This window comes from Hemiscyllium ocellatum, chromosome 23, assembly GCF_020745735.1.
Source record: "Hemiscyllium ocellatum isolate sHemOce1 chromosome 23, sHemOce1.pat.X.cur, whole genome shotgun sequence".
NCBI lineage: Eukaryota > Metazoa > Chordata > Chondrichthyes > Orectolobiformes > Hemiscylliidae > Hemiscyllium > Hemiscyllium ocellatum.
This window is the reverse complement of record NC_083423.1, coordinates 22,276,610-22,420,788: the sequence shown is the minus strand read 5'-3', so window position 1 is coordinate 22,420,788 and position 144,179 is coordinate 22,276,610. Positions and strand designations below refer to the sequence as shown.

Genomic DNA, 144,179 nt, shown 5'->3' with positions numbered 1-144,179 from the left:
GGGTGGAACAGCTATGAAGAAAGGCTGGATTAGCTCAGGTTATTTTCTTTAGAGCAGAGAAGCTGGAGCAAGGCCCTGAACAAAGTGTGTAAGACTATGAGGGGCAAGGACAGGGTGGATAGAAAGCAGCTGTTCATCTTGACTGAACAGTCAATAATGAGGTGACATAATTTTAAAGGTAAAGGGCAGGAGATTTACAGGGTGAAATATATTTTCCTCAAATCCCCTAAGTGTGTGGGGAGTTGATAATGTACTGCCTGGGGCGTGGGGGGAGTAGAAGTTGGAAACCTCACAACCTATAAAAACTATTTGGATGAAAATTTGAAATATCAAAAACATTCAAGGATATGTGCCAAGTACTGGAGAATGGGACTTGTGTGGATTCAGAGTAATTTTTCGTTAGGACGGACTCAAAGGGGCTTTCTGTGCTGTATGACTCTGAGACCCTGAGTCTAAATCACACCCACAGATCTTCACAAATACACCTCGTAGTTAAGGAGAGTGCAGGTTCAAACTCACTCAACTTGTGTGGGTTTTTTTAGATTAATTACAGTGTGGAAACAGGCCCTTCGGTCCAACAAGTTCACACTGACCCTCCGAAGAGCAACCCATGCAGATCCATTCGCCTACATTTACCCCTTTACCTAAAACTATGGGCAATTTTTGGACTGTGGGAGGAAATGGGAGCACCCAAAGGAAACCCAAGCTGACATAGGGAGAGTGTGCAAACTCCACACAGACAGTTGCCTGAGGTAGGAATTGAACCCAGGGTCTCTGGCGCTGTGAGGCAGCAGTGCTAACCACTGTGCCATTTTCTGAGAGATTGTTATTCATACTGACTACAGTTATCAAGTACTTTCTGATTAGGTACATGTAAAATTATTGCATCTCAGAAAACTAGAGCACAGTCTCCCTTTCAGTGTTGAAGTAGTTTGCCTGAGCTATCGTAATGACCTTTAAACCAAACCGTTTTGGGTTGTCATCCTGTAGTTGACACTCACCATGCTATTTCTAGGATGTATCTGCTTCGACCATGATGAGGATAATAATATTGAAGTGCACACTTAATAGATGACAGAACATTTTTGATATATTGAAAACTATGCTGATCTTCCTGACACATGTACAGTGTGTCTTTTTGCAGAGACATTGGCCTACGACTGTTTGACGAGTAAGTTCAAACAGAAGAATTTGACTTATACTGTGTTGATTTGACATTCTTTATTATCAAAATAGGGCGATGATTCCTCGCCATGGCCATGAGCTGATGGAAGTTTGAGTCAATTTGTTATGTGCAGTATAGACAACTTGGTTGAGGTTATGTTCCGGACATTGTGGCAATATGTCCTGGCTAATGAATGATCCATACAGTCTTCAGGAAGCAAACAGGTTCTGTTATGGAGTCCATTCACTCGTCAATTTGGATGCAAGTCTGAGCACAAGGCAGAAAAATGTAAAGCAGCTGAGGAACTCGCATGGACTGAAAGATATTTGAAACTTTCTCAGTTCCCATGACTCTGAGGAACTGAGGAAAGACGTATAGATCAGTATCCATTCTTCAAACTGAGCTTGGAAGGATGCTAAATTCCTGAGAACTTCAGGTTGGGAATCTTGTGAGGAAATGTTTTAATGCATTGCTCAGTTGTCTTAGATTTAAACATAGACACAGAGCACCATCTTTTGTCATAACACAAATAATGCAGCTGCACTACTATGAGATAATCAACTGTCCAGATGATGTTACTTGTACCATGGAATCCTCTTTTCATTTGAGCTTCTTAAATGTGAATACTGCACTTACAAGGAGGTTAGCATCAATTTTGTTATATAAATTTGCTGATAGCATCAAAGATATCTGGAGAAACGTTAAGTCAGATTTTGGATAGATCTTACAGTCTGGATTCTTTGCTGTTGAATCTGACAGAATTGTCACCTCATAGATCATAACATGTAGATACATGTAGACAAAGAAACAAATGATAGGTGGTTCATCAATTTGAATGATATAAAAGGATCCCAGTGTCCATCCCAAGTCTCCAAGGGCTTAGAATTTAAAATGGATAATGTCAAGGTAGGGATGTTAAAACCATTGCAAGCAATCAGTTTATCGTGTGTATTCATTGTGTCAGTTTCCTGAGCTCGTCCATATAAGATGCATAAAATAATATTTTCACTCACACCAGTGTCGTTTTTGGCATATACTGCACATTACCTGCTCCTTTTGTGGTAAAGGTCTTTGCTTTTTTGATGGTATCTGTCTGGCATCTCATGTTTAGCACATGTCCTTCTAGATGGATTTTTAAGCTGCAATTATACAGTTACCTCCTGGTCTTTGTTGAGATGCTCATGTGCCATGGACAGAATGTTGGAAGCTTCTTTGGCACTGGTCCTTGGTTTGCTGTGACTCACATCCACTGCGGCGAATGGTTTTGTATATGAGGGTTATTCGACTTTCTGCACACTTTAGCCCCAGCTCTCCTTGTGGAACATCGCTTGTGTGTCAGAAAATGCTGGACACGGTCTTGCTGGGTGAGACAAGCCACAGCTCATCCAAGATTGTCTTGTTATTCTAATACTGTTGTCGACTGTAATCACTGTTTCTGAGTCAAGAGTTTGCAGAAGCTGTTGGCCTCTTCCAATTGCTTTGCACTTACATCCTCCCTCGAACAGTCAGTCAATGGTATATTCCTTAGCTTCATCCAGGTCTGCTTCCATAAATCATTTTGACGTGTGTAGAGATAATAACTAATTCCTTATACATTAGTTTTGATGAAATCTCATTGGATACCTTTGTACTGGCACCTACTCACAAATTAGTTGATTATCCACTAATCCATAAGTTAGGATTGTTTCTTTGAACAACTGATTGCATCATTAGACTGTCGCTCTGTGGTTAAATATCTGCTTTCCACCTTTGTGTCACTTTGCACACTCAAAATTGCAAACAAATAACTACACAGCAACAGTTTTGTTTTTACATTTCATGGCTTCTCTTCACTGCAGATATATTGCCAACCCTTTAAAAGTTGAAGTAGTGGGCCTGCCCTGTGTTCACACTGAAAAGAGCAATAATGATCCCAAACATACCTGCTTTTATTTATGCACAATTTTAGCAAAAGAATCAACTAACATTGGGAACATTGGTAACGTTTTTACCTGCGACAGTAGACCTTACTCGCATAGGGCAAGAGCAGCAGGTAAAGAGGTTACAATATTCAGAAATGCAGGATTTTCTCAATCTTTGATGTTGAAAGATGTGGAGATATACACTTCTGAAGGTCTATTGCCAGAAGAGGTGCTAGTAACAGGAATTCATGATGAGACAACAAGCACTCTATTATGAAGAGGGAGGTTACAGTGTCCAGTGAAGAGTGGAGAAGTCATGATAGTACTGGACAGACTGTCAGCTCCAGGCAAACAATTTGTCCTTGCCAGCGACATAGCTGGTTCACAGGGAGGATTGCTGCCTACTGGAGTTGAAAAGCCAGTGGAAACTCAGGCAACTGAACCTTTGCAGTTCACACATCCAGGGATTTCTCCCGATTGTGTGGTAACGAGGTCACAAAGTCACCGGTTGAAACAGGAGAGATCAAAGAGTACGGATAAGAAAGTTGAAGTGTAATTAGCAGAGACCATGTTTGATCAAATGGTTGAGAGAAAACAGGAGCAGATAGATGACAAATCAGACATCTTTAACTCAGAGAAATTAACTGAGTTACAGCGGAAAGATGAAAACTTAAAGCGATTATATGAAAAGGCATATACGGGAAAAGAATTTGAATGCATCCCTGAATGTTATTATCATAGAAATTATGTCTCACTGAGGAAATGAAAACATCACATATTCAGGCAGATGAGAAGTTCATCAAGTCATATTGCCAGTGGGTTATTAAAAGGGGGTGTTGTGGCTAACACATGAACTACCAGCAGGCAGTCATTTAGGGGAGTAAAACTCAAGCTGAAATATAAAAATAGTTTTACTGGCTGGGACTGCACAAGGATGTAGTTGAACTTTTCCAGAGACATTATACGTGTCAGGTAATTGGAAAACCACAGGCAGTAATAAAACCCATACCTTTAACACCCAGTTCTGCTTTTGAGGAACCTCTTACAAGAGACTTAATTGATTGCGTAGGACCCATACTTAAAATAAAAATTGGGAATCTGTATTTGTTAATAGAAACTAGATTTCCAGAGGCCGTTCCATTACGCAATATCACAGTTAGAAGGGTTGGAGATGAATTACTCAAATTTTTAATGAAGCATGGACTACCCATAGAGATACAATCAGATCAAGGGTCAAACTTCACACTGAAATTATTCAAGGAAATTATGGACTGCTTAGAAATAAAACAATTCAAATCTACAACGTACCATCCAGGGAGCGCTAGAAAGGTGGCAGCAGATATTAAAGACCATGTTAAGGCTTTATAGTCAAGACTATCCAGGTGATTGGTATAAGGGAATTCGGTTTGCACTTTTTGCGATCAGAGATTCATTGAATGAATCAACCAAATTCAATCCATTTGAATTAGTTTTTGGGCATGAAGTGGGAGGACTACTAAAATTAATTAAGGAAAAATTGGTAAGTCAGAATTCAAGAGGCCACATATGTGTCAGATTTTAGGGAACAGTTAAATTGAGTGGGGTAGTTGGTTAGACAGCATTTAAAATGATCACAACATACAATGAAACAGGAAGCAGACAAGAAATCTAAAATTCACAATTTTGCTATCGGACACAATGCGTTAGTGTTATCTCCAGTGATAGGTGAACCTTTAAAAGCAAGGTTTCATGGTCCTTACCAAATTGAAAGGAATTTGAGTGAGGTGAACTATTTGATAAGGACTGCAGATAGAAAGAAATCTCACAGATTGTGCAATGTGAATATGCTCAAAAGGCATTTTGACAGGGAAGGAAAGCAAGAGGAGACTGTGTTATTGGTTACAACAGAGTGAAATACCAAGTTCAGAGGATTCTGAATCCGACATTCCACAAACTGAATTGGACAATGAGGAAGTTGTCAAAAATTGTGATAAATTAGTCAGTTACCTTCCAGAGGGTAATCAAAGTGACCTGAGAGAGTAATTACTACTGCATGGAGACAATATGTGGAAATGAGATGGGAAGTACTAACCCAATTCTGCATGATGTTGATATCGGAGATGCTGCTCTGATTAAGCAACATCATTATAGTTATAACCTTCTAATGTTGGCACAGGTTCTAAAGGAAATTGAATGCATGCTCCAGGACGACATAATGGAAGTGAGTTACAGTGGCTGGAGTTCACCCATAGTAATGGTGCCAAAAGCAGATGGGCCCAACGATTATGTGGACCATCACAGAGTCAGTTCTGTTACAAAGACTGATGCATATCCGATTCCCCATTTGGAAGACAGTGTTGAAAAGGTGGGATAAGCAACTTTTATTTCTAAGCTGGACTTGCTTAGAGGATATTGGCAGTACCTTTGTTTGAAAGAATGAAAACTATCTCGGCTTTGGTAACATGAAATGGAATGTACCAGTTTAAAGTCATGCCGTTTGGTACGAAAAATGCACCAGAGACTAACCAATAAGATCATTTCCAGATTACCCCATTGTGTAGTTTATATTGGTGACCTGGTGATTTTTTTGTCAACATGGAAGGGACATTTCAACATTTATTAGAATTGTTCGGTTGACTTCGGGAGGCAGGCTTGGTGATAAACCTGGCTAAAAGTGAATTTGCCAAAGCCTAAGTCACCTTCCTGGTCCACGTTATTGGCCCCACATGATGCAAAAACAAAGGTAATTGAGGAGTTTCCCATACCATCAGGAAGACTGTACTACTATTCCTGAGTGGATTTTATCAAAAATATGCACCAAATTTTAAGAGTGTCGCTGCTCCACTCATTGAACTGCTAAAAAAAGGCAAGAAGTTTCAGTGGACAGCAGACTGTCAGAAGGTATTGGATAGCCTGAAAGCTGTGTTAACCACTGCCCTGGTATTAGATCCACTAATTACAGAAAGCCATTCAAGGTGGCTCCTGATGCAAGCGATGCAGGTGTTGGTGCTGTGCTCTTACAGGAAGACAACAAAACAATAGAAAGATCTATCATGTATTTTTCCAGGAAACCAAACATTCATCAGCAGAAATATTATTCTGTTGAGAAGGAGACTTTGATCTTGGTTTGGGCGTTACAACATTTCAATGTTTATGTTACCAGTAACTTTTGTGAGACAATCGTTGAATCTTTGAAGTTTGTGGAGAAATTGAAGGACAAAAATTCCAGATTGTTTAGATGAAGCTGGTTGTGACAGCTATTCAATGTGTAAATTAAGCACGTGACAGGATGAGAAAATGCGATTAGCGATGCATGATATGTATAGCATGGAAACAGACCCTTCAGATCATTTCAGAGAACACGTCTGGGACATCCACACCAACCAACTCCACTGCCCTGTGGCCGAACGTGAACTCCCACACCACCAAGGACATGCAGGTCCTGGGCCACCTCCATCATTGATCCCCAATCGCCAGACATCTGGAGGAAGAACACCTCATCTTTTAGATTGGGACTCTGCAACTGCATGGGATTAATGTGGATTTCAGCAGTTTTCTGATTTTCCCCTCCCCACACCTCACAGTCCTGAGCCTCCAACTTAGCAACACCCTTTTGACCGGACTATCTTTCTTCCCACCTACCTACTTCTCCCTCCTGTCCCAACCTTCATCTACCACATTCCCAGCTACCTTCTCCCCAGCACCACACTCCTCCCATTTATCTCTCAACCCTCTGGCCCACAAGTCTCATTCCTGGAGGGCTTATGCCCGAAACATCAATTCTTCTGCTCCTCGGATGCTGCCTGACCTAGAGTGCTTTTCCAGCACGACACTATCAACTTTGTGAAGTGCTGTCAGAGTCCTGGTGAGTTCTATAGTGTCGTGGTACACCTTGCTTCCACTGCATGTTGACCATTATGAATGTTAAAGAGGGTGACTGGGGTGGTGGTAACAAGGGTTATTCTGTCTTGGACAGAATAAAGCTTCTTGAATGTTGCTCAAGCAAGAATACTGCATGTCAAACCCAATTTGGACCAATGGACAGGTAGAAGGGAAGGAGGAGAGAGTTACTCACCACAGAACTCCTACTAATGCTATTAGGGACCCACATATTTCAGAGTTAAGATAATGAAAGGGAACTTGGTGTGGCAGGCTCCCTTTGTCCTTCCACATGGTAGTGGTTCTAGGGTTAAAAGCTTCAATAAAAGCAATGTTGATAGTGGATTCAGCAATATAAGGCCACTGAACATCTGAGAGCAACAGTTAGACTCCAGCTTATTTGAAATGGTTAACATTTGGCATTCGGATGTTGGTAATATTACTGGCTATTTAACAAGCCTGTTTTCAGATCCTGCTGCATATAGACATGATCTGCTTCAGTATCTTAATCCAACATTTGTGACACCGTTTTTGCAATCAGCAAACATCCCCATTTCTGACCTTATGAACAAAGTCATTGAGGCTGAAAATGGTGAAAACCCACATGATTAATATATAGTCACTTATTCATTTCACAGAAGTAAAATCATTTCATCCTTCACTTTTCTTCCACTAGCGGAGGAGCTGCAATGTTAGAGCTTTCACATCATTTATCTCAATACACATGTAAACTAGTTACCTTAGTATTGGTAACAACCCTTTTTCCTACTGCTGTATTCCCTACAATCAGCACAGCTTCTGTATATACTGCCACCTGCATTTTCCTTGCCATTCCCTTTAGGTAGCCACATCCTTTATTCCAAGCTACCAATTATGACCTTGCTTCAAATGCTGCATATTACACAAGCAATTTTTGTTTCTACAAATTGTTCTTGCCACTGTGTTACCTTACAACATTGATCCTTGGTAAGTTTCAAGTCATAGCTACAGCCCTCTTGCTCTAGGATTTTGGCCAATTCCAATCAGTAGCTCACCTTCATGCACATGCTGACACAGCACACAGCCACTATCTTGAGAACTGCAACAAGGTATTCTGTATCCAACATGGTAGTGTGCATTCTGCCCAACTTTCACTCACCAAAACACCTTCAACAGCATCTTCCAAACCCTGAAACCTCTACGAGCTACCAGGACAAGTGCAGCATACATGAAGACACTACCAGCTGAAAGTTGCTTTTCAGGCCATAAACCATCTTGGATTTCTAACAGTCATTCAGTTACAAGCTCAAAACCTAGGAACTCCAATTGCTGCAAATTATCCACACTACATGGTTCAACAAAGGGTTACTCATCCAAACTTAATGGCAATTAGACAGGGGCAACAAATTCTGACCTCACCATGGAAGTGTAAATGAAATGAAATTCACAAAGATTAGTACCCAGCTGGAAGGAGTTATGGATTAATGTATCTTCTTTATTCTTCATAGATGGCAGTAAGAAGCCAATTACCAAGCCAGAGGACTGTACACACAAGTTCACAAGCATAACAGCTTACAAGGAAATTAACTTGAAACAGACTGCCTAATCTTTATTCAGTGCTAGGTAAGTTACTGGAGGGGAATCGGATAGGATTTACATGCATTTGGAGAGGCAGGGACTGATCTGGGACAGTCAGCATGGGAAATCATTTTTTCTTCAGTTTTTATGTACACATAAATAAGATTGAGGGCAGAGTGGTAGTCATTGTCTACATTGATTTTAGTAAAGCCTTGACAATGTTCTGCATGGTATACTGATTACTCTAGTAAAGTTAGATCATAACATTCAGGGGATAGCTTGTCAACTGAATACAAGGTTGGCTGGAGGGTAGGAGATGGAGGGTAGTGGTGGTTTGTTTTTCAGACTGTAGACCAGTGTTCCACAAAGATCGGTGCTGGGTCCACTGCTGGTCATTTATGACCAGTTTGGATGAAAATTTAGGAGGCATGGTTAGTAGATTTGCAGATGACTATATCAATTTTGGTGTCAGTGAAGGTTACCACAAGAGTACAATGGAATCTTGAACAATTGGGTCAATATGCTGAGTGGCCAATGGAGTTCGATTTGGATAAATGAGAGGTGTTGCATTTTGGTAGATGTACAGGAATTATACAGTTAATGGTAGGGCACTGGATAGTGTTGTTGATCAGAGACCTAGGAGTTTTAGTGCATAGTTCTTGGAAAGTTGTCACAAGTAAAGAGGGCGGTTAAGTTGGCATTTAGTAGGCTTGCCGTCATTTCTCACCATTGAGTATAGGAGTTGGGATGTCACAAGTTTGTACAGAACATAGTTGAGGCCTCTTCTGGAATACTGAGAACCCCACTTTAGGAAGCTTATTAAATTGGAGGGGGTTGAGAAAGGATTTTAACCAGGATGTTGCCAGGACTGGAGGATGTATTCAGAGAGTCTTGAAGCTCTTTCACAAGACCATAGGAGTTTAATAGGTGATGTTATAGATGTTTGTCTTACCCTTCATGATCTTACAAAGGTCCTTTTCCTAGATTTGGGGCACAGGGGAGTTCAAAATTACGGGGCATAATTTTAAGGCTCAGGAGAAAGGTTTAAAAGGTACCCAAAGGGCAACTTTTTCACAGGATGGTTCATATGTAGAATGCACTGCCAAAGTGAAAGATGCAGGTGCAGTTGCCACATTTGAAGTAATTCAACAGATACACAATTGAGGTGAGTTTTAGAGGGATATGGACTAAATGCTGGCAAATGGGACTAATTTGTGTGGCATAGATAAGTTAAAAGGATCTGTTTCCGTTCTTAGAGACTATTACTGCAAGTTCTCTCAATAATGATTGAAAGTGTGAACTAACATCAGTTGGATTCCACACACTGTAGGATTGGACATCTCAGGAACAGGAACATACCAATATTTACAGTGGTTCACTGTAAGATGCAGTTGATGCTAAATTGGAGAATTTAACATAATTGGATCTGCAACAGACATTCTAATTCCAGAAATCGGAGATGGTTCTCAAATAGTAAAATGTGAACATAATTGAGGTGACGCTTTGCAGTCCACCCCACAACCAAATAAAGCACCATTTTGACACATTAACTTCCATTGCGTTCTTCAAAAACTTAAAACTGAGAACACAGGATCACAATAGTGAAATGCCTCATTTTATTTACAAGTCAAGAATCAAGACAGGTAAAATTAGTGATCATAAACATGGCCTTGAATAAATAGATCCATTACAAATATTTCGCAAATAGCAGCCTGATACACTGAGAGATAAACATTTTGATTCTTATCCAGTGATTATTGAATGGAATGGAATGATATGCTCTTCACTCAGCTCCAGCCTTTTGGTTCTTCCTAGAAACTTGATGCCCCCACGCATCCTGTCCAGGAGTGAAATCAGTGCCTTAGTCTCAGCCAATAATAAATGTAACTGTACCATGCGTTATGCATTTGATTCTGTAAGAGTATAATTTATAGCAGCCCTCATACCCAACTGATGCTTTATACCCTACTCTTCACTCACTCGGGAAGGTGACATCACAAAATTACTTGCTGTATCAGACATTGCAACATGAGTATTTGGAGAAACATTGTTTTACTACAATGCCTCAAGAATGAGAAATTGCAGTCATGTGAATGGACTGGAGAAGTTGTGACTAATAGAGAAGTTGTGGGTGTTAAGATGGTGAATGTGCTCCAATAGAGGGAAAAAAGACAATGTCCCAATGGCAAAGAGTGAATAACCAAAGAACAGAGTTTTATGGCAATTGCTCAAGGAATTGAGAGGTGACTTTTTGAAAGTGATTAGATTACCTAATGTGGAAACAGGTCCTTTGATCCAACAAGTCCACACCAACCCTCCAAAGAGTCACCCATCTAGATCCACTTCCCTTTGATGAATGCACCCAACAATACTGTGAAGTTATTGGTGCTGGGAGGCAATGAGCCACCCCTTTTTTCCCAAACGAACACTAGTTAAGATTGGCCATTTACATCTGGGAAACAGATTTAGTAGCCTTCAAAGAAAACTATAATGAAATTGAAAGAAAATTTAAGGACATGGGGGAAATGCAGACAAAAGGGCCATAGGAATAGTACTATGGAAAGTTTGTTGACCGCTGCTACATATTTAATTAGTTTGTTCTAAACCAGAATAATCAGCTGGTAAATATTGCTGAAACAATTCACTAATGGAAAATGAGTGTTAAACTGGTATGAGAACATAGAAACATATACCTACTCCCAAAAATAAGCACAAAGATCTGAGTAAGTCAACAGGGCAAATGGAATAGGAATAAAGTTCAACAAATTGTATCAGAAAGGGAATCAGGAGAGAAATATACTGTAACAGATGAGAAAGGGGAGAAAATACGCAGGAATAATTCTGGCCTTGCCAGTAATCTGCATATCCTGTGATCACATTAAAAAAAAAGTAAAGAATGACCACGTTGCTCCAATGTCAGTGGACAGAAATATACCCATACCACTCACTTCACTTATTCACTGAACTAAGTCAAACCATAAATTTACCCCTGCAGTGAATGGCAGAGCAGGCTCAGTGGGCTGAATGACCAACTTCTGCTCTCACATCTTAGTACATTAGATCATAAGAATGTAAGTCCAGTTATTTTACCAATGCCAACATGTTCTGTAAGAGTTACCATTAGTTTTTAATTCAAGCGTTCACCTCCCCTTTACCCTCCCAAGCACTAATAGATATCCTTCTTCATTTGTTAGCCCAGACAACAAATGTCAGTGGAGTACTTGGTCTAAACTTCTCTTAACTAGATTTCCTGCAGAACAGGCCTCCAGACAGTAGTCTATTTCCACTGTTTGTATACACTAAGGAAAAAATTCAACCTACCCTGATAAATATCCACAGAATACAGGCCTTTCAACAAAGCTCATCCTAACTTGTACAGCCGGTTAGGAAAATGACTTGACATATGAGCTACTGGCAAGTCTAAAGAATGTTCATTAATCTCAACACTTGATTAGACAGAGAATTATAGGTCAGTCTGTGATACAAACAGTCAAAACATGGATAAATGTTAAATGGTCAGGAAGCAATACTGTGATTGTAAACACATAGTATTATTTTTAAAAGAAAAAAACAAACATTTTAAAATCAAGTAAAAGGTTTGAGTCTTATTCCCATCTGGAGTTACGCAAATATTCTTTTCTGTTCAAAGTAGGCTTCCAGTCTGTAAAGGGCATAATCCTGGAAACACACAAAGAGATTTCATTTCAACACCTCAAATTACAGAGTGTACAAACACAATGACAGCAAGTGGTGAACTGTACTTAGTTGGTCCTCTATACATTGGCATGTTTGTAATACTAAACCATATTGTGGGGGAGTAACTGTTCTTCGTTTCGCACTAGAACATTACAGCCTTCATCCTCAGTCTATTCAAAAGGTAAGTATCTCAGTTGGATTAGAAATTGGCTTCAGTTATCCATTAGACGGTGAACATTCAGATAGGGTAGATGAAACTACCAGGACTGCCTCCTTAGGATCCGGTGAGCCCTACTGGAAATGATTCATTGCATGCACACAGTAAAGGAGGATGAACAATATTCACTTGGTACCAAAGACCAGTGCATCCTCACCAGGACAGCAGGATACTGGGGAAATAGTTCCAGATTCGTTTGAAATTCGAAATTCAAGACTCAATTATTTGACTGCACTCCTCTCAAAGGAATTAACAGTAAGGGGAGATCTGAGGTGGGGTTTGACTGTGGAGACACAGTAGGGGGAATGGAATATGTTCTTGGACAATTAATCTTGTGGGATAGTAACAGCTAGAAAATTAGGACAAAAAGCTTCAACCCATCTCCTGGACTCCACTACCATCTTAGGGCCAAGCAAAACATGCATTTGTCAGTGAACATCAAAAGCAAACTTGAAGCATTGTTTCATAGCAGATATGGCAACAGCACACGCAGTCTAACTGACTCAGCAAAGTCCTCTTCACTATCATGAGGACTTGTGCTAAATATGGGAGGGCTGTTGCACAGATTAGTGAACCAACAATGACAACCATTCTCACAAACAGTTGCCAGACAATTATGTAGACAGTCCATCATAGGAAATTTCTCATCACACTGGCAAATCAGACTCATCAAAAAAAGTGGTACAATATTAAACAGTCAGGAAGGAACTAGCATACCTCAAGACAAGTTGTTCCAGTACAGATACTGCAAAGGCATCTACCAGAAAGGTGATAATTACCCAGACTCACTATCCATAAGTAGGCAAATCCATTCTAACCAATCATTTCATCACTATGCTCAATCAGCAGAGTGCTGGAATGTGCTGTCAAACAGCGCACAATGTTAAACTCAGCTTCTTCTAGGACAACTCCAGGGTCAGCTCCCAATCTCATTCCAACCTGGGTGCAAACAGTCAGAGTTGAAATCCAGAGATGAGTCAAGACAATAAGCCCTTAACAGCAAGGCAACATTTGCGAATGAGGAATAAAGGCATATTTTCAAAATTTAAGGCAGTAGAGATTGAGCAAAAATTGACCAGTGGCATATCCAGCAAAAGATTGTTAGTTGTGGCTATTTGTCACCTCAGCACAATCACCTCCCCATCATCAGTGAAAAGCAAGATATTCACAGATGACTGCACAATCTTCAGCACTATCTGCAGCTCCTCAGAAACTGAAGCAGTGTATGCCATACGGAATAAAACTTTACATTGTAACTGAGGAGTTTATTCCACTTAAATGACAAAATTAACTACCTGTTGGCGCTGAATGTCATTACCATCAAATTCCCCATCTTCAGACATTTAATGTACAAGCCACAAATCCTGTGGCAAAAACACTGATCAGAGGATGGGTATCGTGCAGAGTAACTCACTTCCTAACTCACTAAAGCATCACCAGGTCCACAAGGCAGAAGTGGAGAGTATGATTAAATTTGCAACTTGTTCAAAGGTGTGCAGTTTCAAACACAAACTTGACATCAGATAGGACTTCACTGACATCTGTATTCTTCAACAGTATACAGTGGCTTCTGTGCACACTATACAAAACACACAGCAGCAATTCATGAAGGCTTCTTTTACAGCACTATTTCAACCCATAACTTCTACAATCTAAAAGAATAAAGTCTGAGGTATACAGGAATACCGACTTGCTAATTTCTTCAAATCCACATATGAAAGTACATCGTTGTTTCGTTTGCACTGGATCCAAACCCTGGAACTCCTTACTGAGCAACATTTTGGGCATACCACAGATTGTAGCAGGTCAAGATTTCTCACCAGCATCTTGTCAGAGGCAATAGGGATGGGAAATCAACAGTTTGATAGTAAAGGCTACACCCCATCAACAAACTTAAAACATACAAGTCGGGTACAACAGCAAATTCAGTAGAACGATAAAAACTGAAGGAGAGGCAACTCACCAGATAACCAAATTCAATAGTGGAAATCTTCGCCTGTAAAATAGCCCAGAGTGCCCATAGGTAATGAGAGGCAAGGGCATACCTTAAAAAGCAAAATCTCAGTTAGTCTATTTGAGCAAAACAAGGATGAGTGAAGAAACAGGTGGTGGGATAGGACTGAATAGAATGAGCCCAGAAATACGATAAGTAACGTGAATGTAGAAAAGAGATGGGAGAAGTAACGAGAATGATAAGCAAAAACAGGAAACAAAAACCATTCCTCATTTCAGTTCAGTGAAATTAAACTAGGAATTTTCTGCATGCAATACTTGGCCCATGGATATCTCTGACTCGTGTGTGCACATTGTTACACCTCACTGCAGTACTCTACTGGAAATCAAGCCCTATCATTCCTAGAGTTGTACAAAAGCTAAAGACTTTTAGCAAGTATACAAGAGTTCTCCAACACACCCCCAACTTTCAGACAAAGCTTGACAAAACATGGATCGGGAGTTTCTGGATGTAACAAGAATGACTATTACACACACCTTTTGGTTCCACTTCATCTGCAAACTAATCTATTACTACTGGAACAAGCAGATGTTCAAACAGTACTCCAGTGTCAGCTAGCTTGTTTTTAAGTACAAACTTTCAACTATCCTTCATTTTTAAATCATTTCTTTACCCAATTCAGTCCATAATCAAAAATTCCCAAAAATGAAAGTACGGTCTTTACATTATCTTTTTGCCCCTCTACTTCACTTTCATTCTCTAAGACATACCACTATACTTATTGCTTTGACCAAGCGGTCAGTCAGTTAACTTTGTCTTGTGGCTGTCATCTAATTCTTATAGTGCTCCTACGAAATGCCCTGGGACATGTTATAACATTCATTGCACTACACAAAAATTGCTGTGGTTGTGAAATGTCCTCAGCTTTCTGGTGACAGGAAAAGGAACATTTCAGTGTAGGCACTTGAATCGCCACACCTTGATACTGTGGCAGTGAAATTAGTTTTCAATTGTTTGCTAAATTGCTGGAGTAGAAAAGGTGGGCCATTGGCCTTCTCCTACATCATACACTTATGGTTTGGGCAGCACTTTAAGTATCAAAAGAATATCAAAAGTATCAAAAAAGAGTAAACTCACTATTTTATATTCAATGTGAGTTAGTCCAAACACAGCATGCATCAATTACCCTTGTGTGTAATCCTTCCACCACCCCAAATAGCAGTATATCTATGACTCAATGCAGGGCCACAAATGACATTTTGCAACCAGTCAGTCATAGTTTTGCGCCATGGAATTGATGCTGACCAGTAAACTGCCACCCAGGCTTAGCAAAAATCTTTACAGACAACATCTTTAACTTCCCAGAGCAAGTTACCATTTGTACTTACCCAGTGGTAAATGTCCAGTGTCCAACCTTCATGATTCTAGCAGTTAAACTTTGCTTACTGTCTCTATATTCTTTTATTCCCAACTCATGTTACTAGCCAACCACTCAAACTAAAATCAATATATACCTGTTAATCTCAATGATCATCTCCTCTTCAATCTTTGTTTGGTCGTCGTGAATAGAGTCTCCCTTATTGCCAGTATATTCAGAAAGGTAGTGGCGGATAAAGTGAAGCTGTGGAGAAAAAAGTAAGTACAGTGAAAGCTTTATAGAATCTTTTACAAAATCTCTTGAACGAAAAGCATTTCTCCCAGTATCTGAACCACTGACCCCCAAACAATTGTATTATTTAAAAAAACAATCCAGTTATCAATCACATTTAACACTATTTACTTTGTAAGGCACAAGACATCTTAAGGTTACGAAAAGATCCATATAAATGCAATATTTTTCTTTGAGCTGGAAGATCAAAGAGTGAAGGGTAACAAAGAGGAATCACATTGATCTGACTGCACCATAATATTTTCCCAAATGAACAGGTCATTTACAGTAAGAGTCCACTGAGTGAATCACACTCCACCTGTTCACTTCAACCAGAGTAATGGGCACAAAAAGAACTAAGTCTACAGCTAAACCAGTGTCCGTATGTAGGTAGAAAAAAAAGAGGAAGATCAGAAATAGTAACAATTGTAAATTCACTAGCTCAGGGAACTAAAAAGTATTCCTGCAGCAAGCTTGCATCAAGTTGCTTTCCTATCATGGTAAGTTGTTGCTGAGAGGTTAAGATGTTGAGTGAATGGGTGAACAGAGATTATGATCCACACTAGTGTCAATGACAAAGGTCAAAAGATGAATGAAGTTTTGCAACAGATTTTCAGGAGCGAGGAAAGAAATTAACTATCTTAGAGGCCCGACTTATCTCCAAATTGTTCCCAGTGCCATACAATAGTAAACATAGAAATAAGAGAATAGTGCAGTGACTGCATGAGTGGGGTGGGGAAAGCTTAGCTCCTCAGGAGAAATGAGATGGTTAGAACTTGAACAATGCCAGAACCAATAATATCATGGGTAGTGTCGAAAATGTTGCTGGAGAAGATTAAATGAATAGGAACAAAAGTCTGCTCATATGTTGGGAATGGATGTAGGATAGGGAAAAAGAGGAAGGAGAAAGAAATATGTTAAACTTCATTTACATAGCAGCTATTTGTGCATGTCTGTATTCTAGGCTGGCGGCTGTGGAGAAGATCATGGTTGACAAATTGTAACATGCACAGACAATCATTCATGGTTGATACATTAAATCATGCCTAGGAATAAGAATGGTGCTTGTATCAAAGTTTTCAATTAGTCAGTGAATTGGAGTCAATTAGTCAAAGGCAGAGGAGTGAAAAGTTGGCTTTGGGCTTGTCAGTTATGTGGAAGCAGGTTCCATTCAGAAAAGAGTGATGTCGGAGCAGGCTCCAAGCAGCTCAATTTCTGGGAGCCAGTAAGTTCAGTTAACTTTCAGTGTTAGAATTCAGCACAACCTTCCAAATGGGGAGGTAGTTGCCAGTGTTGCACAGGGTACCTTCACAAAGTCAGGGCTGTGTCCCAGAAAATTGAAGCTATATGAAAATGTGAAGCATTGAATCCCACAGGAATCAATGTTAAAACAGGAGTCAGTACCATAAAGCCCTCTCGAGCAGAGCAAATAATTACAACATTAAACCTTTACCCTCAAAGTTGAAATGCAGCATGACCTGTGGGCAAGACTATGGTCTACTTTTGTCACTAGGCAAACCCAGAAAATGTTTAGGGGATTGGGCTCAAATCCCACTATTAAAGATGGCAGAATTTTTAAAAATCTAATATGATTAAATACCTTGAAATGGTTACTGTGGTAAATACTTACCTGGCTCAGAGGCGTTCTTTAGGGAAGGAACCTGCTGAATCTACCTGTAACTAATTATGAAGGCAACGATGAACACTGTAGAGTCTTCACAGGGATGAAGTGCCCATCTTCATATTGAGAATACCCTCCACTGTGTTAGTGAAGCAAGGAATAGGGAGAGCGCAGAGCTGACCGTGGCTGCAGAGATGGTGCAGGAGAGTGGGTTTTGGATTCTTGGATAATTGGAGCTCTTTCTGGGGAAGGTGGGAGCTCTACAAAGAGGATGGTTTTCACCTGAACCAGAGAGGTACCAATACACTGGAAAGGAAATTTGCTAATGCTCTTCAGGGGGGTTAAACTAATGCAGCGGGGGATGGGAACCTGAATTGTAGTTCCAGTGCATAAGAGATTAAGGGTAGTGAGGTCAGCGATAGGTTTACAAGTGGGGTTGGCACTGTTAATCACTGGTAGTATTACAATAGCTGAGAGAATGTTTGAGGACTCGGCCACGGAGATAGTTTGGGCAGAGGTTAGAAACAGGAAAGAAGAGGTTGTCCCATTGGGAGTTTTCTATCAGCCTCCAAATTGTTCCAGGGATGCAGAGGCAAGGACAGCAAAGATGATGAGGGAGTACAACAGGGTTGACATGGGGGCACTTTAACCTCCCCAATACTGACTGGGAATACTATAGTTCAAGTAGTTTAGATAGGTCAGTTTTTGTTCAATACTGGGGAATGAACCCGGCCAGGTGTTAGATTTGGAGGTAGTGAGCACTTTGGCGATAGTAACCACAATTCTGCTAAGTTTACAGTAGCAATGGGCAGGAATAGATATATACTGCAGGGAAAGAGGTATAACTGGGGGAAAGGCAATTATGATGCATTTAGACAAGATTCAGGACGGGCAAGGAAACTGCAGGGGATGGACACACTAGAAAGTGGAGCTTATTCAAGGAACAGCTAATGCGGGTCCTTGATAAGTATGTATCAATCAGGCAGGGAGGTAGTTGTCAACAGCGGGGGTGCAGTTTGCTCAAGAAGTTGAAGCTCGTCAAGAGGAAGGCAGCAGTATGTGAGGATGAGATATTAAGGCTCAGTTAGGGGGCTTCAGAGTTATAAGTTAGCCAGAGAAGATCTAAAGGGAAGGCTAAGAGGAGCCAGGAATGGACATGAGAAGTTGTTGGCAGATAGGGTTTCCTTGATCCTAAGGCCTTCGATAGGGCAGTGTGTGAGACAATACAGAGATCAGGCTACAAGATTAAATGGGATTGAGGTTGACAAAGAGGAGAAGGTTTTCGCAATTTTGTAAGATCTGAAAATAGATAAGACCCATGGGGCCAGATGAGATTTATCCTGATTCTCTGGGATGCCAGGGAGGAGATTGCAAAGCCTTTGGCTTCAATCTTTGTCATCATCGTCGACAGGAGTAGTGCCAGATGACTAGAAGATAGCAAACATTGTTCCTTGTTTAACGAGGGGAGTCGGGACAACCCTGGTAATTATAGGCCAGTGAGCCTTACTTCGGTTGTAGCTAAGGTATTGGAAAAGGTTAAAAGAGATAGGATTTATAATCATCTGGAAGGGAATAATTTGATTAGAGATAGTCAACACGGTTTTGAGAAGGATAGATCGTGCCTACCTGACAATAACTTAAGAGTTCTTTGAAAAGGTGACAAAACAAGTGGATGAAGGTAAAGCAGTTTATGTGGTATATATGGACTTCATATTTTGTGCAACAGCCTACCACGTGGAACCTTATCAAACATCTTACTGGAGTTTTGAGATTGAAGGTGATTTAGCAGTTTGGATCAGAAATTGGCTAGCCAAAAGACCAGAGGGTGCTGGGTGATGGGAAATGTTCACCTTGGAGCTCAGTTACCAGTGGTGTGCCGCAAGGATTTGTTTTGGGGCCACTGCTGTTTGTCATTTTCATACATGATCAGGATGTGGATGTAGTAGGATGGGTTAGTAAATATACAGATGACACAAAGGTAAGCAAGAGTTGTGGATAATGCCAAAGGATGTTGTGAGTGAGAGGGACATAGATAAGATGCAGAGCTGGGCTGAGAAGTGGCAAATGGGAGTTTAATGTGAAAAAGTGGGAGGTAGTTCACTTCGGAAGTACCAACATGAATGCAGAGTACTGGCTAATGGTAAAATTCTTGGCAGTGTAGAAGAGATCTGTGTCCTGGTGCATAAATCCCTGAAAGTTGCCACCCAGATTGATAGGGTTGTTGAGGCAGCATATGGTGTGTTGACATTTATTGGTGGGGATTGAGTTTCAGATCCACGAGGTCATGTTTCAGCTACACAAGACACTGGTAAGGCCGCACCTGGAGTACTGCATAAGGTTCTGATCACTGCATTATAGGAACGAAGTGGAAGCTTTGGAAAGGGTTCAGAGGAGATTTACTTGCATGTTGCCTGATATAGAAGGAAGGTCTTACAAGGAAAGGTTGTGGGAACGGAGGCTGTTTTCGCTGGAGAGAAGGTTGAGAGGTGACTCAGAGAGATAGGATCGACAGCGAGAGCCTTTTCCTCAGATAGTGAAGGATAACACGAGGGGACAGCTTTAAATTGAGGGGTGATAGATTAGGGGTAGCTTTTTCACTCAGTAGTGGTGGCATGGAACAGTTTGCCTGCAACAGTAGTGGACTCGTCAACATTAAGGGCATTTAAACGGGCACTGGAACAACATATGCATAATAATGGAACTCTAGTTAGATGGACAGTTTCATAGGTCAGCACAAATTGAGGGCCAAAGGGCCTGTACTGCGCTGTAACATTTTATGCTGTGTGGCACTATCACAACATTGACTAGGATAGACTTCAAATCTTTAGCACAATAGCCAAAGTTTAGGCCAGAGTTAGCGTACTGCAAACAGTTGCCCTGACCATATTAACAAAACAACACAATTGCATGGTTCTACACTAAAAGAATTTTAGCCAAACAAAAAACAAAGCGAAGACAGACTAGGGTTGGATTGGTTTCTTTAAAACCAAAGTGGCTGCTGGAGACTTGGCAAGATTTGTAAAATGCTAAGGAGGCTAGGTAGATTAGACAGGAACAACCACTTTTCCCAAATCAGGGAGATCACTAACTAGAGGCACAATTGTTAAAAATAAAATTCATAGAAATCTTAGAGGGGGATAAACAATAAACTGGGAAGATGGCAGAGGCAGAAAAGCTAATCGCATTTAAAAGGCACTTGGATATGCTCGAGGTGCTGTAAGCTACATGACGAAGGAGAGCTGGAAGGCTCACATCGCCTAAGAGAGACAACTGTCAACTGACCTCCTTCTACAAGAAATTTGCATGAATCTCAGATTCAAGGGTCCAACTATCTTCAACATTTTATCAGAAAGCAATTATCTTTCTTAGATTATGGAACAGTTCCAATACTCAAATATACACAGAGGACTCAGATGTGGTAATGTTCAGGATTGAAATGACAGGATACTCCTGGCACACATGGGCACAGGTACACATTTCAACTACACTTTGCAAACGCTAGTTCTCTACCTGTTGCTGTCGATTGGGGTATTTCTCCATACTGGCTTTGAAGAATGGCCACTGATCATAAGTATAGTCGTACATCCACTCACAAAAGTGATTTCCAATATCGAAACCCCTGCAAGCAAGCATAAGATTTAGTAAAACCAGCTGCCCACTCGTCCAAGACACTAACTATAACTCCAAAAGACAGACTTCACATGCCCTCATCCCTTCCCCTCCTTCCCAGGTCCAACCCTTCCACGACAGTCCTAGCCAACATCAACTGTTAAAAGGTGATTTTGGGTGTGATCATAAGGGTAGCATTGGTTGTGTAACCCTCTTTGATACCAGGAGTAGCCCGCTCATATCCTCTGTGTACTGGAGATTGCAAGTGCTCATTTTTGCAGTATTTTAGCTTACACTTAATCCTCAGATCTGTAAGGTCTCTGGACTTGCCCAAGCAGAAAAAGTGCACTATAAACTCTGCATTAACAAGTAACTACTCAAACAGCTCGCACTGAAATTTGACATGGTGTCAGATCCTAACAAGGGCCAGATATCTAACTTTTAAAGCAGCATAACCCCAGGGACAGTCATTACCTGTAGTTATAACTGCTGTACTCAAAATCAATCAGCATCAGTTGCTCAGTGGATGAGGGGTCTCTGTCTGCCAAAAGCAGAATGTTACCTGAAAAAGAGGAGCTCATCAACACCAGGGGAAGGAAAGATTCAAACCAACAGAATGAAGACCTCATGCTCGAAATATTAACTCTCCCGCACCTCATACTGCCTGACCGGCTGCGCTTTTCCAGCACCACATTTTGACACTGATTTCTAGCACCTGCAGTCCTCACTTTCTCCAAGGGAGGAAGGAGGCGAGTGCTGAAACAGGGGCCAGGAGAGAACAGCTGCAAATCCTCAAAGGCAGGGAACGGCAGCAGAGCCAGTAAGTAAGTGGACCAGCATGTGAATATCTCTGCATTTATTGCATGTCACTCCAATTGAGAGTGGCAGCTACATATGGATCAATGGGAGCTCTGTTGAATGTGAAATTAATGATCCAGCAAAGACATTGCAACTCCCCGTGTCTAAAGAACAATTGAAATATTTCAGGTAATTCACTAGCATCACTGATCTCAATTACCCCAAAGCTGAATGACAAGGTTATGATACTAGCAGACTGCTCTCTTGCCATTTCCTGTCAACAAGCTCTTCCAGGTCAGAGGTTCCAGCCAATATGAAACAGCCTCTGCACATCTGCTGGGAAGGCCCAAGTGGTTGATCATGCTGCTCATGGCTCAATCTTTTTAACTGTCATCCCACCACCTTTGGAGGGATGGCTTCAAAGCAACTACACTCAGCATTTTCAATTTTAAACATTATTGAATTTTCTGCACTAGCTACAGGAATGTGCAACAATGACAGGTGATAGAACTGCTAAAAGAGAATGAAATGACACATGCATCTGTTACAGAGTAAACGTTTGCAAAGCTCAACTTTAAATAAAACTGCTAATCACTTCCTTTCTTCCTCTGTATTTGAATACAGCATTAAAAGATGCAATGCAATTCACAAAACAGAAAGACGTAGGACAAGAGACAGACCATCCTCAGGATTTCTCAACCTAACAGCCTGTGAAGAAATCCAGATGGTGAAACTGCAATCTGGATTCCACCTTTGTTGCTTGATAATGTAGGATTATAGTTAGCTTTGGTGTAGTTGAGGCTCAGGAAATATTTGATAGCTCCACACACTCATTTATTGTATATTGAATCACTGTTAGGCATTTGATGTGGTTCCTCATGAGACTGGTTAGCAGGGTTAGATCACATGGAATATAGGGAAAACTCACCATCTGGATACAGAACTGGCTTGAAGGTAGAAGACAGGGGGACAGTGGAGGATTGCTTTTCAGACTGGAAGTCTGTGACCTGCAGTGTATCATAAGAATCAGTGCTGGGTCCACTGCTTTTTGTCACATGTAGGATATGGATGTGAACAGAACAGAACAGAAGTGATTATAATGGGCCAATTGGCAGATGGAGTTTAATTTAGATACGAGGTGCTGCATTTGGAAAGGCAAATCAGGGCAGGACTTGTACACTTAATGGTGAGATCCTGGGGAGTGCTGCTGAACAAAGACCTTGGAGTGCAGGTTCATAGTTCCTGGAAAGTGCAGTCCCAGGTAGGCAGGGTCATGAAGTAGTCATTTGGTATGCTTGCTTTTAATGGTCAGAGTATAAGAGTTGGTAAATCATGCTGCAGTTGTACAGGACACTGGTTAGGCCAATTTTGGAATACTGCATATAATTCTGGTCTCCCTCCTATAGGATGTCATGAAACTTTATAGAGTTCAGAAAAGCTTGAGGGATGCTGCCAGAATTGGCAGGCTAGACCTATGGTAAAAAGCCAAATAGGCAGGGAGTATTATACCAGGAGTATTGATGGCAGTGGGGTGACATTAGAGGTCAGTAAAATAATGAGGTGTGAACAGGATGAATAGACAAGGTATTTTCCCTAATAGTAGGGGCATCCAAAATTGGAGGGCATGGTGTAAGGTATGGGGAAAAATTTAAAATGGACTTAGGGCAGGTTTTTCCATGCACCACCCTCTGAGTATAAGAAATAAGCTGCCAGAGGAAGTGGTAGAGGCTGGTATAATATCTGAAAGACATCTGGATGGGTATAAGAATAGAAGGGTTCAGACAGATAGGGGCCAAATACTGGTAAATGGGACTACATTTACTCAGGACATTTGGTCGCCATGCACGATCTGGGCCGAAGGATATATGTCCATGGTCTATGACTACTAACTGTACAACATTAATTTTTGTTTATTTAAAACTTTGCCTTTATTCTTGTACATCCCAAACTCATGTTTCAACTACTTTTAAAGTTATTTCAGTTCATACCCAGATCATAAGAAATTTGGCATCTGTTGTAGGATCATAAACTAATTTCTTTGGCTCATCTAAAATCTCAAGGCCATGTCCAAGCTCTCAGACCTTTGATCAACGGTAGCCACCTTCTACTATTTCAGTAGTGTTGAGTAACTTCCCTCATTAATACAGACAGCTTGTGGATGCCTCTCAGCCCTCCAGACAGTGGCCACGGAAATCTGCTCCTTGTCTCTGCTGGTTAAAACAAAGGCCTTGGGCTTGTTTCCTACACAGTTCCTTCTTACCTTCCTGGACATCATTGTGACAAAAAACTACAGGTGACCAAGTGGCTTCTAGCAGTGACCTGAAAAAAAAAAGAGAAAACACCAAACTGGTAATGAATGCAGATCAACTGGGGTTAAAAGTGCATAACAGTAAAATAAGAAACAGAGGTATTTCACAACTAAAAGAATGTACTTTTTTCCTTTTCCAACACAGACTAAAGCTCTGTCAACTAATTGGGAACTTCCAAGCTGTTACAGTAGTTGTGGGTATGCTTATGAACCTGGAAGGTTGATGCGCAGACATTTCGCCCCCTGTCTAGGTAACATCTTTAGTGCTATGGAATCTCCTTCAAAGCCTCACAGGAAGCTCCAAAGCACTGGAGATATCACCTAGACAGGGACAAACGTCTAAACATCAACCTCCCAGCTCCGTGAACATCCCCACAACTATATAGCAGCTGGTATCTGAGCTACAAATGTTTGCACAAACCTTGAACTTTCAAGATGTACTCGTACATTACACTAATATTGAACATGCAAAAGATACATATCAAATCTCATCTAAAGTATTACATGGTTCTGGACATGACACGATAGGATGGAGGTGAATGAATCGGAAAGTGCACATAAGCTACTTACAAGACTGGTTCTAGCTATGAGAAACTTGGGGTATAAGAATAGTTTGAAGTTGGGAGCTCTCAGAAAAAGGTAAGGAGATCTGATAAGGTTTTAAAAATGAGTGGGCTCTATAAGTACTGATTTGGAGATGCCAGAGTTGGACTGGGGAGTACAATTTTAAAAAGCAGCGCTCCGAAAGCTAGTGCTTCCAAATAAACCTCTATAGACTAGATAGGGAGAAACTGTTCCATTTATGAAAGGAACAAGAACAAGATGGAATGGACGCAATTAGATTTTGAAAAGTAGTGAAGCTGATACACAAACTTTTTTTCTCCACTCAGCAAGTAGCTTGGCCTGGAATGCACCACCTGAAAATGGTAGGGGCAGGTACAGTTGAGGGCATTGAGCCATTACTTGGATAAAGATACTGTGTATGGGAATGGGGGTAAGGCAGGAGACTGGCACTAAGTAATGATCATTTCAGAAGCCAGTGCAAACATGACTCGGATAGCCTCCTTCTACACTAAGACTTGTGATTTTGCAACTGTCCAGTGGCAAGTGGTGACTCACTAGCAATTATTTTCTTACCTTAAGTTTGCTAACTCCGCTGGCAGGTTGAAACTTTTCAGTTTGTTAAACTTTTTCACATGCGTCTCTCTGGTGAAAGTCAGCCCCATTATCTGTTTGAGATACCTTCAGCATGGAGGCAAGATATCCTTCATTAAAAACACATCTAAATCAGATATTAAATAAGAGCAATGGAGCACTCGAACCATTAAGCAGTGATTTATGTGGCAAATTTTGGTTGGATGGCTCATGTCTTTTTGAAAATATGTCTAATGTCCATCATGTTCGACAAATAAAAAAATTCACTTTCAGAAAGAGTTGCCACAATCAAAGCAGCAAATTTATAGCAACTAACAGACTACTTGGGGAGTCCCACTTAAATTAACATTCGGAAAGGAATCTGCAACTATTTTGACAATGCCATTTGAATGTTGTAATCTCCCATATTTTCAAAATCAGCTGATTGCACCTCATTGCAGAAAGGACCAGGTACTGAGTAAACTAAGATAGTGCTGGGTTAGATGGTCATGAGAAGGAAAGTTACAAAAGAAAACTCAAAGGAATAGCTTTGGTAGGGGAGGGGACCAATCACTTGCTATTTCGACTTGCAAGTGACAGGCAGAAAGTTTGAATTTGCACAAGAGGAGAAAAGGAGAAATATTTCACATGAACTTGAAATTATGGGATCAATTCTCTGAAAGGTATTACATAAACTTGAGAAAAAATCTTAAAGATGGGGTAACTGTTGTAAAATGAACTTCAAGAACAGTCCTAGTGTGGAATTAGTACCAGTCCTGACTGGCTGTATGGCCTCCCTTTTTACTCTTAGAGAAAAGATTAATCAGGTTAGACAATCCCAGTAGGCCACTGCAACAAAAACTCAGTCAATGGAAGGTTACAGAACTAGAATGTAAAACTTATCAAAAACAAATCAAAATATCGTTACCCTGGTGTTGATGCACCCTGGCCCATGGCAGTAGCCATCAGATCTTGGCCTCCCCTTCTATGCCATGATTTTGTTCATGATTGGCATGGCTCTTAATGAAGAGAAAAACAACTTGTCCCACAATGACCACTGTCAAGAATCACTGCCTTCAGACAAGCAGATTTCTGCAGTCTGCAATGAGGGCAAATAGCCACAGTTCAACATTTGCTACAAATCAGTAGTGCTTGATCCAAATTTCAGTGTAGATAACAGGTGTGGCTGTGTTCGCAGAATTCTTGCCTCAAGTGGGAATTATGGTACAAGATCCATGTACAGCAGAGAATCTGGGTTGTCCTTGCAGTGCAGTACCGCACAGACGCTTGTGTGATGGATCCCTTTGATCAAAGGCTGACCAGTACATGGGGAGATAGGCAGTAGTGAGTTAGGAAGAAACAAAAAGAACATCACAGGAATACAACTATATTTTTGGAGTAGACTCTCAGAAAGACATACACTTGCAACAGGGGTGGGGTGCCATGAAGGGTGGAGATGGGGTGCAAGCAAACATCACCTCAGTCCTTCATTTTGAAGATCAACTAAAATGGCTGTTGAAGTCTCTAAACCAGAGATGAGTACAGCGAAGTGTTGGTAGGGAAGAGGTGAAAGTGAGATTTCCATCAGACAAGATAGTAAGTAGATCTACATTCAGAACACCTCATGAACACATTTAAACACAAAGTCACCCTGGATTAATTCACCAGATAGTGTGGACACTGTTTGGATACCCTAAATGCATAGCTTAACCTCGGTGAAAGAAAAATCAGATTAACTTGTGCAGTTCAATAGCCCAAACTAAAATCTGTCCTAGCCCCATCTCAGATTCTCTCTACTGTACCTGTCCATCGTTTCAAACAGCCACTTTGGTTCTTTGTTGAACGGCATGACCATTCCATGGAATCGAGACATCTTCACAGCAATCTCTGCGGAAAAATCCGGAAATGCCAACTCTTCAGTCAGCAGCCGACGGCTCTGGTCACAGACATTTGGAGGAAGATGCTTGTTAAATATTTGCAGCCTTTTAACATGTCCTTAATGGAGCTCTCCTCCACATTTCTACACTTGGACATTCCCTGGGATGGAGTATATATTTTGGCTGGGATTGGGTGCAAGAGGGATAGGAAGGCAAATTTGACTTAAGTTTGTCAGACAGCCATAGAATCAGAGCTGTACAGCATGGAAATGGATGCTTTGGTCTGACTCATCCAGTGTAAGATCAGTTAGCTAGGTGAATTCATCAAGTATCACATCAGTCTGACCAGATAACTGCATTGCAATCAAAAACAAAATTAGTTTCTACATCAGGGCTGAGGTAGCTACAGGGAATCTGAGATACCCTTACTTCAAATCACTACCCAATAATCAAATAGCAATCAAGCATAGATGCCGATTAAGGGGTAACGTGGATGACGAGATTATTCCTGTCACAATCAAGTTACGAGTTGTGGTCACTAACCCAATTCACCTGATCAGAATACCAGGTGGTAGTATGATCAATTGATTTGTGGCTCAGTAACAGTTCCATGCTTTCAGAGTAAGATCAGAAAATGTGATAGCGAGTGGCAGGACATGGGTGGAGGATAGCTAAGATAAACAAGTAACTATGCTGTCACATACTAAAGTGTGGGGGAAATCTCAGATTGCAATAATATAGTGTCTCTAACAACAAAGTGACACCAGTTATGCAAAATGTTAATCTGGATGCAAGCACAAACATCTTGATCCTCAACTAATGTCCTATCCTACAACTAGATTGTCTTTACTTTCTATGAGAAATATTTGACAAACACAGGGAACCAGATAGCTTTAATCCCCTGCCCTGAAGAGCTTTCAACCTCATCGTGTTTCAAAATGCCAATTGAACGCAGTGTAATTAACATATTCTCCCACCAAGCACTAACGACCATCAAAAGTGGGAAGACGACAAGACCCATTCGCATTGGAGCATGGCTTGGTGTGTTGAAATGGACAAGGAGAGAAAACTGGTTGTAGGCAAGATCCAAGGAAGAAATAGGCAAGCTTCAAAAACCTTTACTGAAAAAACTCCAGTGTATCAACATCCACCAACTCCAAGGACATGCATCATCAAGCCTACTTACATCAATTAGTTTGTCAAACCCTCTAAAATTAAACATTCCTCAGAGCTTCATGGATACAGAATTCATGCACATGGTCGAGAACACATTTCAAAGCAATAAGAGATTCAACCCAATGTGACATAGAAGAAAAGTAAAGTTCATACTGGAATGTACTGTTCCAGACGCCCCTGTGGAAATACTCCATACAATCTTGGTCCCAAGGCACGTTCTGCCAAAACAGCAAACATCACACTTTCCAATATCAGAGAATCCACACCCTACAAAAAACAAAAGCAAAGTCAGGTTAATCATTATACCAATAATAATAATAATAATAATAATAATAATAATAATAATAATAATAATAATAATATTTTAAGTGCTTTTCAAAGCAGGATATTTTTAATTCCTGGTAAAAGCTACATCTGATCTGAGCACACAGTTTCTAATTACATTCAGTTTCAGAAATCCTGGATTAAATAAACAAACAGGCAGTGCTTTCACAGACCAAGAAATATGGATATGTCATGTGAGGAGAGCTTGTTTGCATAGCACATCTGTATTAATATTGGTCACTTTGGCCAGCAACTTGGAATTATGCCAACTAGAGCCTGCATTCAAACAAGCATCCACCATTTTAGGAGGGATACACATTAATGCTCCAGGAACTCAGAATTACACTGTCATTCTCATCTCTCTAGCCCACAGATGCAAATTTAAAAATATTTTCCAGTTACTATGATGATTAAATATACAATCTATATTAGGTTTTAAAACAAGATCAATCAGGTTTCTCAATAACTTTTGGTTTATGAAACCAAAAACTTAACCAATTATTGCATAAAAGTTGAGTAACAAAAAGTCAAATACAGAAATATAAGTACAATGCCTCCAAAATATCCCCTAAAAACACAAGTGCACACAGTCTTCAGGAAAAGAGAAAATATGCTTTTGCAGAGGTTGACTTTGAAAAAACTTAGTTTTGCTTGAAGGATAAAGCACAAAATGTTCGAAAGTTTGTGGCACTAATGCTCTAGCATTTGTGAAGTACAACATACAGTTGTCTGTGATGTGCCATATATGCATAGATTGTTCAGGAAATACAATCCTAGATTTTCCTTTAAGCACTCTTCCAAAATGCAAAAAAAAAGGCATTTCACCTTAAACTCAAAATTTTTTTTTCAGAAATGGAAGATTAACAACAGGACAATTTGCTCTTGGTAGGCCTACCTACACCTCAGCTTGCTCTGAGCAGGCTACCCTTCACTGAACCAGGATTAAGAGAACCAAAACCTTCCCAGTCATTGCTTTAAAAAACAAATACCTGTGGTTGACTGCAAAGCACAGAATTATCACATGTCATCTCATGTGTCAGTAAAGAAACTTTGGTGAACAAAAGTCTCCAATGCCCATAGTGAATTTCAAAGTATTTCCCCACAGGGATACTCCCAGTGAAATCTACACATTGGCAACTCTGCAGCTCAAACCCTTGTCCAAGCTTTAAAGAACTGACAAGTAACCAAAATATACACAAGATAGAGAAGCAGGAAGTTAGCTGTGGAGTTACTATTTGCTAACAAAGCATCATATGAAAGTGTTGTTCTTAAGAGGGAGGGGCAGCTGGGAGGCAGAAGTATCCTTCTTTTCTGATTAAAGATCACTATAAGGTTCTCAGACTAGTTGTAGGGGAGGATTTAAGGAGGGTGCTAGTGGTAAGAGTAGCTAGAGAGCTACAGAAAGCTGATCATAGTCTGAAAGCTATGGTGTTTAGCATGGATATATAACATTAAATGGTACTGGCTTGCCAATGTTTTGACAACAGAATGCGATCAGTCATCGGCATACAGTAATTTTTTTAAACAAACCTCAGCTGGTGCTGCCATTTCAACAGAATCTGAATGGACACTAAGATATTAATTCTGTTAACAAATGACAATACGTAGCAAGGAGAAAGAACACTAAGGTATTCCCACTTGAGATAAACATTGTTCTCTAGTGCAAAGAAGCAAACTCCTTGTTAAGTAGGGAAATAGAACTAATTCAATATCTGAATCGGTTTAGAATTGCTTCCAATTCTATGAATCACAAGTGGAGCACAATGAATTGGCAATTCAAATGAGGTCCTTATTGCTAACAAATTGAAGATTCCCACAGTAACCAGGTGTTATTGTGAGTATACACAGTTTGGGAAGTTAGTATATCAGTCATCAGGAATAATTTTGAATTTCAGAAGCAAAAAAAAGCTCAATCCTGCTGCAGTAACAGGAGCCCATTCATATCCAAATGTTTGAAATTTAGCCTAATGAAAAATACTTCCTAGAAACTTTCCATGGACAGGATGGCAACTCCACCCAGAGGCAAGTAATCATCAGTCACAAGTCTAATTAAATCTTGGATCTTTCTCCATAGGAATTATTTTCACTAGGACTCCACTCTTTGTCAGCATCTTGGAATATCTTGACACTTCTCATCAATGGTGGTCTCTAGCCGGTCTCTTCTCACCTCCTGGCTCATGTGACATTTGGTGGCATGCTTTTCTCAAAACTCTATCATTCTCATTACACCTGGATATCAGAGGTTTAATCTCTAGCAACTGTCTTCAGCTGCCTCCAATCACCTGGGGGCATCCTCTCCTTAAATGCTTAAAAGGAAATGTAAACAAGCCCAGAACAAAAGACATATAGCTGCAAATGCTGCCCTACATCCCTTCTAGAACAAAGGTTTGTAAACCTGCAGTGAATTGGTGGAATCTTGAAGTGAAAAACGACCTACGAAATGGAAAACATACCAAGCGACATATTAAAACTTTGCGATAGTTGTCACCTTTCTTGGATGAATTGCACTCACCTGCAAGATGGCTCCATAAACACGCAGTAGAACCTGGCGAGGTTCATCCCCAACACTTAACACATGGTCCGGCAATGCGCAGAGGTACAAAAGATTACTCAGACCCCCACTAGAGACAGAAAGAGGAATCAAGTTGTAAGGCAGAGAGACTAAGATGGTTAAATATTTGGAACAGTTTCAGAGGTTTCCCTAACATGGCACATTCTTTCTATGGAGCAGTCAACTTACCCACTGTCCGATACAGTGTGGTAATTGTTATGCTGCACTAAGCTGTTACTTCAAATTCCACTGTAACATGATGCAAATTTGAACTGTTAAAGATATCTATTAAAAAGCTAGCAATAATTAGTGCTCACAATGAAACCCTACATTAGTCAACATTTTGTGTAGCTTGCAAGTACTGGCTGACTGAAGACAATCAACCCGCTGCTCACTGCATGGTCAACAAAATGTTTTGTTCACTATTGTCTGCCAGATATCAAGATGTAAGGGTGACACAGTGGCTCAGTAGTTAGTACTACTGCCTCACAGCACCAGGGTCCGAGGTTCGATTCCAGTCTCGGGTGACGGTGTGTGGAGTTTGTGCATTCTCCCAGTGTCTGCATGGGTGTCCTCCGGGTGCTCTGGTATCCCCCCCACAGTCCAGGTCAGGTGAATTGGCCAGGCTAAATTGCCCATGTTAGGTGCATTAGTCAGAGGGAAATGGGTCTGGGTGGGTTACTCTACGGAGGATCGGTATGGACTGGTTGGGCCAAAGGGCCTGTTTCCACACTCTAAGGAATCTAATCTAAACTATAAAATGTATTTGGCATCACAGTACTGAACATTATCTAAATGGTGGACAGTGTTTTTGCTGCTGAACAATTTATTAATCTAGACAGTGTCAAAAATTCTCCTGGAAACCAATTTATAATCAATCCACCTCACTTATACAGACTATAAACTCAAAATATTAATAGAATCTTGTTTTACATAGGCCAATGAAATTTGTTTTATATTGTACTTTTTTAAAAATAAAACCACTGGGAGAAAGGTGTCAAGAAGATTGCCAATGCAGTCCCTTCGCAGCACCCTGATCATTTGGGAGTCTATTTGCCTGGTTTAAGAATGAAGATTGACAGTTAACTATTTCTATTTCTTCCCCATGCCAATGATGGCCATCCGATGAGTGCCATCTTATAAGAATTGGTGTCCCTTTATTTACATCTGCCCGTGTACAAGCCCCGTTGAGTTCAATGTGAAAAGTCGATTTCTTGTCAATCCTCCCCCTTTAAAGGAGGATCATCAACGAGATGACCAACTTTGGTTCAGCAAACCAGAGTACTGGAGTTCATTCCAAAAGGAGCATTATAGTACACTTAAACCTAAAGCCATACCTGTCCCGCAATTGCGCAATTCTGTTAAGTAGCATACTGAGAAATCACCACTTCCACAACTTGTTCAGTACTGCCACATCAGTCATAAATGTTGATGATGAATTAAAGTAGTGACAAGGCAGAGGTTCAATCTCAACTTATTTTCAAAGTGACATGGGACTCCTTATTGATACCATTAAAAATGTACCAGCTCAGTTTTGCCTATTAAGTTAATTTGTAATTGTGCCCACTCTGCAAGTTTACTAATGTCTTTGTGTACTTTATCATGGCAGGCCTCAATATTAATTACATTACCAATTTGGTGTGGCCTGCAAATTTTTCTATAAAGGGTACTCAAAACAGCAGTTAACACTGCTAACTATAGCCTTTGCAGAGTTTGCAAAAGTTCATTACTTTCTTAGTCCAGTACTGTCTCCATTTGGAACCAGCGAATGTAACTTGTCTTCAATGACTCTGCTGCAGAAATTTAAGTGCGATACTACACTGTCAACACTAAGTGGCCTGCAGTTGTTGGTAATATTCTCTCTCAAACAAGCAACTACTTCCTACTCCTTCATGTGTTATCCTATCCAGGGATGATTATAAAATTGTCAAAAATCATGTTATCTTCAGACTTATTCCCAGAGGATTCAGCCAGAACTAATTCTCCATGTTCTAAATTAGAGTAGCGCTGGAAAAGCACAGCAGCATTTGAGGAGCAGGAAAATCAACGTTTCGGGCAAGAGCCCTTCATCAGGAATAGAGGGGGTCCTTTGCAGTTCTCAGAGTGTGGGGCCCTCAGCTGTGGCAGGGCAGAGTGTAGAGAGGTTCGGTGCCGGTGCATTGCTGCAAGTGTGGAGCAGAGCATCTTGAAGGAGAACCGTTGCTGGCGTTTTTGAATCTGTGGTCTGTACTATTTGTCTTGTTTGGATCCGAACTCTGCTGGTTTAAAGGTGGCCTGTAGTCCGTGTGGAATGAGTTGGCAACAGAGGCAGGCACTGAGGAAGCAAATGTGGCTATGGTAGCAAGTCTGCTTCAGGGCAGAGGAAATGACCTGGGAGTTGCAGTGGGAGAGGGACTCCCTGAGATCCTTGTAGAGAGGAGGAAAACTTCAAGGCAGACATCCTTGCAAAAGCATTCGCAGTACAGTTAAAATCAACTAGGTAAAAACAAGAACTGCAGATGCTGGAAACCAGATTCTAGATTAGAGTGGTGCTGGAAAAGCACAGCAGTTCAGGCAGCATCCAAGGAGCAGGAAAATCAATGTTTCGGGCAAAAGCCCTTCCATCTATTCCTAATGAAGGGCTTTTGCCCAAAACGTCGATTTTCCTGCTCCTTGGATGCTGCCTGAACTGCTGTGCTTTTCCAGCACCACTCTAATGTAGAATCTGGTTTCCAGTAAGCTGCAGTCTTAATTCTTCATGTATTGGTGAAGTGATTCCCTTTTATTGCTTATTTCATCAGCTGTTCCATACCTAGAATCCAATGAGTAATGATTTGCTGTCACCATATATGTCACAGTTACTAATACGGCTCTCAGCAGCTGATCCTGTAACTCCTGTTTTTAACTGCTAGTTGAAGAATAATGGAAGTTACTTCAGATGACCTCAACTACAGTACCAACATAGTAACTTCCTTTAGTCACTCTACATTATCACATTCCTTTGCAATACCCTTAATATTAAATATCACTGCCATACCATCCGCCAATGCAAATAGCTCCCTTCCTTCTGAGTGACTGACTTTAATCTTGCACAATTCTTTGGCTGTTAATTTTTTAAAAGCCTCGCTTAGTTCAATAGTAGCACATTTGCCTGAGTCAAGTTGTTCATGGTTCAAGCACTTCACAAAGGACTTTGTTTCAGACTAACAGCTGTTTATTACTGTACTGCTGGAGTATTGCACTGAGAGGGCGTTACCATCTATGAATAGAACATTAAACAGTGTCTCTCCACTTAGGTGGTTGCAAAAGACCCCCCGATGCTTCTGGAAAAGATAGGAGTGTGAAGTTGCTGTATTCGTTGCATTGAAAGGCAAAGTTCATTTATAAAAAGATCATTAAAATAGCTGAAAGGTTTTAAGAATGTGTCATGCATTTAGGGCAAGCAAACCTTAGCAGGACTTATACACTTACCGTTAAGGTCCTAGGGAGTGTAGCTGAACAAAGATCTTGGAGTGCAGGTTCATAGCTCCTTGAAAGTAGAGTCACAGTAGTTACCATAGTGAAGACAGCGTTTTGTATGCTTTCCTTTATTGGTCAGAGTACTGCATTTAGAAGTTAGGAGGTCATGTTGTGGCTGTATAGGACAGTGGTTAGGCCACTTTTGGAATATTGCATGCAATTCTGGTCTCCTTCCTATCGGAAAGATGTTGTGAAACTTGAAAGGGTTCAGAAAAGATTTACAAGGATGTTGCCAGGGTTGGAGGATTTGAGCTATAGGGAGAGGCTGAATAGGCTGGGGCTATTTCCCTGAAATGTCAGAGGCTAAGGGGTGACCTTATAGAGAGGTGTGCGGTTAGGATAAGTAGACAGACAGTCTCTTCCTTGGGGTGGGGGAGTCCAGAACTAGACGTTTAGGGTGAGAAGGGAAAGATACAAGAGACCTAAGGGCAACCTTTTCCACAGAGGGTGGCAAGTGTATGGAATGAGCTGCCAGAGGAAGTGGTGGAGGCTGGTACAATTGCAACATTTAAAAGGTGTCCTGATGGATATATGAATAGGAAGGGTTTGGAGGAATGTGCGCCCAGTACAGGCAGGGGGGACTAGATTGGGTTGAGATCTGGTCAGCATGACCAGTTGAACCAAAGGGTCTGTTTCCATGTTGTAAATTTCTGACTCCTTCATAAAGGACACTACATAAATGCAAGTTATTTCTATTTCTAGAAATATTGAAAGTACACAAATTAGCATGACAGGATTTTAATTCACACTTCCTCCATTAATCCAGTCACATCAACACAATGCTATATGCTTAAATAACATGCCTGCAAGGTAGTGAATAACTAGAAGCATCAGTATGCATTTAATAAGGTTTTCACAGTTTTAATATCTTAAAATGCCATTTCCTAGATAATGGCAATGAGTTATTCACCCTGCAAGCAATGTTATTGGAGTGCACAAATTGAAAGGTTCCCACCTCCATTCCTGCTCTCTGCCATGATGATGGTAGGACACGATATTTAGCAATTGATGCTTAAAATGGAAGAATGCCATCTGGCAAAGAGCACAAGTTGAGCTGGTGAAAGTTGAACTGTATCCCAGTACAGTGTCAGTCTATCCTGTATAAGAGAATGAATGAAGGGGCCAAGAAACACAACTGATTTTTTTTTCCAAACAGCACTTTCAGGTGGTGAAAGCTTCAACAAATGGCATAAACAGCAAGTTCAATGCAGGTGAGATCATGGATTATACCCAGCAAAATCTCAATAATTTGTGAAAATAAATGGCGGGTTTAAAGGCATCACTATGCTCAGTAGGGCTAAAGTTTATTGAGCCCAAGAAACACTCAGATGGCTTGTGACATTACAAGGGTAGCACTAATCGGTCCATCAATACATCTGCAAACTCCAAAGAGTACTTGGGCAGGTCCCCAAACATATCCTGCACTGTAACCCAAACACAATCAATTTGGTTAATCTGCATCAGTATACTTTGGAAAAGCTTTCACATGCATGTTAACATTGTTTAAGAGCCTAACATTTAGTGCTTAACACCAGCACTCCAGTTCCCAAATTCAAACAATACATTCTGAAAGGCAGTACACAGGATTACCACAATTTACCCAATTGTTTTCTGAAATTGCATGTGCTCAGAATCCCTCTGACTGGAACCTGACAGCAACAGGGGAATGGAATTGTTTTTGTTGAAATGCAACAATATACTTGGTATTCTGAAAACTCACATTGCAGAGGTGCAGTAAGTAGAGAACGTTGGAGTAGTTTTTTTCAACAAGCACATCTGCCCCAATTCCAAAAACAGGTCAAGCTTTGATATCTATACTGACATTACCCACATCTTCAATTTTGTCCTCCTATCTCTTTAACATCTGTCATGAAATACTATATGGAATGAGAAGTTTTCTCCAATAGTAGGACCAAAGTTTTAGCCTCAAGTGCCTGCATCCATCTGCCTGTTCCAATGCAGAGTAGACAATAAAACACAGATAAGAGTAGCCTTTCAGTCTAACTATTACTCTTGCACTGCAACTCAATCCCTATCCAACTTCTAGATACATTTTGTCCCCATTGATGTACAGAAACTATTGAAGACAATCAATCAATCAGTTTGAACTCCTGCATCCTGGCATCAGTCTACAAATTGCATGCATAAGCTACTAAACATTCTCTAGTCCTGGTGGTTTAACTTCAAATTGAAACCAGGGCTAAACTTTCCATTCTGATTTAAGAAAAAAAGATTTCTTTGAAGGGTTTTGTGACCAAGCAAATCCTTAAATGTTTCACAGCCAGTTAAGGCCGGTCTCAAGGCATTCACTGCTTGCACACACGATGTTTCAAACATTCGTGCAGTTTATAGATTTTGCCACAGCTCTCACTGGGACATAACTCCTCTTCAATCAGTGATGTTTAATCTCAGCCAAGAATAGACAGGACCTGGTCTCTCAGCTATATGGCAGCAGCCAGGACAGATTAGGCTTTGCTCTTAAATCTGTCATGAAGCTGAAATCCATGGTCTCCAACTCAGAGGAAAGAAAGACTGTTCCATCAAGGCAAGGCACTACTCTCCAAGATCCCCACTTTCTCGCTTCATTTCAATTTTGAAGAGCTGGAATTTACGACTTCATAACTCAGTGTCCCAGCAATCATGGCGTACCCTTAAAACCTCTCCCTAGGCTGTGAGCATTGAAGTGCTGGGACTTTAGTTATTTAGATGTTTATGACTTCGGTGAAAACACATGCAATGTTTTGGCATTTGCTGATGATACAAAGCTAAATGAAAATGTGAACTGTGAAGAGGACACAGAGGTTGCAAAGGAAAGGAACATCGACTAGTTAAGTGACTAGGCAGCAAAATGGCAGAGGGAGATGTTGGAAGTGCATGGTTAGTCAGTAGAGTTGTGACAACAGAAAAACAGAACACTTATTGAAAAATATATGTGTCAACACTGGTGTTCAGGGAAACTTGGTAATCAGACAATGAATGTAAAATTAACACGGATATAGCAAACAATTCAGAACCGAGGCACAAACATACAAATTAAGCATAGTAGGCCATTCAATGAGTACATTGAAGGCCGGAACAGACAGACTTTTGGTTTAACATGGAATCAAACAGCTGAGTAGGAAAGGAGAGTTCAAGCCTCAGGTCAAACCCACGATCAAATTGAATGGGGGCATAGTGGGCTTGACAGGTAGGTGATCTTCTTATGCATCCATGTTGTCTTGAAACATTCTTGAGTTCAGCTGCTTCAACCTTGTTGTGCCATTTAACAAGATCATGGCTTCAGTCTAAAATGGTGCAGTGGTACTGTCCCTGTCTGAACCAGGACAGCCAGGTAAAAAATCCACTCCAGAATAACAATATCTGATTAGAAAATGTCACTAAGGGTCTCCACTCCATTTTCCTACTTACCCATATAGCCTTTGGCTCCCTCATTAAGACAGAGGCAGTTGGATTTTTGGCTAAAGATTTCAATGATCCTGTCTCCAACATTCCCTGGGAAAAAATATTCCAAAGACTCATGACCCTCAGAAAAAAGATTTGCCTCACTGCAGTGTTAAATAGACCATCTTATTTTTAAACTGTCTGATATCTCATCCTCTTTCACAAGAGGACTGGCACACTGATTTTGTCACAAGGGAATGAGAGCATACCAATAAAAGGTGGCAAAAGTGAGAACTGCAGATGCTGGAGATTAGAGTCAAGAGTGTGGTAGTGGAAAGCACAGCAGGTCAGGCATCAAACGAGGAGCAGAGAGTCAACATTTCAGGCAAAAGCCCTTCATCAGGAGGGCTACAGTTATATAGGGCTTAGGCAAGGCTGAGCCTGGAATACAGCACACACGTTCGTGAAAGTGGAGACAGAAGCTATTTGCATTGGAAGCAGTATTGCAAAGATTGTTACGATTGGTTCTTCGAAAAAGGCTGCTGATCTATGAAGGGTGCGCAAACTGGTTATAAGTTTTTTTGGAGTTTAGAATTAGGGAAAATCATTGAAACAGGATTCTGAAGAAGCTCAATGTAAAGTTTGTATTTACTGGCAGATTCAGAGAAATTTCTTAAATGCCATGAACCTACGGAATTCTCCATACCAAAAGGGTTGTAGATACTTCATCACCGAAGAGATGCAAAAAGACAGAACTTTATTTTAAAACAGAAATTGCTCAGCCAGTCTGGCAGCATCCATCTGCAGTTCTGCGTGTTCATTTAGAAAATGAACTTCTCAAAACAACAGGATGGGGAACAGCAAAGTGAAGTTACAATTCAAAAATCAGCCATGATCAAACTGAAAGGCAGGAAAAACTTGGCAAGTTACGTTACTTTCTCACCATGAGATCATGACGACTGACATCGCAAAGTCCTTTACAATCAATAAGTGCAGTACTGTTCTAATGCAGTTACTCTGTACACAGCTAGACCCCAGAAACAGCACCATGATAAACATTCCCTATCATGGTGATGTTTGGGGAATAAATATGCGCCATTTCAGAGGAAAACAGCTATGTTCTTCAAAATAGGGCCTAACTTTAACATTCCATCTAAAAGAAAACAGCAAAGTAGCATTCCAAACACTACTGAAATAGCAGCCTTGATTTTTGGATTCAATTTGGACTTTAACCCAGAACCTGCGACTCAGAGGTACCTTCGAGCTGAGCCACAGATGTCAGTGATATCAGTAGCAATAAATATTATGGGAAAATAATCAGCCTCTGTAGGGAATAGGCAAGACAACAAGAATGGGGTTGAACCGGTTGAAGCTGCACTCAGCAGAAGCTTTCAGTCCCCATGCAGTTGAAACTATACTACCAGTAGGCCACCATTTACAGGATGACCTGGAGTTGCCTGGTAAAAATTCTATTATCTGAATTCAGTTACTCATTATCCAAGAGAAATGAAAAAAAAGTGAAATACTGGAATTCAGCGTGTAGTTTGCCAAATAGTGTTCAGAAGCAAATTCACTTTGTCAAAAATAAAAGAGATTTGCTTCATTTGGACAGAAGGTTAAAAACAAGACTGAATGCTAAAAAGTTGGAGCAACTGGAGTTCATTTGTTCCTTGTGGTTTTACCTTGGATTGGTCCAAGGTCAAGTCTCACACAAGTCTTAACCTATTTATTAGGAAAAGTAATAGCTGGAATCGCTGTCATCCATGTAGTTTTAGTGCTTGGCAGTTACTCTAGGATAGGACACAAGCAAGACAAAGAACTCCACCTAACCTTTGTAATGACAAAGGTCTACGAGCTATCATCTAGCCCATGCACTGTTATTGGGCAATAGCCCACTATTACTAGACTGCATTATCCACTCAACAAGGCCGTAATCACAGTAAACTATGCAAAAGAGACAAACACATAAATCAATAATTTGAGCAGTGTTTTCGCTTGAGCATACCAGCACTTTCTGGTTTTAAATTCCCAACATCTTAATGTTCAAACAAAAAAAAATTGCTGGATAAAGTCAACCAGTCTGGCATCGTTTATGGGGAAAAAAAACAAGGGTTACATTTCAAGGCCAGTGACCCTTACTCAACGCTTAAGTTTTGTTTGAAAGATGGCGAATCAATTCCTGTACCTTAAAAGAGTACACGACTCAACACTTAACAGTAATTAGTAAAAATATTTAGAACTTATTGGCCCCTACATCAAGAATGAGACAGCGTGAGGCCGTTTTACTCAATAGTGAATCAAAATTGCACATAATCGAGATCGTTTATTAGGGTGCAATGGAGGGGAGTGTTAACAGTTTCCCCTAACAGGCTCTGGGGACATTTCATGGGACACTAGGGACCCCACGTTGAAAATACCCATTTCAATCCCGAAGGTGCCAACCCAACCCTGCAAGGATGTACTGTGCCTTATCCCCATCATGCGCACTTCGGGAGTGCCTTGTGATGCCTTACTTTGGCAAAAGCGGTGCGGTGGAAGAACAGGGAGTGGACAAAGGGCAGACTCTCTCACCTGATCACTGAGATCTGGAACTCCTCCACCGAGATCAGCTTCCAGGAGCCAGCCAGGAACTCCTTGCACCAGGTGTAGGAGCGCAGCTTGACTTCCCAGTCCACCTCCTCGCTGCGGCCACCCCGGTACTGCTCGGCCTCGGAATCCTCGTAGTCCTCCCCCTCCTCCTCCTCCCCCTCGGTCTCCTCCGCGTCCACGTTGGTGCCGGGCTCCTCCCCGCGGGGACTGGGGTTCGCCGAGCGGTCCCTCACGCCGATGGCGCGCAGACGGCGAGGCTCCGGGGCCACCGCATTGCGGGCGCCGTCTCCCTTACACAGACCCTCGGCCTCCATCTTCTCGGTGTCGCCGGGAGCAACAATGGGCGGGGGAGGGGGGACACAAAACCAGGCCGCTGACGGACAACCTTGAGGTGACAGAAACCTCACTCAATTCGAGGACCCCACACGACTCGCTACCACACGATTACATCAAATATTAAAAGTCGGCCGATAAAAATACCATCCTCTCGCGCGCTCAAAGGCCCACCTCCTTTAAGAGGTCTCCGACCGCCTACTTCAAACCGGGCCTCGAGCGTGGTTGCCAACGGAAGAAGGCCCAAAGTCTCAGGCCAGGCCCAGCGCTCCACACTGCGGCAGCGGCGAACACCCAAGCGGACCGTGCTGGATGACAGTGCAGCCCCCCAAGCCCCACCACCATCCCCACTGCCCCCGCCTACCCGGTCCAACCGATAGCAAGGCCACGCCCACCACGCCCTCAATATAAGGCGGGACGTAGAGGGCGGGCACAGAGGCTGACTGACAGCCGCCGTACACAAATCAGACGCCGACCCGTCCCCCCGACGTGCGCCGCGGAGCCGTCGGTGATTGGATGACCTCGCCGTCAGCGGGCGGTCTGGATTGATTGGCTGGATTGCCCGCGCCAATCAGGTGCGGCGTGGACAATGCCGCTGAAGGGGCGGGCACAGCTCAGCTAGACCAATGGGGACGCGCGCTATGCCAGGCAACGCCGTTCTGTTGGTTCAGCAACGACGGTGAGTGTGAGTGACAGTGAAATTGACCGATCAACGGTGCGCACAGTGGGAACGGGGAACGCTCACTTTATTGATGGGTGCCACAGAGGATGTCCGCAGAAGCCGGGACGGGTGAAATATTGCGATCATTGATTGGACATCCTGATGTTGATTGACAGGTGTTCCGACAAATGGCAGGTGTGAGTGAAAAAGGGCGCGAAGCGGTAGCTCACGACAAGTCGGATCGTTCGTAGCGGTCGGGCTGAAGGTTAGGTGGATGTGTTATTAACCTGGAACGGTTGGTAGGCTCCGAGGTAGTACACACACGATATATTTGAAGCCTTAGGCCGCGTTTTTTTTAGGAGTGCGACTGATGGAATGTTCTAGACACCGTGAGGTGGTTCCCGGTTAGAACCGCTAGGCCTTGAATGTACCGGCTGAGCTTCGACACGGCCCATATTTCTGAGGGCAACGGATTCAAGCTATTGTGAAAAGAACCAAAGCCCTCATGAGGGAAGCTACAATACGGAATAGACCGTCGCAACGGGTTATTAGATTATTTACAGTGTGGAAACAGGCCCTTCGGCCCAACCAGTCCACACTGACCCTCCGAAGAGTAACCCACCCAGAGCTATTCCCCTCTGACTAATGCACCTAACACTATGGGCAGTTTAACACGGCCAATTCACATCTTTGTGACTGTGGGAGGAAACCCACGCAGACACAGGGAGTACACGCAAACTCCACACAGACAGTCTCCCGAGGCTGGAATCGAACCTGGGACCCTGAGGCAGTGCTAACCACTGAGTAATCGTGCTGCCCCCTGAGATTAGTACTGCTGCCTCACAGTGCCAGGGTCCCAGGTTCGATTCCAGCCTCGGGTAACTGTCTGTGTGGGTGCTCCGGTTTTCCCCCACAGTCCAAAGCTGTGCAGGCCAGGTGAATTGGCCATGCTAAATTGTATCACCCTCACCTTGACTTCCTTCCACCTATCGCATTTCCAACGTCCCTCCTCCCTACCTTTTATCTTAGCCTGCTTGGCACACCTTCCTCATTCCTGAAGAAGGGCTTATGACCGAAACGTCGTCTCTCCTGTTCCTTGGATGCTGCCTGACCTGCCCTTTTCCAGCAACACATTTTCAGCTCTCATCTCTAGCATCTGCAGTCCTCACTTTCTCCATGGTAAATTGTCCATAGTTGTTAGGTGCATTAGTCAGAGGAGGATGGATTGCTGTCTGGAAGGTTGATGTGGACTTGTTGGGCCAAAGGGCTTGTTTCCAGAATTTAATTTAATCTTAGTGTTAGGTACATTAGTCAGGGTTAGTGCATTAGTCCCCCACCTTGTCTCAGTCGAATCCCTCGAACTCAGCACCGCCTTCCTAACCTGCAATCTTCTTCCTGACCTCTCCGCCTCCACCCCACTCCGGCCTATCACCCTCACCTTGACCTCCTTCCACCTATCGTATCTCCATCGCCCCTCCCCCAAGTCCCTCCTCCCTACCTTTTATCTTAGCCTGCTGGACACACTTTCCTCATTCCTGAAGAAGGGCTTACGCCCGAAACGTCGAATTTCCTGTTCATTGGATGCTGCCTGACCTGCTGTGCTTTTCCAGCAACACATTTTCAGCATTAGTCAGGGATAAATGTAGGAGTGGGGAATGGGTCTGGGTGGGTTACTCTTCAGAGGGTCAGTGTAGACGTGTTAGGCCCTTCCTGATGAAGGGCTTTTGCCTGAAGTGTCGATTTTCCTGCTCCTCGGATACTGCCTGACCTGCTGTGCTTTTCCAGCACCACTCTGATCTAAACTCTGGTTTCCAGCATCTGCAGCCTTCTCTTTTGCCTTGTTGGGCCAAAGGGCCTGTTTCCACACTAGGTAATCTAATCTAAAACACAGCGTCAACGTTTCATGTGTAATCCTTCAGGACTGGGTGTGGGGGGAGCTGCACATAAAGGGTGTGGTGAGGTTGGAGATAGATGAAGACAGGTGGAGGGTATGACCTGGTTGGTCAATGGGAGGGATGAATCCAGTTGGTGGCGGGGAGTGGTGTGGGGAGGAAGGTTATTTGAAATTGGAGAAGTCAATGTTGAGTCCTGGCTGTAGGTTGCCCAGGTGGAAATGTTCATAAAATGGGTATGTCACAGAAGAGGCAATTGGACCCGTCATGGCTATCATAAGGCTCAATCACGTAGTCTAAAATTGGGATTTAGATGAAATGCTTGAAAAGGGAAACTATTAAGTCCAGGGTAATCAAGAAAGAGCAGGAGAGTGAGATTAATGGGACAGTCCTTTCCAAGAGTCAGCAAATGCACATTGGTCTGTTTCAAAGGTGTGGAAGGGGTTTAAATGGGTGGGGAGAAATATACTAGGATCATGCATTATGGAAAGTATGAGGTTAGAATTGCCTTTTCATCTTGTGATTAGCGTTCCTATTTCAATTACTGTTTGATGCAATTTTGTTATGTCATCCATATCGCCATTCCAAATGTGAAAGTTTGGACACTAATGTGCAGTGGGAATTTTGAAGGCAATTGTCACCTCAATTGACCCACCTACCTGAAGTTGTCTACAACATTGAAGGGAGAATGGGATTTGAAGGGATTCAGTATCAGACATGTTTACTGTTAATCATAAACCATTGTTCAGTAAGCAAAAATTCCTGTGCCAGTTCTCAAACTCAAACTTGTGTTTCTTCTTTCAGTTGAAAATGCCTCGTAATGTGGAGATCAAAGCAGCAGTCCGTGATTGGGATCAGCTGATAGAAAGTGCTAAAAGATTAAGCAAATCAGAGGGAGTTTTAATAATGCAAGAAGATACCTTCTTCAACGTGTCAAAAGGGCGGCTTAAACTGCGCAATCTGAAGGTCAGTAAGACTGGCATCCACTTGGTGACTGGTAAGGATGTGAAATTTCAGACAGACCATTCAGCAAATGTAGCCAAGATATTGTGTTTGTGTGAGTGATCGCAACTAATTAATCGAGTTTGCATTCCAGTCTTTAGATGTGTTGACTACACTTGTATACTTTTGCACCTGGTTGCTTTTGTAGCTCTTGCAATTTACTGGATAACCGCTTTTTCCTGGATTTGTGTAAATCTTTTCTTTGAGCTTGACATCACCTTTGAGCTCATTTGTTAACCATGATTGCCTAGCTACACAAGCAGACCCTTAACCGATCAGTAATATGTGTTAATATTGTGCGGTGCCAGATGTTTATCCTTTTAAATGTTCAACTGTGATTACAGAGGTAAAGTTATTTGTTATCATTTTGATGCTTTCTTTACTTCATTTTGAAATTTTATTTCATCATTTTCCCTCAAACTTAACATCTAATTCAATTTTAGTCTGGTTAACAACATACAAGATACTCACTCGCTGTCAGAATGTCAATAATGTGTTTTAATCATTACCACATCTGGTATGGTTGGCTCCCTGGTCAGTTAAAACAGCCCTGAATATATTTGAGAAACTTCCATTTTTTTGCTGCAATCCCCTGGTTCCTTTATCTCTGTATTCATGCATCCTTCCACTACATCACTACTACTAAGAGAATTATATTTTAAACATTTTTTCCAGCTATGGACATTACTCAGAAGTGTGGCATTGATTATATTTCTGAAAGTGGTAGTGAGGTGCTCAATGAACCATTGCAGTCTGTGTGAATGCACTGTTAGATGGGTAATTCAAGAGTATTTACCCAGTAATGATGAAAAAGAGGCACGTGCATGATTAAGAGGTGATGTTCTAATGTAACTATTGCCTTTGTTATAGGTGATGAGTCATAGAGATGTACAGCATGGAAACAGACCCTTCGGTCTAACCCGTCCATACCAACCAGGTATCCCAACCCAATCTAGGCCCTCCTGCCAGCACCTGGCCCGTATCCCTCCAAACCCTTCCTACTGATATACCCATCCAAATGCCTCTTAAATGTTGCAATTGTACCAGCTTCCATCACTTCCTCTAGCAGCTCATTCCATACCTGTACCACCCTCTTTGTGAAAAAGTTGCCCCTTAGGTCCCTTTTATATCTTTTCCCTCTCACCCTAAACCTAAGCCTTCTAGTTCTGGACTCCCCAACCCCATGGAAAAGAGTTTGCCTATTTACCCTATCCATGCCTCTCATAATTTTTTAAACCTCTATAAGGTCACCCCTCAGCCTCTGAAACTCCAGGGAAAACAGCCCCAACCTGTTCAGCCTCTCCCGATAGTTCAAATCCTCCAACCCTGGCAACATCCTTGTAAATCTTTTCTGAACCCTTTCAAGTTTCCCAACATCTTTCCGATAGGAAGGAGACCAGAATTGCACACAATATTCCAACAGTGGCCTAACCAATGTGCTGGACAGCCGCAACATGACCTCCCAACTCCTGTACTCAATACTCTGACCAATAAAGGAAAGTATACCAAACGCCGCCTTCACTATCCTATCTACCTGCGACTCCACTTTCAAGGAGCTATGAACCTGCATTCCAAGGTCCCTTTGTTCAGCAACACTCCCTGGGACCTTACCATTAAGTGTATAAGTCCTGCTAAGATCTGCTTTCCCAAAATGCAGCACCTCGCATTTATCTGAATTAAACTCTATCTGCCACTTCTCAGCCCATTGGCCCAAATGGCCAGGATCCTGTTGTAATCGGAGGTAACCCTCTTCGCTGTCCACTACACCTCCAATTTTGGTGTCACCTGCAAACATACTAACTGTACATCTTATGCTCGCATCCAAATCATTTATGTAAATGACAAAAAGTAGAGGACTCAGCACTGATCCTTGTGACACTCCACTAGTCACAGGCCACCAGTCTGAAAAAAACAACCCTCCACCACCACTCTGTCTTCTACCCTTGTGCCAGTTCTGTATCCAAATGGCTAGTTCTCCCTGTATTCCGTGTGATCTAACCTTGTTAACCAGTCTCCCATGGGGAACCTTACTGAAGTCCATATAGATCATATCTACTGCTCTGCCCTCATCAATCCTCTTTGTTACTTCTTCAAAAAACTCAATCAAGTTTGTGAGACATGATTTCCCACTCACAAAGCCATGTTGACTATCCCTAATCAGTCCTTGCCTTTCCAAATACATATACATCCTGTCCCTCAGGATTCCCTCCAACAACTTTCCCACCACTGACGTCAGGCTCACTGGTCTATTGTTCCCTGGCTTGTCCTTACCACCCTTCTTAAACAGTGGCAACATGTTACCCAACCTCCAGTCTGCTGCCACCTCACCTGTGACTATCGATGATACAAATATCTCAGCAAGAGGTCCAGCAATCACTTCTCTAGCTTCCCACAGAGTTCTAGAGTACACCTGATCAGGTCCTGGGGATTTATCCACCTCTACCCGTTTCAAGACATCCAGCATCTCCTCCTCTGTGATATGGACATGGAAATTGGGTTGTGCTGTTAGAGCATAGTGCAGGTGCATCCTCTGAGTAGTAGATGTGCTGCTCTGGCTTCAAGGACTATCCCTTTTATTTTACCTGAAATTCAGATCCATTGTTTGCACGTTCTCCCCGTGTCTGCATGATTTCCTCCGTGTGCACTGGTTTCCTCCCACTGTCTTGCAGGTAGAATATTTTAAAACTTACATTGTCATCTCCTATCCTGAGTAAGTTTACATTATCACCTCCTATTCAGAATGAATAAGAACATTGCAGTCAAAATTCTGACTACACCCAGGAGTTAAAAACAATACTTACACCAGATTTTACCATTAAGGAATTATCTAAATTACATTGTTTCTGGAAATGGTCAAGTCACTGCATTGTGTCTTGAGCAGCTGTGATTATGGAGGAGTGGCTGGGGGGTTGTCTTGTGGGCATTACTGACTGTGATGTAAAATTTTGTATAGAGGAAGAACTGGCTCCTCTGTTGAAAGAGATCTCTTGATACGTCTTCGCAAGCATTGCAAAGAATGTTAAGGATTACTCCAAAGCTTGTACTTGCTTAGTAAATTTTGGCTGTTAACAGAAGTTGGTGCATTGCAGTTACATCAAGTGTGAGAATCTCAAGAAAAAGAACCTAACACTTGTATATTCTCATCCAAATCATTTAAATAAATGACAAACAAAAAGAAGACCCATATCGCTTCTGTTTTCAATTTCTTGTTTTCTCACACATAGACCTACAGTGTGGAAGCAGGCCATTCGGCTCATCAACCCTCCATAACCATCCTGTTCCCTACCTTATACCTGTAGCCCTGTAATTCCCAAAGCTAGTCTGCATACCATAGTGCAGTTTAGCATGGCCAATCCACCTGACTTTGAACTGTGGGAGGAAACCGGACTCCCCAGAGGAAACCAACGCAGAGATGGGGAGAATTTGCAAACTCCACACAGAGAATTGGCCAAAACTACAATCGAGCCTGTGTCCCTGGCGCTGTGGCATAGCAGTACTAACCACTGAGCTACCATGTCGCCCACCCTTGCATCATATTTACAATTTTTTCTCCAGAATGGCAGTGGCCAGCTTATATTCTATCAACGTGCTGATATGGATGGACCCAAGCTTTCTGATTATTCAATATCATCCACAACTGATCCACATGGTCTTACAGTGAGTATTGGAGCTTTTTGAATGATGCCACACCTGAAATGCTGAAATTATTCTATCACTTTCCTGTATCATTGTTGTGAAGTCTATGTGCTGGGAGTGTGCCAAGCCATCGTGACTAATGGGAGGTGATATTGTGGTGTTAATGTCACTGGACTACCAATCCAGAGCCCCAGGTTACTGTGCTGGTGACATGAGTTTGAAATCTATCATGGCAGCAGATGGAATGCGAATTCAATAAAAATATGCAATTTAAATAAGTTTTGACCCTTCACCACCTTTAAACAATCCCTTTTTCTACCATCAACACACAGTGACACCAGTGTGTATACCATCTACAAGATGTATTGCAACAATTTGCCAGTGATCCTTCCATACCACGTTCCAAACTTGCAATTTCTGAGAAGTAGAAGGGCAAGAGTAACAGATGCATGGAAACACTGTCACTACCATGTTCCCCTCCAAAGTCCACAGCACCTTGACTTGAGTAAAAAATGAGGTCTGCAGATGCTGGAGATCACAGCTGCAAATGTGTTGCTGGTCAAAGCACAGCAGGCCAGGCAGCATCTCAGGAATAGAGAATTCGACGTTTCGAGCATAAGCCCTCGAAACGTCGAATTCTCTATTCCTGAGATGCTGCCTGGCCTGCTGTGCTTTGACCAGCAACACATTTGCAGCAGCACCTTGACTTGGCCTTGTATTATCAATACCTCATTTTTGAATGAAGTCTTCTGTACTCAGCATCGAATTCAAAAATTTCAGGTTATAACCATCACCATTTTTTTGAAAGACAGCAAATTTTGGTAACGATTCTGCAATTGATATTTGTATCTCCTGTGGACCTATCTTTTTAATTACCTGGTCCCATTATCATCACATTGTGCCTGCACCATCATCTGTGTTGCCAGTTAATCTCTTTTACATTCCATCATATCACAGACTCCTTTTTGTTCTTTTCTCCCTTTATTGAACTCCATAGTTGATTGAAACGTTTTTGCACCTTAATTTTCATGTGTTGAAATGTCATCAAATAAAAACATGATACTTTTTTGATGCATAGATGCTGAATGTTCCAATATTTTGTTTTTATTTCAGATTTCCATATATTTTGTTTTTTCTGTACTAATTATAAGTTTCTCTCTCTTTAGAAAGTGTTGTCTGATGCTCTAGGAGTAAAGGGTATTGTGAAGAAAGAGCGTTGGTTGTATATGGTTGGACAAACACGCATTCATGTGGATCAAGTGGAAGGATTAGGAAACTTCATGGAGTTGGAGGTGAGATATTTGCATTACACTGATTTAAATCAATGATGCTTTACCTTTTTCCTCCCTTTTGATGGAGTCAAGAGTATTTAACTACTGAGGGTATCACAACTGATCTTTGCCCATTTGTCTATATGAATTTTGTAGCAAAGCCATAAATCAAGAAGTAGAACCTTCCCTCATTATTTTCCTCCTTAGGCTTATTGAAACCTGATTGAGATTAGCTAATCATACTTGGACCTTGCAGATCTGTCTGGTTGAGTCTCGCTATTGGAACTGTACAGTCACCTAGGAATTTCTAAGCAATGAATTAGCCTAATGCATGAGATTAGTTGATGTTCTTTTGTGTTTGGTTAATGTTCAATTACAAATGTTGTTTAAAAAGAATTAATATGTGTACATTTATCTTTAGAATGAGTTATTCTCAAATATTTGAACAAACCACCAGCCTGGGACATGAGCTGCAGTGACACATACTGTATTGTTTGATGGCCGTTTACCGGCAAGCGGTACTTGAAGCAATGAAATTGATTACAAGTGAATAGTTCTAACAGAACAATCCCAACAGAATGGAAGAAAGGTTATTCATTTGATTACATTATTTTGCATGGGCTCTTATCCATTGGGATTGTCTTCAGAGTTGTGATTGGGATGAGATCTGACCATTGGGATTGTTTTCAACTGAAAAGCTTTGGTCTGTTAAAACTTAAATTTGTGCACTGGCAGTTTGATTTTATTTATGATGATATGGGTTGCATTGTTTTTTTTAAATCTGACTGTTGATCTGTGTTTTTTCTCCAAGGTGGTTCTTGTTGAAGACCAAAGTCTAGAAGAAGGAGAAGCAATAGCCCAGAAGCTGATGGATGAATTGGGGATAAAGAAAGAAGACCTTTTGACTGGGGCCTACATGGATTTGATTTTAGCTGACAAGTAACTTCAGGAAAGATGGTTCAATATTCACAGGATCTCCACTGAGGCTGGGATAGTTCATCGAACTAATGTGGACACTGTTTTAGAAGAGTAGAAGACTATAAAGAACAATTACTGCTTACTGGAAACTATGTTCAAAAGTGATCGGCCACAATTCAGTGATTCATGAAGTGGCTGAAGTAGCCCAAGCCATTGAATATTTATTTTATCAGTCTTTTAATAAGACACTGCATGTTTATATTAAACCTGATGAAATCAAATTTGGAATCTTCCATCTTCAGTTACAGTTTACTCTGAATCTTTAGTTAGTGAAAGAGAGGAGAGACTATTCTGTTTCTCTTTCTGGAAAGAATGAATTCTTGCCATGCTTGTAATTCCTTCGTGTCAAATATCCTGTTGGCATTCAAGACTAGTGGCTCATGGGTGAAAACTGTCCATTTAGAAAAGGTACTTGGAGGCCTCCTGATGCCTATGGGTCCCTACCTCAAGACAGATTGAACAATTTACACATATGTTATGTGTAGATTGTGGTACACCTCCCCATATCTGACTATTTACAGTGAGCTTCTAATGATAGGTGAGATGTCTTCTCATGGATAGAGAGTTACTGGTAAAAGAACAGTCTCTGTTAGTTCACTAGCATTGGAAAAGACCCAATCAAATCTCAATTATTATTCTGTTATTGCATTGAGAAGGACAGATGTCTCAAAAGGATCATCAATTGAAGAAATGAAAATACAATTAGTAGTTAGCCGCTGGGCTCATCATCTCTTCCATTTTATTACCCCGATGACTTTATCTCCAACCAGAAGGGCAAGGGCAGTAGAAACATGAAAACACCACCACCTGCAAGTTCTCCGCCCAGCCACTATATTGGAGAAATATAACTCCACTCCTTCCCTGTCACTGGTTCAATATCCTTTAAGTGCCTTCATAATTGTGGGTGTACCTATGCCAAATAGACTGCAGCAGTTCAAGGAGATGACTTGTCACCATCTAAGAGTCATACAACACAAAAATAAACCCTGTGACCCAAATTGACAATGCTGATGAGGTTTCCTAAACTGAACCAATTCCATTTGCCTGCATCTGGCCCACACCCCTTGAAACCTTTCTTATCCATGTATCTGTCCAAATGTTTTTTTCAAACGTTGTAATTGTATTCACCTCTGCCACTTCCTCTATAGTTCATTTCACATGCATACCACTCTCTGTGTGAAAAAACGTTGTCCTTCAGTTCTATTTTAAATCTTTTCCTTCTCATCTTAAACCTATGCCCTATAGTTTTGAACTCCCCTAGCCTGGGGAAAAGACCTTGGCTATTCACATTATTTATGCCCATCATGACTTTATATAAGGTGACCCGTCAGCCTCCTATACTCCAGAGTCTCAGCCTCTCCTTATAACTCAAACCTTCCAACCTTCCATTCTTGGTAACATTCTAGTAAATCTTTCTTTTTGCATACATTCTAGTTAAATAACAATACTATTCTTCCTAAAACAGGATAACCAGAATTGTATGCAACCTTAATCAAATGTGACCTTAACAATGTCTTTGACAGCTGTAACAGGATTTCTCAACTCCTGTACTTCATGTTCTGACCATGTGCCAAACACCACCTTCACTACCCTATCTACCTGTGATGCCACTTTCAAGGAACATGGTCCTGCCCCCCCAGATCTCTGTTCAATAAGCGCGCACGCACACACACACGACCCTACCATTCACTGTAAATCTGACCCTGGTTGTTTGGCCAAAATGCAACACCTTGTTATTTTTCTAAATTTAACTCTGTCTGCCTTTCCTCAGCCCACTGGCACGGTTGATCAAGATCATTTGTACTGTTAGATAACCTTGTTCATTGTCCATAATACCATCAACTTTGGTGTCCTATACAAACTTAATAAGCATGCTTCCTGTATTCTCATACAAATCACTTATATAAATGATGAACAAAAGTGGACCCAGTACCAGGCCTTGCATGATGCTGCTGGTTACAGGCCTCCAGTCTTAACAACAACCCTCTCCTACCACCCTCTATTTCCTACTGTCAAGCCAATTTTGTATGTAATTGGAGAGCTCTCTCTGGATCCTATATGATCTAACCTTACTACGAGGAGCCAGGTCAATAGCCTTGCCATAGTCCATGTAGGCAGTATTTACTGTTCAAACTCCTATTGTCTTGGTCAAGTCTTCAAAAAAACTCAATCAAGTTTGAGAGTTACAGTTTCCTGTGCAAAGGACCATGCTGACTATCCCGATCAGTCCTTTCCTTTCTGAATGCATGTAAATCCTGTTTCTTGGAATCCCCTCCAATTATTTACCTATCCCTGATGTCAAGTTCACCAGCCTGTAGTTCCCTGGCCCTTCTTTGCAGCCTTTCCTAAATAATGGCACAATATTAGTTGCCCTCCAGTCTTTGGGCACAACATCTGTGGTTATTGATAATATGAATACCTCTGCTAAAGTTCCTGCAATGTCTTCCCTAGCTTCCCTCAATGTCTTGGGAAAAATGATCAGGTCCTGGGGATTTACCTACCTTTGTTTCCAGACGTACAGTACCTCCTGTTCAGTAATGTGGACTCTTTTAAGGACATCACTATTTCCCAGAGTTCTCCAGCTTCCATGTCTTCCACAGTAAATACTGATGTGAAGTATTCATTTAGCATCTCACCCATCTCCAATGGTTCCACACATAGATAGTCTTGTTGATCTTTAAGGGAGTATATTCTCTCTCCAGTTACTCTTTTGCCCTTAATATATTTGTAGAATTTCTTTGGCTTCTATTTAACCTTATCTGCCAAGCTATCTCATGTCCCTTTTTTTGCCCTCCTGATTTCCCTAAGGTGTACTACTGTCTTTCTACTCCCCAAGGGATTCATTTGATCCCAGCTGCCATTATCTGATATATGCATCCTTTGTCTTCACCAGAGCCTCAATATCTCTAGTCATCCACTGTTCCCGACTCCTGCTAGCCTTTCGGTTCACACTAATAGGAACATATTCTCCCTGAATTCTTGTAATAAGACTTCTAAAAGCTTGCCAGATGTCCCTCTACCTGCGAATAGCCTCCCCCAATTAACTTTTGAAAGTGCAACTTTAATATCAAAATTAGCCTTACCCCAATTTAGAACTTTAACATTTAAACAAGATAGAATTATGGTCACTGGTCCCCCGCTAACACTTCAATCAATTGTGTTGCCTTATTTCCCAAGAGAATGTCAAGTTTTGCCCCTTCTCCAGTAGGACAACCTTATAATTTTTTTTAAAAAATCATTCGCTGGTTGAGGGACTTTCTGGATAGGACAGCATTTATTGGTCACCCCAGGATACAGTTAACAACCAACCCCATTGCTGTGGGTCTGGAGTCACGTGGTTCAGACCAAGTAAGAACATCAGTTTCCTTTCCTAAAGGGCATTAGTGAACCAGATGGATTTTCCCTGACAATTGGCAATGATTTCATGGAAATAGACTTTTAATTGATTTCAAATTCCACTATCTACTATAGTAGGATTTGAACCCAGTAGGATTGGGTCTCTAGGTTAACAGTCCAGTGATAATACCACTAAGTTGTTGCATCCTCATAACTCCATATTGATTAAGAACACTTTATTGAACACACTTAACAATTCCTCCTCATCCAAGCCCTTAACACTAAAGCAGTTGCAGTCCATGTTTGTAAAGTTAAAATTGCTGAAAATGTGTTGCTGGAAAAGCACAACAGGTCAGTCAGCATCCAAGGAACAGGAGATTCGGCAGCATCCAAGGAACAGGAGATTTGTTGCTGCCTGACCTGCTGCGCTTTTCCAGCAACACATTTTCAGCTCTGATCTCCATCCTGTAAAGTTAAAATTCCCTACTATTACAACCCTAGTAATCTTGTGATCTCCCAACATATTTCCCCCTGACTACTGGGGTTCATAAAGAGCAATGCCATCAAAATGATCATCCATTTGTTTTTCTCAGATTCCCCCATATAATTTAACCAGATGATCTCTCTGGGAAAAAAAAAGCTTCTCTAAGTACTGCTGTCATGTTTTTTTCTAATCAAAAATGCCACTCCCCCTCCTCTTACCTCACCTTGTGCCCTTCACCTAACATCTGTATCTCAGAACATTGAGCTGTCAGTCCCTCTCTAAGCCATGTTTCTGTAATCGCTGTGCTATCCCAACTTCATGCTTCCATCTATCTTCTAAAAGTCAATTATGGATGGACAATAAATACTGGCCTAGCCAATGAATCCATCACCTAAAGCATAATTATTTTTTATTAAGTGTTATACCAGGGCAGTGAGGTAGTTCAAATTAACATTTGATGCTGGGTAGAAGGATGCAGTTGGTGGCTGTCAGCTTTTAGCTGGAGCAGAAGACTCAGGCAATTATTGCTCATCTGGTACTGCACATTATTGCACTCTGATCATTCAGAAATATTGGAAGAGATGATAGTGAAGGGTTTTGTAGCAATAAAATTAGTATCCTCTTTAAGCCTCAAACTGCAAAGACAGCATTCAAATTTAGTTCAAACTATTTGCATTTATCTGTATGAAAAAATGCATGGAAGGCCAGGGTCTTGCTGGTGCTTTCTTCCATCAAGTAACATTCTTGTATGATCTGACTTCATCACCTTGGCTCTTTGCACACAAGTTATTTTACAACTAACACTTTACACCTCCTGACTCGTGTTTATTCTCCTCCTACCATTCTACACCTCCCTCTAAGTTCTGTGTTTTTACAGGGTTAACGTTTGAAGTGGTTTCACAAATCTCCCCGAATGATTATGGAGTTCTTTTCTGAGGATCAGTTTGTTCCAAGCTCTCTCTGGGAGATCTTAATCCTTGTGTCTCTCTAGGAGTGTTCAATTCTCAAGTTTTTCAGTATTGTTTGGGAGGCAGTGGGGTAGTGGTAATGTCACTGGACTGGTAATCTGGAACCCCAGTTATTATTCTGGTAACGTGGGTTCAAATCCAACCATGGCAAATGGGGAACTTTGGACTGTCAATTGTCATCAAAAACCCATCTGGTTCACTAATGTCCTTTAGGGAAGGAAATCTGCCTTCCTTCCTTGGTCTGTGTGTGTGATTCCAGAGTCACAACAATGTGGTTGACTGTTAACTGTCTTCTAGGCAAATAGGGATGGACAATAAATGCTGGCCTAACCAGCAGGGCCTGTATCGTTAGCCTGTTACATCTTAATCAAGTCTTTATTCCCACCTACTTTTTCTAAATACTTGTTTAGGTGTAACTGGGTAATGTGGAAACTGACTGTTTTCGGAGCAACAGTAATTCAGTTTTTCCCGTTTTAGTTGAGGTTGCAATAATGGTCATCGATTACCCTTTCTAACTTTCTCCTGTCAGTCACCTATTCTTCCAGTCCTACCATGTTTACGTCTCCCACTACAGCAAGTTTCCATTTGATCTTGGACCTTCTTATCAACAGTCTGTATTCAACATTCAGCTCACTACATGCCTGTTCACATTCTGCCATAGATGATCACAATGTTTCAGTCTTTTCTCAGGTGTTTCTTTGATGGAACCAAGCATTCATTAAATGATTTCAACTCAAACAACAATAGGAAAATATGAAGAAATGTTGCTATCTGACTTGTTGGATGTTTCTATCACTTTGTAGTATTTCTGATTTCCAGCAGCTATTTATTTACTTCTTGCTCATGAAAATAGCGAGAGCCAGAATCTTCATCTACAGTTTACATGGTGCAGCATCACAGCGTATTGACAAGATACATAGCAAACTGCATCCTATGCTTGAGTCTGTATTGTCAGGTACAGCCATTGATCAGAAACTTAAGTGATCTACTCTCATAAATACTGAAACTATAAGAGCAGGAATCACATACCTCCTGTGTTTTCAAAGCCTGTCCACTACCTACTGGAATCAGGCACAAAAGGAGTATGATGGAATACTTTGCATTTACCCTAATGAGGGCAATTCCAAAAGAATTGCAAAACTATGCAGAACGAAGCAGCCTACTTAACTGACGTCTTACCCAAAACCACAAGCATCCACGTCCACACTGCCATACGTTGGCAAATAGTGTACACCATCTGCAAGGTGCATTGCAGTAACTTGCTGAACCCTGTTTCAACTGCCACCATTTGCAAGTTTTGACATGGGGCTAGCTCTGTACTTCACAGTCATTGGTTCGCAATCCTGGAACTTACAGCTCTTTGTGTGCCCCTATACGAAATGGACTGGTAGTCTAAGAAGGCAGCTCACCGTCTTCTTTTCAAGGACAATAAGGAATGGGAAAGAAGCACCCATATCAGTTATTTTAAAAGATGCTGTTTCAACACTTGCAGGATGATACATGTCATAACAAATCTCGTGAAGCATGTTCCAACATAAAATTGATTATAAGAATGTATAAAAAGGAATAGATAAGAACAGAATCTGCAATTGTAAAAGGATTATATATGTTTGCTCACTTGATTATTCCTTATCAAATTTATGTTATCTTCAAAATTGATCCTCTCATGCTATTTTATGAGAAATCAGTTTGTAAAGAAAATTAAAGATCAAAACAGTGCAGACTTCGTAACAAAGTTAATTATTCCTTCCTTAACATTGTAACTTTTGGAACTTCCCGAAAGAACATTTCTAATCAGGAGTTCCTTTATTTCTCAGTTGTCTTGTATTAATTTGAATCCTCTGTTTAATTTGTTCTTTCAGCTATGCAGCCTATCTATATTATTATGATAAAAGCATATCAAAACCCTGGAATCTCCCCTGAATACCATTGTAGATCTACTGGTAGTACATGGACCTTAGGGGTTCGAGAATGCAGCCCACTGCCATCTTCTCGAGAACAGCTATGGATGGGCAATAAGTGTAAGCCCAGACAGGAATGTCCACACCCCATGAGTGAATTTTTTTAAAATGTTACCACTGGGACAGGAGAAATGCACTGCCAGTCAAGCCCCCATTCTCAAACCATTAGCATAAATGTTTGGATACAAACACCCAAATTGGCCAGTTGTTTCCTTTTTGGTTCCGCTATTCAGAATAAAAGTTCCGAAGGAATCATTAGCATCAAAATATTAACTCAGTTTTTCTCTCAACAGATGCTTTCAGATCTACTGAGTTTCCCTAGCATTTTCTGTTTTTGTGTAAAAGAGACTTTCTCCAGGTTTCTTTCATGAACTCAACGTTAATCTATTTATTACAAAACAATGCTTAATAATAAATGGCAAAACTAATTAGCATCTAAGTGATAATTTTTCAGCCTCTTAAGAATCTATCTACTCCTGTCTTAAAGATATTCAAGGATTTTGTTTCCACCGTCCTTTTTTAGGGAGAGAGTTCCAAAGACACGTGACTCTCTAAGAGAAAATATTTGACCTATAATCTAGTTCAAATGGATAACACCTGATATTAACCAACCCCCAACCTGTCAAGAGTCTTCAGGATTTTGATTCACTCACATCACCTCTATGTCATCTGAACTTCAGTGGACATAAGCGTAGCCTGTGCAATATTTCCTAATAAGTATTGGTCTAGTAAACCTTCTGTTAACTGTTTTCTATGTATTTACATAATTTCTTACCATGCAACAGACAAACTGCAGAGATGTATGTTGAAAAGGGCAAAATTATCAACCAATGGTAAGAAAAAACAAGTTAAATTTAATGAATTCTTACAGTTCATTGTGTTTCTTATTGGCAAATACGAATTACTGATAGGTGTAGACTAATGGAAGATCTTCCAAACAAGCTTGGATGGAAATTGAAATGGTTCCAAGTCTTTGGAAAGTGATCACTGTTTTGTTTCTGTACAAAGTAACTAAAATACTCAGATATGGAAACTTTGTTGTGTTCCAAATTACTTCAACCAAAAGTGGAAGAGCGATTTGCCCTTACTGCAAGGTTTGGAAGCCATCTTCCATCTGACTCCATAGATTGTTTTTTTAAAAGAGCCAAGGCCAGAAAGAGTTGCCAGGCAACTATCAGCACAGAATCCCATAATTCCTTTCAAAAATCAGCAAACTTCCATCAAATAAGGGCAGCGAAGCCCATCTTGAAATTCCCTAAGGGGTTCTGAAGAAGTCTCTGGACCTGAAATGCTAACTCTGCTTTCTGTCCATAGATGCTGCCAGATGTTGAGTTTTTCCAACAATTTCCATTTTCGTCTCTCTTAGAGCTCCCCCCCCCCCCCCCCCCTCAAATCACTTAGTTTTCTATAATTAGTAAGTGGTTGACAGCTTCCATTCCTTGTTGGCCCCATTCCTTGATAAAACTCTTTTCAATCCTGGAAGTGTCTAAACAATTTCACATCTTCCCATTTTCACTTTGTCAATAAACATAGAAATGTAGTCCTTGTGCATATCATGCACTGAGGGCTGAGAAATGGGAGTTAACGAACATCAGGTTTTGGTAATAGTTATTGTTATTAATTTTAATCATTCATATTGTTTGCTTTGTTAATTTTCTCCTGCACATGTTTAATCTCAAGATTAGGAGCAAATTACTGCAGATACTGGAATCTGCACTGAAGACAAAAAAATGCTGGAAATCTCACCAGTCAGGCAACGTGCAAGCTAATGTTTCAAGATCTCAAGATTTCTGCCCATTAATTGTACTCTACTAATGCAGGCTTATTTCCTCAGCTGATAAAGTACATGAGATCTTCATGAAAAGATTTATACTTTATATTTTAATGGACATCCACATTTTTAAAAAATGTATTTCTCCACAAAATAAGATCTGAAAACATTAAGTCAGGTAATAACTGCAGAGAGGAATATCAATAATTTTTCAGATTAGTGTCCTGGCATCAACATTGGAAGTTGGAGAGAAGAATGAAAGGCTGTGTTAGTGTGGAAGGTAAGAAAATTGAAGTGACAAAAGGGATGAAAGTGCAAGGCCAAAGAAACTCTGAGTGTACAAATTCTGCCCGAACTGCTGGGCATTTCCCTTAGTTACTACTCGGGATTTGTTGTACCCACGGTGCTTTGCTTTTGCATGAACTATCTACTGCAAACTGTATCCCGAATGCCTTCAATGAAATAAGTCAAGCAGAACCTGTTAAGAGAAAAATGGAGTTTCTCATCCATAGCCTAGCTGTGCCACTTCTGTGTAAATGATCTGTAAGTCATGAAGAAGCATCAGGGGAAAGCGACCGCACTTAACAACAATCAAATCAACTCGTGTTAACTTTCTCAGTTGTGATTTCTGACTTAGTCTTGAATGAATTATTTGACCACAGCCTGAAAAGATAACAACCAGATGCATAAGAAGCAAAGATGTAATATTTTAAAAAGTGCAGACGCTGGAAGTTAGAAACATGATTAGAAATTGCTGGGAAAACTCAGCATGTCTGGCGGCACCTGCGGAGAGAAAGCAGAGTCAACATTTCATGTCCAGTGACGTTTCTTCAGAATAGAATGTAATAATTCCTTGTCCACGCTGGAGATTTTAAATTCTCAAGTATTTACTGCTACGGGTTCAGAAATATCCTCGGTGTAGCTCTCCACCTTCTTTAAGTTGTGTTGATTGTTCAAAGATACTGTACGTCCTCAGCTGCAAGGTCCTGAGACCTGAAAAATGTCACATATGTACAAGACATTTAAAAGCGACTTTTTTGGTCGATGTTTTGGTCACCTTCTATCTCGTTGCGTGGATTTGAGTCAAATGTTATTTGATAACGTCTACGACCATTTAAAGGCGATACAATAACGCACGTTTTAATACAGTGAGTTGCGTGGCTGAAAAGTTCATATTCACGCCCCACGACCGCGGGCGCTGTTAGAATTCAGCACCACGAGAATGTGGACAGCTCCTAGTCCCAATTTTCCCTTCCCATCTGTTCTCAGTGGCGGGTGGTGAGCATTGCTGCCGGAAAAGAAAACTCGGGGATTATTTGCAAAGAGATTGTGGAAAAGATGAAATGATTCCCTTGTCCTTTCCACACCGTGACGTGTTAATGCCCCCTCCCCTTCGCTTTATCCTGCAGCATCCCTCTGCACAAGTCAGAGCGAGGAGCTGGATGCAGCAGGAGCCGGACTGCTTTGTTGCGGTTATGTAGGCTCCAAAAAGAACCCACCGCTCTCTGCGACAAAAAAAAGCATTAGTTTTCGACGCAACCCAGTGCCCCGAGTCCAGCGAGCAGCCGGTCTCGGGACACCGCGGTGATGCAGCCGCGTTAGCACAGAATCCAGGTGCTCCGCAGTGCTGTATGGTCCTTCGCATATTATCTCACTTATAACAGATGCCACTATATTTCCACATTTGTGCCATTTACTGAAAAAAAAGTAGCCAATTATTTTTCCCCCACCAGCGGCGCTCCTGTGAAGAGGCCGGATTGCGGCTTCTCCCTGAATTGCAAGCTTTGATATTGTTTTGCTCTCTCTCTCTCTCTCTCCTCCCATCAATTGCGAAGCCTCTTGTGTCCTTGGGTTATTTTTTGCGTCAGAAGATGGCGGATCCCACAGAGATGTTTTCTCTGTCAACCTTCCACTCTCTCTCCCCTCCGGGCTGCAGGTAAGAATAAATTTTAAATATTTTTAAATGTCTTAATATCCATGCGGTCTTTACTTCATCTCACTTGCTGTGCTGTATTTCGGCACCGAATCCACTATTGTGTCCTATAAATCACGAACTAACCCCAGACACAATACACCGCTGAATATTGTGATGTTAAAAAAAAACATTCCATGTCAGATTTGATAAAGACTTGCCAGCGGGACTGAAACAAAAAGTCGTTCTGTCAGAGAATGTCTCAATGATGAAAATGTCACAGGCCACGATTGAGATTGCTAAAGGGCAGTCAGTGTTAGGCCTGGCGGATTGTCAATGCTTCTCATACCATGTTATAAACTGGAGTGGCTTGTTCAGAGCCTGTTACGGGGACTGTTTTGAAAATAGAATCTCATTTTTGTTATTTTGCATTATTTATTGATGTTACATTTCACATTGAAATGTAATTACTCCCTTCCCCCATCTCTCACCATTTCCACAACACAACTGCATACGCATAAAACTAGACACACCCAAACATACAAGCATATAAACAGTTACACAAGCCCATGCACAGGCACTCATCATTATCCACCAGACCAGCTGCATATTACAATTTGCATTTGTACAGTGCCTTTCAGTACCAGCAGATATCTCAGAGCCTGCTAGCTAATTAAGAACTTTTGAAGTTTAGTGTCGATTGTAATGGTGGTATTTGATGTAGTAAAATACACCAAGACATGTTTCCAAACAAAATTTGACACCAAGCCAAAGATGGAAATATTAGAATGAAATACCAAATGGTTGGTTAGAGGTCAGTTTTAATGAGCACCTTAAAATGAAAGAGGCAATAGGTATATTTATGGAAAAGCTATGTAAACACAAGAGGGAAAAAAAGAATAGAGGTTACACGTATGTGAATCATAAACACTGACATGGAACAACTCAACCAATGGCCTGTATCTGTATCTTGTGTAGCATCTAAAGAACCTTCCCAGGAGTGTTACAAAGCATGTAATAAGATATTAGGCCAAAAGTTAATTAGGTTTTAAAGAACATCTTAAAGGAAAACCGAGTGATAGAGAAGCAGATGAGCAGTTTAGAGAAGAAATTCTAAAGTTTGCAGCTAGGCAACTGATGGCATAACCACCATTGGAAAACAGAGGTGAGCAAGAGGCCAGAAATAAAGGAGTGTACATCCTGAAGGACTACAGAGCTGGAAGAATCTACCGAGATAGGAGGAGATAATGGGATTTGAATCCAAGGATGAAAATTCTCAAATGAAAATGTTATGGAACTGAGTGCCATTGATGACTAGCAAATGTGATAGGTGAGTAGAAATTGATAAATTTGGAAATATGCAGCATATTCTTTGAGCTGAAGTTTTTGTTGAATATTTAAGTAGATGAGATGGAGGTATCATTGGCAAAGGTGACAGTTTCAGATCAGGGGAGCTACACACTGATGATGTCTTGAAAATATAAGCAAGAGTCTGAGTGATAAAAATTGGCTAATATTTAGGCTGAGTAGGTTTCATCTGCAGAAACTGTGTCACTAATTAGATCTCCAAATTGTTTGGAAAGTGAGAGCTGTCCTCATCAAAATTTGATAAACTTTTCAGGTAATTGGATAAAATTAAGAAAATGCCATTGTGGTAAAGGTTTAGCATGGTCTTATTGAATAATGGAGCAAACTCAGTGGATGTAATGACCTGCACATGTTTCTATTTTCTTAAGCTCAGCTCAGGGTCAAATGAGGTAACAATATTGTGAAATCAGAAACTAAATCAGAAATTGCTGATAAAACTTAGAAGGTCTGGCAGCATCTGTGGAGAAAAAAATAGAATTAACATTCTGGGTCCAATGACCCTTCTTCAGAACTTTGGGCCACTGAGTCCAGAAGGCTGCAGTGTTCCCAATGGGAAAATGAGATGCTGTTCTTTCAAGCTTGTGCTGAGTTTCATCAGTCACTGCAGCAAGTCCAGAACACAGATATTGGCACACAGTGGGACACAGTAGTGTGTTGAAATGGCAGGTAACTAGAAGCTCTTTTTTTCAGTCATAACATAGATGTTCTGGAAAGAGGTCACCCAGTCAATGCTTCATCTCCCCAGTATAGAGGAGACCACCCTGTGAGCAGTGAATACAGTAGACTGAATACTGATTGAATGAACTGCAGGTAAATTGCTGCTTCACCTGAAGGTGTGTTTGCAGCCTTGGTTAGTGAGGAAACTCAAAGTAAATAGGCAGGTGTTTCTTTTGTGATTACAAAGGAAGGTGTCATGGAGTGTCGGGATATGTTGGGAGTGGAGGAGGAGTGTACCCAGGTGTACCAGAGGGTGTGGTCCCTGCGAAAGGCTGACAAGGGAGGGGAGGGGAATATGTCTGGTGGTGACATTCTGCTTGACATGGTGGAAATGGCAGCTAAAAATCCTTTGGATGTGGATACTGATGGGATAGTAGGAGAGAATGAGGAAGACCCAATTGCTATTGTGGGAGGGAAAAAAGGGGGTTTCAGATTTTCCAATTCACAGGTTCCAGCCACCTCCTTTTTAACATGGACATGCCATCCCTTTGCAAATCCATCCCCCAATCAAATGGTCTCAGGGTTCTTTACAGTTTCCTGGAAAACCAGCCTGACCCATCCCCATCTACTAAAACTCTGCTTCGTCTGGTTGAGCTTTTCCTAAGTTTGAACAACGTCTTTAACTACTCCCACTTTCTTCAGGTCAAAGGTGTGGCCATGGATTGCATGCATCCCAGTTATGCATGTGTATTTATGGGGTACATGAAACATTCCTTGTTCCAGTCCTACTCTGTTCCCCACCAACAACTCTTTCTCCGGTACATCAATGATATCATCTGTGCTGCTTCAAAACTGGAAAGCATTATCTATTTCCCTTCCAATTTTCACCCCATTCTCACCTGGTCCATCCCGATTCCTCTCTTCCCTTCCTCGATATTTCTGTTTTCATTTCTGGGTATAGATGGGCCATCAATATCCACTACAAAATCAATTGCCTCCCACAATTTTGTTGACTCTAAATCCTCATATTCTGCTTTTTGTAAAGACTATTCCGTTCTCAGAGTTCCTCCATCTCCATCACATCTGTTCTGATGATGCCAACTTCAAAAAGATGGCCTCCAAATTGCCCATCTTCATCCTCACCCAAGGATTCCCCACAACTGTGGCTGGCAGGGCCCTCAGCCGGGTCCAACCCATCGCTGGCACCTCGGTCCTCACCCCCTCTCTCCCCATCCATAATAGTGAGAGAGTCTCCCTTGTCTAATCCTACTATCCCACAAGCATCTACATCCAAAGGATTATTCACAGCCATTTCCACTCTTTCCAGTATGATTCCAACAATGGACACACAATTCCTTTGTCAGCCTTCTGCAGGGACTGTTCCTTCTGGTTCACCTTGGTCCACTCCTCATCCAATCCCAACAACTCCCCAGATCACCATAGCACATTCCCAGGCAATCCCCTAAGGTGTTAAGACCTGCCCATTTACATTCTCCCCCCTCACTATCCAAAGCCTCAGACACACCTTCCAGGTGAAGCAGTGATTTACCTGCACTTCATTCAATCTAGCTTACTATATTCGCTGCTGACAATGTGGTCTCCTCTACATTGGGGAGACATGGTACAGACTGCGTGACCTGTTTGCAGAACACCTATATTCTGTCTGCAAAAATGAATGAGAGCTTCCTGTGGCTTCATAAATCAACACACCACAGTGTTCCCTGGCCAACATCTGAGTCTGGCTTCCTGCAATGCTCCAGCAAAACTCAGCACAAGCTGGAAGAACGGCACTTCATTGTCCATTTGGGAACCCTGCAACCTACTGGATTTAATATCAAGCTCAACAATTTTAGGGCTTGAGCACCTTCTCCCATGTCCTTACCCCAACCACCACACACCAGTCCTCACCATCACATGGGCCACTACCACAATGAATCCATTGTCAGCCACTAATAGTCCCCATTAGCAGCTATTGATTCTCCCAAGATGACCTTTAACATTCCTTTGTCTGCCTAGCTGTTGTTCTCTCTCTCTCTGAGCTTAATCTCCATCTACCATTTACCGCTCTCCCCATCTCCCACCCCATCTTCGGCCTATATGGCTACAGTCAGTTCTGAAGAAGATTCACTGGACCTGAATTATTAACTCTGCCTTCTCTCCAAGGATGCTGCCAGACCTATTGAGTTTTTGTCCAGCAATTTCTGCTTTCATTGTAAATGATACACAAATTTTTCTGAGCATTGGTGGAGGAGGGGTGTTTGTGAACTTAGTGCCAATCACGTGGGGTTTCTCGATCATGTCAAGCTTCTTGGGTGTTGTTGGAGCTGCATTCATCCAGGCAACTACGCAGTATTCCACCATACTCCTGACTTGTGCCTTTATAGATGGGGAGTCAGGAGGTGAGTTATTCATTGTGGATTCTGTGCCTCTGACCTGCTTTTCCAGCCACTGTATTTATATAGCTAATCCAGTTCAATGCCTAGTCAATGGTTAACCCCTAGGATATTGATAGTGGGAGATTTGGTGATAGTAAATGCCATTGAATGTAATGGTTACACGGTGTTATTGGAGATGGACATCAGCTGGCGTTTGTGTGGCATAAATATTACTTGGCCGTGAGTAGGTGATTGTAACTCTATGCTTGAACTGCTGGAGCTCTTAGGAGAAAGTGAGCACTGCAGAAGCTGGAGATCAGAGCTGACAATGTGTTGCTGGAAAAGCGCAGCAGGTCAGGCAGCATCCAAGGAACAGGAGAATCAACATTTCGGGCATGAGCCTGAAGAAGGGTTCATGCCCGAAATGTCGATTCTCCTGCTCCTTGGATGCAGCCTGACCTGCTGCGCTTTTCCAACAACACATTTTCAGCTCTGCTGTTGCTCTTGGAGTGTATAGGTACACCATAATGCTGTTAAGAAGGCAGATTCAGGCATTTGCCTCAGTATTAGTGAAGGAATGATGATGTATTTCTAAGTCAGGTTGGTGCAAGTATGAGAGGAACTTGCAAATAGTAATACTCCCCTTGTGTTTGCAATCCTTGTCTGTACTGGAGATAATATCACCAGTTTGGAAAGTGCTAGTGGAGGAGGCTTGGTATGTTTCTGCTGTTGTATCTTGCATGTGGTACACACTGCTGGCACTATGCATCAGTCATGGAGGGAATGAATGTTGAAGGTGATAGGTAGGGTGCTGATCAAGTGGGCCTGCTTTATCCTCTGATGTCAGATTTCTTGAGTAATTTTGTTGTGGTGCTCATCCAAGCAGTGGAGAGTTTTCTACCGTATCTATAACTTGGGCATTGGCCCACACTCTTGCATGTCATGGTATTGCTGTCTGTTAGCGTAACATACTACTTAAATGTTTTAATGGTTCTCACGAATCTAACACTTTCAGCAGTGATTTCCACCCTCTGGGTGAAAAAGATTTTCCTCAAATCTTCTGTAAACCTTCTGGAGGGTTATCATAAAACTGTGTCTCCTGGTTATTGACTCCTCTGCTGAGGGAGGCAAAGTTTCTTCCAACTACCCTGTCTATGTCTTTCATCAGCTTGTACAGTTGAACAGTTTGGCCAGGGTGCAGCTAGTTTTGGATTGACTATCCTTGGCATCTTTACTAAGATGTTGTCAAAACCCTAGAACTCTGCTATGTACTGGACCTTTAACTGTTCATGATATCTCATGGAGTGCATTAAATTAGCTGAAAAATGGCATCTGTGATGCCGGGACCTCAGAAGTAGGGCAAGCTGACTTATCGGTTAGTTCTAATGGCTGAAGATGGTTGTACATGCTTTTGTCTTCTGTATCATTGGGAATACTTGTGGAATATTCACATCCAGTTAGTTACCTATTTGCCCAGTGCCATTTACAACTCGCTATGTCAGGCCCATAAAGCTTCAAGCTGATCCATTGATTGTGGGATTGTTTAATTTTATTGATCATACGCTGGTCTGATTTGGTTGAAATACAGTATGGTCCTGTGCTGTAGTTTCATTAGTTTTTGTTTAGGAATGCCCTCGTGCTGGAGGGCATTCCTAAGAACATAAGAAATAGGAGCAGGAGTAGACCATGTGGCCCATTAAGCCGGCTCCACCATTCAATAAGGTCATGGCTGATCTTTTTGTAGACTCACTACACTTACGTGCCTGTTCACTATAATCCTTAATTCCTTTACTTTTCAAAAATCTATCTATCTTTGCCTTGAAGATGTTCAATGAGATAGCTCAAGTGCTTCACTGGGCAGGGAATTCCACAGATTCACAATCCTTTGGGTGAAGAACTTCCTCCTCAATTTATGTTGCCCAGTTCTCCATATTGAGTCCTCAGTGGAATTTGTGGCAAGGACTGAAGACAAAGTCTCCCTAACATTAATTGTGAAAATTCCAGATAGCACACTGAAGTACAGCCAAGCAGCCAGACAAATCAGAGGCAGTAGAGATTGTCAAGAGAGGTTATGCTAAGACTGGCAGTGGTCAGCACAATGTAGAATTTGACATAGTTTTGGAGGAAAACAAAATTCTGCTGATGCTGTAACTCTGAAAGAAAAGGCGATTGCTCGACAAACTCAGCAGGTCTAGCAGCTTCTATAGAAAGATTAACTCTCTTTCTTGTTCAAGTCCAATGTGACTCTTCTTCATTTAGATGACAGTGTTGGTGATGGCCAGCATGTAGGATGAGAAAAGGGGGAAACCATGTACATATGCTTGGAGAACATCAAAGTTAATGTGCATAAGCAGGACAAGAGGGGGTTTCTGGTGAAAGCTAGTTAGAAAGAAAAGAATCCAGACAACGGGAGCCCCGCCAGCTTGACAGGACAAAAAAAAATTGGAGGAGAGTGCTGTGGTCAGTTGGGTCAAACATGCCCATCCACTTACATGTGAGCATACATTTGAATCGATACACACCGGGATACACTCAAACATGCCATCTGCCTGAACATATATATTACCATCCAAGCATTTACATATACTGATTTCCCTCACACACACTGAAAATCTGTGGACACTTCAATCGACACACACTCTTCACCTAAACATTCCCATATCATGTATATACTCATACATAACCATAGTGATACCCAGTGCATTTACTTTTGCCATTGGTGCATTCATAACCAAATATAAGCAGATGCCCAACTATACCCTCACTCATTTTTTCACAAACTCAGTGATACACACCCATGCACCACTCTTATATACCTAGTTAAAAATCACACAACACTGGGTTATAGTCCACCAGGTTTAATTGGAAGAACTACCTTTTGGAGCATCACTCCTTCATCAGGTGGTTGTGGAGGATACAATTGTAAGACACTCCAAACTTTTAAACTTTTTAACTTTGTACACCCTAACCCAACACCGGCATCTCCAAATCATGACTTGAATACCTATGCCTCCAAATGTACACATTCATTTCCGTTCATACTTTCTCTCTATACCCCCATCATGTTCATGAAGTCAACAGGCTACCACACTGCTGTTTTACATAAAGCAATACTTACAAGGGCAAACAGTTTTAAGTGCACTCATGCCAGCATGAATTAATAGATGTCTCCCATCGATTAACTTTATTGGAAGTGCTGGCAGTTACATTAGCTCAGATTCCCGTCAGTAAAATACTTGAATATAATACTCTGGGAATCTCAGTTCTCCTGTCCCATGCATGCTTCATTTTCTCTGAGATAGCTTTATTCTCAATTCCTATCAGACAACACTGTCACTTTATTCTGAAAAGTGTCACTGTAGGCAAGAAGTCGTAATCTAGCATAAGAACACAAACGCTGAAAATCCTCAACAGATCATGTAGCTTCTGTGAACATAAACGGAGATAACATTTCAAGTTCTGATCTTTCATAAGAACTGCAGAAAAATAAGAATGTACAGCAATAATTTTTGAGTAAGTGAAAGGTGGAGGTGAGTGATAAAGCACAAAAGGGTAAGTCTGTAACAGAGAGTCTAGTAGAGAGCAGGAGAGATTAAGCAAAATAAAGTTTTGTGGTCCATAACCTAAAGGGAGTGGTAATGCAGTGAGGATTATGATCTTGCTATTTGTTAAATATAGCAGGTGTGGAAGAGCCAGCTCACAGAATGGAGAAGGAAATTTCAACAGGAGCATGTGAACGAGTTATTTATCAGGAAATGAAGACTTCTACAGCAAAACTATGATAGTACAAACAGAAAAGGTTGCTGTCAGGAAGGGAGTCAGAAATACAAGGAGCCAGTTCATAGAGATGGCTCAATGGGGATTTGGTATAAACATTTGAAGAGAGGAACTGTGATCTAGGGTAGAAATTAATATGTGTTGTACAGAGAGACTCTCACTAACAATCACTTTTAGAAAGGGGGTATTCTGATCCAGGAAATCCCTTTTACAGAGGCAGTTTCTTCATCAGTAAACCCCTTTGAAGTAGTGTGCTAGAGGTGTTGTGCATGGTGGCTATTGTTTGGGTGTGAAACAGACATACTGACACCATTTCTGTTGCATGCCCCATCTGCACAGTTGGATCAATGAGAAATTCTTTGGACCAATCTATTAGTCCCAGTCAACAATCTTATCAGACCCTAATTAACATGCAAAAGAGCCCAAAGCCTAGGTCTTGGCTATGTTTGAAAATGTTAAATGAGCACTAGAAGATTGCGAGCCAGTTTTACACTTCTTCTCATTTTTCTTTCTGTTGAAGTCAACAGGCGGCCGCACTGCTATTGCCTGTTTTACCCAACTGCAGCGATAAGATTTAATCCTTGGTTCATTATGTGTGTTAGTGAAAGACTTAAAGCCTTTGGAAGGACCCCCCCCCCTAGGATGTTGCTTTCTAATAGATGGAGCCAGCTTCACTCAGGATTCTTCTGTGCATCCTGAGGCCAACAAATGAAAGTATCGTCTTATGTTAAAACATGTTATATCATGGTATTCGAACAGACAATCAAGGTATTTTTCAATGTATAATTTCAGTTAGTGTGTTTCCAATTAAACCTGTTGGACTATAACCTGGTGTTGTGTGATTTTTAACTTTGTACACCCCAGTCCAACACCGGCATCTCCAGAACACATTAAAACTGAAATTAAACTCTTCTCTGGATTAGAGAGAAGGCTCCAGATGAATGACAATAGGCCCACCCCTCATCACATGTCCTAACTCTTCACCACAGATCTCCACAATCCTCAGGATTGTGTTCTCCTGCTCTTTAATACCTTGGTTGTTTTATGTTTGGCAATTCAAATGCAACATAAGAATCAAGCCCAAAATTTTATTTGGGCCTGGATTTGCCCTTTTGGGTTTGGACTGATCAGATAGTCTTTGATCTATTGCACTTGCATCAATGTTGCAATGAAAATTAACCGCTTTTCATTTTGGAGATATTGGCTCTATACTCTGTTGTGTCAAGGAGCTGCAGTATTCTGGATGTGAGTTACTGTAAACAGGACTTATACATGACTTGTCTTTGCTCCTGTCAACAGTGGTCATCCTCCTCTCAAAATTTGCATACTTGCTATGAGCGCATTTGATGAGACAATGCAGAGCAAACTTTATGCTGTATTTCGTCTGTCCTGGAAATAGTTGATGAGGTCAATGAAAAGAGCATTTTTCTGTATTTAGTCCATGCTGTACCTAGCCTGCAAGAGTTAAATGGTGCAATGCAGGAAGTATACCATCCCAGTGTTGACATGGCTTTGTCTCACATCATGTAAAAATGTAGCGTGGAACCTGACATTTCAGATTTTCACTCAGGTCAACAAAGTGGAATAAATTTTCAGTATTATCCTTAACCTTCCAATCACATTACCCATGCACAGTGTTCCCAGATTAGAGAATGAAAACAAAATAATAAATAATTGGTGTGAGGAATCCTCTCAAACGTTTCATTTGCTGTTTACAGCTTTCCCTTTCCTGGCTCCCCACCATGAGCATTTTTTAATGATCATCTGTACAAATTGGTTTTGAGTGAATTATTTATCCCAACTGCCAAATCCTCGGCTTCTAAATTCTGACCATTTGGAAAATTCTGATTTATCTTTGTGTAAGGTTAATGGCCTCACTCTTCTCCACTTTGAATTTAAGTTGCCATTGTTTTGCCCACTCAGTTAAACTGTCGATGCCCCTACACAACTTCCTCTTCACACCTGAACAACCTATTGCACCTCCTGAGTTAGTGCCACCCGCACGCCTTTCATTCTGTCATCCAAATCATTGAGAAAATGTGAAAAACTAAAATCCCTGTTTCCTTTATTGAAGAATAATACTCACTATATTTTGCCAATCAGAAAATATTCTTTAGTCATGGAAAGAAATGCAAAGGAAACAAAATGTTAATTCAGCAGGAAAAAAGACTTAGAAAGCCTTGGTCTTAGAAGGTAGAATTTAGGTGTATGTACATCAATGGGGGTTGAAATTGAAACAGAGAGTAGAAAGCTCTAAGGTCTCAGGGATTCGCTGGGGAATTCTGCCCCTTGTGCTCTGTTAACTAGGCAGTGAACTCCTGGCCTTTTGACTTGGTTCGGGGGATTGCAGTTGCAGGGTCCAAATGTGAAGAACCAAACGTGCTAAGGAACTGAGCCAGGGCTGCATTGGACTCAGCGGGCCCTCCTTTATCACTGAAGGAGCTCAGGGACCTCCATATTTGGAATGAGGGGAAATCATCCTTGCAATTCAAGAATCTTCAAACCTGAGAGACATTGTGCTAGGATATCAATATAAAGGTTCCACTCAGAATTTTATTTCTTGCCATGAAATAAAATCACCTGGAGAAACGAGACCTCACTCGGTTTTCCGAATTTAAACTTCAACTTAGGGAAGGAGAATGATGTAATATGTTTATGAGGAGCTCAGCTGCTTAAATCCCGAGTGCAGCATCAGGCAGGTTTGGATTTCTTGTTTGTTTTTGTTCTTCTGTGACTTTAGTTCCCAAAGGCCTCTGAGTCATCTTGAGACTATTGTTTCCCAGGGCAATGGCTGCTCTCTTACACTTTCATCTGGGACTCAGTGGTGGGAGTCTTGCCTCTGAGCCACTGGGATTCTAGGTTAGCTGCACCTCCCAGGCTTCAGCAAAAGCATCAAGGCTGACAGAGGTTCCGAACTTTGGATGAGTTGTTAAAATGACACCGTATTACCCTGTTTGCATGGCTGTTAAAGCTTCTATGGCACTGTTTCAAAAAGAAGAAGGTGATTTATCCCATATATCCTAGCCAACATTTATCCTTAAGTCAGCATCACAAAAGCAAATTGTCTGATCTTTAACACACTGTTGTTGGACTTTGCTGTATGCAAATTGGTTGCCATATCCCCTACAATTATAATAGTAGCCTCACTTCAGAAGAACCTCATTGGCTGTAATGTGCTCTGAGGTATCTGATGGTCATAAAAAGTTTAACGTAAACTCAAGTCTTTCTTTCATTTTCCTTTTGTACTTTGCCCGAGTGACCATTATTTGTGTGTAAGCCAAGGCAACAAGTCTCAGCAAGATGTACAGGTTAGGCTTTATGTTTTAGTAGGCTCTTGATTGCAGGAGTGAGGTTCCTGACTAGAGAAGCTAAATTTACTGATTGAGTGGGGCTCATAGTTACAAGAGGTGAGATTGACCATTATGGTGAATAAAGTTGCTGACCACAGTGAATGAAGTTCTTGATAGTGGTGAGAGAGGTTCTTTACAATAGTGGAAAGATTCAGAATTATTAAAAGTTATGTAATTATAACTTTGTAATTAGTGCTCATTAAGTAGCTGTCCAATTGCCCTTTGAAAAGTATTATGGAATCTGATTTCCCCCATACTTACAGATTGCCCGTTCCCAATCTGAACCCTCCATGTGGGGCAGGGGATGAAACAAATCCTCTTCTAGTTCTTTCACCAATTATCCATGATCTGTGAACATTCTGTGAAAGGAAATAATTTTTCACTACTTTTCTGTAAATAGCTTGATAAATGCTCTGCTCTAAGAAGAACAATTCCAGCTTCTCCAATCTCTCCACATTAGTGACACCTTTTATCCCTGGTAAAGCTCCCTCCTGAGTGTGGTCTTCAGAATTGTTGACAATATTCTAGCTGAGGCCTAAACTTTGAATTGGAAAACTTTAGTCTGACTTTCTTATTCAGTCTCCTGCTGTCCAAATCAGATATCCTATTGCCTTTCTTAACTGCCGTGTGTCTACTCACTCCGTCAGCTCTATATTCTCTTTTTCTATGTACAAAACCAAGACTTCCAGTCCTCTCTGTATGGCTTACTTAGTTGAAATGTAATTTTTAATGACTTATGTATCTTCACATTGGTCTCTTTGCTTTTCTACTCTTTCTCTTAGAGGGTTTTTTTCTGTTCTTTTACTTCGAAATCTATCACTTTAGATTTTTCTCCCTTGAATTGTAATGATACTTTCCATCCATCAAGCTGTTTTATCTGTCGTCCTTTTAGTCTTCCCTAACTCATATGACAATTTGCTGTCTACAACCCACACCGACTGTCAATTTGACATTATCAGTGATTTTTGATAAAGTTTCCTATGCTCCCAGGTCCTGGTATGTGTCATGAAGATTGGGTTAATGCATTTGCAGGTGATTAATGATAGACAGTGATTAGTTAACCACTTTATTGCCTCTTCCTCACAGACCTGCCCATGATATCAGCCTGGAGGAGTTTGATGATGAAGATTTGTCGGAAATTACAGATGATTGTGGAATTGGGCTGAACTATGACTCTGACCCCTATGAAAAGGTAAGAGAAAAACATTCCATTCACAGTTTCCAGAAATGGATTTTTATGACTTGAATGTTGTTTCAGTTCCAAGCACCATATGGTAATAATGATCAGAGGAATATTCTGATTGAGCGGCACAGTGGTTAGCACTGCTGCCTCACAGCGCCAGAGACCTGGGTTCAATTCCTGCCTCAGGCAACAGTCTGTGTGGAGTTTGCACATGTTCCCCATGTCTGTGTGGCTGCTCCAGTTTCCTCCCACAGTCCAAAAATGTGCAGGTTAGGTGAATTGGCCATGTTAAATTGCCCGTAGTGTTAGATGTAGGGGAATGGGTTTGGGCGGGTTGCTCTTCGGAGGGTCGGTGTGGACTTGTTGGGCCGAGGGGCTTGTTTCCACACTGTAAGTAATCATATCACTGATCATTCTCCGCATACATGCAAGAACAAGTTGATCCTGCAATGTTTGATGCTCTTAGAATAATTTGGAAACTTAACTTGATAAAAGCAGGAAAGAATGTTATCTGGAAACACTGGGATTGCCAAGTAATGTGGGAATACAAAGTTGGAAACTTCATTCAGGCAGCATTTGATTTTGGAGCTATAACAGACTGATTAAACCACCACGGACAAGGAGGGCACACTCACTTCCCATGTAGATGTCCCCATGAATCTGCTTCTCCTGCCATACAGATGGTAGAGGTTATGACTTTGGAAGGTGCCTCCTAAAGTGCCATGGTGAATTCCTGTGGTGCTTGTTGTAGATAATGAACTTTGCTGTGACTGCGTGTCATTGGTGAAGAGACTAAATTGCATCGCATCCACAAACAATTAAGTGGGCTGTTTGTCCTGGATGGTGTCAAACTTCTCAAATGTTGTTGGAGCTGCACCTATCCAGACAAGAGGGATGTAATCAGTCACAATCCTGACATCTGCCCTATTGATGGTGTGCACACTTTTGACGAATCAGGGGCCAAGTTATTTGCTATAGGATTCCTCACCTCTGACTTGATCTTGTAGCCATAGTATTTATATGGCTTTTCCAATTCAGTTTCTTGTAAATGGATGTTGATGATGGAGAACTCAGTGATGGCAATACCATTGAATAATGGTTAGATTATCTCTTGTTGGAGGTTGTCATTGCCTGGCATTTGCGTGACGTGAGTGTTGCTTGCTAATTATTAGCCCATCTGGATATTGTCAGACTTTGCTACATTTGGACATGCAGTTGTGAATGGTGCTGAACATAATGCAATCATTAGCAAACATTCCTGATCTTATGAGAGAGGGAAAGTCATTGATGAAACAGCTGAAGATGGTTGGGCCTAATATACTGCTCTGAGGAACCCTTACAGAGAGATCCTGCAGATTTAAAATGAAAAATAATTCATGGTGTCCATGGAGGGCCATTTGTAGGTTTTTGGCGTTTCCAGTGCTTTGCCTGATGCACTCTGAGCTCATCCAGAACAATCAACTAGTGAAGTCTCCACACTCCTTATAATGCCATGTGTAAAGAATATATACTGACTGCTTCTGGCATTTCACCCTTCGTAACTATTACTCCTCAAGTCCATTCTCACTCCTCATAGATACCGGTCCTCAAACTCAATCTTACCTCTTCCAACCATTAAACTTCTTACTCTGCAATCTCACCGCTCCCTGCCACCTATCTCCAGTCCCCAATATTTATTTCTCTTCAAGTCCTGCTTCTCATATCTCAGTCAGCACATCCCCACCAGACCTCTCTCCTATTTTGCCCACTGTCACATTTTCCTTCTATTATTCACTATAGCACACCCATGTCTTAAAAAGGAGGCCCAAGGTCGAATGCTTTATATGCTTTCAGCTTCTTCATGGTTCAGTCACTGGGATTGTATCCTACATCTGCTGCTCTCCAAAACAGGAGCATGCTTGAATTTCTAACTCAATTGTTCCTGTATTGTTTTTCCTGATTCTAGGAAAGTTGATTGTATTTGGAAGACTAGGCTTTTCAAATAGGGTGAAATATTGTATTTCCTTGGTTTAGGCTGAGTGTTTTGATTCCCAGTCTGAGTATGTTGAGTAGGCAAAAATGAGGACTGCAGACACTGGAAACCAGAGTTTAGATCAGAGTGGTGCTGGAAAAGCACAGCAAGTCAGGCAGCATCCGAGGAGCAGGAAAATTGACATTTCGGGCAAAAGCCCATAACTCTTTTCCACTCTCTTCCATTGGGCAAAAGATATAAAAATTTGAATACTCGTACGAACCAATTCAAGAACAGCTTCTTCCCAACTTTTATCAGGCTCCTGAAAGGACCTATGAAATATTCATCTTGATTTCTCTTTCTGCATGTACGATGGAGCTGTAACACTGTATTCTGCATTCTGTTCTACTACCCTGATGGTATGATCTGCCTGGAAAGCACACAAAGCAACACTTTTCACTGTATTTCGGTACATGTGACAACAATAAGTCAAACTAACAAACCAACAGGGCTGATGTATTGAGTAGGGTGTAGTAAGTGCTTGGATAGATATATTGGATTGGGTGTAATGTGTATAGGTGTAACTATGTTGGGTAGGTTGTGATGAGCAGTAGTGCATGTCAGAGTGCAGCAGAGATATGTTGGGTAGGTGCAATGCATGCCAGTATAAATATGTTGAGTTGAATATATTGGCAGGCTAGATACATTGGATAAAGCTCTTTTCTCATAGAGAAATTGGTATTGTGCATAATGTGCATCCATTCTAATTTGGTAGATTCTGAAGTGGTTGATAAATGCCATGTGCTTTTTTGTAGACTCTGCCAAATAGAGGTGAGGTGGTGCTTGAAAGGTCATGTATATGAGTAGTTGGAGGGTTGTATAGTCTCTTTCTAATGCCTTGACTTTGCTTCTTGTGTTCCTGACAATATGTCTTACACAACTGTGCCTTCCCAAGTAAATCTTCTCCATTTTGGTCTGTAATAATTATTCAGAGAGTCCTTGGTCAATGGTTCACCTGTTCAGGCTTTGAAGTTATCCTGGGTGGTATGGTGGCACACTGGTGAACCCAGGTTCAATTCCATCCTTGGATGACTGTCTATGTGGAATTTGCACATTCTTCCTGTGTCAGCTTGGGTTGCCGCTGGGCGCTCCAGTTTTCTCCCATAATCCTAAATTGTACAGGTTAAGTGGATTGACCACGCTAAATTGCCTCATAGTGTCAGGTATGTGCAGTCTAGATGGATTAGCCATGGGAAATGCAGGGTTACAGATGGGATCGTCTTCAGAGGGTTGTTGCAGACTCGCTGGGCAGATTAACCTCTATTTCACTGGCGGGGTTCTAGGATTCTATGATCCCAAAAACACATTTGCTCACCTCCTTGGAATCTCTTGCTGTCACCAAATTCCATGTTAAGCAATTTCTTTAAGTGTCAGACATCAGGTTAATACGTCCTGCCCAGCAGAGGATTGGTCTCTTTATCCTAGGCCTGATGGCTTCAGTGAAGGTGGTGCTTTTCCTGCCATCAGATTTGAAGAATCTTGTAAAGGCACTCCTGCTGGTAATTCTTCAGTTCTTTAATGTCCAAGCCTCCGAAGTATGGGGATCAGTGCTGCCCTGCAAACCATGATCTAAATTTTGGGTTTGAGATCCTGGACCTTAAGCACACTTTTCCTCAGTTGGTTGATTCTTGATCTGGCATACTGGAGATAATAATCAATTTTGTTTTCCCTGTCTGTCGTCACAGAGAGGAGGCAGTGGGGAACTGGTAATGTCACTCACTGAGCTGTTAATTCAGAGCTTCAGCTTTTTCTTTCTATGCAGAACTGCACACAAGGCTCCTTGATAAAATAAAGGCTCATGTTATCAGGGGTTTTACATCAGCATGGATTCAGATTGGATAACTAACAGAAGACACAGAGTTGGGATAAGGGGGACATTTTCAGGATGGCAACCTGTAACTGGTGGAGTGCTGCAGGATCAATGCTGGGGCCACAATTATTTACAATGTAAATTAATGCCTTGGAAAAGTGAAGTGAATGAATTATCGCCAAATTTGTGGATGACATAAACTTAGGTGCAAAGGCAAATAGTGAGGATTAAACAGACTCAATTCTGAATTGTAGACAGGTTAAGTGAGTGGGCAGAAACTTGGCAGATTGAATATAATGTGGAAAAAAATTGTGGGATGCACTTTGGCTCGAAAATATAGGAGCTGAATATTTTTTTAAGTATGGAAAGACTGCAGAAAACTGTAACACAGAGTGTGAATTTTAAAAAGCTAGAACCACATTCAATGGTTAAAGGGAAGGCAATGATGGATGGCCGTCAGTTCAAAGGAAATGGAGTGTAAAATTAGGGAGGTTTTGCCAGAACTATGCAATCACTAGTCAGACTACAGCTGGAATATGGTGAACAGTCAAATAAGAAAAAAAAGAACTGCCAATATTAGAAATCTGAAACAAAAACAAAAAATTGCTGGAGAAACAAAGCAGGTCTGGCAACATCTATAGAAAGAAAAATGTTGTTGTGGTTCTGTTCGCCGAGCTGGGAATTTGAGTTGCAACACAAATTCCCAGCTCAGTGAACAGAACCACAACAACGAGCACCGAGCTACAAATCTTCTCCCAAACTTAGAAAGAAAAACAGTATTCGATTCCACTGACCCTTTGGAGTTTCTCCTGCACTTTGTTTTCCATTCTGTGAACAGTTTTGGTCCCCTTAGCCAGGCAGTTGTATGATATTGTTGCAGGTCGTTGAGACACGATTCACTAGATTTTTTTTGGTGCGTATAAAGATATTTGAGAAGATTGTGACCTGTCCTCATTGGAGTTTAGAAGAATGAAAGGAGACCTAATCAAAACATAAGATTCTTCAAGAGTTTGACAGTGTAGATGTGGAGAGGTGGTTTCCCCTTATGGGAGAGTCGAGGACCAGATGGCATCATCTCAGAGTAAGGAGTTGGTATTTAACATGTTGGTGAGGAGATTTCTTTTCTCCGAGTGTAGTGTTCCTGTAGATTTCTTTACCTTGGAGAGTTGTTGAGCCTGGTTGTTAAGTATGTCCAAGGCTAAGATAGACAGATTTCAATCGGTAAGGAAAGCAGTTATTGGAAAAGGCAGGCAAGTGATATGAGAATGATCAGATTGACCACAATCGTATTGTGTAATGAGTTCCAATGCCATTATATTTGGTGAAGCTATAATGGTTGCCTGTTGGTCAATTATTGTGTAAAGGAACCACTGCAGCAGCTGGTGATGGTGGCGGAGGGCACTGAGCAGAGTAGCTGGACAGATGTGCTGGGATGTCCAGCAACAAGTGGCGACAGTGGGCTGGGGTGCTGGAGTAATCTAATGGGCCTTTCCTAAAGGAAGTGGTATCTTTAGGGAAAGGGGCCTGATGAGGAGAAGAATCAAACAACCAAATAATTTCCTCAAACATATGTAAATTGCAGGAGACAGCAAGGTGCTGGAGATCAGAGTCGTGAGTGTGGCGCAGGGAAAGCACAGCAGGTCAGGCAGCATTCGAGAAGCGGGAGAATCGACGTTTCGGACATAAGCTCTTCATCAGGAATGAGGCTTGTGGGCCGAGGGGCTCAGAGATAAATGGGAGGGGGGTGGGGTTGGTTGGGGGGGGAAGTAGTTTACAAAGCGATAGGTAGATGAAGGTGAGGGAGACGGTGCTAGGTCGGAGAGGAGGATGGAATGGATAGATGGGAAAGGTAATGAACAAGTCAGAAGGGTAGTGCCGAGTTGGAGGCTTGGGACTGGGATAATGTGGGGGGAGAGGAAATTAGGAACCTGTTCAAATCCACATTTATCCCATGTGCAGCAAGGTCTCAAGGCAGAATATGAGGTGTACCTCCACTAGGCCTCGGGTAGTATGGGTTTGGTGATAGAGGAGGCCCAAGACCTGCATGTCCTTGATAGAGTGGGAGGGGGAGTGGAAGTGTTCAGTCATGGGGGCAGTGGGGTTGGTAGGTGTGGGTGTCCTAGCAATGTTCTCTGAAATGATCTGCAAGTAAGCGTCCTGTCTCCTGATGCAGAGGAGACCACATTGGGTGCAATGGATACAGTAGATGACATTGATGGAGGTACAGGTAAGTTTCTGTAGGATGTTGAAGGAGCCTTTAGAGCCTTGGACAGAGGTGTGGAGTCGGTGTGGGCTCAAGTTTGAACTTCCTGCGGTGGCAGGGGATGTGCCAGGAGTGGGGTTTGGGCTGGGGGGTGGGGGGGTGGGGGTGGGAGGGGGTGGGGTGGTGGGATAGCGTGGAGCTGACGAAGGCATCGTGGAGAGAATGGTCTCTTCGGAACACTGCTAGGGGTAGGGAGTGAAACATGTCTGTGGTGGCGGGGTCCGTTTGTCGGTTGCGGAAGTGGTGGAGGATGATGCAATGTATGGGGAGGTTGGTGGTGTGGAAGGTGATGACCGGGAGGGGTTCTGTCCTTGTTGTGTTTGGAGGGGTAAGATTCCAGGGCGGTGATGTAGGAAGTGGAGGAGGTACACTGGAGCATCTGCAGGTTTGATTCCATTTAAGTACTGTCTTCCACATTTCACCTTAATTCCTCTTCATAAAGACCCAATGTCAGTGGCATAAAGAATCCTTTCTCCATGCTATTTGGACTGTCTGTGGGTTCACATTTCATGTTACATTTCCGGTGTGGTCGGCAGGATTCCACATCTTAGGCACTATGTCACAGCAGTCACGGTAGAAAGGTACCTGACTAAGATGGCGGAGGAGTTCAGATTCACAGTATCCAAGAGGGAAGTTGAAGCATCCGCAGTAGCATTGGAGGCTCAAGCATCCATTGGAAGAACTCAGGCCTTTAGGGCAAACCTAAACAGAGGCTTTAGATGGCGATTCCATCATTCAACCCAGGAAGGAAACGGTATGCCTGGTCGGTCGTTTTACTTGTCAATAAATCAGAAGCTGGATGGAGTCAGAAGTACCCTGGAATGAGGGTGCAGTTATTCATGACACCCAGGAACCTTAACATGAGTAATACGACGATCTCTGTGGGAAAGCCCACTGGGAAATACTGGGAAGAGATATCAGTTGTTTAAAGAAGTTTGCAATGGGTTTGGGGCACAAACAAATGTTTTGGGAGACAGCATTCTGTCACAGCTACAGCAGAAGCTTTTTGAGTAGAGGCAACTCATGGGGGGTGACCTGTTGTCTGGTGGAGTTGTTCAACCATATCGTTCTCCTGGATCTCAAATCAGCCATGGACAAGCAGCTGAAAGAGCACCTAGCAGAAACAATGAAGGAGGAAACCTCCAAAATGTTGTTGAGGAGGCCTATTAATGACAATAATCAGTCGTCTTTCTTAGAAAAACTAGATTTTATAACATAGAATCCCTACAGTATGGAAACAGGCCCTTTGGCCCAACAAGTCCACACAGACCCTCTAAAGAGTATCCCACCCAGACCCATTCCCCTACCATATTACTCTACACATCCCTGAACACTACGGGCAATTTAGCATGGCCAATTCACTGACTGCACATCTTTTGACTGTGGGAGGAAACCCATGCAGACACGGGGAAAATGTGCAAACTCCACATAGGCAGTCACCCGAGGCTGGATTTGAACCCAGGTCCCTGATGCTGTTAGGCAGCAGTGCCATCATCAGGTTCATGTGGCAAGCTGGACTTTTGAGGCCAGGAAAGAGGCTGCCATCAGGGAGCTGACTGTTGAGTTTGATGAGGATGTTGACCTCCAGCTAAAAGGCAGGCAGAACAAATTGCTGCACAGCATGTACAGAGCTAGTGCCACTGCCCCGTCTCCACAGGAGGACTTGCAGCTGATCTCACCAGAGAGCTGTTGGAATTGTGACAGGGCTGGACACTGTAAACAAGACTGTCCTCAACAACCTTGGTCACCACTGTTGTCAGGCACAGAAGCCCCTTTCAGTGCAACAGCCTTCCCTCCTCACCAGATACTAAATAAATACTAACTCGTTGGGCCTCCAAACACAAAGCAGACATTCAGAGGGGAAGGTTCATTCAGGAAAAACCTTGTTCTTATATAGAGCAATAGACATTTACCATATAGTGGTCATGAAATTTAGCAAGGTAAAATGTCGTGCCAAACTGGCACAGGAGCCGAGGTGTCACCTGTTGTTTACCAGTGTTTTTCTGAGTGTCTTACTGAGGACTGTCAGCAGATTGACTCCTCCCTTCTCCATGCCTCTGCTTTGCAAAGGTCAGACATTCCTTATCATGATTACATCAAGTTTTGAAACTTGAAAGGGTTCAGAAAAGATTTCCAATAATGTTGCCAAGGTTGGAGGATCTGCGCTACAGGGAGAGGCTGAACAGGCTAGGGCTGTTTTCCCTGGAGCATCGGAGGCTGAGGGGTGACCTTATAGAGAATGGGTCTGGGTGGGATACTCTTTAGAGGGTCTGTGTGGACTTGTTGGGTCAAAGGGCCTGTTTCCATACAAAATCATGAGGGGCATGGATAGGATAAATAGACAAAGTCTTTTCCCTGAGGTCAGGGAGTCCAGAACTAGAGGGCCTATGTTTAGGGTGAGAGGGGAAAGATATAAAAGAGACCTAAGGGCCAACGTTTTCACACAAAGGATGGTACATATATGGAATGAGCTGCCAGGGGAAGTGGTGGAGGCTGGTACAATTGCAGCATTTAAAAGGCATCTGGATGTGTATATGAATAGGAAGGGTTTGGAGGGATATGGGCCGGGTGCTGGCAGGTGGGACTAGATTGGGTTGGTATATCTGGTTGGCGTAGACAGATTTCCATACTGTACATCTCTATGACTCTATAAGTTCTCCCAATCTGTTCTCCATCACAGTTTTCATAGCCTGGGGTATCTGGTAGCTTGAGTCCCAATTAACACATAAATGGAATTGAGGAAGGAATAGTCATTGTGTTGAGTTAAAATGTGTTAAGGTATATCCGGATATTTGCAAAGAATATATGGAAAGCATGTCTGCTGGCTGCCAGGAACAGCACATTACAAGGTCAATAGATCGGGCTTCACATGCTCAAGTAGTATCAGAATTGTTCGAGCATCAGGGAATCATCTGTTCTTTTACCTGCCCACACCATTTGGCAGGCTTATGCAGTTTTTCTCGTGCAGGTTAGGCAAAGGTAATGTAAATAATCATGCTCTTAGTTAGGGGACTGACCATGAGAGAGAATCCACAGGTAGGAGGGGAGTTGTGGTTAATTCCATGCCTGTACCTAAAGGCAGCATTCTAACCCCAATTCTCTGTGACATTCAGACTAAGATTCAAATTGGTCCTTTGGGTAGAGCCAAAGCAAGTCAGACAGGTAGAGCCGGGTGTGATTTTACCTTTATCATCTACCTTGAAAGACTCGTGGGTGGCACTGTGGCGCAGTGGTTAGCACTGCTGCCTCACAGCGCCTGAGACCCGGGTTCAATTCCCGACTCAGGCGACTGACTGTGTGGAGTTTGCACGTTCTCCCCGTGTCAGCGTGGGTTTCCTCCAGGTGCTCCGGTTTCCTCCCACAGTCCAAAGATGTGCGGGTCAGGTGAATTGGCCATGCTAAATTGTCCAGTGTTAGGTAAGGGGTAAATGTAGGGGTATGGGGGTGTTTCGCTTCGGCAGGTCGGTGTGGACTTGTTGGGCCGAAGGGCCTGTTTCCACACTGTAAATCTTATCTAATCTAAAACAACCTTAGACAACTTCAGCTGAGTGGGTGTGGGCACGAGTAGACTCCATCTTCACTGGAAGGCCTAACATCCAGCAGTGCTGCACTACCTTATCAGAGTCACAGGATCATAGGAGTCTTACAGCGCAGAAGGAAACTATATGGCCCATTGGCCAACACCAGCTCTTCAAACGGGTTAAAACCACACAACACCAGGTTATAGTCAAACAGGTTTATTGGGAAGCACTAGCTTTTGGAGCGCTAGTCCTTCATCAGGTGGCTGTGGCCTCAACCACCAGCACTCCGAAAGTTAGTGCTTCCAAATACACCTGTTCGACTATAACCTGGTGCAGTGTGGTTTTTAGGAGAAAGTGAGGACTGCAAATGCTGGAGATCACAGCTGGTCCTCCTGAGCTGGTCCTCCAGGCTGGTGGATTCCTGAAGAAGGGCTCGTGCCCGAAACGTCGATTCTCCTGCTCCTTGGATGCTGCCTGACCTGCTGCACTTTTCCAGCAACACATTTTCAGTAGTGTGGTTTTTAACTTTGTACACCCCAGTCCAACACCGGTACCTCCAATTCTTCAAATGAACATCTCCAATCTCCCCTGCTTTTTCTCCAGGCTGTTGCACATTATCTTTGTCCAAATAATTATCAAATCCCCTTCTGAATGCCTCAACTGAACCTGCTTCTATCACATTTCCAGGCACTCCCTGATGAACGAGTCCAAACAAACACAGAAACAAGATGAAGTCCTTTCTTGGCTGGTCATGATAAAGAAGGAGAGCTAAAGCAGCTCATTCTTCCTGACAACCTCAAGTAAATAGCAATCCCTAATCGAGGAGTACCCAAAACAATGTAAACAAAACCTCCACTGACCAGAGAGCAGTGTTACTGGCCCAGTTGATGCTGATATTGATGACTGCTGTCAAAATTGTGAGAGGTGTACTTTGGCCAAAGCAGGCAAATGACTCTGTTCCAGGATGGGATCCCTGGTCACCAGGATACCTCCAGAGGTCTTTGCAAAGGAATTTACATTCTTTGAGTAGTATTGAGACTGAGCAAACTCTTGTACTGACAGACTTCACAATAACACAGGCCATTCCAACTCATAGTCCCAAGACCTTGAGTATAGCCAGAGTGGTAGGATGTGGTTGGTTTGTCCATTTTGCTGTTCCATTTTGGATTCATGATGATGAAGGATGTAACTTTGAGAGCAAGACCTTACAGGACCATTGCAAGATCCACAGCATTGCCAAGAGGTGCACCACTCCCTAAAATGTAGAGGGGGGTGGACAGTATGAAGAATACAACCATACATTGCATGACCATTCATGCACCTTATCTCCTGGGTTAAAAAAGTAGCCTGAGTATCTTCCAGAGTTGATTTGTGCTAATGATAGCACGCTACAGGCTTTTCTCCATCCTATATTATCATTGAGTAAGACCCACTCTTTCCTGTGGACCATCTCCTTGGGCTCATCACACCTCAGATGGAGTTGAGGAGATCGCTTAGTACCACGTGAAGCTAAGCCAGACATTAAAGATGGCATCCAAAAGGACTGAGAACACACTGCAATGAAAACATTGAACAATTGCAAGGTAAACAGAACTGACCTTTGAATTGGAGCGAGGATATTCCTCCAACATCAGAACGTCAGTGGTCAGAATAAGGCATAGCATGTCTCCTACCCAAAACCTCAAAATCAACAAGTGGTTGCCTGGGGAAGCCTCTAAAATGTTTAACAGAGGGGAGTTGCATGAGGTTAGGAGTTGGATAGATGATATGAAGGCAGGCAATAGTGTTTCGGAATTTGGTGTTGTATGCATTGACTCTCATTAAGTGGAGTCAGATAGTGATGGGGATTCCTGGAGTAACCTGTGTGTTGTGAATCCAGGGGTTGCATCCAGTTGGTGAGGCCAACTCCCACCCTGGAAAAGGATGCAGGGTTGGCCTTGCAGGAATGGGGAGACACAGAAGTAACAAGTGCAGCTACAGAGCGGTGGACATGATCTATATGGACTTCAGTAAGGTGTTCGACAAGGTTCCCCCTGGGGAATGGTTAACAAGGTTAGGTAACATGGAATACAGGGAGAACTAGCCATTTGGATACAGAACTGGCTCAAAGGTAGAAGACAGAGGGTGGTGGTGGTGGAGGGTTGTTTTTCAGACTGGAGGCCTGTGACCAGTGGAGTGCCACAAGAATCAGTGCTGGGTACACTACTTCTCATCATTTATATAAATGATTTGGATGTGAGCATAAGAAGTATAGTTAGTAAGTTTGAAGATGACCAAAATTGGAGGTGTGGTGGACAGTGAAGAAGGTTACCTCAGACTACAACGGGATCTTGATCAGATAGGCTAATGGGCTGAGAAGTGGCAGATGGAGTTTAATTTTGATAAATGCAAGGTGCTGCATTTTGGGAAAGCACATCTTAGCAGGACTTATACACTTAATGGTAAGGTCCTAGGGAGTGTTGCTGAACAAATAGGCCTTGGAGTGCGGGTTCATAGCTCCTTGAACATGGAGTTGCAGGTAGATAGGATAGTGAAGAAGGCATTTGGTGTGCTTTCCTTTATTGGTCAGAGTATTGAGTACAGGAGTTGGGAGGTCATGTTGCGGCTGTACAGGACATTGGCTATACCCCTGTTGGAATATTGCGTGCAATTCTGGTCTCCTTCCTATCAGAAAAATGTTGTGAAACTTGAAAGGGTTCAGAAAAGATTTACAAGGATGTTGCCAGGGTTGGAGGATATGAGCTATAGGGAGAGGCTGAACAGGCTGGGGCTGTTTTCCCTGGAGCGTCGGAGGCTGAGGGGTGACATTATAGAGGTTTACAAAATTATGAGGGGCATGGATATGATATATGGACAAAGTCTGTTCCCTGGGGCCAGGGAGTCCAGAACTAGAGGGCGTAGGTTTAGGGTGAGAGGGGAAAGATATAAAAGGGACCTAAGGGGCAACTTTTTCACACAGAGGGTGGTACGTGTATGGAATGAGCTGACAGAGGAAGTGGTGGAGGCTGGTACAATTGCAACATTTAAGAGGCATCTGGATGACTATATGAATAGGAAGGGTTTGGAGGGACATGGGCCAGGTGCCGGCAGGTGGGACTAGATTGGGTTGGCATGGACAGGTTGGACCGAAGGGTCTAGTTCCATGCTGTACATTCCCATGAGTCTATGTGACTCCTGGAGATCTGACCTGACCAACCTAAATGCTAACATAGGTGATCTCAGGCCTTTGAAAGATGCCAGTCCCAAACAGACGGGAGGTGGAAGATCTGGTAAATTGGTGTACTGAGAACAACCTAGCTCTCAATGCTGGCAAAACCAAGGAACTCATTATTGATTTTACTCATGCCCCCCTACACATTAACAGCACAGAGGTGGAACGAGTGGAGAGTGTTAAGGTCCAGGGAGTGGTCATCCACAACAAGCTTTCTTGGACTCTTCATGTGGACGCACTTGTTACAAAGGCCCAGCAACATCTCTTCTTCCTCAGACAGCTGAGGAAGTTTGGCATGACGGTGAATACCCTTGCCAACTTTTATAGGTGTGCCATCGAGAGCATTCTGTCTGGATGTATCACTACCTGGTATGGCAACTGTGCCATTCAGGATCAGACACGGTTACAGAGAGTGGTGAACTCAGCCCGGACAATCACAAAGACCAACCTCTCATCTATCGAATCCATCTACCAGGCCCGCTGTCAAGGAAAGGCCGCCAGCATTCTCAAAGATCCATCCCACCCTGGCAATGCTTTTCTACAACCTCTACCATCAGGGAGAAGGTACAGAAGCCTGAACACACACACCAGCTGGTTTTATAACAGTTTGTACCCTACTGTTGTTAGAATACTGAATGGTCTCACAAACTCTTAACATTCGCCTGTACCTGTGCTTTTGTTTTTGCCGCTGTTTATCTATAATTTTCTTATCTATGTTACTTTGTGATCTGCCTGTACTGCTCACAAGACAAAGCCTTTCACTGTGCCTCAGTACATGTGACAATCAATTCAGTTCAATTCAATTCTTGAGCAAACCCTGGATATCACTCCAACCCTTACCATTTGCACAGATCTCGTTGCCATATACTGTCCACAGCCTACTCTGATTTGAGCATCATACGAAAACCCAAAGAAAGAAAACTGAATTAAAGGTGATTTTTAAAAAATGTTCTAATAAGGTACTGCATGTTGGAGGACACCAAGCAGGTCAACAGGAGCAGTTGGATAGACTGACCCTGGAGAGAGGGGCATCTTTGGGAGCGTGATGGAGAAAAAGATCAGACAGATGAAGATTTTCCTCGGATTCCATATAAATACTGTGGCTTCTATATTTAACCTTAATTATAATGACCTGATGTTGGTGGAATAAATAATCCCTGTGTCATGATTTTTAGGCCATCTATGTGTTCAATTTGTTTTGTTATGTTTCCATATTGTAAGAACCATTTTAACAGTGAGTCTCAGAATCTTTGTAAGTGGAATGAAGCCAACAAGTCAGATATGAAATGGACCTTTCTTATATTGACAATGGAGATGCTAATGTCAATATTGAAGCCAGCTGTACATGAACAATATTGGATTTTGACCATCAGAACAACAGAACGAAACAGACCATTTATAAATTCATTTTCAGCAATATTGGCCAACAGAGTGATCAGGTTTGAGTTGTTTTTTGCTTAGTTGTTTGTAATTCAGTTCCTTTGGATTTAGATGCGATGCTGTAATCAGAGCAGATTGTGGACAGTGTGTGGCAGTGAGATTGAAGTGAGGCAATTATTGAACTGTTCTGCATCACTGCCTTTCTCTCAGCTCACTCCCGACTTTGCTTCCTGACAGCTTGACTGCAGAATCATTGGCCGTATTTATGCAAAAAGTAAACGATTGAGAGCCTTGGTTGAAATCCACCTGAGGGTTAGGCTGGAGCAGAAATGTCCAATGGGATATTCTTAGTAACTTTAGAGCCCTGGTCTTTGAATATTTCTCCTTGCAACTGCAGTGCCTCAAAATTTACCCAACTGAGTTTAATTATAACAACGTGTAATAGAGACTGATTTTGTAAAACAACTTCTTCTAATTCAGCGACATGATCTTTCTCCAGTTCCAGCACTGTCTGAATGACCCTGTTGCACTGAGCACAATGCATGGTTTCACTGGAAGGTTGTATTAGAGGGTGAACACAACCGATCATGGCATCAAACTTCAGTGGCAGGCTGCCTGCTCAGTGGTGGCCCTTGTTGTGTCACTGCTGTAGCTCCATTCCAGGACTGCACGCTGGTGTCATCGGCCATCTTTGTGTTGGGTAGCCAGCAGCCATCCCTGGTTATTCAGTTCCCTAAGGACACATGAATTATGCCATTTCCGCAGAAACTTGGCAGACCAAAAATGTTTCTGACAGTCACACAGCAGTTGAGTGCCGAATGAATGGAATCTCTTTTCTATTGATGAGAACACTAGGCTACACCACCGGGACCTAGCTGGCCTCAGACATGGCTCAAACCTGAGGGAATTCAGCCAAGGAGGAAACACCAGTAATTGCCTGTGGGAAAAAATGAATTTGCAGATGCTGAAGATCAGAGTCGAAAAGTGTGATGCTGGAAAAGTCCAGTCAGTCAGGCAGCATCTGATGACCAGGAGAGTTGTCATTCCGAACATAAGCTCTTCATCAGGATTTCTGATGAAGAGCTCATGCTTGAAATGTTGACTCTCTTGCTCCTCGAATGCTGCCTGATCGGCTGTGCTTTTCCAGCACCACACTTTTCGGCAGTAATTGTCCATGCCTGACTTGCCGCCACTATGGTGAATATTATGAAGTCAATGCTCCTTTATGCAAAGCAGTGGTCACCTGAATGATGACGCTGTCATAATGCAGCTGCCAGCAAGATCCCAACCCAGGTTTGTAGTCAGCCCCTGAAAGGAACCAGAAACCTTCAAAAAAATTCAAGTCAACTTTCACCTTGATGCCACTTCCGAGAGCACAAGATCGTCCTCCATGAATGTAACACACCAGCTCTGATCAACATTAATAAAATGGAACTAGTTGGCAGCACTGCAACTCAGGAGCATTAAGGCTGGTCCTCCTTTATCATTACACCTGAGAGGAGAAGGAAGAGGTTGATGATGACCATTAGGCTGTGCAATTGATCAGGGTGGAAGGGAAGCTCTGCCATCCTGTGGCCAGAAGATCTTGAACAAGTCTCCCCAGGCGGACATCTGTGCCAGACTCTTTGTTTATCATTTAATAGTCAACACCATATAGATTGCTCTATCAAATTTATCATCATGCTGTAGCTCCCCAATAGCTTTGTTGTGCCCTGAACCACTGAAGCATTTTTCACAGACATCCTCATGTACTGCTTTTGTTTTGCTCAAATAATAACAACAAGACGTGTGTCAAGCTCCAGAAACTGCATGTTGTCTTTCAAAACCATAACGTTTAATCTAGAGAAGTGTTTCATATTGCACCCAAGTGAATGCCAAAATAAATCTATTGCCATTTATAGAGTCATAGAGAGGTACAGCATGGAAACAGACCGTTCAGTCCAACCCGTCCATACCAACCAGATATCCCAACCCAATCTAGTCCCACCTGCCAGCATCCGGCTCATATTCCTCCAAACCCTTCCTATTCATATACCCATCCAAATGCCTATTAAATGTTGCAATTGTACCAGCCTCCACCACTTCCTTTGCCAGCTTATTCCATATTCGTACCACCCCCTTTGTGAAAAAGTTGCCCCTTAGGTCTCTTTTATATCTTTCCCCTCTCACCCTAAACCTATGCCCACTAGACTCCCTGACCCCAGGGAAAAGACTTTGTCTATTTACCCTATCCATGCCCCTCATAATTTTTTAAGCCTCTATAATGTCAACCCTCAGCCTCCGAAGCTCTGGGGAAAACAGCCCCAACCTGTTCAGCCTCCCTCTATAGCTCACATCCTCAAACCCTGGCAAATTCCTTGTGTAAGTCTTTTCTGAACCCTTTCAAGTTTCACAACATCTTTCTGATAGGAAGGAGGCCAGAATTGCATGCAATGTTCCAACAGTGGCCTAAACAATGACTGTACAGCTGCAATATGACCTCCCAACTCCTGTACTCAATACTCTGACCAATAAAAGAAAGCATACCAAATTCCTTCTTCACTATCTGCGACTCCACTTTCGAGGAGCTATGAACCTGCACTCCAAAGTCTCTTTGTTTAGCAATACCTCCTAGGACCTTACCATTAAATGTATAAATCCTGCTAAGATTTGCTTTCCCAAAATGCAGCATCTCACATTTATCTGTATTAAATGCCATCTGCCACTTCTCAGCCCATTGGCCCATCTGGTCAGGATCCTGTTGTAATCTGAGGTAACCCTCTTCACTGCCCACTATACCTTCAATTTTGGTGTCATCTGCAAACTTACTAACTGTACCTCTCATGCTCATATCCAAATCATTTATGTAAATGACAAAAAGTAGAGGACCCAGCATCAAGTTTTGTGGCACTCCACTGGTCACAGGCCTCCAGTCCGAAAAACAACCCTTCACTACCACCCGCTGTCTTCTACCTTTGAGCCAGTTTTGTATCCAAATGGCCAGTTCTCCCTGTATTCTGTGAGATCTAACCTTGCTAATCAGTCTCCCATGGGGAACCTTGTCGAAAACCTCACTGAAGTTCATATAGATCACATCTACTGCTCTGCCCTCATCAATCCTCTTTGTTACTTCTTCAAAAAACTCAATCAAGTTTGTGAGACATGATTTCCCACGCACAAAGTCATGTTGACTATCCCTAATCAGTCCTTGCCTTTCCAAATACATGTACATCCTGTCCCTCAGGATTCCCTCCAACAACTTGCCCACCACCGATGCCAGGCTCACTTGTCTATAGTTCCCTGGCTTGTACTTACTAACCTTCTTAAACAGTGGCACTACATTAGCCAACCTCCAGTCTTCCGGCACCTCATCTGTGACTATCGATGATAGAAATATCTCAGCAAGAGGCCCTGCAATCACTTCCCTAGCTTCCCACAGAGTTTTAGGGTACACCTGATCAGGTCCTGGGGATTGATCCACTTTAATGCATTTCAAGACATCCAGCACTTCCTCCTCTGTAATCTGGACATTTTGCAAGATGTCACCATCTATTTCCTTACATTCTATATCTTCCACATCCTTTTCCACAGTAAATACTGATGCAAAATACTGATTTAGTTTCTCCCCCATTTTCTGCGGCTCCACACAAAGGCCACCTTGCTGATCTTTGAGGGACCCTATTCACTCCCTAGTTACCCTTTTCTCCTTAATGCATTTTCAAAAACCCTTTGTATTCACTTTAATTCTATTTGCCAAAGATATCTCATGTCCCCGTTTTGCACTCCTGATTTCCCTCTTAAGTATACTCCTACTTCCTTTATACTCTTCTAAGGATTCACTCAATCTATCCTGTCTATACCTGACATATGCTTCCTTCTTTTTCGTAACCAAGCCCTCAACTTCTTTAGTCATCCAGCATTCCCTATACCTACCAGTCTTTCCTTTCACCTTGACAGGAATATACTTTCTCTGGATTCTCGTTATCTCAATTCTGAAGGTTTCCCATATTCCGGCCGTCCCTTTACCTGCGAACATCTGCCCCAATCAGCTTTTGAAAATTCTTGCCTATTACCTTCAAAATTGGCCTTCCTCCAATTTAGAACTTCAACTTTTAGATCTGGCCTATCCTTTTCCATCACTATTTTAAAACTAATAGAATTTTGGTTGCTGGCCCCAAAGTGCTCTCTCACTGACACCTCAGTCACCTGCCCTGCCTTTATTTCCCAAGAGTAGGTCAAGTTTTGCACCTTCTCTAGTAGGAACATCCACATACTGAATCAGAAAATTGTCTTGTACGCACTTAAGAAATTCCTCTCCATCTAAACCTTTAACACTATGACAATCCCAGTCTATGTTTAGAAAGTTAAAATCCCCTACCATAACCACCCTATTATTCTTACAGAAAGCTGAGATCTCCTTACAAGTTTGTTTCTCAATTTCCCTCTGACTATTGGGGAGCCTATAATACAATCCCAATAGACAATAGACAATAGGTGCAGGAGTAGGCCATTCTGCCCTTCAAGCCTGCACCACCATTCAATATGATCATGGTTGATCATCCTTAATCAGTATCCTGTTCCTGCCTTATCTCCATAACCGTTGATTCCACTATCCTTGAGAGCTCTATCCAACTCTTTCTTAAATGAATCCAGAGACTGGGCCTCCACTGCCCTCTGGGGCAGAGCATTCCACACAACCACCACTCTCTGGGTGAATAAGTTTCTCCTCATCTCTCTGTCCTAAATGGTCTACAACGTATTTTTAAACTGTGTCACCCACTCACCCATCAGTGGAAACATATTTCCTGCCTCCAGAGTGTCCAATCCTTTAATAATCTTATATGTCTCAATCAGATCCCCTCTCAGTCTTCTAAACTCAAGAGTATACAAGCCCAGTCGCTCCAGTCTTTCAGTGTAAGGTAATCCCGCCATTCCAGGAATTGACCTCGTGAACCTACGCTGCATTCCCTCAATTGCCAGAATGTCTTTCCTCAAATTTGGAGACCAGAACTGCGCACAGTACTCCAGGTGTGGTATCATCAGGGCCCTGTACAGCTGCAGAAGAACCTCTTTGCTTCTATACTCAATCCCTCTTGTTATGAAGGCCAGCATGCTATTAGCCTTCTTCACTACCTGCTGTACCTGCATGCTTACCTTCATTGACTGGTGTACAAGAACACCCAGATCTCTTTGTACTGCCCCTTTACCTAAATTGATTCTATTGAGGTAGTAATCTGCCTTCCTGTTCTTGCCACCAAAGTGGATAACCACACATTTATCCGCATTAAACTGCATCTGCCCACTCACCTAACTTGTCCAGGTCACCCTGTAATCTTCTAACATCCTCATCACATTTCACCCTGCCACCCAGCTTAGCATCATCAGCAAATTTGCTAATGTTATTACTAATACCATCTTCTATATCATTAACATATATTGTAAAAAGCTGCGGTCCCAGCACTGATCTCTGTGGTAACCCACTGGTCACTGCCTGCCATTCCAAAATGGAGCCGTTTATCACTACTCTTTGTTTCCTATCAGCCAACCAATTTTCAATCCAAGTTAGTACTTTGCCCCCAATACCATGTGCCCTAATTGTACTCACTGACGTCCTATGTGGGACTTTATCAAAAGCTTTCTGAAAGTCCAGGTACACTACATCTACTGGATCACCCTCATCCATCTTCAGAGATACATTCTCAAAAAATTCCAGAAGATTAGTCAAGCATGATTTCTCCTTCATAAATCCATGCTGACTCTGACCTATCCTGTTACTACTATCCAGATGTGTCATAATTTCATCCTTTATAATAGACTCCAGCATCTTTCCCACGACTGAGGTCAGACTAACTGTTCTATAATTTCCTGCTTTCTCTCTCCCACCTTTCTTAAAAAGTGGTACAACATTAGCCACTCTCCAATCCGCAGGAACAGATCCCAAATCTATGAAACTCTGGAAAATAATCACCAACGCATCCACGATTTCTTGAGCCACCTCCTTCAGTACCCTGGGATGTAGACCATCAGGTCCCGGGGACTTATCAACCTTCAGACCTAACTGTCTCTCCAACACCAATTCCTGGCAAATATAAATTCCCTTCAGTTCAGGTCCTTCAGCCACTGTTACCTCAGGGAGATTGCTTGTATCTTCCCCAGTGAACACAGATCTGAAGTACCAATTCAATTCTTCTGCCATTTCTTTGTTCCCCATAATATATTCCCCTGTTTCTGTCTTCAAGGGCCCAATTTTAGTCTTAACCATTTTTTTGCCTTTCACATACCTAAAAAAACTTTTACTATCCTCCTTTATATTATTGGCCAGTTTACCTTCGTACCTCAATTTTTCTCTGCGTACTTCCTTCTTAGTAATCCTCTGTTGTTCTTTAAAAGCTTCCCAGTCCTCCGTTTTCCCACTTATCTTTGCTATGTTATACTTTTTCTCTTTTAACTTTATATGTTTCTTAACTTCCCTCGTCAGCCACAGCCACTCATGCCTCCTTCTAGGATCTTTCTTCCTTTATGGAATGAACTGATCCTGCAACTTCTGCATTATACACAGAAATATCCGCAATTGTTCCTCCTCTGTCATCCCTGCTAAGGTATTGCACCATTGCGCTTTGGCCAGCTCTTCCCTCACAGCTCCATAGTTCCCTTTATTCAACAGAAATATTGTCACTTCCGAATGTACCCTCTCCCTTTCAAATTGCAGATTGAAGCTTATTGTATTATGGTCACTACTTCCCAATCGCTCCTTCACTTCGAGGTCCCTGATCAATTCTGATTCGTTGCACAATACCAGATCCAGAATTGTCTTCTCCCTGGTTGGCTCCAGCACCAGCTGCTCTAAGAATCCAAGAATAAGATGATCATCCCTTTCTTATTTCTAAGTGCCACCCAAATAACTTCCATGGATGTATTTCCAGGAATATCCTCCCTCAGTCGAGCTGTAATGCTATCCCTTATCATCAATGCCACTCCCCCTCCTCACTTGCCTCCCTTTCCATCCTTCCTGTCGCATTTGTATCCTGGAACATTAAGCTGCCAGTCCTGCCCGTCCCTGAGCCATGTTTCCATAATTGCTATGATATCCCAGTCCCATGTTCCCTAACCATGCCCTGAGTTCACCTGCCTTCCCTGTTAGGCCCCTTGCATTGAAATAAATGCCATTTAATTTATTAGTCCTACCTTGTCCCTGCCTGCCCTGACTGTTTGATTCACTTCTGTTTTGAACTGTACCAGTCTCAGATTGATCTCTTTCCTCGCTATCGCCCTGGGTCCCACCCCCCACCCCCCACCTTACTAGTTTAAATCCTCCCAAACAGTTCTAGTAAGTTTCCCTGTCAGTATATTAGACCCCTTCCAACTTAGAAACAATCCGTCCTTCTTGTGCAGGTCACTTCTACCCCAAAAGAGATTCCAATGATCCAAAAATGTGAATCCTTCTCCCATACACCAGCTCCTCAGACATATATTCATCTGCTCTATCCTCCTATTCCTGCCCTCACTAGTTTGTGCAACTGGGAGTAATCCAGATATTACTACCCTTGAGGACCTCCTTTTTAAATTCCTGCCTAACTCTCTGTAATCTCCCTTCAGAATCTCAACCTTTTCCCTTCCTATGTCATTGGTTCCAATCTGGACAATGACCTCTTGCTGGCCCCTCTCCCCCGTGAGAACATTCTGAACCGTCTCTGAGACATCCTTGATCCTGTCACCAGGGAAGCAACACACTATTCTGCTTTTTCACTGCTGGCCACAAAAACGTCTGTCTGTACCTTGGACCAGATGATCCCCTAACACAATTGATCTCTTGGAACCCAATGTACCCCTCGTTGTATTAGAACCAGTAGCAATACCAAAAACTTGGTTGTTCGTGCTACATTCCCCTGAGAATCCATCACCCCCTACATTTTCCAAAACAGCATACCTGTTTGAAATGGGTATAGCCACCGAACACTCCTGTACTCGCTGCCTACCTCTCTTACCCTTCCTGGAGTTAACCCATCTATGTGACTGTATCTGAGAATTTTCCACCTTGCTATAACTGCCATCCATCACATACCGTTGCTGTTGCAAATTCCTTATTGCTTCTAACTGTCTCTCCAACTGATCCATTTGATCTGATAGGATTCACAACCAACAGCATTTATTGCAGATATAATCCGCAGTAACACTTAAACTCTCTTTAAACTCCCACATTTGACAAGAAGCACATAGCACTCTACTAAAGGCCATTTTTGCTCCTACAGACCAAGAAAATAACACTGTTTTATTCCTCTACAAAACACTGCTCCAGGTTAAATTAATACTTATGGCTTATATTTTAAGTTTAATCAAGAGATACATCTCCAAAAACATATAATCAAGAAAGAACCCACTCTACTGACTACTGCAGACTTTCTGTAGGCCACACTTAAACAACTAACTTATCTGATTCTGCGCTATGAACTTCACCCAACAGTTCCTCCAAGATCAGTTGTGAATTTCATTGTTTGTTATTTTTCTCAGATGTACTCTGATGTCCAGCGATACATGAATTCAAACAGCAAAGGCAGTGTCGGTTTCTTTCTCTCTCTCTCCCTTGCACTGACCTCACCATGTGCTTCCTTTGTCTGTTCTTCTCCCTTTTAAAACTGCTGTTGTTTTGACTTTTTTTCCAAAGTTCCAAAACAATGTAACAGCATATAAAACAGTAATTGCTGCTCCTGGAATTCGAGGAAATTACCTCTTGCACCTAAAATACCTCAACAAAGGAGCAGCTGTTACAGCCAGAAATTTTTCCCATCCTCCATCTTGGATTACCCCAGAATCCTCCAGCTTTTACTCACGCCCTCTAGTTTACAATCTATGCCCTTTCACAAAGGACCCTCTCTGGGGGCTGAAGTAAAATGTAAAACTTCGTTTGAGAAGATAGCTTAGTGGGTTAAGTGAAATGTAGCACCATCCCTGTGATCATAGTGCCTGAATGACAAAACTATACTTTGGTGATGGTTAGTCTTTAAAGAACTGTTATATGATTTACGGCAACTGTATATTCTTTCAAGTTGCAAAAAAAAAAATGTTAAATCAACTGTTGCTAACAAAGGTAATTCAGGATTGCATAAGATTAAAAAAAAAGGACCCATGAAGTTGCCAGAAATAGCAGTAAATGAGGTTTGGGTTTTTTTTTAGGATATCAACAAAGGAGGTCCAACAAATTGAAAAGGAAAGGGAGAACATAATATCAAGTAAATTTAGCAAACAACTTAAAAACAGACTATATGAAAGATGTGAAAAGGAAATGTTTGGTTTAGACAAACGTGGGTCCATTGCAGGCAGAGTAAAGAGAATTTAGAATTGAGAGTCTAAAAATGGCAGAGAAGCTGAGTGATTATTTTGTGTCTGTTTTCACAGAGGGAGCTGTCAGAAATCTCCCTGAACTGTAGGGAATCTAATTAAAAAAATCTTTTAAAAGAAAAGAAATCCAAGTAGTGAGGGAGAATGAGGAGTTGAAGAAATTGATTGAAATGGAAAGATTGGACTGAAGAAATTAATGGGGCTGAAAGTTTTTAAATGCCTAGGACCTGTTGGTCTTCATCTCAGGATGTTGAAGGGCGTGTCTATGGGTAAAGTTGATGCATCGGTAATTGTCTTCCAAAATACTTTAGATCCTGGAATGATTCCTGCGGGTGAGACCCTGGCAAATGTCATCCCACTATTTAAGAAGGGAGCAAAAGACTAAACCAGGAACGACTGTTAGTCTTACATTAATAGTAGGGAAAATGCTAGAATCTGTTATCATACTTGGATAATAATAAAAACCGAAAGAACTGTTGATGCTGTAAATCAGAAACAAAAACAGAAGTGTCTGGAAAAGCTCAGCAGGTCTGGTAGCATCTGTGAAGAGAAATTAAAGTTACTGTTTCGTCCAGCAATCCTTTCTCAGAGTTCTTTGATTTCTCTGCACAGATGCTATCAGACCCACTGAGTTTTTTCAGGAGCTTCTAACTTGGATAATAATGATCTGATTGGGCACAGTCCCTCACAGAAGGTTGGTTAGAAAAGTTAAAGCATGTGAGTAGAAGGTAATGTGCTGCCATGGATTAAGGATGAGCTAATAGACAGAAAACAGGGAATAAGAATAGATGGGGCATTCTTGAATAGACAGTCTGGGACTACTGGGGTATGGCAAGAATCTGTACTTGGGCCCCAGCTGTTCAAAACGTATATCAGTGACTGAAGGTGGGCACCAAATGTAACATTTCCAAATTTGCAGATTATATAAAACTAAGTGGGAATGGATTTGATGAAAATAATATAAAGCAGCTTCAGGAGGATTTGGATAGGCTTAGTGAATAGGCGAGATCATGGAAGATGGAATATAATGTGGAAAAGTACAAGGTAGGAGGAATAAATGTGCCAAGTTTTGTTTCAGTGGTAAGTGTTTGGAAAGTGCCACCTAAGTGTCCTTGTCGATAAGTCACTGAAGGCTCATATTCAGGTGCAGCAAGCAATTAGGAATGCGATTGAAATGTTTATCTTTATTGCAAGAGGATTTGAGTACTGGAAGAATGAAGTCTTGCGTCAGTTGTATATGGGCTTGACTAGACGGCAACCGGAATACTGATGCAGTTCTCATCTCCTTATCTCACCCACCCCCTCTCCCTGCACCATCTCCTACCCTCACCAAACCTCCCTACAATGGAGTATTCTAAACTGGAAGGGCCAGCCTGAATTATATGCTCTCGGGTGGGAATTGGGTATTGAATATATAATTTCTGGAACAAAGGTAAGAGTGCCACTAACTAAGCTATAGCTGGAACCTGCAAGTTAATGATTCAGGTGCATTGAAGGAGAAGCCAGCATATTTAACGAAAAGATACTCGTTGGCAAAGTGACCATTTCTGGCCCATCCCTCACTCACAGTGGTGAGTTGCCAGCTTGTGCCTCTACAGTTTATCTGGGGTACATATTCTCATGATACTGTTGAGAAGAGAGTTCCAGGAGTTTGACTCAGTAGCAATGAAGCAACTAAAAAAAATGCAGTAACTCTTTTAAGAATGATGTGTGACTTTAATAGGATCTTGCATGCAGTCATATTCCCATGTGCCTGCTGCCTTTGATCTTTGAGGTGGTGAAGGTCAGAGGTTTGGAAGGTGCTGTCCAAGGACCACTTGCCACATTGCATCTTGTAGTGATGTGTAACTCACCCTCGGCATCGATTTAGGCCAGAGTGAATGTTCAACTTAGCGGATGGATTGACAATCAATGGTCTGCTTAAAATCAGAAATACTCAAGAGGCCAGATCAGAGAGCCAATGTAGATCAGCAAGTCGGGGTCTGACGGTCAGTGGAATTTGATAGAAGGGTGTGGGTAGCAGAATCTTGGAAGCAGGGTAGGAGATAGGAAAGCAGCCAGGATGCATTGGAATAGCCAAGTGTAGAAACAACAGAAACGTAGATGAAGGTTTGAGCAGCAGATGAGCTGAGGCAGCGGTGGAGTCAGGTAGTGTTACAGAGGTTCCAATAGGCAGTCTTTGTGATGACACAGCCATTTGGTCAGAAGCTCATCTCAGGATCAGATTGATCAGGTTTTCGCCAGGGTGATTGCAAAAGAAAACAGTTTGCCGCAGGAGTTTGAGAGCATCTGTAATCTGCAGCATTGACGTCAATCATTGGCTCAGTTTCCAATAAAACACCAGCCCCCAGCTGTTCTGCTTGAGATAAACGAAGCAGCACTGTCACTGTAAGCAGCAACTGTGGAATAGATGGCAATGCAAAAGTGAATTGTTTTCATTCTTTGCTTAATATAAACTGCTGCTGATTTTAACAGTAAATCTTGTAGGTAATGGTGACCATTCTGCTTCTCACAGTTATGGTACATGTTAATCTTATTGTTGACTGGTGTCTCAATATATTAATGTGAAACATTCTATATATCTGCTGACCAAGCGTTAGAAGCTGAACCTGAGCAGAGTATACTGAGCTACACTAAGAAGGCACGCTGACCAGGCTGAGCAGATATCTTGCTCAACTTCTTCACCTAAAGCTTACTGCAAGTAGCTGCAAAAAGGACCTAAAATTAACACTTAAATATGTTTAAAATAACAGTTGTGACCATTGACAAGAAGTTGGTCTCTCTTGTTGAATGCTTGATCAGAGTTGTTGAAGGGCCTTGTGTCAGTGGCTGACACTGCCTGGCTTCGCCTCCCCTCCCCCACCTCCTGTCAACCAGCGCATAAGCAGATTTCACTGAATTATTCATGGCCCAAGGGATTCATTAGTGAAAGACGAGAGATCCCTCAGGAATTTGGGTACAATGCCAAGAAGATTGTGTTTCCTAGGCAATGCTGATTCAGCTCTTCAATTCCCTGAGTGTAACAGTAAAAGGATTTATCATATAGTCCAGGCACTTTATGGTTGCTTAAAAGAACAGGATTATTTTTGAGTTTAGAATCCATAAACCTGAACTCACCATGCTAATTCCCACCTCATACCTCTCCCCCATAAACCTTAATCTGTAAATGGAAGGATCTGTGTGATTTGCCGTTGTGAAGTATGTAGAGGACAGGTTGAGAGGAAAAGGATGAGAGCATGAGGATGGGCACAGCTCGTGGATCCTGTGACAGGAGCAGAGACCTGATTGCAGGGATTTGAAACAAAGACAGAAATTGCTGGAGAAACTCAGCAATTCTGGCAGCATTTGTGGAGAGGAAACCGAGTTAACATTTCAAGTCCAGTGACCCTTCTTCAGAACTCTCCACAGATGCTACCAGACCTGCTGGGCCTCTCCAGAAATGTCCTTGTTTCAGGTCTGCAGCCTTTTCAATTCCGTGCTTTATTGCCTGGGAATGTCACCAAACATCTTGCAGTCTAATGCAGTACCCCAATCTCTGTAATCTCATCCAGCTCTACAACCCTCTGAGATCTCAAATGTTCCTCCAACTCTGGCCTCTTATATGCCTCTGAATTCCTTCACTCTATGGTAGTTGTGGTGTCTTAGCAGACCAAGCCTGGAACTCTGGAATCCTCAAAATCTCTCCATGTCCTTTCCTCGAAATTGTATCTACCTAATTGACCAAGCTTTTTGGTCACCCACCAAATCATTTCTGTACTGTTATGTAAAATTACATTTAATAATGCTTATGGCAAGAACCTGAGGACATTTTATTGTATCAAAGTTGCTGTATAAATGTAAGTTTTAGTTACCATGCCATTTCCAGAGGTATGTGTCTTCACTGCTAATTAAGCTAATGACCAGCTTCTTCAGTTGTGTTAGAATGTGTCAAAAAGCATGTGTGCCACTTTCTCTCCAATAAGAGTGGCAGTGGGCTTGAGTACCTAGTTGAGAGGTTCTTGTGTTTGCATTAGAGAAGGTGCAGGGGCGATTCACCAGGGCTGGACTCTGCTATCAAGAGAGATTAGATAGGCCGCAGTTGTTTTTCTTTAGAGCAGAAAAGGCAATGGAAGACGTGGTTGAAGTGTACAAAGTGATGAGTGGCACTGATAAGGCAGATAGGGAGAAATGTTTCCCTGAGTAAGGGGGTCAGTAAGCAAGTGCCCCTGTGTTAGTTAAGCAGCAGAGGTTCAGAGGGAATTGAGGAAAATGTTTTTTCACCCAGAGGTTGGTGAGAATCTGGAAATTGCTGCCTAAAAGGATGGGAGAGGTGGGAGCCCTCAAGACATTTAAACTATAATTGGACAAGCATTTGAACTGCTATAATGTATGAGACTACAGACCAAGTGCTGGAAACTGGGATTAGAATAGATAACTGATGATCGGCATGACACAATGGGCCGAAGGGCCTTTCACTGGAATGTAAAAATGCAAATATCTAAGATGATTGTGCACAGACTGCATGGTCTCTGGGCTGGGGAGCAAGTCAGGCCAGCAGGGAATATTGAGGGCAGTTGTGGGTCAGATGGGGCGTTTAGGGAGTGGAGCTGGGGAGGGAAACGGACAGTAGAATGTTGTACAATTGTGTTCTATTGTAAATGGAGAACAGGGTTATGATTCATTAATGCGATGTGGGCTTTACAATCTTTGCCAGCATTAAATGCCCATTTTGAAATTTCCTTGAGAGGGCTATGCTGCGACACCTGCTTGAACCATTGCAATCCATGTGTTCAAGGTGGTCTCAAAATGCTGTCAGAGAGAGTGTTCTGGGTTGGGACTCTGGGACAAAGAAAGGACAATGAAATAACTGCAGAGAGGCCAGTATCCTGTCACCAAGTCCCCTGTTATTTACTTGTGCACAGTACACTGGCTGTGGCTAGCCAGCTCAGAGTCAGTCACCTGAATTAACGAGATGCTAAATCTCCTGGCTATATTGGTCAGTCAGAGCTTTCCTGATTGATTGGGATATTATTATTACTATTTAGATATGGAGCCATGAGGATATAAACATGAGACTGCAAGATTTTTTTATAATTGCTTCTAAATATTTATTCTAAGAATTATTTCCAAATTACATAATAATCATGAAGTCTACACCATAGAATAAATAACAGTTAAGAGCAATCACTTCACTTACCTGGATAGTGCCTACTGTAAGAAAAATAAATTGTCAATGCTGTATTCCCTTAATACTGAGTAGTAGCTATCCAGTCAATCAAGTATAGTTACATGATTATTCTACTTTAATTTTAAAACATTTTTAGATTTAAAAATATAGGATTTAAAGGAAAGTATATTCACAATACAGTAGTTGACTATTTTCCAACAGTCATGCCTCCAATGTGCCTGCTTTTCTAAATTCTATTTGTTTCGCAGTATCTCAGAAATGTTGCTGTGCAGAAAGCCATTAGCTCGTCATGTCTGCATTGTGTCTCTTTTTAAATAAATGCCAGTCTCCTGCCTTACCCCCCCCCCCCGCACATTATTTCTCTTTAACTGATCATCCAATGCCCATTTGAATGCTTTAATTGAAACTGCCTGCACCACATTTTCATCAACAGGCAGAAGGCTGGAAGAACGCAGTAAGTCAGGCAGCATCAGGAGATGGAAAAGTTGACATTTTGGGTGTAATTCTTCTTCAGGACTGGGAATGGGTAAAGGGGGAGTTGCAGATAAAGGGGGAGGTGGGGCAGTGTGGTGAAGTGGGGTAGGTGAAGACAGATAGAGGGTACAACCTGGTTGTTCAATGGGAGGAATGAATCCAGTTGGTGGCAGGGAAGGGGGAGGGGCTGCAAGATGGAGTCAGGGAATGGGAGGGAGGTTATTTGAAATTGGAGGGCTCAATGGTGAGTCCTCTGGGCTGTAGGCTGCCCAGGCGGAAGATGAGGTGTTGTTCCTCCAATTTGCGCTGTGGTTCATTTTGGCAATGGGGGAGGCCAAGGATGATCATGTCGGAAAGGGAGTGGTTGGGGGAATTGAAATGGGTGGTGACTGGGAGGTCCAGTCGGCCCCTGCGAGCCAGACTACGATGCTCGGTGAACCGTTCCCTAAGTTTACGTTTGGTCTCCCCAATGTAGAGAATACCTCATCGGGAGCACCTGATGCAGTAAACTAGGTTGGAAGAGAGGCAGGTGAACCTCTGTCTCACTTGAAGGACTGTGTTGGGGCTCTGGATGAAAGTGAATGGGGTGTATACTGGCAGGTTTTGCATCTTTTCCAGTTTCGGGGAAGGTATCTGGGGGTTTGGGGGGGCGGGGGCAGTGGGGAGAGTGGCGCAAACCAAGGACTGTCGAAGGGAACAGTCCTTGCAGAAGGCAGAGAGGGGTGGGGAGGGGAAGGTGTTCTTGGTGGTGGGGTGTGTCTCTACATCACACTTTCAGACTATATTTAACTACTCACTGTGTGAAAAATCTTTTCCTCACTTCACATTTGTTTGTTTTGCAAAATACTTTAAAAATGTGCCCACTGCTTCTTGATCTGTTTACAAATGGGAACAGTTTCTCCCTCTCCAATCCATCCAGACCCCTCATGATTTTGAAGATTAGATTAGATTAGACTTACAGTGTGGAAACAGGCCCTTCGGCCCAACAAGTCCACACCGACCCGCCGAAGCGAAACCCACCCATACCCCTACATTTACCCCTTACCTAACACTACGGGCAATTTAGCATGGCCAATTCACCTGACCCGCACATCTTTGGACTGTGGGAGGAAACCGGAGCACCCGGAGGAAACCCACGCAGACACGGGGAGAACGTGCAAACTCTGCCAAGCCTCTTCTTACACTTTTTTTTTCTCCAAGGAAGACAGTCCCAACTTTTCCAGTCTTCCCTCAAGACTGAAAGGTCTCATCCCCAAAACCATTCTCATTTTCATTTATTAAAGTGCTGCTTCTCATGCATTTTATTTCCATTGGCCCTCATGAACTTAATTAACACCTTAATGTTGTCACTAAATTGGTCACTTCTTTTATAAAATCACTTTTCCAACTCTATTTTGATTTAGTCCCTGCCCTCCCCTTCACTGTTTTGATCACATGACATTGCCCTTTGATGTGAAGGGCACTGCTTGTCCCAGGCCACTCGGGTGTTTCCTTTCTTCCTGGTGGTGGAAATTAAATAAAGATTTGTGTACTTTGTGAATCTCACTGTGTCTCACAACTGCACACACATACCATGAGTGCTGGGTAAAAAATAAGCACTACCGCAGTTAGGCGGTAGTGTGGGGGGTTATAAAAAGGAAAAAAAAGAAAAAAAATTAAAACCAGGTGAACATTGCCCTTAAAAAAAAGAGAAAAAAAAGGAAAAAAAATAAAATCACTTTATTTGCAGGTTGAGTCATGAGTCAGTCATTGGTCTGATTTGGTATTTTCTTTCTGACCTTTAGTATGCATGATATATTTGGAGAATTCTTCACATTTTCCACAGGTTGATGCCAGGATTTTAGCTGCACTGGAACAGATTGTCTAGTTCTAGTGCAAAAATTCTTCAACCCTGCAGATGGGGCTTGTAGCCTTTAGTGTATCCAGCGCAATTATTTAATTTTGATATGATGTGGCGTGAATCGAATTGGCTGAAGACTGACATCTGTGATTCTGGGGACCTCAGGATAGATTATCCACTCAGCGCTTCTGGCTGAAGATGATTGCAAACACTTCAACCTTACCTCTTGCACTCATATACTGAGGAGAAAGTGAGGACTGCAGATGCTGGAGATCAGAGCTGAAAATGTGTTGCTGGAAAAGTGCAGCAGGTCAAGCAGCATCCAAAGAGCAGGAGAATCGAAGTTTCGGGCGTGAGCCCTTCTTCAGGAACACATTTTCAGCATTCATATACTGAGCCTCACAGTAATTGAAGTTAAAGGTGTACATGGATTTTTTTTCTATTTAATTGCCCATCATTACATACATACAGTTCACCACAGTAGGACTACAGGAGCTTGGTCTGATCTGTTGATTATTGGTTCATTAAGCTCCACCTATAACGTTGTTTAATCTAATGAGACACATATAGTAATAAACTTTGGTGCATTGGCTAAAATATTTGAATTTGAGAGTATGACTTTGCCAAAATGCTACTTGACTAATTTGTTGGACATCTGCTCCAATTTGATACTAGTATCCGTCATTAATGAAGAGGATTTTGCTTCATCAGCAGAATGTGTCATTTGGTTTTATTCTTGTCAGAGACTTTGGTTTGACAAAAGTAAACAAAATTGTGAGAGTCTGAAGTCATTTCCAGCTGAGGATGCCACAATCTATCTGCCAACTCCAACTTCCTCCAGATTTTTGACAGTCAAAAATTCTGATCTCAGAGTCCCTTAAATTCTGGTTTCTCAGTAACTCCTGTATTCTGGTTTCTCAGTAACCTTTGTATTCTGGTTTCTCAGTAACCCCTGTGTTCTGGTTTCTCAGTAACTCCTGTGTTCTGGTTTTTCAGTAACCCCTGTGTTCTAGTTTCTTGGTAACCCCTATGTTCTGGTTCTCAGTAACCCCTGTGTTCTGGTTTCTCAGTAACCCCTGTGTTCTGGATTCTCGATAACCCCTGTGTTCTAGTTTCTTGATAACCCCTGTGTTCTGGTTTCTTGGTAACCCCTGTGCTCTGGTTTCTCAGTAACCCCTGTATTCTGGTTTCTCAGTATTTCCTGTGTTTTAGCTTCTTAGTCCTCGTGTATGCCGATTTCTCAGTTCCTTGTGTTAATTAGCGTTCTCTGCTATGTTCACTTGTTTAGGACTGTTTGATGCTGGATGTGAAAGGTGCACCTCAGGCTGTGACTGAGATCTGCTCCTTCCAGGATGACCTGCAGGAATTTGAAATGATTGACGACACGGATGACATGGAGGAAAGTGAACTGCTGCCTTCACCCTCTGCCACAACCATCCAACAGACGCGCCCTTCCACCTTAAACCTTGCCACTCCACTTTCCCACTCACAGGTTGGTGCAAAAATGAAGTATTCACAAGAGAAGGATGATTTTTGAAAAGAAAACTAAAATAAAACATTGTTACATTTTGGGATCTACTTGCACAACTGTGTGTTATGAAGCCCAGTGGGATCACCAGTTAAAATTTCAGAGTCGCACCCACAGTGGCAAAAGCCGTCATGGAGTTCTGACCGAATGATAACAGCTGCTTGTCTCCTCTATGTTTCACTGTTTTTAATGATAACAGCTGCTTGCCTCCTCTACGTTTCACTGTTTTTAATGGTGGGTGTGCTTTAACTCATTTATCTTTGAGGCCAGAATTCTGTTCTGAAAACCTCTGTGGAAAAGTAGGTGTGCTTTCATTTAAAAACTTGGGATTATATAACTCCACAATCCTCCCCTACTCACCGAGATCTCTCCTCCCCTCCTTAACCATCCCTTCTCCCTCACCCCTCCCACCACATTTTCACCGGCGTTTGAAATTCCGCGCCCCCATGTGACGTGTCTATACCTCAGGCGACAGACTGTGTGGAGTTTGCACGTTCTCCCCATGTCTGCGTGGGTTTCCTCCAGGTGCTCCGGTTTCCTCCCACAGTCCAAAGATGTGCGGGTCAGGTGAATTGGCCGTGCTAAATTGCCCGTAGTGTTAGGTAAGGGGTAAATGTAGGGGTATGGGTGGGTTGCGCTTCGGTGGGACAGTGTGGACTTGTTGGGCCGAAGGGCCTGTTTCCACACTGTAAGTAATCTAATCTAATCTAATCTAAATCTCAGCACTCCCATAGATGCCCCTGTCCCACAGAATCCCATTACCCAGTTCTCTCGGGTCGAGAGTCATGGAAATTTCCAAACACCAAACTGGGGTCACAATGGGAAAAGATTTCGGGATATTGGAGTTCTCTGCATTCTTTACACTTGTTCCTGTTCATTTTCAGGATTCTCTCAATAACAATGCCAGCTTCTCTCCCAGGAAAGCTAGCTGGCAGGAGACACTGCTGCACTCCTCTAATGGTAAGTAGGAACATGTTTTAAAGCTGTTTTCCCCCCCAGGATAGTCACCAATGGGAAATAGGAGGGAAGGATTTCTCCATTTTCTGTTCCTTCCTCACACCTTCTCCAAATGAATCAATAATATCAGGAAAATCTTGTTGGATTTAACTCCCTATTTCGACACTTCCACAACAGGAACTGTTCTTAAAGCTCAGTTTTCACCTGCAGTGAGATGCAACATTTTTTCTCTCAGTTTGTTGATCTCTTTCAGTCTCGAGAAGCTGGCTATTTGTGTCTCACTGCCCAGAACATTTCATCTCCATCCAGCAGCTTGGTTGTCATAGTTGACATTACTATTGAATTACTGGCACTCAGTGGTAGCCTGGCTAATCGCAACAGATAAAAAGTGAGGTTTGCAGATGCTGGAGATCAGAGCTGAAAATGTGTTGCTGGTTAAAGCACAGCAGGTTAGGCAGCATCCAACGAACAGGAAATTCGACGTTTCGGGCCAGAGCCCTTCATCATGAATTCCTGATGAAGGGCTCTGGCCCGAAACGTCGAATTTCCTGTTCCTTGGATGTTGCCTAACCTGCTGTGCTTTAACCAGCAACACATTTTCAGGCTAATCGCAACAACTAGATAAGCATAGAATGTGGAACATAGAATAATACAGGACAGGAACAGGCCCTTTGGCCCACCATGTCAATGCTGAGTATGATGCCATTCTATGTTAGTCCCATCTGACGACATATGGTCTACTTCCCTCTATTTGCAACCTATTTGTGTCTGTCTAAATGCCTCATAAATGAATTATATCTGCTTCTACCACCTCCCCTGGCAGTGTGATCCAGGCACCTACCACCCACTGTGTAAAAAAAAAATCCTTGTACATCTCCTTTAAACTTTTCTGTTCTCACCTTAATCTTACGTCTTCCAGTATTTCTACCCTGCCATAAAGACTGACTATCCACCCGATGTAAAAACAATGACTGCAGATGCTGGAAACCAGATTCTGGATCAGTGGTGCTGGAAGAGCACAGCAGTTCACGCAGCATCCGAGGAGCAGTAAAATCAACGTTTCGGGCAAAAGGGCTTCATCAGGAATAAAGGCAGTGAGCCTGAAGCGTGGAGAGATAAGCTAGAGGAGGGTTGGGGGTGGGGAGAAAGTAGGATAGAGTATAATAGGTGAGTGGACTCAGCACCGCCCTCCTAACCTGCAATCCTCTTCCTGACCTCTCCGCCCCCACCCCACTCCGGCCTATCACCCTCACCTTGACCTCCTTCCACCTATCCCACCTCCATCGCCCCTCCCCCTAGTCCCTCCTCCCTACCTTTTATCTTAGCCTGCTTGGCTCTCTCTCTCTTATTCCTGATGAAGGGCTTATGCTCGAAACGTCGAATTCTCTATTCCTGAGATGCTGCCTAACCTGCTGTGCTTTGACCAGCAACACATTTGCAGGAGTGGGGGAGGGGATGACGGTGATAGGTCAGGGAGAGGGTGGAGTGGATAGGTGGAAAAGAAGATAGGCAGATAGGACAAGTCATGGGGACAGTGCTGAGCTGGAAGTTTGGAACTGGGGTGAGGTGAGGGAAGGGGAAATGAGGAAACTGTTGAAGTCCACATTGATGCCCTGGGGTTGAAGTGTTCCAAGGCGTCTGGTGGTGAGGGAGCGGTGGTGAAGGAGGCCCAGGACCTCCATGTCCTCGGCAGAGTGGGAGGGTGAGTTGAAATGTTGGGCCACGGGGCTGTGTGGTTGATTGGTGCGGATGTCCCGGAGATGTTCCCTAAAGCGCTCTGCTAGGAGGCGCCCAGTCTCCCCAAAGTAGCGGAGATCGCATCGGGAGCGACGGATACAATGAATGATATTGGTGGATGTGCAGGTAAAGCTTTGATGGATGTGGAAGGCTCCTTTAGGGCCTTGGATAGAGGTGAGGGAGGAGGTATGGGTGCAGGTTTTGCAATTCCTGCGGTGGCAGGGGAAGGTGCCAGGATGGGAGGGTGGGTTGTAGGGGGGTGTGTGAACCTGACCAGGTAGTCACAGAGGGAACGGTCTTTGCAGAAGGCAGAAAGGGGTGGGGAGGGAAATATATCCCTGGTGGTGGGGTCTTTTTGGAGGTGGTGGAAATGTCGGCGGATGATTTGGTTCAGTGGTGGAGAGGTCAGTGCGCCAGACTACCACTGCGCCCCCTTTATCCGCTGGCTTGATGGTGAGGTCAGGATTGTAGGGTGGAAGGTGAGCATCAGGGGGTCCATGTTATGGTTGGAGGGGTGGGGTCTGAGGGCGGAGGTGCGGGATGTGGATGTAGCGGAGGAAGAGGTGGGGAGTGGTGCTGGTGTAATTAAGGAAGATCGACTGTTCTACATAGCCAACAAAGAGATAGGCATAGCTGTGGCCCATACGTGTGCCCATGGCTACCCCTTTGGTGTGGAGGAAGTGGGAGGATTTGAAGGAGAAATTGTTAAGGGTGAGGACCAGTTCGGCCAAACGAATGAGAGTGTCGGTGGAAGGGTACTGTTGGGGACGTCTGGAGAGGAAAAAATGGAGGGCTTGGACGCCCTGGTCATGGTGAATGGAGGTGTAGAGCAATTGGATATTCATGGTGAAGATGAGGCGTTAGGGACCGGGGAAACAGAAGTCTTGGAGGAGGTGGAGGGCATGGGTGGTGTCTCAAACATATGTGGGGAGTTCCTGGACTAGGGGGGATTGGACAGTGTCAAGGTAGGTAGAAATGAGTTCTGTGGGGCAGGGGCATGCTGAGACAATGGGTCGGCCAGGGTGGTCAGGCTTGTGGATCTTGGGAAGGAGGTAGAACCAGGCAGTGCGGGGTTCCCTGGCTATGAGGTTGGAAGCTGTGGATGGGAGATCTCCTGAGGTGATGAGGTTCTGTATGGTCTTGGAGATGATGGTTGTTGATGGGGGGTGGGGTCATAGTTGAGGGGGTGGTACGAAGAGGTTTCCTCGAGTTGGTGTTTGGCTTCAGCGGTGTAGAGGTCAGTGTGCCAGACTACCACTGCGCCCCCTTTATCCGCTGGTGAGGTCAGGATTGGAGCAGAGGGATTGGAGGGCTGCACGTTGTGAGGGTGAGAGGTTGGAGTGGGGGAGGGGGGTAGACAGGTTGAGGTGGTTAATGTTCCGGCGGCAGTTGGAAATGAAGAGATCGTGGGCAGGTAATAGGCCAGCGCGGGGTGTCCAGGTGGATGCGGTATGTTGGAGGTGGGCGAAGGGGTCCTTGGAGACTATCCACCCTATCCATGCCTCTCATAATTTTAGACACTTCTTTCGATTTGTCCCTCACTCTCCGATGCTCTCCAAAGCAATTCAAATTTGTCCAACCCCTCCTGAAAGCCATGCAACATCCTGGTAAACCCCTTTTGCACCCTCAAAACCTCCACAACCTTCCTTTGGAACAGCACACAATACTCCAAATGTGACATAACTAAAGTCTTATATCATGACTTGCCAAGTTTTACGTTCAATGTCCCAGCAGATGAAAGCAAACACGGTGTGTACCTTCTTTATCACCTTATCCACTATGATGCCACTTTCAGGGAACTATTAACTCACACCCCAAGATCCTTCAGTATATCAGTGCTCTTAAGGAGATTGCCATTTACTATATGTTTTCCTCTTGCATTTGACCTTCCAAAATGCATCACCTCACACTTGTCCAGTTTAAACTCCATCTTCTGTTTCTCCACCTAACTTGCCAAGTGATATATCCTTTGACAACCTTCCTCATTATCCACAACTCCAGTTTTTGTGTCATCTGCAAACTTACTAACCAAATCACCTCCATTTTCATCCAAATCATTTAAATGCATTACCAGCAAAAGAGGTCCCAGCACTGGTCCTTGAGGAACACTAATGATCACAGATCTCCAGTTGGAAAACCACCCCTCCATAAGTACGCTCTGTCTTCAATGACCAAGCCAATTTTGTACTATCTCCCCATCAATCCCATATGACTTAATTTTCTGGACCTGCCTCCCATGAGGGACCTTGTCAAATGCTTTAGTAAAGTCCATGTAAGTAACAACGATTGCCTTACCCTCATCAATCATCTTTGTCATTTCCTCAAAAAAATTCAATCAAATTTGTGAGACAAGACCTCCCACAAACAATTTGAAACTGCCATCAGGAACTATCAGTGCAGCAAATTTCAAATATCTTTGCATACTTCCGCACTTTGAAGACATAAATGAAGGGATGGGGGTGTTGCCAGAGAATAGGAGGATTGCAAATGTTCTAACAATGTAAGGCAAAGAACTGTGGATGCTGGAGACCAGAAACAAGAAAAGAAATTGCTGGCAAAACTCGGCAGGTCCGGCAGCATCTGTGGGAAAAAAGTTCTGATAAAGGGTCACTCAACTTGAAATGTTAACTCTGCTTTCTTCCCATAGATGCTGCCAGACCTGCAGAGTTTCACCAGGAATTTCCATTTTTGTAGCAAATCTACAAAAGTCCAAAGGGATAAACAGCAGGCTGGTCAGCCCAACATCAAAATGTTGGGGAAAATGTTTGAGGAAGACATCTCAGGATAAAATGAATTAACATTTGGGAAAGTCAAAATAAAGAAGTGAAATTCACCTCAGATTTGGGAATAGCAAATGCATTTTTTTTAAGTTTATGCCAGGAACCAGGGTCCATATGCAACATAGTTACAGTTTGTCTGGGGAACAAAGGAAATTACAGGCCAGCAGTCTCATCTCAGCGATGTGGAAATTATTAGCAAGAAATCTGAGTAGCAGAATATATCTGTAATTGGAAAGATACCGATTAATTAGGAACAGTCAGCATAGATTTGGTAGGGGAAAGTTGTGTTTGACAGATTTGATTGAACTTTTTCAGGAGGTCATGCTGATGAGGGTAATGCATTTAATATGGTCTACATGGACTTTAGCAAGGCTTTTGATAAGGTCCCTCACTGCAAACTGGACAAGAAAGTCAGAGTCTGTGGGATCCAAGGCAGAAGGTGATGGCAGAGGGATGTTTCTCTGTCTAAAAGTCTGTTTCCTCTAGTCCATAAGGGTTGATGCTAAACCCCTTGATGTTTTTAGGACATATGACCAAGAATGTTAGTGAATGATACAATAATTGGTCAGGTGGTAAATAGTGAGGAAGATAGTGGCAAACCACGGGAGGATATCAATGGACTTCTTAGGTGACCAGAGCAGTGGCAAATAGAATTCAGCTCAGAAACCTGAGAGATAATGCACTTGGAGATGGCTAACAAGGCAAGGGATTACACTGTGAATGGTAGGACATTGGAAAATACTAAAGATTAGAAGAACCTTGATGGATGTATTCACAGATTCCAGATGTGGTGGTTAAGAAGCTATATGGAATATAACCTTCATTAGCCAAGGCATGGAATGAAAACCTGAAAAGGTGCAGAAAAGATGTGCAGGAATTTTGTACTATCTCCCCATCAATCCCATATGACTTAATTTTCTGGTCCTGCCTCCCATGAGGGACCTTGTCAAATGCTTTAGTAAAGTCCATGTAAGTAACAACGATTGCCTTACCCTCATCAATCATCTTTGTCACTTCCTAAAAATTTGAGCTATAGGGAGAGGTTGAATAGGTTGGGGCTATTTTCCCTCCGCCATTGGAGGCTGAGGGGTGAGCTTCAAGAGGTTTATAACATCATGAGGGGCATAGATAGAGTGAAGAGCTAAGGTCTTTTTCCCAGGGCAGGGGAGTCCAAAACTAGGTTTAAGGTGAGAGAGAAAGATATAAATGGGGCATAAGGGGCAACTTTTTCATACAGACAGTGGTGTGTGTATGAACGGTTCTTCTGCAGCTGTACAGGGCCCTGATGATACCACACCTGGAGTACTGTGTGCAGTTCTGGTCTCCAAATTTGAGGAAAGACATTCTGGCTATTGAGGGAGTGCAGCGTAGGTTTAAGAGGTCAATTCCTGGAATGGCGGGATTACCTTACGCTGAAAGACTGGAGCGACTGGGCTTGTATACCCTTGAGTTTAGAAGACTGAGAGGGGATCTGATTGAGACATATAGGATTATTAAAGGATTGGACACTCTGGAGGCAGGAAACATGTTTCCGCTGATGGGTGAGTGCCGAACCAGAGGACATAGCTTAAAAATATGGGGTAGACCATTTAAGACAGAGATGAGGAGAAACTTCTTCACCCAGAGAGTGGTGGCTGTGTGGAATGCTCTGCCCCAGAAGGCTGTGGAGGCCCAGTCTCTGGATTCGTTTAAGAAAGAGTTGGATAGAGCTCTCAAAGATAGTGGAATCAAGGGTTATGGAGATAAGACAGGAACAGGATACTGATTGAGGATGATCAGCCATGATCATATTGAATGGTGGTGCAGGCTCGAAGGGTAGAATGGCCTACTCCTGCACCTATTGTCTATTGTCTATTGACAGAGGTGTATAAGGTTAGAAGCAATATAGGAAGACACTTATTCCATGAGTAGAGGGATAAGTTAGTAGAGGAAATTGATTTAAGGTAAGTAATAGAAGGCTAAGAGAGTTGAGAAGATTTTCTTTTGACTCAGGGGGTGATGGGTCTCACTGCTACCCAGGGTTGAGTCACCACCTCTCATGATAATTAAGCGATATTTAGACATTCACTTGCATTATCATAGCTTTTTAGGCTATGGGCCAAAAGCTGATAAATGGAATTGATGGGCTGAACAGCTGTTTCTGTGCTTGAAATGCCTATGAGTCTGTGAGAACTTGTGTGAGTCATTTGATGAATGTAATGGAAAAGCTTTATGAAGTTTATGGGTGGCACAGTGGTTAGCACTGATGCCTCACACCACCTGAGTCCCGGGTTCAATTCCCGACTCAGGCGACAGACTGTGTGGAGTTTGCACGTCCTCCCCGTGTCTGCGTGGGTTTCCTCCGGGTGCTCCGGTTTCCTCCCAAAGTCCAAAGATGTGCGGGTCAGGTGAATTGGCCATGCGAAATTGCCTGTAGTGTTAGGTAAGGGGTAAACGTAGGGGTATGGATGGGTTGCGCTCCGGCGGGTCGGTGTGGACTTGTTGGGCCGAAGGGCCTGTTTCCACACTGTAAGTAATCTAATCTAATCTAATCTAAATTAACCGAAGACAATAAATGCTGGAGATCACAGTGGGTCAGACAGCATCGATGGAGAGAGAGCAAACTAAGGTTTCAAGTCGAGATGACTTTCCATTAGATTCAAAACGTAGGCTTGCTCTCTGTCCATGGATGCTGTCTGACTCACTGTGATCTCCAGCATTTGTTATCTTCAGTACAGATTCCAGCGTCTGCTGTAACTTGCTCCTACATTATGAAGTTAATGTGGTTTTTGGGCTTTCATAAAGTATTTGGCAAAGCACCACATAATTAACTGGTGAGCAAAATTAAAGCATATGAGATTAGTGGAACAGTAACAACCTGGATACAGAATTGTCTAAAATATGGAAAAAACAGAGTATATTGAATAAAAACAAAATTGCTGGAAATACTGAGCAGCTCTGGCAGTATCTGTGGAGAGAAAGCAGAGTTTAACGTTTCAGGTCCAGTGAACCTTCTTCAGAACTTTTATGAGTATATTGAACCATTTTTTTTTGGATGTTATTTTTCATTATACAGAAGTATTCCCAGGCATCAGTTTTAGGAACGCTGCTCTTTTTGACTTGAACTTGAAATCAGAGGGCACAATTTCAAGATAGTAATAAACTTCAGGAGACATTGAGTGGAAAAATAATCTGTGATGTGAATAACCTTTAAAACGAAAAACTGTGATGGTCCATTTTGATAGGAAGAAGAGGGGGGAAAATGAACTAAGTGCAATTTTAGTAGTTGGAGGAACAGAGATGTGGTATCGTGGAGTTTGATGGGGTTTGGTGAGGAAAAGGAGTGATAAGCATATAAATATTTGACGGTGATAAAATAAGTTCCGAAGACTTTTTAAATGTTAACACCTTAGCTTTATTATAGAAGAACAGAGTACCAAAACAATAAAGTTAAAGAATCCCTACAGTGTGGAAATAGGCCCTGCAATCCATTGAGTCCACACCAACCTTCAAAGAGCATTCCCTCCTCCTGCATTTCCCATGGCTAATCCACCCAGCCTGCACATTCCTGTTTTCCCTCATGTCATTTTTAAAATCTTAAAAATATGCCCTCCCAGTTTTGAATTCCCTCACTCTCTGTAAAAGACTTTCCTGTTTACCTTATCTATGTCCCTCATGATTTTATAAATGTCTATAAAGTCACCCATCAACCTCCTACACTCCACGGAATGTAAGTCTCAGCATATTCAGCCTATGTTTAGATCTCAAAACCTCCATTCCAAGCAACACACTGGTAAATGTTTTCTGAACCCTCTCCAGTTTAACACTATCCTTCCTATAGCAAGACTGAAGAAGCTGGGGGTTGTTTTCCTTGGAGCAGACTGTTAGGAGGAGATTTGATGGAAATGTTGATCATTTTGATAGAATAAATCAGGAGAAGGTGGTTTAACTACCAAATAGGCTGACAACAAAATGATATGGATTTAAGATGATTGGCAAAAGAGCTGGGAGTGACGTGAAGAAAGGTTCTTACACAGTGAGTTGAAATGATTTAGAATGCACTGCATGACAAAGTGGTGGAATCAGATACAGTAGTAACATTGGTGGAAAAAATACAAAATGAGGAAAGAATGAGGTGTGAGATTAATTGTATAGGCCATCAAAATAGCAACAAACACAATATGTTGAAGGACTTTTATCAGTGCTGCATCAATCTATGAAATTATTTTAGGCTAGTTTTAAAGAATCCACCAGAATTAATTTCCAGTTTCAACTCTATAGTATCCTCACTGAGAGTTGTGAATAATAAAAGTTTCTCCACCTTCAGGGGAGTTTGGAAGGTAGCATGAATACTTTCAAGATGGTGGACTGGGAAGGGTGAGGTGAGAGAAAGTCTCCGGAAGATAGGTGGATTATTATTCCAGCACTTGCTCATGAGTCACTCTAACTCCCTGAAAAGGTTTGGTTAAAATCATCAGGTACGGGTATTGTGCAAACCCATGTGATCCATCCTTATTTAGCCTATACCTTGCCAAGTAAGTGTTAATTTTATCCTATATTATGGCATCTCGAGATTACTCATTGAGGCTAGGTCCCTGGTCATCTCATTTCCTTTCATCTTGAGTAGAGATGTCCCATCTCATTATAGTTTCCTAAATGCCCCCTTATTCTACATTATCTCGTTACCTATTTTATTCTAAGGGCAAAATCTAAGATTATCTCCTACTTGATGTGAAAATAAGTTGGAATGGCTCACCTTCCTTGCAATTATAATGTTTTTATCACAGCTTATCTTTGAATAATTAAAGTGACTTGTCACGAAGGACTTGTGTTCCTGCAACTTTTATCCATTTTTATTTTACATGTAATAATATACAGCATGGAAACAGATCATATACCTCCCTCTTTTCAGTGCCACTGTACTGAAGTCCTAATAGAGAAATAGGGATAGTAATTTTATGATCTTCCAGTTGAGACAATATTGTCAGGCACAAAATGGGGCAAAAATGAATAGGTTGATAGAGCTGTTCCTATATGTAAGACAGTCTGAAAAATGTTGAATACTGTATCAAACTTTTAGGGGAAATTTGGAACATTCATTCTTCCATATCCAACACCACAACCACTTTCTCTCCCCCCCACCTCCCCAATCTTCCACCACCATATCAGATACCTCCCACCTCCCCACATAAGTTATAGAACAGAAAGTCAATTGAAAATTTCAAAATTAAGATTGATTTTTATTGTTAGGCAAGAGAATTTATGGCCACTGCATCAAAGTTGGTAGTTGTAATCTAGATACAGTTCATCCATGATCTGAGTGAAGTGTGGGCCAGAATTGAGGGTTGAATGATCTATTCCTACACTGAAGGGCCGAGATGAGTTTACATTCTGTACTTCCCTTTCTACTCCTTGAGTGTAACCAAGGCAATTTAAATTTGCAACGCTCTTGCTAGTGTCAACGTTTTGGTGTGTTTCAGACCAGATGGTTAACAGTTCATGTGGATGTTAATGACACCAACACATTATTGGAATCAGAATGAAAGGTCTTGCCAAACCAGCCACCTTCAACCAAATGCAGCAGAACACTGGAGATTGATTGTGGGATCGTTATTTCTGTCGAATGGTCACAATGGTTGACAAATTTATAATCGCCACTATACTTCAGAATAATTCATTTCATTTTAAGTGCCTTCAGAATGTTGAGTTTCATCTATGCAGCATCCTTTTCTTTTTCGGGTCTCAGGCTTAGCTCAATAATAACACGGAGTTGGAAGATTTGGTCCCAGTCTGGAGACTGGGGGTTTATAGCTGACACTTCTGTGCAGTATTGAGAATGAATTGCACTGTGGCAGGTGACACCTTCAGATGAGATCCTGTTTTATTCTTTCACAGGGTTAGGCCAGCAATTATTGTGTTTTCCCAATAAGATGGTGGTCAGCTGCCCTCTTGAACCGCTGCAGTGCATGTGGTATAGATACACCAGCACCAGAAAAGAAATGACAAAATAGTTCCAAATCAAGGTGATACGCTAAAGTTTCCTGTTCCAACTGATGTCCAAGCAAAGTTCCATGGCATTATGAGAAGATAAGCAAGGCAGTTCTCCTTGGTAACTGGGCAAATTTACCCCCAACCAGCATTGCTAACACAAATAGTCCAATCATTGGCCTTATTGCTTTTCAAGGGATATTTCTGTGAACTAAGTGTCTGCCTGCATTTTAAAAATTCCAGCTTGGCTTGCTGCATATCAAGAAGTACATCTTTGGAATTTCAGGACACTTTATGATTGTGGGAGAAACAATATGAATGCGTTTTCTTTTTTTCTAATAGGAGTTCATTTGTCATTACAGGCCATTTAACCCCTCCACATCTGTGTATCCAAGATAGTGTCCACCAGGCTGGTTGGTGCATGACTGGCCCGAAGTCTGGACCACATGGCCCTGGATCACAACTGAAACACATGGAGACCGCATCATCCCAGTCACCTCTGAAACCTCTACTGTACGATTTTGAAGGGAATCGGCGGGATACTCTGGAATACGGTAACAGCAAGGCTGACCAACTCATAGAGGATCATAATATGAATATTGTATCGCCATCATTGCCATGTCCATCATTGCATGTGAACAAAGAACCTGCTAAACACTGTCTCTCTCCGACAGGGTCTTTTGGTTTACACACAAAGTCAGGAAGCTCTTTCCCTGAAATGGAAGCTGGCCACGATAGCCACACACATCAAACTAACACAGCAGACAATATCACATCACAAAGCTCAGATACAGAGCTGGAACAAGACTTGACTAGCAGCAGTTCCAAAGGACATTCTTGTTCTGCTAATAGATCCAGCGAAATGTACACACTTGCCTCTGAATTAGGAATGAATACTGAGATTGAAGCTGACCATACCTTTGCTGCCACTAGTAAATGCCTGTCACCATCCAACCTTAGCAACGGTTCCTGTACTCCTGTGTCTGATGCAGAGCTTGAACTAGAATTTGGAATTGCAAACAAGATGCACAGAGCATCCACAGAGCAAACAGCTTTTGTGCCCCCTGTTCTCGAGCAAATAAATTTGCCAACCCCTGCCACCACTGCAATGAGTTCTTCGGCTCCTGATTCAGAGATGGACCATGACCATGACACAGAAGAGACAGCTGTTGACTATGTGCAGCCATCTAGTTCCAATAGCAATACAGTGTCTCCTTCCTCTGACCCAGGCATCGTGGCAGATCTCACCAGTAAAAGCACCAAGAAATTTATGCAGTCGTACCAAAGTGAGGATGGTGTTTCCTCTGGTTCTGACTCAGAATTGGAAGAACTCGAAGAAAGACTAACATGTGACAACAGTGCTGCATGTAACATGATTTCTTCCATCTCAGAGACTGAGTTAGACCTTACTAGTGAGAGCAGCAGTGGTCGGTCATCACATTTAACCAACTCAATTGAAGAAGCAAGTTCACCCAACTCTGATCCTGAGATTGACTGGGAAGGAGAAATAAATACTTCTAATGTTAAAGATCGATTGTACTTGGTAAAGACAGCCAGTAATACCGACGTCAATACATTAAACCCAGTCGCTGAATGGGACCTTGACAGTGGGTATACAGGAAGATTTGTGTGTGCTACAGATAAAAATAATTCACGTCCTTCTGCCAGAGTTTCAGAGTCAGAGTTAATAACAGACCAACTTACTGATGTTATTGATGAATCTTTGCAAGATCCTGACCAGACAACAAAACAGATTACTTCACCAGAAACTCCAGAGTTGAGACCAGATAGTAGGAATGAAAGTACTGCCAGGCCCACATATCTTGATATTATACCAAATCCATTGCTGTCTCAGGTCCCAAGCCCAAAATCACAAACAGAAGATAATGATGAAGAAAACAGTGATGATGAACTGAGTAATGATTCTGAGTCTTCGTGTTCTGATCATGATTTAGACGCTGATCTGAGTGAAAGTTCTGACTCCCCTTGGCTTCTTAGTAACATGATCAACACAATGATTTCACAAGGCTCCCACACTGTCAAAGACGAGGGCTGGATGCAGACTCATTCCTTCAGTGAGACCGTTTCCTCATGTTCTGACATTGAGATCGAGCCAGTGTTCGCTAACCAGCTACTGTGCACTTCAGGGCATCAAAATGACACAGGCCAGACAGATTCGAAAAACAAAGACCATCTTGACTTAGACATTGAGATATTGGATAGCAATGATGATTTTGAAGATTCAATGTTCTCCAAAGATGAGGATAAAAGAAAAGAGACAAGAGCTGAGGAACCTGAGTTAATGCCAACTTCTAACAATAAACCAGCAACCATTTACCTGGCTTTGAGTAATCCACCCGATGATGCAGCCGTGAGAGGAGACAATTATAGTGTATCGTTGACTCCAGGAAGAGTTGATTCCTGTGAAGCCGAAGCAGAGTTAAGCAAGGATTTTAAGGACAGTTGCACAAATGAAGAGGATGATGACATCACCATAATGCCAAACTCCACGCTAAGCTTCAAATATGAGGAGCCAATGGAAAGCCTTCAAGGAATAAATCCAGATCATGACATGGATGCTCCAAGTTTCAGTGAAGACCTAGAAGCTGCTTTTATTTTAGAAGATCGGTTAACTGAATTGAATTCTCGGCCACTCACTTCTGAGTTGCAAACAAAATCAAAGCCAGTCAGTGAAGAGACTGACTGTCCCAATAAATGCTCAAACCCATCTTCTTCTTCATTTAATGCAAGCCCCAAAATACCCATATCCTTTAGTGACCCATCAAATGGCCCTTTCAACCTGAAGGAACTGTCCCCATTGCACAGAGCAGCCAGCAAGCAGCTAGACCAGTCATTGGCCTATGACTCTATTAAGTATACCCTGGTGGTAGATGAGAACACTACTTTAGAGCTCGTCAGTTTGAAGCGTTGCACCTCCATCTTGAGTGATGATAGTGAAATCTCAACACTGTGCGACAACTGTGAGCTGGAAATGGATAACGAGTTTGGGGACTGCATAGAGAGACATGACATCGAGGACTCATCTGAGGATTCATCACCTGAAGCCGACACACAGTTTTCCAAGAAATTCCTCAATGTTTTTGTCAACAGCACTTCTCGGTCTTCCAGTAAGCTATATGTCCCATTATAAATCTTAGCATGCATGGTGTGTGAGATCCAGTGTTAACCATATGCTAATAATGTTTCCATGTTGGTAGATTCTGTCATGAGTAACTTTTATTCTATATATGCCATAAAAGTTATGGAGCTATGAATTTTCTGCTCATTTGTATTATGTCATTTCTAAGGATTCCACATTCTGACAACAGTTTCATGTAAAATCCCCTGTGAAGATATATATATATATACCCTTCTCATAAAATTGGGAATAACCTGCTGAGATAGAGACGAAGGTAATGCAGTACATAAGATACTCCCATGGTTACTGGGCAATGTACAGTGTAACGCATTTGTCATAATACAATGGTGAGAGTCAATAGAGAAAATGGTGAGGCTGGGGTTGTTATCCTTAGAGGAGAGAAGGTGAGGAATAGCGGTATTTGAAGCTGTGAACTGTTTTGATAAAATAAATAAGGAGAAACAGTTTCCATTGACAGAAGGGTCAGTAACCAAAGCATGGAGATTTAAGATGATGTAAGGTAAGGGTGATATTGAAGTAGGAGGTGCAGGTGTGAGCTTACAGTGAGGGGATGGATGTTGAAGTGAGGCAGGTATTACGGTAATGGGTAGGAGAGACTTGTCCTGCCGTGAGAGCTGGGTATTTCAGCAAGGGGTGATCATTGGAAAATTTTGGGTGTTGGTGTTACATTGAGGGGGCTGGGGTCAGGATGACCATTGGATGTTGTGGTGAGTGTTGTTACTTCCGCTGTTGTGGTGAGATGTTGATGATATGATTTGGCTGGGGATGTTAAGGTGACTGGTAAATCGTGGGATATCTGCTAGTGGAATGACTTGTGCTCTCTCTCTCTCCTGAATAGGTACAGAATCCTTTGGCCTTTACTCCTGCACAATAAATGGTGAAGAGCGGGAGCAGACTCATCGAGCAGTATTCCGGTAAGACTGGTTCCCCTGAGTTTCATTCTGGTGGGAGATCCTGAGCAAGGTTGCTGGCTCCCACCATCACTCTAAATCTGCTACAGCACAGAGTGGAGGAATTAATGAGACAGAGTGCCCAGAGTTTGTGTGCAAATCCTTCCTATCGGTTAATGTTTCTGATCAGGCTAAGGGGTGTGACAGAGGAGAAATGTTGTCATTGATGAACCCTTAGTAACAGAGATTAGCCATTAGTATAATTGGGACCTTCAGGGTTTGTTTGGCTTCTTTAGTTTTGTGTTCACATCAGTACACTAAACGTCTTCCTCCCTCTCCTATCAAGTACATTTATCAGAAGAGTAATCCACCCAGATCTATTCCCCAACTCTACATTCTTGACTAATACACCTAACCTATACATCCCTGAACGCTATGGGTAATTTAGCATAGCCAACACACCTTATTGACATATCTTTGGACTGTGGGAGGAAACCGGAGTACCCAGAGGAAACCCACGCACACACAGAGAGAATGTACAAACTCCACTCAAACAGTCGCCAGAGATTGGAATCGAACCTGTTTCCCTGGCACTGTGAGGCAGCGGTGCTAATCACAGAGCCACTGTACCACCCTAAACCCTAAGTGTTTCAAACCTCAGAAACTCTTGTCTTTCTAAGAATTCCCAAGCATCAGAGAAAAATAAATTTTAATTATATCCAACCTTTGACAGATTTTCTAATTTTCCATTGGAAGAGTCACAAGATTGATCTGGCCACGTCTTTCCAACTCATCTATCAAAGATATCTCTGAGCGCATACATCACAGTGTTCAACTAGATCTCAAATTATTCCAGAGATTTTACCTGAAGCCTATCCTCTTGCTGACTACTCTCCACTAAAATCTGCTACATCAGCTCTCAGTTTGATCCCATGCCCTCACATCCAATTATCATTTGCTAATTTGATATATTTTATGGTTTTATACTTTCTACAGTCTATACTATTGCACAGCTCTAGATAGCCCTCACTCAAGCACCTTTTTTCCAGAGTTAAAAACCTATATTTCTTCACTCGTACTTCTTCATTTCGCAGAGATTAGAATGCACAGCTCTTTTTTTGCATCCCCTCCAGCATTTGAACTCCTTCCTCCAATCTCAGTGACCAGGATATGAAATCCAATGTCAAGCGTTGTTTTATTGACATCAAGAAATTATCCTGAGAAGATGGCAATGTGCCTTGTTGAATCTGTACAGTCTCGGTTGTAAAGTTTCTATACAACTGAGTACGGCATTTCAGAGTCCAGTTAAGAGTCAATCACATTGACAATAACAACATAACAGCCCAGCAAACCTACTCCACCATTCAGTAATCTCTTAGTTGATGTGGGACATATTAGTCAAATGAAGTAAGAGCAGCAGGTGTCCTTCTCAAAAGGATACCAGTGACCAGTTGGGTTCTAATAGCTCCATGGTCATTTTCACAGATACTTAAAAATGGATATAAGGTCTCACATGGCCACGGTGAAATATGAACTCGCATTCTCCAGATTACTGATCCAATTTTGAACACTGTATTCTGGGTGCAATCTGACCAGAGCACTGTACAATGTAACTTTCTCTGATTTGTATCCAGTTGCTATGGTAACCCGGTTGTGCACTCATTATTAGACAACATTGACAGGACATTTTAAATATTTTACTGAATCAACACCACCGTCACATAGTGCACCTGCTGCCAGCTCCTTCCTTCCTATGCACAATACGTTGGTGCCCAACTAACGTTTGTTAAGACATTGTTATGCATGATGAACCCATTTTAATGAGCACATTCGGGAGCTCAAACTTTAGGTTGAACTGCTTATTTAATCTCTCACTTTCCTGATGTAACAAAATTGCTTCTGGTTCTCTGAAGGTTTATTCCTCGCCACCAGGATGAACTGGAGTTGGATGTTGATGATCCATTGTATGTTGAAGAGGAGGAAGATGACTACTGGTACCGAGGTTACAATATGCGGACAGGGGAGCGAGGAATCTTCCCAGCGTACTACGCCCATGAGGTTGTCAACCAGGCCAAGGAATTCCTAGGTCGGTCCAAACATAAAATTGTGATTAAAGTTCAGAGGATGTTCAGACTTTGACTGGATGGCGGAGGAGGGTTTAGTGGGAGAGTGAGATGGTGTTTTGCAATAAATACTGTCCACAGTTTAGTGGAGTGTAATAAGGCTGTGAGCTAACCAAGCACTTAGACTCTATAGCATTGCAGCAGAAAACGTAATGTAATATCAGGAAGGTGCACAGTTTTTCAGCGTGAAAACAGAGAGATTACACAAGTTGAATTAAATAATGATAAGGAGATGAACAGGCTGCCAAGCTAACCTCTAAATCTGTGCATTTTATTGTTCTGACCTTGCTGCGTCCATATATCCTTTCACTCCCTGGCATTTTGCCATGCAACACAGTCACTGCACTTTCTATTTAGCAGCAATCCTTTAAAGGTCACATGCGCTACATTCGTTGAGGTCTTTATTATAAACCTAGTGTGAGGTTCGAATGTTGCAGGGAGCACACACTCGCGCACACAATTACACAGACATGCACACGTTCCACTCATACACATATACACACACACATACTGACTCACTCTCTCACACACTCATTGACACACACACTCTGACACTCACTCATGCTCTCACTCACAAATTCTCACACTCACACACTGTCACACTCACGTGCACTCTCACACTCACTGTCACTCATGTACACTCTCACTCACGTACACTCTTATTCATGTACACTCTCTCTCACATACACTTTAACTCACACACTCTCGCACTGATACAACACACACACACACACACACACACACACACACACACACACACACACACACACACACACACACACACACTCCTCCTGAACAAAGAGCATAGAATCAATTCTTCTGTTCCTTTACCAGCTCTGATAAAGAGTCATCTAGACTTGAAATGTTAGGGTGTAGGTTTGCTCGCTGAGCTGCAGGGTTGATATCCAGACATTTCATTACCTGGCTAGGTAACATCATCAGTGGCGACCTCCAAGTGAAGCAAAGCTGTTGTTTTTGACATGCCAGAGAATTCCTAGAGGCCTGGCACTCCAACCACAACGCCATAAACAAGCACATAGATCTAGATGCCATCTATCAACCCCTCAGAAAATGAACAGGAAATGACATCACCACAAACCCCAGGAACCCCATCCAGGAGAAAGATATAAATAGAAAGCAGGAGACAACAGCTTCACTTCACTTGGAGGTCGCCACTGATGATGTTACCTAGCCAGGTAATGAAACGTCTGGATATCAAACCTACAGCTCAGCAAGCAAACCTACACCCTAAACCTCAACCTGAGGTACAAATCTTCACAAACTTGAAATGTTAGCTTGCTGCCCCTCCATGGATGTGGCCTGACCCCCTGTGAATTCCAGCCTGGTTTGTTTTCGGTACAGGTTCCAGCATTTGCAGTAATTTGCTCCTTCTGTACCTTTAGTTCACTCTGAAGAGGGACACAACACCTCCCAGGTTTGCTTTATACATTACAATTGGGAAGTGAGTTGCAATGCTCCATGCAGCACCTGTTATACAATCTAATGAGACGTTAATAAATAATTCCAATACAACTCAGCAAGTGCCATAAATTGTCGGTTCTGTATCTCAACTCCATAATTCATGACTACATTTCATGTATTAACCACCGGATGGCCCCGTAGACAAGTCCTAACTTCCAGTATGTATATGAAATCAAAGAAGGCAGGGTAGCCTAATCCTTTTAAAATACATTATTGGTCTTAAATGTAAATTTTCATGTTTTATTTCTGCTCCAAATCAATTTCAGAACGTTCCCCTCCATCACATTGAGAGTCATAGAGTGATAGAGATGTATAGCACAGAAACAGTCCAACTCATTGATACCCTGACCTAATCTAGTCCCATTTGCCATCGCTAGGCCCGTATCCTTCTAAACCCTTCCTATTCATATACCCATCGAGATTTTCAATAAGTTGATACCTTTGCTGAGTCAGAGAGAGCCCAAGGTGATGTGTTAGTGCATCCCTTCTCATTCATATTTCAGCCAACTGAAACCATTGTCCCATTGACAAAACTTGCGAGGTTCTATTAATATGCAGATTTTGGTCTCTATTCATTCACCCTGGTTTCTAATTATCTCTCTGGTGTCTATTGATTCAGGAATAAAGAAGAGCAGTGTCTGGTTGGAGAGGTTTGATGTGCAGTTCCTGGGATCTGTGGAAGTCCCATATCACCAGGGTAATGACATCCTGTGTGCTGCAATGCAGAAGGTGAGTATGGCACAAACAAAAGGACTGAGGTAAATAGTTTCCTTCATTAGGGGTGGTGGGTGAATGGTGAACTCATCGTAAAAATCAAATATAATCAAGGAGTAAGAATGGCTTATAAAAATGAAGTGGTTAACTAACATAAAAATTGACTAAGAATATGTAGAGCAGGAACTTCCAAACCTGTTCCTCTGATAGTCTCATCTCCAGAGCAAATTGCTTCTGTCTCCACTAGTTGATTTGACAGAAAAGGCCATTTGACCCAACAAGTCTCTGGTGGTATTTTTGCTCTACTCCAACTTCCTCTATCTTTCCTTACCTAAATCTATCAATGTAAATCTTAATTTCCTTCTCCCTGATACCCTTGTCTATGTCCTTTTAAATGTACTTGATTCAAGTGCTGAGTTTCCACATTTTCGCCAATCTTTGCTTACTTCTGTATTCCCCATTAGATGTTTTGGCCAACATCTTGATGTCCTTTAGACTTGATTGAATTTCCTGAACCTGGAGGTTTGAGAAAATGATCTTAGAGGAGACCATTGAAATCTCCCAAAATCCTTCCATGAGGAATAATGTAACCACCTTGTATGAAATATGAACTGCCAGTGCAGATCAAAACATCAAAACATTTTGAAATCTGAGATGAAATACACTAGTAATTCGTATTATGTTAATATGGCACAATTTATTGAATGAATAAATTTATTAAGATACTTTTAAGTTCAACCAAAATGTTTCAAACCCTTCATGTTCATTGTTTCAGCATCCAATTCAAAAACCTAATTGAATTTATTCCAAGTCACGTTGGGTATAGCATCCTTTTAAATATCCGGCACTGGACTTGGGTTTCATAATTATCCCTCCAATAAATCATCTTCATCCTGCACGGTTTGAAGATCTGACGACACTTATGTACAAATAGCATCTGATCATTTAAGGAAGAAACTATGCAAATCTGGGGCAGTGGGTGTACTTCCACCGTTAGTGAAGGTTTTTTATCTGTAAACAATACGCCTATCCTATACACCATAAACATAACCTTTAGTAGCTCATTGATGCACTTTCTCCAAATGCTGAGCTATGGATTTTAGACCCCCGGTATCAATGCAAGCTGGGTCTTACTTCTTTGGTGGGGGTTCTTGGTCTTATCAGTTACATGGATTTTGAACATACTGCACACTGAGAAGCTCCATTCTTTGTATTGGTCAGCAGGACACCTGTTTCTCATACTACCAATCCACAACCTCACTCCATCACAGGCCCAGGGACCCAGGTTCCATTCCAGCTTTGGGCGACTGTCTGTGTGGGTTTCTTCCAGGTGCTCTGGTTTCCTCCCACAGTCCAAACGATATGCAGGTCAGGTGAATTGGCCATACTAAATTGCCCGTAGTGTTAGGTGCATTAGTCAGTGGTAAATGTAGGGAAATGAGTCAAGGTAGTTTCTTCTTCAAGTTGGTGTGGACTTGTTGGACCGAAGGGCCTGTTTCCACGCTGTAGGGGATCTAATCTAATCTTCGTCCATCGATACATTATTATAAACATGCACAAAAAATCCTGCAAGGACTTTAATTTAAGGCATGGTTTTACATTTCAAAATTATCCCAGGCTTTAATTTAATTTCACCAGCCACACAGGATAGTATCATAATGATGTTCACCTACTCATATCCTATGGCCTTCACTAGAAGTGTTTTTGAACCTTTCCAGTTTGTTAGCTGAGTGTATGGAAATTCATGGGCATTTCATGCATGTTGCTGAGTTAGCTTATGGATACTAATGTTTTTCCAGGTGTCTGCTGGAAACTGGTACTTTTGGTCTTTTGGTAGTCCTTGAGCAATCTTGGTCTTCTGCTGTAACAGTAGGGTAGTTCCATAAAGCCACTACACCCATGGGCTGTCGCACTGAAATCTTTGCTGCACTTGGTTTAATTTGACCCACCTAAGTGCAGATATATCTAATTTGTCCCCAATGACATTTTGAAGACCTGCTGATACATGCTTTTGAAGGTTGGGGTCACTGCTTGGTCCATGTTATTTTGGTGCATTTAGTCTTGGACATCATCTTCAGGGCAGATTCCTTCCTCTTTGATTCTCACCCCAGTCTTTCACAAACACCAAATTCATCAGCTGCAGCACAGTTATCTGACAATGTAGTAAATGGTATGACTTTTGGTTTGAAACCAGTTTCATACTTTAATCACTTCTTTTGAAAACTATTTTTCTTCATTTTTCGCTATGAGTGGTCTGTTTGGTTTGGGCTGATCTCAAACTCCCCTTCATCTTCACAACACATTCTATATCCATCTGGTTGATCCCTTGCACCCAATGATAGAGGAAACTGATAAATAAAAACATACTTTGATGGAATGAAAATTGATCCTTACCATTAATGTGAGCATACAATTTTGTTGCTGAAAAGGGAGGTCAACTTATATATTAATGATTGATCTAAAAATATGGTTTTTGATACTGGATAAATGGGTGACACAGTGGCTTAGTGGTTAGCACTGCTGCCTCACAGCACCAGGGATCCGGGTTGGATTCCAGCCTAAGGTGACTGTCTGTGTGGAGTTTGCACTTTCTCTCTGTGTCTGCGAGGGTTTCCTCCGGGTGCTCCGGTTTCCTCCCAAAATCCAAAGATGTGTAGGTTAGGTGAATTGGCCATGCTAAACTGCCCATAGTGTGAGGTGCATTAGTCAGAGGGAAATGAGTCTAGGTGAGTTACTCTTTGGAGGTTCAGTGTGGACTTGTTGGGCTGAAGGGCCTGTTTCCACCCTGTAGGGAATCTAATCTAAATGGATCTTCATATGCATCAGTTTAACATATATGCGGTGATCTGCAGTAAATTGGAAAATGGAACCTGGGAATAAAAGAGGATAATATCCAGAGTGAGTGGGGGAGAGGGTGAATCATTGCGTGATCAACCTCATGGTAGGAGAGTTTTACCTCAATAAGAGGTAGTCCCTGCAATTATGAATAGGCTTTGTACAGACTTAAATATCCTCCTTCATCCAGGAACAAGTAGGTCCAATTGAGTAGTCCAGTGACAGGTCTGATTGAATTCAACTCAGCACAGGCCAGAGATGGAACTACAACATTTTGATTCATAAATAGTAAAACAGTGGTCTAATGTTGTGCAGGTGAGTTCTTGAATTTAATTCTTAATTTCAATGTCAACCTTATGTAGATTGCTACAACTAGAAAGTTGACAGTTCATCTACGCCCACCTGCAAGTTGTGAGTTGGAGATCAGCATTCAAGGGGTTAAACTGGTCATGAGCTTGAATGAGTATGGCCCAGAAGACAAGGTAAGACCATCTGTGCACCTCTTATGGGTCATTTGTCTATTGACCTATCTTTCATTCATTTCTCTGTCTGTGAACACATCTGTTCATCGCTTTAGGGTGTATCTGTTTTAAGAGCCCATATTGTTGAAGATAGTATGTAGGCATGGATAGAGAATTGGTTAATGGATGGAAAACAGTGAGTGGGGATAATTTCAAGTTGGCGATCTGTGACCAGTGAGGTTCCACAGGGATCAGTGCTGGAATTGCAACAGTTTACAATATGTTAATGATCTGGGCAAGGGAAGTGAATGTGTTGTCGCCAGATTTGCAGGTGGCACCCCAGAAGATATTTTGGTAGTTGAAGTTGCCACCTATTACTGCCCTATTATGTTTGTACCTAGAAATCTGCTTTTATAATTGTTCCTCTAACTCCTCCCACTATTTTGGAAGTCTATAGTACACAGCTAGTAGTGTAGATGCCCCCATTTTCTGTTTCTGAGCTCAACTGATATCGGCTTATTTGATGCTTTATTTAATATATGAATACCTCTTACAGTTGTATAATATTACATGCACCTTTTTTACCCTCTTCTCTACCCTGCCTGAAACATCATCTCCATGGAGATTGACCTGTCACCCTCACTCCTCTTGAGCCAGATTCCCATTGTTGCAATGACCTCATAAGTCAGTGTTAAACTAACAAGCAGGCTCTGAGCAAGAGCGCACATTCAGTTTGGCTAAATGGATGAATTACTAGTGGGACTCAATAACCCAACAAGAACTAGTGACTTCAGGGCAAGAGAAATGGAAGCAAGATGGGGAGAACATTGTCACCCCCTAGAACTGATATACGTTTGTCATTTTAAGCGTATCGTTCAGCCAAGACTTAATAACCTGCTAAATGATTGAAACAACCACTTTGGGAGAAGTGTAGATTATTCTGCCACTGCCCCCTTACCACCTTCTGCTACAACAGGGTAAAATCTTAATTGGTCCCCAGTACCAAGTGTAAGGCACATGCGTTTCTTTACTTCATTATGGTCAGTGAACTGCCAAGTCATCTTTTTAACATACCCGTAGAAATTTGAGAATGCTTCCACATGAGAATGTTTCTACCTGGCCAGGCAAAGCTTCATTTTAACTGCGATTTCTTTTCCCCCCCCCAGACTGAAAGGTGCAGCCATTTTTTCCAGATGAAGAACATTTCATTCTGTGGATGCCACCCCAAAAACAGCTGGTAAGGATCAAAGGCCATCATGAGCTGCCAATATTACAACTATTCCATATCCATGAGTCATGTTCTCTTATTTTTCTCTGCCTCTTCAGCTTTTATCACCGATTTAGACTCGTTTGAGAGCACAGTCACCTGTGAATCTGAATATTGTGGATTTTAATCTCACTTGCAGGGCTTCACAACTCTATTGTGACAGCAGCAGGAAGGCTGCTGATTCTCTTCAACTAACTGTCTGTGCTTTAAGGAAAAGAAATCACTGAACATGTTTAAAGTGCTGTGTTAGTGCAAGTAATTTTATGACATCTTATAGTTACATTTTCTGGACGGTAACAGTCCTAACTTTCTCCACAATCTCAAGTCATTAATAGGTTTGTAATATCTTTTTCTCTACCAGGTGAAAGAGTTTGGATCCATCATTCTGATATTCATTAGCGTAATCTTAAAATGGCACAGAAACACTTCTGCAATTGTTCTGCCCTGCTCAGATCATCCATCCATTTTGAGCTGGGCTGTCATCCCATTTAACTCAGTCTCAGGCCATTTGCTGTGTGTCTGCTTTCTCTCATGCCATTTTGCCAGACTATCATTTGTTTTCAATCCAGATTCAAACTTGGCTAATTCACCTCTGAAAGTGTTTTCTGTATCCTCTCAGATTGTTTCTTAGTTTAACACTGGAACCCAGTTAAAAGTTGTGTTTGGAGAATTAATTCAAAGCACACAATTTGATAAGATCAGGCAAGATCCTTGGCACACTCTTTCTCTTTGTTAAATAAAGGATCTTTATTTATATTGAATTTTTTCAAACCTTACGATATAGTCAATGATGTACTGTTGAAGTGTGGGGAACTGTTGTAATATCAGAAATGTCACAGTTTGTCTGCTGGTCCACACATAGCAATAAGATAAATGACAGGTGGCCTGTCTTAGTTGTGTGATGATTAGAGTGGTGCTGGAAAAGCACAGCAGGTCGGGCAGCATCCGAGGAGCAGGAAAATCAATATTTCGGGCAAAAACCCTTCATCAATTTTCCTGCTCCTCGGATGCTGCCTGATCTGCTGTGCTTTTCCAGCACCACTCTAATCTTAACTTTGATCTCCAGCATCTGCAGTCCTGACATTCGCTTAGTTGTTTGATGTTGGCTGAGGGATAAATGATGGTTTTGTGTATTCTATCCATCTCTCCACACAGATCCCTGATTATAATGTAACCATATAGTGTTTGCATTTTATTTCCCTTTTGGTTAGTGGTTCTCTCACTCTGTTACATCCTTCATTGCTCTGTTAGGTTAAAAATCAAGGTAAAAACAATGACTGAAGATGCTGGAAACCAGATTCAGGTTCAGTGGTGCTGGAAGAGCACAGCAGTTCAGGCAGCATCCAAAGAGCAGTGAAATCGACGTTTCAGGCAAAAGCCCTTCATCAGGAATAAAGATTAAAAATCACACAACACCAGGTTATAGTCCAACAGGTTTAATTGGAAGCACTAGCTTTCGGAACGTCGCTCCTTCATCAGGTGGTTGATGAAGGAATAGTGCTCCAAAAGCTAGTGCTTCCAATTAAACCTGTTGGACTATAACCTGGTGTTGTGTGATTTTTAACTTTGCACACCTCAGTCCAATACCGGCATCTCCAAATCATGTCTGTTAGGTTACAATCTCTAACCTTCCTGAGCCTAACCCAATGACCCAGTGGGTGAGGTGGGATCCCAGTTCAACATTGACTTAAAAGCAGCGAGCGCTGATGAATTCAATTTCAAAGAAATCACACTGGTCTAGAAATGTGAACACTGTTTCTCACTCCACAGATGCTGCCAAACCAGCTGAGTTTCTCTGTCGCACTTTGTTTTTATTTCAGATTTCCAGCATCCACTGCACTTTGCTTTTATTCAACATTGACTGACTGGACTTCTTACGAAATAGGTGCTTGACATAATCATTTGGACAAGTTAGACTAAAGTCAAAGTTTTTGGGCTCTGTCTCTTTTAATAGAACCTCTGTGGCAACCTTTTAATAGGACCATTAACAGAACTGCTTCTCTGTATTTCCCTTAACTATGTTATATCTTTTCAGCTACTTTGGCTTCATCACTAAGCATCCTGTGGTGAACCGCTTTGCCTGCCACGTGTTTGTATCTGAGGAATCCATGCGTCGTGTTGCTGAGTGTATCGGGTAGGTCCAACCTTCAATACCTAACATCTAAAACTATACTGTAATATCCTCAGACAAGCCCTCATACTTTTCCCTAACCACAGAGAGAGGCTACCAGTTTACATTTAATCTTATGCCAATGACATGCTCTAATCACCTGAGTAAAAGTTCACACAAATGATAATACCACATTCCTCTGGATGACTGGAAATACATCAAGAAACAGGGTCAGAATAGGCCTTAAACCCGTCTGGAATTCCCACAGAGTCAAAGTCCCAGAGGACCATAGAGCTGCTGTCATTGGAGAGAGAGAGAGCAAGAGAGAGAGACAGAGAGAGAGAAAGGTGACAGGTGGTGAGTTTAACTTGAGAGTCATCATGCGTCAGGCAAGGTGTGAGGTTGAGAAGGCTGGATCTTCGTGGTGACCTCAGGGAATTAAACCCACACTGTTGGTGTCACTCTGCATTGCAAACCTGCTCTCCATCCAACTGAGCTAACTGACTCCCTCCAAAGTACCATTAGATGAATGAAGAATAAAATGGGTTGAAAATTCTTATCCTAGGAAGACTGGCTGTGCACTTCTTGAAGAGTATAATGAAGAGAGAAACCTATTTCTCATTTTACAGTCTGCATTTCTAAATGTAGGAATAGGACAGGCCATTTAAACCTCAGATCTGATATCATTGGATCAGGATTAATCTCCATTTCAATTCCACTTCTTTGCCTTTTGACCCACAGCCCTTGATTGCCATACCAAAACATTCTATTGATCTATTTTGATCACTATCTACATCCTTTTGGATTTCCAATATCCTTCATGTGAAATGAGCTTCCTAACTTTACTCTTAATTGATATCATTCTAATTTTAAAATGATTGCCCCTTGTTCTGGATTACTAGAGTTGTCACTGGAGGGGATTAGTTTATTTATGGTCTGTCCTTACAATGTAATCTTTAAGTCATAAAGTTTTACAATCATGGAAAGCGGCCCCTTAACCCATTGAGTTGTATGCTATAGTGTTTCAAATACCTCATGAGACACTTTTGAATATCATGAAAGTTCCTGCCTCCACCACGCATTCAGAGTGAGTTCCAGATACCCACAACTCTCAGGGTGGAAAAGTCCTCATATCCCCTTTCAACCTCCTCCTCCTTTCCTTAGAAATGTGCTCACTGGTTATTGACCTGTGTCCTAATGAGAAAGGTTTTTCTCTATTCACCCTGTGTCTCAGAACATTGTATACCCCAATTAGATACTCCCTCAGCCTTCACTGCATGGGAGGAAAATAGTAACCCCAGCCTATTTAGTCTCTCTTCATCGCTGACTCAGCCTGGCCCAGGTAACATTCTGAAGAATCTCCTCTGCACCCTCTGTAGTTGAATCACATCCTTCCTACAGTGTGGATCCAGAACTGCACACAGTACTGCATTATTGAATGCAGTATTGAATGCCTTGACTAATAAAGGCAAATATCCACTATGTCATCTTAACCACCTGATCAACCTGTCCTGCGGCTTTCAAGGATTGATGGACTTGGACTCTGAGCTCCCATTGATCCTCTGTCCTTCGGAGGGTTCAACCATTCAATATATACGCCCTTGCCTTGTTAGTCCTCCCAAAAAGCATCACCTCACACTTTTCAGGATTAAAATCCATTTGCCACTGTTCAGCCCATCTGACCAGCCCACCTATTTACAACAGTCTCAATTAACAACCAAATAACCAGAAATCAAGCTCAAGGATACATTTGTGGAAGCTGTTTTAGGCAAGAAGATGCTGAACCTTGTTCAAACACTACACTGAGCTGCATTACAAATTCCATCGAATCAGGCAGACGTAGGAAAAGGTGATTAGTGAAATTAATGTAACAATGACTCAGATAACAAACAAAAACAGGTCAAGCCCCAATTGGCTAACAGTTATCGTTGAATTGTGAATCCCATAAGGGCCAACACTTTCATTGTGAGGTGAGGAAGGGGATTGGTCATAGAATCCCTACAGTGTGAAAAGAAGCCATTCAGCCCATCGAGTCTATACCCAATCCTCTGAAGAGACTCACCCCATTCTATCCCTGTAACCCTGCATTTGCTAATCCATCTAACCTACACAATGTAACATAGTCAATCTAAATCTTTGGACTGTAGGAGGAAACTGGAGCACCTGGAGGAAACCCACACAGACACAGAGAATGTGCAAAGTACACAGAGACAGTGACACAAGGCTGGAATCAAACCTGGGTCCCCAGTGCTGCAATGCAGCAGTGCTAACCCCTGATCCACCGTGCTGTCCATTGGTCATGGAAGTAAAAACTACAAAACATAGAGTGTGCTTACTAACACCCTATCTTTTTCTGCTCCACAGTCAAGCATTTCAAGAATACTATCAGGAGCACCTGGAGTATGCTTGCCCGACAGAAGACATTTACCTGGAGTAGAGGTTGACCCTTTCACATGGATTCATTACATTTTTCGCTGGACCTGGGCTCAACTGTGAGCTGTACCCCTGCTCCCTGTACATAAAAAAAATTAAACAAATTCCGAAGAGAATCCTAGTAAGGGTATACAGTACATGGAGCCCCCTGTAAGGTTTTAGCATTGACTATGAAAGCTCGTTGATATCAAACCTGTGTTTGCTGCACATATCATTACCATATCTAACTCTAGCTACCATCCACTCCTGTTGCTGCTGTTCCAGGTTGCTTCAAGCGACCAGTTCAAATTGAAAAGCATTTGGTCAAACAGAGAGAGGAAAATGGGGTGCGATGAGTTTACATATCATGAGAAATTCATCCAATGGCTGAATGTGTGCTAAGTTTACCTTATTTACTTCAGTGTGTCTGTTGTTGGAGGCATAGTGTTCCTTCACCTTCTTATGAGGTGCGTCCTCCCCTTAGTTCTCTCAAGGAACATGCTGCCAAATTGTGTGCAGATGGACAGTGAGGATGGTCCTTTCTCCAGCCCCATGGGTCACTGCTAAAAAGTGAGGAGTTTCCTTCACTGTCAGCCAATGCAAAAGTATGTTCTTCAATAATGAAAATTATATCTCTTAGTTTGTTCCTAAAGGCTTAAAAGACCTTACATTAACAGCATCCTCAGGTCAACAACCTGAGACCAATAGGTCTGACTTTGGATGAAGTACCTGACTCTGTGGGAAGTGACAGCTTCGACCCTGGATGACGATGGGGGCTCCAGGTGAGGGGGTTTGACCATCCTGACTCCAAAGTAAACAGATACAGTACAAGACCAAGAAAAAACAAAGGAAATGTCACTGATGGGAACAGTATATATTGGAGAATATATACACAGCATCTGTTCAGTCCTTCAGCAGCCACCCCCATGTGTTTAATTTAGCTGGCAGTTTAATTTATATTCAACGTGACCTGGTCAAACTCCCAAGTTGCTGCTTCCCCAGCAGTTCAGATGAGAACTTGGATGACAATCATGTCAGCATTATTTAAGCATAGCACAGTATGTTTGTTTTAAACAATATGAATTGGTCTTTCACAGAAACATACAGCAATGCTTATTTGCTGACACCTAGAGTTTGCCAGTGTGATGGAGTCAGCAATGGAACAATCTCTCCTATTGTCCAGTGAAACTGAGTTACTGCATGTGTTTCAGCCAAACTTACTCATGGGGGCATTTGGCCTTGCTCCATTCCAAAGTCATTTCCAATCAACGCATCTAAAAAGAGCTTTCTTTCAGAACACAAACATACTCATCCCAATTAGTGATGTTATGAGCAAAGAAAGGAACACAACTGGTAGCTCTTTTGGGAAGGAAAATGTCCTTCGATTTTCAGACTTTAGTGATGCAGGACATCTCCCTTACTGACCACAGTACTGTATGATTTCCCATGGATCAGTCCCTGTAAGGATGTCACCAGTGTTCTGTGCTGCTCATAGTTCAATCACACTGATTCACAGGCCTACCAAGTTTTCTGCTCATTGCTGAAGAGGCTCTTTACAATGTGCATGGTTTTTAAAAGCTGCATGAAATTTCAATTTAAAATTCTCTTCTAGCCTACTGCCAAAGGAACACAAGGAGTCCAAAACACTGGTGACTGATCGCTAAGTGACCCACTCTGTCAGCTTCCACATGTACAGCACACCTGTACTGAGACACCGCAGAGTATCTTTACTTAATTCACTGTTCCTGCTTTATATATGCCACAAATCCATCCTTTGTGATTCCTTAGTCTCCTGGTTACTGCACTCTGTGCTTTCCTTTTCAGGAACTGGATTGAATTCGGTTTTTATAAGAATTAGGGATGAATTTTGGGTGAGAACTGTTCCCATTATACTGTTGAGAGTGTGTTGCTGGAAAAGCACAGCAGGTCAGGCAGTATCCAAGGAGCAGGGGGGGTCCAGCCCGAAACATCGATTTTCCGGCTCCTCTGATGCTACCTGACTTGCTGCGCTTTTCCAGCAACACACTCTCAACTCTGATCTCCAGCATCTGCAGACTTCACTGTCTCCCCATTGTATTGTACCTATTCAAGGGTGTTGACTTCTAGCCAGAGCTGAGAAAATACCACAAGAGCACTTATTAAGTGAGAGAAAGGTTTATGACAACACTTTTGATTCCAAGGGTCACTGAAAGACAATTTCTGAGTGGTAAGAATAACTACTAATGAGAAAGAGGAAGAAACAAGCACTTTAAAGAAGCAAAATCTCTAGCAGATAGTAATACTCATCTTACAGGTAAGTTGAGACATTGCATTACTTGGCATCGGAGCATGTTTGAAAGTTAGAACCAATTGTATGAACCTATTAGAACATTATGAATACAATATAGCCTATCAATAAAACAAGTCCTGCCAATTAGGTAATGATCCATTCCTTTAAAACAGAGATTCCCAAATTGGGAATGGGTTGAGATTGAAGAACCAAGTTTTCAGTAGGGGAGGGCTGTTAGGAGGAGGCACAATCTTTCTGAACCAGAGGAATGACATTATGGAACATCTCAGCAGAGATGTTTGAATTTACCTGAGCTGTTCCTGGTGCGAGAGAAATCAGCTGTGATTGGCCAGAAATAACTCAAATAATCTACTCTTACTATTCTACTTAACCTATCCAGATTCAGAGGTGACCTTATTGAGGGATTCAAAATTGTGAACAATTTTGACATGGTAAAGAAGGATATTCTATTTCTACCAGTTAATGTGCCAGTAACTAGGGGATCAGAACTTGAAGGTTGTCAGCAATAGAGCGAAGAAGGAGATGAGGAGAAACTTCTTTGCTCAGCGTTGTTAGGATTTGGAATGCGCTGCCTGGGAGAGTGGTAGAGGCAGATTCGATAGGAGGTCTTGAAAGAGAGCTGGATATATATTTCAAAAGAATGAAGTTAGAAGGCAATGGAGATAGGGCTGGAAAATGAAAGTAACTCTTTTTGAAGCTGGTACAGACACGATGGATCAAATGGCCTCCCTCTGTTTAGTAAAATTTTATGATTCTAGTTGGTGGGGATTTTAAAATCTTGCATGTCACCATAATGCCACGCCTCTGGCAACAAAGTTAAAGTGAAAGACATTTCTGTGACACCTCCTGATTGCTACATGTGCACATAATCTTTGAGGTAATTTATCATTTGAGGTCAACGGGACTGAGCAATTACCTGAATTATTTCCCTAACTTGTGAAATCTGTGACATTGAATTTGTGACATTCAGGGGATCACAGAATGTTGCTTCTTAAGTGAAAGGCACCAGGGCTGTAGATGGGATCAGAATATCTGGAGTCTTCAATAAAATAATTTATTCATGATTCTGAACTTTATAGATCACAATATGAAAGACAATGCTGAGCCCTCTCAGTATAAATGAGAAAGATTGATAATAAATTAAGATAAAGCAGAGGGCAATAGGGGAGTGTCAGAATGACTATGAATGTGTTTACCTCCAACAGAAGATCACATTCCAATTTATAGATATGTGGAGAAGTTTGTTTCTTATTGTTTTCAACAGTTTTTTCTATTCACCAATACCCTTCTCCAATGAGATTGTGGATATCAGCTCCATTTTCTCTCATTATCTCTGAGAAATGATCCGAGGGGGTCATAATTGAGTCTGACGTGTCTCTTACTGGTGTTGGTGTGTTCTGTAACTGAAAAAAGCCTCTTTTCTTAAGTATGTGTAATGTAGAGGTCGGGAGAGGTCAATTATTGCATTCTGCAGAGAAGGCACAAGAAGTAAGCTCAATGACAAACATTAAATAGGGTAAATAATGGTCACTAAGACTGAATCAGACCAGAATGAGTTAAGAAGATAAGTGAAAATTAATGAAAACAATTTTCAATGAAAAATAATCATTTTTCAAAGAGCAACAACTGTGGAATAATCCACCAGGCAAAGTTAGAAACAAGATCATTGGGCTATTCAAAGATTCAGTTATAACTGTTATGAGAGAATTAATTTCCCAAAGGGATGGGCTTCAGTAGAATGGGTTGAGGATCAAGTTTAATGGGCAACTTCGGGTTCCAAAAGAACTATCACTAATACAAGAGTTAAGGTATTTGCATTATGGGATTCAATAGAGGAGTTAGGGTATGAGGTAGATGGACTTTAATCAGGATGTTAAAATACCAGAGAGATGGGCTTTCATGAGACAATTAGCATATTAGATGGAATGGGCACTTGGGTTTGTGTGGGGATGGGCTGGTGGGGAGTGGGGATAATTAGGCTACTTCAAAGGTGGGTTTCAATAGAAGGTAGTAAATTAGAGGAATGTGCTTCAGTGGGAATCAAGGTGCCAGCTGGATTGCTTTCAGTGGAAACATTAGCATATGAGAGGGATCCACTTTCATAGGCAAATTCAGGTACTAGAAGGTACAGGGGCGGCACGGTGGCACAGTGGTTAGCACTGCTGCCTCACAGCGCCAGGGACCTGGGTTCAATTCCCGCCTCAGGCGACTGACTGTGTGGAGTTTGCACGTTCTCCCCGTGTCTGCGTGGGTTTCCTCCGGGTGCTCCGGTTTCCTCCCACAGTCACAAAGATGTGCGGGTCAGGTGAATTGGCCATGCTAAATTGCCCCTAGTGTTAGGTAAGGGGTAAATGTAGGGGTATGGGTGGGTTTCGCTTCGGCGGGTCGGTGTGGACTTGTTGGGCCGAAGGGCCTGTTTCCACACTGTAAGTAATCTAATCTAAAAAAAAATGTGAGCTTCAGTGGGCGAGTTTCTGTGGAGTGGGGTGGGCCTTCATGGTCAGCTGTGTTAGATGGGGAATGAACTTCAATGTGAAAATCAGTATACTAGAGAATAGACCTTGAATTGGTGAGTGACGGTACAAGAAGAATGAACTTTAATGGGAGAGTTTATGCTAGAGATGTAGATTTTCATAGGAGACTTTAGGGTATTTTGAGTGTGTGGTTCAACTGGAGTGTTAGACTGGAAGAGTGATGAGTTTTCAGAGAGGGTTAAGTTATTATGAAAATAGGTTTCTGTAGGAGATATAGGAAGCTAGGGTGATTGGATTATGTGAGAAGTTAAAGTGCTGGATACAGGCTTCAATGGGAGATTCTACGTTGTGCAACTCACAGCAATGAAGAGATAAAATGTGGAGACAACAAAAAAGAAGCGTTTTTTGAAAAAGAAATAAGCAGCCTGCTCTTGTGTTTCGGAGAAACCAGTTGACCCCATTTAGCTATATTCATCTCAAACTGATGAAGAATTGGACAGCACAACCCAAAAAGGTTGCAAGTTCAGTACCAAACTGTGTGCCAAATTTGCCAATCTCAGCAGGGTCTAACCCCGGGTCTAATGGTAACCCTGACCCTGTGTCAGAGAGAAGAATATCCATCTCCTATTCAGTAATCAGGTGTCTCTTTCTGCAACAGAGGCTTTGATTGAGAAGAGGCTTGTGATCAGTTGATTGCACTGCTAACAACATCCATCCAAAATCATGCAATTACCTGATGCTTAGCTGAGACATCAGAGAAGGTGAATTGCTCTTGAGTCCTGTATTTCCAGGAAGAACCAGTGCTTTCTTCTGTGGTGATGGTCTGGGCATCATGAACTTGACATGAGATCAACTAGGTACTCACTGGGTGACCTCCCCCAATCTCATTTGTGTTTGGAAACCGAAAAATGTAAACACTACCTGTTAGGCCACTTGACATTCTAACATCAGAACATCCAGCTCTACTAACCCAGGTAAGACCAGAGCTTCATTACACTTACAAGTGATTTGATGTCAACTTGCATATTTATTTAATATTTCCTTTGTCCATTTTTCTAGTAAAACTAGAAATTTATCTTGGATAAACATCCCCTAGAACCATGGAGTAAAGGAAATAAATTTTACACATTGACAGTTTGACATCACCCCCATACACAGGACCGATGAATTTATTATTATGCAGTGCGCTCTCCAGTCCTAAACTTCTAACAAGAAACCACTCTCTCCTATCACCAGGTATAGTATCCGTTGAAATAATTATGAATAAACCCACAACTGAACATCGGAATTCTTCCCCAGTTCAAGCAGCTTACTAGCAGAAGTTATAGAAGTGAGAGTGGGAACATTCCCAGGATATGGGGAGTGGTATATTTCAGTTTGTCTTTAACCTAATGTTTCATAAAATGGGTTGAATGGTTTGAGTGTGACAGGCAGCTCAAACCAGCCCAGAGTCATGGTTTCCAGTCACCCTGGCTTAGCTGCATTTTCTGATGTAACCTTCAGATATACGGCATTGAATATTTTATGGGAACTCCGTCAAAGCTAATGGAAACATTTGCAGCACTTGGCTTTGCCCATGAGGGCTGTAAAGTGAGCTAAAATGCCAAAGCAGCTTCTAGCGGACAACATAGTGCGAATGACATCTTTTCCAATTCTCCAGTGACCTTTGGATTGATATTTTCCTGAATAGCACATCCTCCGACAAATGCAGGTATCAGCCCGTGGATTATGCTAGTTACTCTTACTGGTTGCCTGTATGTTAGCTGCATTTACCTGTATGTAATTTTGGTTTATGCTAACCATTCACTCTATAACTAAACACATCAGTATGTAACAGATTAAGGTAACTTATCATCTAATTGTATAAATAAGGAACTGATCACAAAGCCTTGTCATGTTTTTGATCATATGATTAAAAATATGCTGACTGAACTTTCAGAACTATTCTTTGCCCCTTTATGTGCAAAACAAACAAAAAGGCTTAATAGATAGAAAAGCAAACTGACACTAATCTGAGAGACAAATGGTCCTTCCTAATAGTTGGGTGTTTAACAAGAAGCACAAGGGCAGATAAGATTAATCAAATATAACCATAGCAACATTTCAAGGCTTCATGGGTATGTGCAACAGCAGGTGTGACCTGAAACGTGGCTCTTTTGGGGTCTATACTTGTCACAGTATTCAGACCCAGGAGGGCCATCCAGCATGCCTACTGGAAATTGGTTGATGACAGGCAAAGTTGAGATGTGGTGATGCTTTTAATTTAGTATTTTCTGGATTCATACATTAGGATTGTTTGCTTTAATGAGATTTTGTGGAAGATATACAGAGACAATGTAATGAGAAAGGTTATTCACTCCATTTAAGCTAATTCTTCCTGTATATTCCTGCAAACCCAGCCATGATTGGACTCCCTCCAAACTACTTACCTACACGGTTGCCCCATGAGCAGGGTCTCCCATGACGATACCATTCCAACATCTGCAGCAATCCTTTAGAAGTTTGTCAAATGTGCTGACAGGAAGCTTCCTTCTAGTGGCACTATCTGTCTCCCTGACTTGCATCACAGACTGCAGTGTTTTTACTGCTGGAAGATCCCGAGTTTGCTCTCCGGCTTCCAAATTCTGCCTGTCGCTCTTAATTTGATAATGAACATACCTTCTGCCCACTAATAGACTTTCATTCAAAACCTGCCACTGCTGTATGGGGTCAGGAGTCATAAATGATCCTGATATCAGGTTCCTGATCCAAAAGTGAAAATCTGTCAGTGATGTTTTGGCTCCCTGCAATTTTCCTCTTTTTATATCAGCTTTCCAGCATCCTTGGTATTTTGTTCTTGAAGTATATCCAAGTTTTATGATACAGAGTGGAAAAGTAAGCTGTGCAGAGGATGTAAGGTTATTTGCAAAGGGACTTAGACTGATAAAACCAGTAGGTGAGAAGTGATAAATGAAGTCGCGCAATGTTTAATTGTCCACTTTTGTAGGAAGAACAGAAAAAAAAATTGTTAAAAGATGAGAGATTAATAAATGCTGATATTTAGAAGAATTTGGGTATCTTTGTACATGAATCATAAAGTTATGATACAGATAAAGTGAGACATTATAAATGCAAATGCTATGTTAACCTCCAGTTCAAATTACTTTGGGAAGGAAATGTTGCTGTAATTATATGGGGCTTTGGTGAGAGCACACCTGGAATAATGGAACAGATTTTGTCATCCCACTCTGACATTTCTATGTTAAGAAAGTGCACCCACATTTCTGGCAGGAGATTTTGATCCTTCGGAAATGTGGAATTTTACTTCAAGCCTAACAAGGCAGTCCTGGTCTCAAAGGAGCAGGAAGTGGAAATGTCTCTGCTACAGGAACTGGTGGAAGCAAGAAATTGATCAGACTGTGGAATACTTATTCTGCCTCTAACGTCATGATGTACCCCTTCGGTGTGTTTGGGGGCAGTGGGGAGAGATTTGCTCTATCTAACCCCTTGCTGTACCAGCCTGAGAGCGTTTGATGGGAACAGAGTCAAGGGAGCTTTCCTGTATATCTAATCCTGTTTTGGATATCAAAACTACAGATATCCAAGATTCACTTCAACAATTACAAAAGGACAGGGTTTAACACAGTAGTAAATAAAGCTAATTTAACATAAACTGCATTGGAGGTCAGTGGGATGTACTTGAAATGTGTTCCAGAATGGAGAGAATGCAGTCCTCTGAGAACCTACATCTGCAGAATGTCAGCATTTGTCATGATTACAGTCAGGAACCATGTATGTGCCCATATGTATATTTTGGACAGTGAATACTCTGCCAGTTTTATTTTGTACCCCTGTCTGCTTTTATAATTACTATCCCTCTTGTCTAACACATTTCCAAACGATGTCCATAGTGATGGTTTCGAGCATTTTATCAGCAAGCTACTAGGTGATGAAATCTTTTAGCCAGATCAGAGATGGGAAGTCAGGAGAGACAGCAAGTGCACAGGACCAAGATTTGACAGATGAAGGTTGTGTTGTAAATTGGGAGAAACCATTTCCTCTAATGGAAAATCAGTGACAAAATGATCAATTCAAAATTGTCATGGAGAGCCGACAGGGATGGGGAATGTTCTATGCAGAGGGATCAATGTTTTCCCACAGGGAAATGAGTGAAGCAGAGATTGGTCTTTTAGGAGAAATGAATAATTGAAACAGAGAGAGAGTGCAGACCTTGAGTAGTTTTG

The 144,179-nt window shown here is 42.1% G+C and overlaps 2 protein-coding genes across 2 annotated transcripts; one reads left to right on the top strand and one right to left on the bottom strand.

Moving 5' to 3' along the window:
- Positions 1-10,074: 10,074 nt before the first annotated feature.
- On the bottom strand, positions 10,075-41,525 carry chkb (choline kinase beta). The gene is made up of 12 exons (XM_060842764.1): positions 41,370-41,525; positions 40,845-41,247; positions 31,356-31,464; positions 28,673-28,786; positions 27,269-27,402; positions 25,470-25,574; positions 24,285-24,343; positions 21,701-21,788; positions 21,128-21,236; positions 15,863-15,969; positions 14,358-14,439; positions 10,075-12,159 (listed from the first exon to the last, which is right to left on the bottom strand). Exons 2-12 carry the CDS (start codon positions 41,174-41,176, stop codon positions 12,103-12,105), a joined length of 1,296 nt encoding a protein of 431 aa, XP_060698747.1. The 5' UTR covers positions 41,177-41,247; positions 41,370-41,525; the 3' UTR covers positions 10,075-12,102.
- A 19,501-nt stretch (positions 41,526-61,026) lies between these two features.
- mapk8ip2 (mitogen-activated protein kinase 8 interacting protein 2) lies at positions 61,027-135,217 on the top strand. The gene is made up of 13 exons (XM_060842540.1): positions 61,027-61,091; positions 73,681-73,786; positions 106,058-106,261; positions 107,182-107,257; positions 118,101-118,292; positions 118,413-120,866; positions 121,737-121,812; positions 123,702-123,874; positions 126,013-126,122; positions 129,305-129,424; positions 130,570-130,640; positions 132,706-132,804; positions 135,145-135,217. Exons 1-13 carry the CDS (start codon positions 61,027-61,029, stop codon positions 135,215-135,217), a joined length of 3,819 nt encoding a protein of 1,272 aa, XP_060698523.1.
- The last annotated feature ends 8,962 nt before the right edge of the window (positions 135,218-144,179 follow it).

What these genes read in the sequence shown, in the direction of transcription:
- chkb (XM_060842764.1), bottom strand. Translation starts at nt 41,176, where the DNA reads ATGGAGGCCGAGGGTCTGTGTAAGGGAGACGGCGCCCGCAATGCGGTG. An exon ending in GCGGAGTTAGCAAACTTAAG is followed by an intron (nt 24,344 to 25,469) that starts GTAAGAAAATAA and finishes TTTTTTTTTCAG; the next exon opens with GTCACTGCTAGAAGCCACTT. An exon ending in CTATTGAATTTGGTTATCTG is followed by an intron (nt 12,160 to 14,357) that starts GTGAGTTGCCTC and finishes GTGTGTTTCCAG; the next exon opens with GATTATGCCCTTTACAGACT.
- mapk8ip2 (XM_060842540.1), top strand. Translation starts at nt 61,027, where the DNA reads ATGGCGGATCCCACAGAGATGTTTTCTCTGTCAACCTTCCACTCTCTC. An exon ending in CTCTCCCCTCCGGGCTGCAG is followed by an intron (nt 61,092 to 73,680) that starts GTAAGAATAAAT and finishes TCTTCCTCACAG; the next exon opens with ACCTGCCCATGATATCAGCC. An exon ending in CCAGGCCAAGGAATTCCTAG is followed by an intron (nt 123,875 to 126,012) that starts GTCGGTCCAAAC and finishes CTATTGATTCAG; the next exon opens with GAATAAAGAAGAGCAGTGTC.